This window comes from Rhinatrema bivittatum, chromosome 4 (assembly GCF_901001135.1).
Source record: "Rhinatrema bivittatum chromosome 4, aRhiBiv1.1, whole genome shotgun sequence".
Taxonomy (NCBI): Eukaryota; Metazoa; Chordata; class Amphibia; order Gymnophiona; family Rhinatrematidae; genus Rhinatrema; species Rhinatrema bivittatum.
In genome coordinates, this window is record NC_042618.1 from 470,252,539 (window position 1) to 470,396,717 (window position 144,179).

At 46.2% G+C, this 144,179-nt stretch overlaps 3 protein-coding genes and 1 non-coding gene across 4 annotated transcripts; all 4 read left to right on the forward strand.

Annotated features, from left to right (window-relative positions):
• Positions 1-2,463: 2,463 nt before the first annotated feature.
• On the forward strand, positions 2,464-22,464 carry LOC115089447 (interleukin-22-like). Its single transcript, XM_029597538.1, has 6 exons — positions 2,464-2,516; positions 18,563-18,680; positions 18,938-19,003; positions 19,845-19,988; positions 20,355-20,420; positions 22,255-22,464. The coding sequence occupies exons 1-6, from the start codon at positions 2,464-2,466 to the stop codon at positions 22,462-22,464; spliced, it is 657 nt and encodes a 218-aa protein (XP_029453398.1).
• A 1,665-nt stretch (positions 22,465-24,129) lies between these two features.
• On the forward strand, positions 24,130-57,522 carry IL26 (interleukin 26). Its single transcript, XM_029597628.1, has 5 exons — positions 24,130-24,173; positions 37,708-37,764; positions 40,563-40,694; positions 54,774-54,839; positions 57,000-57,522. The coding sequence occupies exons 2-5, from the start codon at positions 37,762-37,764 to the stop codon at positions 57,084-57,086; spliced, it is 288 nt and encodes a 95-aa protein (XP_029453488.1). The 5' UTR covers positions 24,130-24,173; positions 37,708-37,761; the 3' UTR covers positions 57,087-57,522.
• Positions 57,523-82,713: 25,191 nt separating this feature from the next.
• On the forward strand, positions 82,714-82,784 carry TRNAG-GCC. The gene has a single exon. It is a non-coding gene; the product is annotated as a tRNA-Gly (tRNA).
• Positions 82,785-106,252: 23,468 nt separating this feature from the next.
• On the forward strand, positions 106,253-110,576 carry IFNG (interferon gamma). Its single transcript, XM_029597629.1, has 4 exons — positions 106,253-106,354; positions 107,415-107,483; positions 108,302-108,496; positions 109,491-110,576. The coding sequence occupies exons 1-4, from the start codon at positions 106,280-106,282 to the stop codon at positions 109,632-109,634; spliced, it is 483 nt and encodes a 160-aa protein (XP_029453489.1). The 5' UTR covers positions 106,253-106,279; the 3' UTR covers positions 109,635-110,576.
• Positions 110,577-144,179: the final 33,603 nt, after the last annotated feature.

Genomic DNA, 144,179 nt, shown 5'->3' on the forward strand with positions numbered 1-144,179 from the left:
TTAAGGCCCCCACAGAGGACTGACTGTCTGCAGGGTTACTGGTACAGAAAGGTGTACTGACTCTAGATGGGGACGGACACAGAAAGTGTTTGTTAGACTGAAGAATGAATCTAACCATCCCGTCCAGTTACCCCCAGGGGTCAGTGTGGCCACAGTGAGCCGAGTGGAGGCTATGCAGTGAGTAGAACCTAAATGGAGGTGTACCCAGACTATTGACCCAAATTTTTCCAGTTTGGGGACTCCCCGATTCCCCCCTTTTGGAAGGCTAGACTACAACAAAAATTAGCACAACATGTTAGCGCGTTCTCGTGGTTTGAGGGGATAAGGGGTGTGCAAAGGGTGTAGAACACCACATATGTCTTACAAATGACACCCCATTCCAGGAAAGATCAAGAGGGATAGCCCCAGGTGACTTAGCTGATGTGAGAAGACATCTGGAGAAGCTCATGCAGACAGGGATTATCACTGAATCACATAGTCCTTATGCCTCCCCCATTGTAGTTGTTAGGAAAAAGGATGGGATGGTACGACTGTGTGTTGATTACCGTACCCTAAATTCCAGAACCACACCTGACCAGTATACTACACCATGAGCTGAGGATGCCCTTGACTCTATGACTGGAAGTCAATGGTTCTCTGTCCTGGACTTATGCAGTGGGTATTACCAAATACCCATGAACGAGGTTGACAAGGAGAAAACCACATTTATATGTCCACTAGGGTTTTACCAATTTAACCAACTCCCCCAGGGGGTTTCAGGTGCCCCAGATACATTTCTAATGTTAATGGAGGAGACTGTGGGAGGACATGAATCTATTAGAAGTGCTAGCATACTTGGATGACCTGATAGTCTTCTGGAAAATTCTAGAGTAGAATGAAGAAAGGCTATTCAAGGTATTTGATCGGTTGGCACAGTGTGACCTAAAATTATCATTGGACAAATGCAAATGTTGTCAAGCTGAGGTTAAGTATGTTGGGCATATTGTTTCTATGGTTGGCCCTGTCCAGCCAACCTCAGAGAGTTACATTCCTTTCTTGGGTTTAGTGGTTATTACAGATGGTTGGTGAAAGATTATTTAAAGATTGTAAGTCGATTGTAGGGGCTGATGCATGGTTATCCACTTTTGAATAAGAACCAAGCATAGGGTGTCTGAGAAGAGGGAATATTACAAGATATCAAAGTCCTTTGGTGCAAGATGGACTCAAGAATGTGAGGTTGCCTTTAGAAGGACCATACAGTGTCTGTGTAATGCACCAGTACTTGCCCTTGCTGACCCAGGCAAACCCTATGAACTGCATATAGATGCTTGCCTGGAGGGCTCAGGGGCAGTTTTATATCAGCCACATCCAGAAGGACTAAGACCTGTGGCCTATGCAAGCCGCAGTCTGAGAAAACTGAGAGAAACTACCCTGCTCAAAAACTGGAGTTCTTAGCCCTTAAGTGGGGGCAGTTGTGGACAAATGCAGGGATTACCTATTTGGGATTGCGTTTAAGATGACTTGTTTTAGCAACTGAAACATTGGATGCAACTGAGCACGGGTGGTTGGCAGCATTATCCCTTTACAAATTCAGTTTGCGGTACTGACCTGGAAGTGCAGAGACGCGGATGCACTGTCCCGGCGGCCCCACAGGAGGATTGGTGCGGTTTATCAGAGACTGGAGAGGCAGCAGTGTGTAACCAGGCGGAGAATGGGTGTGAAGGTGATACTGAGAATTTATTTCGTGCTGCAGACAGCTTGGGGATTCTTTCCTGACAGCAATTCCCCCTGCCTACTGTGATGCTGTGTCTCTGGTCTCCACTAACAAGCCAAGATTGACTTTGCAGGACATTCAACAAGCACAACAGACTGATCCCTTAATTGGTGATGCGCTTGGGGTGAAGGAGAAATCTGGGGGCACAAGCAGTCCAGCAGAGCCACCCAGACACTTCATTACTACTCAGAGAGTGGGATCGTCTATTTGTACAGAGAAAGGAAAGTTAATTTGGGTCATCCCAAACAACTGTGTTTACCACAAAAATTCCACAGAACTGTGCTACCGTCTCTCCATGATGACAGGGGGCATCTGGGGGCAGAGAGGGTCCTACAACTGCTGAGGGACAGGTTTTATTGGCCTAAATAAGCAAATACATTGAAAAACATTGTAGACAATGTATTAGTTGTATAAAAGAAAGACCCTACCCCAGGGCTTCCCAACCCTGTCCTGGGGACCCCACAGCCGGTCGGGTTTTCAGGATATCCGCAATGAATATGCATGAGATACATTTGCATACCATGGAGACTCGGTATATGCAAATGTATCTCATGCATATTCATTGCAGATATCCTGAAAACCCGACCGGCTGTGGGGTCCCCAGGACAGGGTTGGAAAGCCCTGCCTTACTGCATAGAGCAGCAGAGATGGTAAACATTACTAGTCAAGGCCTTATGGACTTGGTGTGTATAGGCTTCTTGACTTTAGAAATGGACTCCCAGCATGAAGAGAACATTCTGGTTGTGACAGACCATTTCACCAGGTATGCACAGGCACACCCCACCAAGGACCAGAGAGCAGAGACTGTTGCCTGAGTATTATGTGAGAAATCCTTTGTGAACTATGGACTCCCAGCCCGGATGCACTCTGACCAGGGGAGGGATTTTGAAAGCAGACTCATTAAAGAGATGTTGCAGGTGGCTGGGGTTAGGAAGTCACACACCTATCTCTATCATCCCCAGGGAGACCTCTAACCCGAGAGGTTTAGCAGGACACTCCTAAACATGTTGGGCACAATGAAGCCAGCTCAAAAGAGGAACTGGAGCCAGTATGTGAGCTATTCGGTGCATGCTTACAACTGCACATATAATGATGCTAGGGGGTTTTCATCCTATTTTCTGATGTTTGGGTGAGAGGCCCGGTTGCCAATTGATCTTTGTTTCGGGGTTTCAGTAGATGGGTCATTGTCTCAGACTTTTCAAAGCTATGTGAAGAGGCTAAAAGAACAGTTGGGGGCAGCTTATAGGTTGGCTGCAAAGTCTTTCTACAAACTGAGCTAGAGAAACAAGCACCAATCTGACCAGAAGGTGAGGTAGAATGACTTGATGGCAGGGGTCAGTGTACTCTTAGAAAACTGGGGGCTGACTGGGAGACACAAAATTCATAATAGCTGGAGGTCTATCTTTATGTTGTTGAGGAAAAACTGAACAACCTGCTTGTTTACCAGGTAAGGTCAGAATGTGGTGAAGGACCAGTAAAAATGGTGCACAGAAACCATCTCCTGCCCATTGGACAGCTGGTATTTCCTCTGGAGGAAACCCAAACTATAGCTGAACCCCCTTAACCTCGAACAAGAAGGGGACAGTAAGACCTGAGACCCAACCTCATTGAGAGTTTGACAGGAATCCCCATCAGGAACTGGTAGGGACCCCTGAGTATCCACTGGAAGACAGACATAGTGGATATGATTGTAAGGATTCAGAAGGAGAGTTAGGTGAGGGACATGTGAGATTCACCTGGGAGCCACATTGGAGAAATCGTACCCCTAAGCAACACATGATGGGGACATAGTAAGACAGTTCCCGGGGATGGAAACCCAGGAGAAGGAAGTCCAAGAAGCATTTCAGAATAATGATAAGACTGAGAGTGGTACAGATGGCAAGAAACTTGGAACAAGAAAGGAAAGGAGGTACCACAAATGAAATTCACCCCAGGAGAAAATCAGAAACTACAGAGGCTGAGGAATTGGTTCCAGTGCCACCCCGAGAGCCCAGAAGGGCAGGTAGGACTGTGAAGCCTACAATAAGGTTCACTTATGATGACCCTGGAAACCCAGTGAATGTCCCCTTGACAGTAGCACAACAACAGGTGACTGCCTGTTACCCAAAAGCAATGAAGGAATGCCTTGAGACTTTGATCTAAAGGAGAGGTGCATGCACGAGAGTGGCTTCTTGTTGAGGACAACAAGAAATTTAAGTGGGGGAGAGTGATACCCCTCTCCCGAGGGAGAGAGGGTAAAGAGCATGATACCATTTAAGTGAAGTGCAGCAGAGAAAAAAAGTGGACAATGCAGCTATGTAACATGAGCTGCCATCCCAGGAAACCCAGAATGAATTTGAAAAGGTTGACAGACCCCTTACTGTGAAGGTGCTTAAATGACCATCCAATAGATGAGTCAGAGACTCAGGTAGGGAATTTGCATGTCACATCCCCCTGGACTACTGTTGGTAACTTGCAGAGAAATATCACTTTAAATCAAAGGATAGCAAAATCCTAAATTACAGAACTATGAGTGGAAAAGTCCTACATTGGAGAATTCTGAATGAGAGAAGGATTTTTGAGAAAAATGTACTAAAGAACAGTTCTAGGAAGAAAACATATTCTCACCCTGACTAACAAGGAGAATCAGACCCTTGGGAATCCACTACTCAGACAGCAGAAAAAAAAGGCCAGGCAGGATGGACGGGTGTGCACACATTCTCTTTTCATGGTCCTGCCTGGGTCCTGGTCTTTTGGCTAAGAGGAGGTGACCCTGGGTCCCCCTTGAGCAAGAGGGTCCCAGCTGCAGATCAAGTGGACCCCCAGGAGCATGTGGACCCAGCAGCAGATTGAGTGGTCCCCCAGGAGGAAGGGGACACCAGGGGCAGATCGCGTGGTCCCCCAAGAGGAGGAGGACCCCAGCAGCAGAGTGGGAGGTGACCCTGGGTCCCCCTTGAGCAAGGAGATACCAGAGGCAGATCGAGTGGTCCCCCAGGAGGAAGGGGACACCAGGGCAGATCGAGTGGTCCCCAGGAGGAAGGGGACACCAGGGGCAGATCGAGTGGTCACCCAAGAGGAGGAGGACCCCAGCAGCAGAGTGGGAGGTGACCCTGGGTCCCCCTTGAGCAAGGAGATACCAGAGGCAGATTGAGTGGTCCCCCAGGAGGAAGGGGACACCAGGGGCAGAGCGAGTGGTCACTCAAGAGGAGGAGGACCCCAGCAGCAGAGTGGGAGGTGACCCTGGGTCCCCCTTGAGCAAGGAGATACCAGAGGCAGATCGAGTGGTCCCCCAGGAGGAAGGGGACACCAGGGGCAGATCGAGTGGTCACTCAAGAGGAGGAGGACCCCAGCAGCAGAGTGGGAGGTGACCCTGGGTCCCCCTTGAGCAAGGAGATACCAGAGGCAGATCGAGTGGTCCCCCAGGAGGAAGGGGACACCAGGGGCAGATCGAGTGGTCCCCCAAGAGGGTGTGGACCCCGGTGACAGACCAGGAGGTGAAGTGAGGTCCCCATGAGGGGTGTGAATTCCAGTAACAGACCAGGAAGCAGAGTCGGGTCCCCAGGAGGACGTGGACCCCAGCATTGGCGCAGACATTTCAGCAAAGTGGAAGCAGCACTGAGGAGTTTGGCAGCAGTTTAGATACAACAGATCCCCAGGCCAACACTGCCCACCAGCCCAAGTTGCATCTTTTCACATGGGTGAGTCTTGGGGAAAAAAGGGGGATGATAATAACACTTGATTAAGCAGGAACTCAAGAGGTCCCTTCTATTCTATAGGTGGAATACAGTGGGGGCCATCAACCCCAAATTGCCAAATATTAAATGTCTTGCTACCTTGTAGAAATGTATATATGTGGGCCTGAGACTATTAACCACGAGTAGATAAGTGAGCTGTTGGTCATCCTATTAGCGATGTACATAGTCATGTAGAAATGTATATGCTTGTAGTCTAATAAACCTGTACATATTTGTACATACTGCCAACCTTATTCACAGTCCCATTTGTTTTCCTGGGGAGGGAAATCCAACTGTTAACAGCTTCTTCCCCATGGAGGCACCAGGTGCCAAGAACATGAGGACCAATGAAGTCTGCCCTGGGGGGACTCCCGTCAGGTCGGTCCTGGACCCAGGAACACCCCGCGAAGTAAGCGATCAAGGGGGCATTCATACAAATTCTCAATTAAGCAAAAAGCCAGTTTAATTAGTTGTCATAACCTCCATGGAGCTTGTAATTGTTCTATAGGGAATGGGATCTATTAGGACTGAAAGACAAACAAAGGATCTATCAGTCTGCGAGCTCTCTCCAGAAGGACTCCAAAATCTGAGCATGCTCAGATCAGAAAAGATTAGACTGTCAGCTGCTCCTACGTGACGGGGTTGAATTAAACCATTTCTTTAAGGAATCTTGGTTTACAGTGTGATTTGCTGGGTTCAGAAACTGAAATCTGAATTGGAAATATCAGCTGTGGACAGTTGTATTTATTCTGCTCTGATTAACCTGCTAGACACTTCTGCTAGATACGTATCAGGTACTGCTCAGGATACAGGGTCCCACAGCTTAGAGGAACTAATAGCCAGAACATAACTGAAACAAAAAAAAAGAGGAGCTAAGTCTGAGCAGAGGTCAAACCAGAGGGTGTGACAGAGGTGAACTTGAGCAGAATGCGATGTGGACAAATGCAGGCTGACGTCAAAGCCAGAAAGTCGGTCTAAGGATGCATTGAGAGCACAAGTAGTCAGAAACACACATAGGAACAAGAAAAGGATCTGACTGGGTAGGGAAGCAGGAACAGAACACGAACAGATGAGGATCCAAGCAAGCAACAAGCGGGAATGCAATAGGCTGAAGGCAAGAAATCTGGGCAGACAGACTAGCACAGAGCTTCAGGGAGCAGGTCCAAGGAGTCTGTTATACTAGTAGGGATCTAGTGCTGCAGAGGGGTATAAATACAGCAACCAATCAGGGCTGGTCCCTACTGGACCAATAAGCTAGCAGCTGGGCGGAGTCATCAGCCACAGCAGATTCTCCCCACCCTGGGATCTGTACTAGATGGCCCTGGCTTGAGCCCTGAGTTAGGAGGTAGAGATGGAGCGTGCACCATTCCTGCACAGCCACCTCCAGTGAGGCTGCTGGATTTGCTCAGCTCCAGCCTGTATAAAAGTGGGCAGAGTGGGAAAGCTGAGATTAGCAGGTAGGAGGTGCCAGCCTGGGAGCTGCAGTGCTATCACAGACCATGGAGAGGTTCCATGCTGCCGTATCCTGCATGGTCATGGGTGTAGCATGCGCAGCTGCTGGAAGCAATGCTGCGAGGCCGTGCATGTGGGCACCTTAAAGGGAAGGTTGCTGCAGTCCGTGAATTATGTCAATACCAACCAAGGCATACACGTTCTGGACCTGACGGGCAGATTTCCACTCCAAAAGACTTCAAATGGCTGATAAAAGTATGACCAGTTCCCAGAGTGGACCTCTTTATTGGACTAACATTAAATTCAGAGGTAAAAGATTCTTGTACGGTAGTGAAACAGAATCCATCTATTAAAAGGGATTCTTTTCATGATGCCCACGTTGGTTTACATAACAGATGCAATTCGAGGGGACATTTAACAAGGCAGACGTGCTCAAGGGCATTGATCAGAACAAGGGAAAACCCTTCAAAAGATGTGCCAGAGTCAGAACACAGGTCCATCGAGCCCATCCTGTCTCTGACATTGGCCAGTCTGGGTCACAAGTACTTGGCAGATCCCAAAGAATAGGTCCATTCCTTGTTGCTCACTCCCAGGAATCAGCAGTGGCTTTCCCAACTCTATGTGGCTAATAACGGTTTATGGACTTTTTCTCCCCATTAATCAAAAGATGGAAACATAAAAATGTGACAGACCAAGAAGACGTTACAGCCTGTCTAATCCATCCATACTAACTACTCAGCGCTACAATTCCTGCTGCTACCTCAGAGATCCCTGCGTTCATCCCATCCTCTCTTGGATTTAGATACTGTCCATGTCCAATGGTAAAATGTTCCATGCATCCACCACCCCTCTCTTAAAAAAAAAAAAAAATTCCTTCGTTTCCTTCTGAGTGTACCTCCTTTCACCCTCATCCCATGATCCCTCATTCCACCCCAAACCAAATAAGCCTGATACTTCACTTTCAATGCATATCCTCCAACGGCAGGGGAGAAAGTCTGATACTTCACGCATATCTAACATAGCTCTCTGCTTCAACGGCAGGGGAGAAAGTCTGATACTTCACGCATATCTAGCATAGCTCTCTGCTTCAACGGCAGGGGAGAAAGTCTGATACTTCACGGATATCCAGCATAGCTCTCTGCTTCAACGGCAGGGGAGAAAGACTGATACTTCACTTTCAATGCATATCCAGCATAACTCTCTGCTTCAACGGCAGGGGGAATAAAGAAAAGTGGATCTATATACAGACAACAACCAACAAGGACTGAATTACATAGGCTGGGTAAAACAAATAAGCATGGGTGTAACTTGCTTATTGTGGCGGTTACTACCCCTAACTAAGCTTCAACAGCAAGAGGAAATGTGGAAAAAAGGATTTGCACTCACAAAGACGGGAGTAGCTGGCTTGTTACGGCGGTTACTACCCCAAACCAAATAACCAAATTACTACCTCCACCTTCCTCTATTCCTGATGCCTTTCAACTAGCTTGATCATTCCATTCTTATACTTCACTTTCAATGCATATCCAGCATAGTTCTCTGCTTCAACAGCAGGGGAGAAGAAAAACTGTTACTTCACACATCCAGCAGAGCTCTCTGCTTAAACGGTAGGGGAGAAGAAAAAAGGGTTCGCACTCACAAAGCGGGGAGTAGCTGGCTTGTTACGGTGGTTACTACCCCAAACCAAATGTACCTGATACTTCACTCTCGACGCATATCCAGCATGGCTCTCTGCTTCAACGGCATGGGAGAAAGACTGATACATCACGAATTTCCAGCATAGCTCTCTGCTTCAACGGCAGGGGAAAAGAAAAACTGATACTTCACGCATATCCAGCATAACTTCAACGGCAGGGGAGAAGAAAAAAGGATTCACACTCACAAAGCGGGGAGTAGCTGGCTTGTTACGGCGGTTACTACCCCAAACCAAATGTGCCTGATACTTCTCTTTCGATGCATATCCAGCATAGCTCTCTGTTTCAACGGCAGGGGAGAAGAAAAAAACTGATACCTCACGCATATCCAGCATAGCTCCCTGCTTCAACGGCAGGGGAGAAGATAAACAACCAATAAGGGCTGTATAACATAATCTGGGTAAAAACAAATAAGCATGGGTGTAGCTTGCTTATTGCGGCGGTTACTACCCCTACTACCTCTAACTAATCAAGCTAGATATTTCACTTGGATGCAGCTCCATCACCGCTCTCACATTAATGGTGGGGGTGGAAGGGAAATAGAACCAAGAGCTAAGAGAAACAGATAAGTATGAGAGAAAAAATGAGGGAAGCTTGCTGGGCAGACTGGATGGGCCATTTGGTCTTCTTCTGCCGTCATTTCTATGTTTCTATGTTTCTATGTAAGCTAGATATTTCACTTGGATGCAGCTCCATCACTGCTCTCTACATTAATGGGGGGGTGGAAGGGAAATAGAACCAAAAGGTTACTAAGAGCCAAGAGTAACATAAGTATGAGAAAAAAAAAAGTGCGAAGCTTGCTGGGCAGACTGGATGGGCCGTTTGGTCTTCTTCTGCCGTCATTTCTATGTTTCTATGTTTCAGAGCCGCCTTTCTGTTGAAAAGTGCTCGCCTCCTGTGCATTGGTTCAGGAGGTATTTAAATCTCTCTATCATAGCTCCCCTAGCCCTAGAGCATTGTCCCGGGAGAGTTGCCTGGAGCCAGACAATGTCCTATCTTCCTGCAGTCCGGCTTCTGGGGGCCGTTCCACTCTGCAGGGCTTGCGAGCCGGAGGACTGAAGGCTTCCGCCCGTGGGGATTTGTGCTCTCTTCCCAGCATTCCCTTTTTAATTGTTCCCCGGGGAAGGGGTGCCTCGGTAGTCCAGCCCTTCAGTAGGACCTGACCATCCTGCTCCCAGTCTTAAGCTTATTGCCTGGCCCGTTCGCCAGTAAGCAAAAAAAAAAAAAAAAAAAGTGGAACCACCAAGGTCCAAACAGGTTTAAGTTTGCACGACTCCTGGCCAAATGAAGTCTCCTGCAGAGGCCTGCACCCTAGCACGAGTCACCTCCCTACTCCCCACCGCTTTGCTTTTCTTTGAGAGCCGCCTTGCAAGGAAAATAAAAGGAGCCCTGCCTGCAAACAACAACGAACAGCCTAATACTTTCCTCCAGGCCTAGGTAGCCAGCAAGTCCTAGGGAAACCTCAGTATTAATGCAGCTTAGGATTAAGGGAGGAGATCTGTATCCTTAGTCCAGTTCCATAGTCACCTGGCTCTCTGGCTCTATGCAATCCACTTCCATGCCCTCCACCTCCTCCTTCATGGGGCTGGCTGGAAGCTTAATCTGCTATTCTCCTGGGTGTGGCTCTTCCCTTCCCTACCCTGAGAGCTCAGGTGTGCGCATCAGGCTCCAAGGTCCAACCCTCCTGCGACTGACAGGTCTCTCTCCTGGCTCCCATTTGCTCTCTGTTGGCTCCAAAAGGCTGGGAAATGTAGTTTCTGTCCTGCCTTTTCTGGGACCTAGCCTTTTGGGTCTGCTTCTGGCTCTACTCTTGCTAATCTGAGAAAGTACAAAGAAGGGCGACCAAAATGATAAGGGGAATGGAACAGCTCCCCTATGAGGAAAGGCTGAAGAGGTTAGGGCTGTTCAGCTTGGAGAAGAGACGGCTGAGGGGGGATATGATAGAGGTCTTTAAGATCATGAGAGGTCTTCAACGAGTAGATGTGAATCGGCTATTAACCTTTTGGATAATAGAAGGACAAGGGGGCATTCCATGAAGTTAGCAAGTAGCACATTTAAGACTAATTGGAGAACATTATTTTTCACTCCCTGCATAGTTAAGCTCTGGAATTCCTTGCAAGTGGATGTGGTTAGGGCAGTTAATATAGCTGGGTTCAAAAAAGGTTTAGGATAAGTTCTTAGAAGAGAAGTTCATAAACTGCTATCAATCAATAAGAAATAGTAGCTTGGGATCTATTTAATATTTGGATATTTGCCAGGTTCTTATGGCCTGGATTGGCCACTATTGGAAACAGGATGCTGGGCTTGATGGACCCTTGGTCTGACCCAGTATGGCGTGTCTTATGTTCTTATATTCTCACAGTATACATATTTAGATATTTAAGTCTGTCCCCATAAGCTTTAGAATGAAGACCACTGCCCATTTTAGTAGCCCCCTCTGGAGCGGCTCCATCCTGTTTATATCCTCTGGAAGGTGGGGTCTCCAGAACTGTACTCAGTATTCCCAGTGAGGTCTCACCAGGGACCTGTACAGGGGCAGTGTCACCTCCCTTTTTCTGCTGACCCTTCCTCTCCCGGTGCAGCCAAGCAGCTTTCTGGCTTTTACCATCGCTTTATCCACCTGTTTGACCAACTTAAGATCATCAGATACCATCACCCCGGGATCCCGCTGTTTCAGGCATAGAAAGTTTCATAGCTTAGACTGTACCACTTCTTTGGGTTTTTTGCAGCCCAAATGCATGACTGCATTTTTTAGCACTAAATCTGCCAGTCTCTAGATGATTCCTCGAGCTTCACTGGATCCCTCCTCTTGGTTTCCATACCATTCTGTCTACCCTGTTGCAGATTTTGGTATCATCTGCAAAAAGACAATCCCTTCTGCAATATGGCTTATGAAAATGTTGAAAAGAATTGGTGCAGGGTCTGATGCCTGTGGTACGGTACTAGTAAGGCTCTCTCCTCGGAGTGAGCTGCATTTATCATGCCTCCCACTCAACCAGTTTTTAACCCAGTCAGTCACTTTAGGGTGCTCAATTTATTTGTAAGTCATCTCTGCGGAACTATGTCTAAGGCTTTACTGAAATCCAAATACACTGCGTCTAACGCGCTCTCCCTGATCCAACTCTATGGTCACCCCACCAAAGAAATTGATCAGATTTATTGTTGGGTCTCAGATCAACTCGTGCAGAATGCTGCCACTCGTATCTTAAGGGGCCAGGGGAAATATGACCATATCATACACCTATTTTGATTTCTTTACTACGGCTGCCGATGCAAGGGAGGGTCACATTTAATGATGTGTTAATGATGATTGAAAAATCGCTTTGGAATTTCGCTGTTCCTTGGTTAGCATCGTTATTGCATGATCACTCAGGTCTGCTAGAAAGGATCCCTTGGAAATGGCAGAAGTTCATTTAGCACATTTGGGTGAGACCAGAGACCAAGCTTTCTCAGTGGCTGGTCCCGCACTTTGGAACTCCAGGCCCTGAGTAATTGGGAACTTTGCCAGATTCGATCAGGTTTAAGAAAACTTTAAAGACTTGGCTTTTTCAGCAGTCTAAAAAACTCTTTATAAGCAAGCCATAGAGCACGAGGCCTTTACTGTTTCTTTGAGTATCCATGATAGACAAGATTTTGTTGTTTGTTTTTTTTTTCATTTTATGTATAATGTATTTTAATTATTTAATGTTTTTATCTTTTAATTTACAGTGTTTTTAATTTGTTTTTATTATTATCATTATGAATGTTTAAAATATTATCTGCTATGAAATTGTGGAATATACATTTCAAAATAAATACATGATTTATTTACTAATCGGGGCACTTTGCGATATTATGATGTGTTCATCTTGCATTCATTTGATAACTGTGTAATATTGTGTTATGTTTCAGATTTTGTAGACATCCATGACCTTTGGAATGTGTGCTGCATAAATAATTCTAAATAAATAAATAAATCAGATTCGTCTGACAAGATTTACCGCTGGTAAAAACCCTGCTGCCTCGGATCTTGCAATCCTTCGGATTCCAGAAACTGCACTCTCCTCTGTTTCAGCAGAAAAAGCATTAATCTGCTCGCCACCGAGCTCAGACTAACCGGGCTGGGAGTTCCCAGCCTTTTCCTTCCATTTTATGAATAGGAACCACATCCGCCCCCTCCCGTCCTCTGGAACTACTCCCGACTCTAAAGAAGCATGGAAAAGGTCACCAACGGAGCTGCCGGAAGATATTTTGTTTAAATGTAAACCGATGTGATATGTAAAATCGAACAGCGGTATATAAAAATAAATAAATAAATAAACAAATAAATAAAATCTCTAAGTTCCCTTGCACACATCCCATCCGGCCCCATTGCTTTTATCTACTTTTAGTTTCACGAGCTCCTCACGAACACCGTCTTCTGAAAACGGAGCTTTAGCTCAATCTCAGACCTATTTGTGTCTACTTTCTGTGGTCCGAAAAGAACTATTTATTAAGCAATTTCACATTTTCCTCTTCGGCCTCTGCATACCCCCATTCACCTCTGAGTCTCACAGGGCCACTTTTGCAGTTCTTCTTAACGCTAACAGATCTAAAAAAAACAAACCCAACTTCTCCTCCTGTTTTACCGTATTCGCTATTTTTTCTTCCATGTGCATCTTTGCTCTCCTGACTGCTTTCCTAGTTTCTCTTAGCTTTTTCTGATATTGTTGCCTGCTGCCTCCCTCTTTCTGCTTCTCATGTTGTTTATGATGAGGGTTAACCTTTTTTCTTTATCTTTTCAGCTTCTTCTTTAGAAAACCCGGCTATGCTGGATGCCTTGACTATAATCTCCGTCAACAAATTCCACTGTTTAAATGTGCATTGAGTGAAACAAATGCACTCTTAGATTTGTTTTAAGTCTATTCCCTGTTAGCTTCCTGGCGAATCCCCTAGTCCTAGTACTATTTGAAAGGGCAAATAACCATTCCCTATTTATCCATTCTACCCCACTCATGATTATATAAACCTCTGCCACATCCCCTCTCGGTCATCTCTTCTCCAAGATGAAGAGTCCTAACCTGTTTAGCCTTTCTCCATAAGAGAACCATTCCATCACCTTTACCATGTTTGCTGCTCTTCACTTTTCCAGCTCCGCTTCATCTTTTTTTGTGAGATGTGGCGATCAGAACTGCACACAGTACTGAAGGTGTGATTGCACCATGGAGCGATACAGAGGCTTTCTACTATTTCTCAGTTTAATTCCCCAGTCCTCTCCAAATAATTCCTAACATGCTATTTGCTTTTTTGATCGCCGCCACACACTGAGCTGAGGATTCCATACTAATATTTTAGAAATGGGAGCTGAGATAAATTCTTTACGGTATCTCAAGACTAATTCGCAACTGGTGTCGGGATAAAGTCAGAGAATGTAATCATGGATGAACGGGGGGCGGGGAGGGGGGGTATGAAGAGTGTAGCAACAGCGGAGAAAACATCTACCCACTTCCCTGGGGCAGAACAATTTATCAAGTATCTCAGTGATAGAGAAACCAGAGCATTCAAGTGGATTAGCTGTTATTATTTCGCCCCTTTGGTGCACGATACCAAAGTTAATGCAAGAGATCGTGCTACATGGTACATGAAGATTGCCACAGCAGGAAGAACAGGTGAATGAAGAGCTCTGCCTTAATAAAACTCAGAAGAGACCACAGAGCTATAATTCTTTTAGCTCCTTTAAGCTGCGATAATTATGGTTTCCCTCCCTTCAGGAGTTATCCATCAGGGAAGCAATGAGACTGGGCAATTCACCAATTCTGATGTCACAAAATCAGGGAACTCTGTTTCATCCCAACGTTTCAGACGCTGGCCCTGGCTTCTTTGATGAAATGTCTCAGGTCCTTCTGACTCCGATTTATTTATTTATTTAAAGGCTTTTATATACCGATGTTCATGTATAGTTATAGTTATATTCCATAGCATCTACCCATTGATGCCTGTTATATGTAAGGGCTCCTCCCAAAAATTATTTATATGTTGCGTAGTTCATCATATTATATTATGTTATCTGTTATATGTACGGCACTGCCCAATGGTTTTTTGTTCACTGTGAACCGATACGATGTGCGAACGGATATCGGTATAAAAGAAATGTTAAATAAATAAATAAATAAATAAATAAATAAATGTACTAGTACATACCGCGTCTGGTTGAATCCATAAGATTTTCTGGTGGATTCCTAGAAAGGAATCCACCAGAAAATCTTATGGATTCAACCAGAGGAGATTTGAAGCTTGGTGTGCAACGTCCTGGATCTCTGTTCTTGTCCCACACAACAAGCCGCTTGAGTAACATCTACATCTTTTAGAGTCTGGCTTCAAAGTCAGCACTGTTAGGGTATACATCAGTGCAACTGGCGCTTGTCAGCAGCATGTAGAAGGAAGCTTCGTCCTTGTCCAGCGTTTTACAGGGACATTTTCAGAGTCTGGGTAAGTAGTGATTCATGTGTGCACATCCCCTTTGAATTTGTCTGTGACTGAAAACTACCCATGGACTTTGCATCCAAGCAGTGAGTTTCCAAATTGCCCCCTTAGTTGTCAGGTGTATGTGAGGCCTGCCTCAGTTGAACCCTCCTGTCAAGCCTGCCACCATGCCACGGGATCTCACCGTGGTTCTTACCCAGCTGACAAAAGCCTCCTGAGAGCCTCTGGACACCAGTGGGGTCAAGTACCTGACCTGGAAGGTATTTTTTTCAGTGGCGGTCACTTCAGCTTGTACAGTCAGTGAGCTTCAGGCTCTAGTGACCGATCCACCTTTTACTAAATTTCATCATAATCTGTGGTGGTGAGTACTAATCCCAGGCTCCTTCCTAAGGTGGTGTCAGCTTTCCACTTTACTCAGTCAATGGTCCTGCCAACATTTTTCTCCAGGCCACATATTCCATAGACGTGAACAAGTCTTGCATAGTTTGCACTGGTGAGAGCCGTCACCATCTTCCTGGATTAGAACAAAGTCCATGGAAAGCTCACTCAGATTTTTGTTTCTTTTGACCCTGACAGACTCAGGATTGCCAAAACAAATTGATGATTTCCAAATAGCTTGCGGATTGCATCTTCTTTTGGGTTGTTATATTTTGCTAATATCTGCAGCACAGACAGAATCTCTGTTAAAGGCTCATCCGACGTCCCCCCATTCAGATGCATTGTTTTTATTCTTTTCATGCAGGCTGTGATTTAATCTGTCCATCCGTCAGTTAGTGAGGGGGCACCATAACCTCTGTGAAAAGACGAGTGATCAGGATCAGACTTGGAGGGAAGTTGAGGCATAAGCCTGGGTTTTATCCTACTGCAAATTACCTTGATCCAATAAGGGGGAGTTAATTCTCAGTAGGGTCAAAGTTGAAAGGCATTAGAATATCCATGAATAAGATCATTTTCCCTTTCCCTTTTTATGACTATGGATTATGGGGTCTGTTTCTGGCCCAGCAGATTTCTCCTGCTCCTTTGGGCTGCCAGCTCACTTGTAACCGTGCCTCTACTGGGCTGCAGCACCATAAGCCTGTGCTCGCAACTGGCCATGGGCTTTCTCCCTTTTATAACAACCTCCTCCTTCCCATCTAGACCAGACACCACTGTGCCGGTCCTTGGCCAGGATCTGGTATGCCTATACCTTGAGTCTGGCCACTATGCATTCTCCCCCAGGGCTGGGGACACTACCTTCACAGCATGCCCAGCCCTGGCCCCGGGCCAGTTTGAAGTGTTGAAGCCCAGTATGGGAATTCGGCCTGAATATGGGGGTCCTTATTGTAAGAATGACTAAAATAATGTAAGTTCTAGCTCATGATCTAACCAAGACTGCATTCTGTATTAGCAATCATAATGACACATTATCGTATCTGCCTGGATAAGTTACACGTCAGCATATTCAAGCATTTGTAGAGACATCTGTATGTCTTCCGTGCAACCTCTTCCTATCCCTAGACCCCCTGTTATTTTTGCCATGTTTAGTAACTACAGAGAAGAGAGACTGTAAGCCTAATGTGCATGACAGAAACAGGAAACCCAAGACCAGACTCTATCAATAGACAGGGAGAGTTGTAATCTTGGAGGAAACGCAGGTGCACGGACTAAAACTAATTTATGTAGTTAATTACATGGCTAGGTGGAAAGGCAGCCTGAAGTCCAGTGACATGTACTATGCAGAACCTGTGGGTTAGACTCCTGTACAGAGCCAGGAAGGAGGCTCGGTGCATGCTGGGAAGATCCACCATGATGCCAGTTCGGTAAATCTGCACTGGATTGTCCTACAGAATGCCTCAATAATCTTAGGGATTAGGGATTTATTGCTTGGTGTTTTCTTTATGTTAATACAATAGCAATTCGATAACAACCGGTCCGTGCATGGGTGTCTATGCCAGGCCCTCCGCTTGGTCTGAACGTGCATTCTTCTCAGCTTCATGCTTGCCTTGCGTCAGCGGTGCCAAGGCTGGCCCCTGTAAACTGGAGTCTACTCAGGCTAAAAGGCAAAGCCCAGTGGACTTAAAGGGGATGGGGACAATATATATAAATTTAAAGAGGGTAAGAAATAGAGGTGGGCTGAGAAATCAGAGCTCATCCTCAGAATCCAGGCCATATCCTGGGAATTTCCCATTAGGCAAGGTTTAGTGGAAGTTAATTTTAGATGGGGGTGGGGGTAGATCTATCAAGGCCTTTCATCTGATCTTGGATCATGTTCCGCAGAACCCAGTTCCTGGGGAATATCAGATTAGGGACCAGGTTTTGGACCATGGAGATGGGTTATGATTTTTCAGCTCTCTCTCTAATAAAAAGATTCAGATATTCCAGTTTAAATGGCCCACTGGTTGCAGACCCCAGTCCTTCCCTTCCCCCCAGTTCTAGCTACCTTTAATATCAGGCCCCCCCTCTGGTTCAGCACGGCACAGTAGCTGAACTGAGAGTTAAAATAATGCTTGGAATCCTATAAATCTGTTGCATTACTTAATACAAAATAAAATAAGCACAATTGGCTGGAAGCAGACCAGTCTGAGCACTGAACAGTTATCTCGACGCTGGGCTGGGTTGATGGATCGGTGGTAGCGCTGTGCACTGCCATGTGCAGAGACCTGGCTTTGATTGCTGGAGCAGGTTTTCCTCTCCCTGTGTAGGCCAGGAGGCTGTGGAGGCAGCATTGGTCATTGCGCAAGGGCGACACCTGGTGGCCGGATTTGGGTTCCATGACTGCAGAGTTCTGGCAGGAGCCCTGGGACCAGGCCCTGACTGAGGAATGTCATTGCCATGAGTTAGGAGAGGGGTGGGGGGGGGGGGGAAATACCCCAGGGTTCTTAGGAATGAAGGCTCACAGCACCCGATCCCAGCGCTGGTTCTGACTGAGCTGGAAAGTACAAAGGAGTGGGGCGGAGGGAAACTGCTGTGTCAAAAGAAAAAAAAGAGAGCGAGAATCCCCACCTTCCTGATCTGTGCTGCGTCACTTTATTTGTAAGTCGTTTCATTCACCCCCCTACCACAAGGAAGCTTCTCACAGTAAGAAAATTAAATAAAAACGCAAAAGCCACTGGAGTTCCTTTCAAGAAAGTCAGAAGTGCCTGAGATAGTATCGTGTGGGTTCCCAGTGACAGTCAATAGTTTCTGAGAAAGTGAGGCTGGAAAGTTAATGAGCCACTGATGTCATTCTCTCAGCCCTGTAAGGACCCGGGAAAAGAGAGCCTGACACTTCTATATAAGCAGCTGCCGGGCACCCTCCCATTATACCTCAGAAGCAAGGTAACACCTCTCCACCTGCTTCACCTTGCACTTTCTCCTCACCCTTAATTCCTGACGCTGACAGATGAACTCTCTCTCTCTCTCTCTCTCTCACTGCAGATTGACGTGGAGAGCGCTGCTGCTGTGCTGGACTGAGCCATGAGTGCCCTGCAGAAATGGACCCTGTTATCTTTGAGCTTAGTCTCCTGCTGCCTCCCTCTCCTCCTTGCCAGTCCGGCACCTCTAAAGAAAGAAAGCGCCGCTGCGGGCCACTACCCATCCTGCAGCCTCCGTAAGGTCCACTTCTACCAGCCCCACATGAGGAAGTGCATCCTGGCCCTCGCCAAGCAGGTAAAAGCTGTCAGGCGTCTGTTGGGTGCTCTAGGGTTACCAGACAGCTCCATGTACCCGGGACAGGACAAACCAGAGACAAGTAAAATTTCATCTCCCCCACATGTAATGTGGTAAAAAAAACCCAAAAAAGACCCCCAAACAGGACCGGCTCAGCCTGTCCTCAATGACTGGTATCCTGCTGCTTTCCCTGTGACCTTCTCTTTGTCCCTCCCTGCTCAGCTTTAAGTCATTCTCCCTTCTCTCTCTCCTCACAGGCGAGTAGCTCTGACCAGGACACGGTGAACAGGTTGATCGGGAGCCAGCTCTTCCTCCACGTGACGGTAAGGAAGCCTGCAGGGAAGGCCTGTTGTCTGTGTATGCCCGGCCCTGTATATGTTGGCGGAAACGGGCTTTGATAAGGCAAAAGAACCCGCTGCTTTTAATTTGATGGTTATCGAAAACAGTATGGTTTTGGAAAAAGGAAGTGTGGCGGGGATTTGTTCCTGTAATGTTCCTTTTCACACAGAGTCGAATGCGAAGAAGTAATTAGTCCAGCCAGATTTTGTAGGACGTGGGATTCTTTGCCGGCTGTGATGTTTTTCAATGGAGCCACCTAAGATTTATTCAGATGTGGTGATGGGCATTGAGCTATCAGAGCCCAGGACAAGTCTTTTCTTCAGATCTATCCCATGCCTGCTGTTGTACTATAAACACTGCAACGGTGCTGTATAGTAGCAGTCATACGTGTTAGCCCACATCTTATCACTAGAAGAAGCTCGCAACTCTAGTCCTCAAGGACTGCGAACAGGCTTGGTCGTAGAGTACCCAAAATATGGAAATTAACCTGATTCTTGGGTCAAGCGTATGCAGAAATAGTTGATAAATATGCATTGGGAACATCCTGAAAGGCAGGTCTGTTTATGACCCTTGAGGAATGGAGTCGCAATCCCTTGGTGCTAGAATATTGTTTGCAACTGCTTTGTATTCTCGTGTGTGTATGCAGATATATCTGTAAATACACGCGTACAGTAAATGCACACACTGTATATCATGAGTATTATTTAACTTTCTAACGCATAGTCCTCCTATCAGTTGATCTACATGCAGACAGATATTTGCCATCCTTCTGCTCACCGTTGACTCTTGTCTTTATTACCTTTGGTTTTCCTATGTTTCTGGCAGGCCGAGGATCACTGCTACTTGATGAAGAAAGTTCTCAATTTTACCTTGGAAGAGGTGCTGCTGCCTGAGATCAAAAGCCCTTACCTTCACATCCAGGATGTCACCAACTTCTTGGCGAACATGCGGAACGAGCTGAATGCCTGTGTAAGTCCCTCCGGTCTGTATTTAAGGTTTAGTGCCCTCCTGACTCCTGACCCACTCCAGCCCTGGGCCTGCTCACCTCTGCAGGGGGGGGGGGGGGGAGGGGGGAGCAGGGCTCACCCAGGGCCAGGTTTATACTGGCGCTCGGATGCCGCTTGACTGTGACTGCATAGACCTTGGATGTTTCAGTGCAAGCCTGCCTTGATATCTGCATGGGCGACGAGGATGCCCCATCTAATGAGACAGAAAGGAAACCTCAGATCAAGATATGGAAGCCCTTGGCTTTAAAATCAAAAGAGTTAGATCAAGGTGCAAAAACCCACATTGTTTTTACATGAACCGTACCGAAGGTTGTGTTTTTGGTTGCAGAAACCTACAGAGCACAAGCAACAGATTGAGAACAACCTGGAAGAGCTGACAAAGAAAATGAAAGAGGTAAAAAGCTTTAACCCTTCCACTCTGGGCTGGAGCGGAGGAGAGGTTATGACATGAAATCAGTGGCTTGCCATTCGTGGCCAAATAGAATAACCGTTAACAAATCAGTGGGATCTCTCCCATCACGATATATGTTAGTGTTTGAAATGCTGGACCCCCTGTGGCATTGGCCTGGTGGATAATGCATGTCTCTAGCGCCAACCGATAACCCTGACTATGACCGTTTCAGAAATGATTGTTCACCGTTGTCACTTGCCTGTAGTGAGGACGGTTGTGACAGCCATTTACTGGACATACTGACCCTGTCTGAAAATCTTCCTCGCTCAGTCCTGCTAGAGGCACACAATGGGGTTCTTAACCGTGCACGATTTTAACCGTTTTGAAGGGTCGGGTAGGAGAACGACATGCCTAGATTGGGATTTTCAAATTCCCATATGTTGCAAAAATCTGCCCACGGAAGAAGGAGGTGCAAAGCCCAAGGGTCCTTCCAGAAGGAATTGCATGCATGTACTTTCCTGTTCATAATCAGGTACAAGATCCACAGGAACATTGCACCCTTGGGCGGTTTGTAAGCAGCCAGGGGATAGTCAAGACAATCTTAGGACTTTGTTCAATAAAGGATTTTTGTCGTAGATTGCATACGCAAAATGAGAGGAAATATTTATTGCCCTGTTCAGGATGGGAAATCCAGGCATGTGCAAGAATGTGTTAAGTAATAGTTTGACTGGAAGAATAAGAGACGTTTTGTGGCAAAGGCTGGCACCTCTGCAGAATCGTGATTAGCCTGACTTAGGGCCTGACTCACTACCAAGCCTTCCCATAAGAGCTGCAGCCATTTCGGATCCAAGCAGGAGCTGCGTAAACACGAGAGGCACTCTCCGCTTCAGGGAGACGTTTGAAAGATGAGCGAATTGTGAGGCACGTCTGCACGACGGGCGAACGAAGCCTTGGCTATTGGCGCTACTGCTCACAAGTTTCAAACGTGGGCTAATTCAGTGTCCCTTGCGTGGCTGTTACCAGGTCTCCCACAGATGTGCAGGCACTTTTCTGTCTCACGTGCCCAGGATGCGAGAAAGGTCTCAGTAAGGCAGGGCCCCCAGGAACTGTGGAACAAACACAGGGCCCCCCTATATTTAAGCACTTTTCCCACAGACACAGAATGGGAGAAAAACCTTTAATAAATCAGACTGCGAGCCCCTCTGGGGCCGGGGAAATTCCTCCGGTACCCGAATGCAACTCGCCTTGAGCTACTGATGACAGGGCCTGAGCTCAATCAGCAAGCATATAAATAAATAAATAAATGTTATATCAAGACGCCAAATCAGGCAGGCCAAACTCTGTAAATCTTTAGGGAATTGGGAAGCGGCCAAGTAACAGGAGCTGTAAACGTTCAAGGCGTATTTCTGCAGTGAAGTTGTATTGTTTTCCTGGGATTCCTTCCAGGCTCTCATTGGACTAACGTGGGACTTGGACAAAGGTGATGATTGCCCTTGAGCGCTGGGGGCCCTGCGGTTCCCTTCCTCAGCTGTGACCATTCTGTGATGATCTTCATCAACTTAGGGCCAGATGTACTAAAAGGTTCTTCCCATTTTGTGTCTGTGGGAAAACTGCTTAGCACATAAGCCCCTTAATACATTAATAATTATTTTCCTGTAACTTGTCAGCATAAAAAAAAAGTCCCCTTCCCCAGATTTAAAGTCTTTATCCATCTGCCAAATGATTATGGATTTTTGCAGGATCAATACTGTAGTACAGTATGGATCAAAGCAGCTATTAAAACTGTCCGTCAGCTGATGGTGCAAATAATTTCTCCCTCTGTCTTGTTTTTTAATAGCTGGGCGAGAGCGGGAGGAACAAGGCAATTGGGGAGCTAGACCTGCTGTTTGATCGCCTGGAATCTGCCTGCTCCCAGCAGAAGAGGAAAACTCCCTCAAGTGAAGCCAGCGGAGTGAAAGAGACGAGAACCACGGCGAAGGCCACGGCGCCACCGGCAGGCATCACCACCGCAGCGGGAACTAGCGCGCAGCTGACAAAACAGCAGTGAGCACCGCGACGGGAAGCAAAGAATCCTCAACTCAAAGTTCTTCCCTGCTGCCATCTCTGCTCACCAAGGGGGGCTCCGGCGGAGAGGCCCCTTTACCCAGTGACAAAGGTGGAGCTGACTCATCCTGCTCAGACTGTGCGGAAGGTACCGGCCTCCTCCTGCAAAGAGACGCGCAGATACTCAGAAAAGAATTAGCATCTTCAACGGAAACGCTTGCCGCGGACTTTCCTGGGAGGGAAATGGCGAGTCCTGTCCATTCCGCAAAGTTTTGACCATTATTTTAAAACAAATTTAAAAAAAAAAAAAAGCAAGAATGATAGTGAAATGGGTAAAATTCACCGTTTTTCGCCTGTTTGGTAAAAGTGTGCAGAAATAGACATTTCACGCAATTGCTTTGTCAGTGGCAAAAGGCCTGGTTTCCATTCGTTTCAAGTTGGCTGCGAACGTCTCCGCACATTCTTTGCACCCATCTCCTTCCCTTCGGTGCCAATGGGGAAAGGTTTTCTGTTCAGCAATAAGCCTCCAGCCATGGACAGGGTTTCCTGCCTTGGGCCATTGGTGAAGATAAAATCTTCAGAAGAAGCATGCTGCTACTTCTGGAAAAAATATCTGCATTATGTATTTAAAATATTTAACATAATTTATTGAACAGTTTACTTATGTCTATATTTATTTGAAAAATATTGTCCTACATTATTTTTTTTGTAACTTATTAAGGAACTTAAAAGAGTGCTATTAAAATATTTTATTTATTTATGGTGCTGAATAAGTTCGTACTTGATGAATATTTGTTTTTTTTTTTTACCAATAAAACATTTCTGTTGCACGTGAGTGACTGTGTCTGTTCAATATCTTTGTAAGTGATATTATGGTGGGGTTAGATCAGGGGTCGGGAACCTTTTTGGCTGAGAGAGCCATGAACGCCACATATTTTAAAATGTAATTCCGTGAGAGCCATACTAACTGCAACCCCCCACCCTCCTGACTCCCCCAAGACCTACCAAATTACTTTACTGTAACCCCCTACTCTCCTGACGCCCCCAAGACCTGCCAAATTAATTTACTACAACCCCCACCCTCCTACCCCCCCCCCAAGACCTACCAAATTACTTTACTACAACCCCCTACTCTCCTGACGCCCCCAAGACCTGCCAAATTAATTTACTACAACCCCCACCCTCCTACCCCCCCCCCCAAGACCTACCAAATTAATTTACTACAACCCCCTACTCTCCTGACGCCCCCAAGACCTGCCAAATTAATTTACTACAACCCCCCATCCTCCTACCCCCCCCCCCCCAAGACCTGCCAAAAGTCCCTGGTGATCCAGCGGGGGTCCAGGGCTCGCAAACAAATCTTTAATAAAAAAGTAAAAATCTAACAAAATCCCCCACCCTCCTGACGCCCCCCAAGACCTCCAAAGTTCATTTACTACAACCCCCACCCTCCTGACCCCCCCAAGACCTGCCAAAAGTCCCTGGTGGTCCAGGTGGGATCCGGGAGCGATCTCCTGGACTTGGGCTGTCGGCTGCCAGTAGTCAAAATGGCGCTGACGGCCCTTTGCCCTCACTATGTCACTGGGGTCGACCAATGGCGGTGGTAGCCCCTGTGACATAGTAAGGGCAAAAGGCCGTCGACGCCATTTTGACTACTGGCAGCCGACAGCCCAAGTACAGGAGATCGCTCCCGGACCCCCGCTGGACCACCAGGTACTTTTGGCAGGTCTTGGGGGGGTCAGGAGGGTGGGGGTTGTAGTAAATGAATTTTGGAGGTCTTGGGGGGGCGTCAGGAGGGTGGGGGATTTTGTTAGATTTTTACTTTTTTATTAAAGATTTGTCTGCAAGCCAGAGCCATATCTGGCTCCCGAGCCATAGGCTCCTGACCCCTGGGTTAGATAGAAAGGTTTGCCTGGGGGGGGTGCTCTTCCGCCGGCAAACAAGATGGCCGCATAAAGAATTCGCTCCGCTCCCGACGCAGCGTACAAAGCAGAAAAACCCCGTTTTAAATCAGCTTGTCTTCGAGGAACACGGTGCACCGGCTAGAACTCGCGATCGTGCACAAGCTGATATGGCGGCGAGGAAAAAAGCTGTGGACCTGAAGCAGTTTCAATTCAGCAAGCTACCTCCCGATCTTGGCAGCGACCACGAGGCAAGGCCGGAGCAGGCCGCGGATGCCGCGAACGACATGCCGTCTCAGGTACCTGACCCTTCGGCTGAGGAGAGCTCGGAATGGGCAGAGACAACTGCCCAGCTTAAAAATGACATTCACGGCTGGTTTATGGAATTTAGGGCCGATTTAAAAGCCCATAAGCAAGAGCTGATGGCCTCAATGGCGGACATCCGTGAAGATATAGCCAGCTTAGGCCATCGGGTGGATGAGCTTGATAACAGAGTGGATGCGCAAGGCGTATCATTAAATAAAGTAGCGCTGCAACAGAACCATATGGAAGGAGAACTTGGCACACTACAAGAAAAATTAGAGGACTTGGAAAACTGTTCCAGACGCTGCAAAATCAGAATTAGGGGAGTCCCTGAGTCTCCTGAATACACTGATGTTATGCAAACAGCCACTACCATATGTAAATTTATTTTATGCCTTCCTCAAGAAGCGGGGGATCGGGAATCGGGAACTCTGACTGACCCCATAAGACTTGAGAGGGCGCATAGGGCCTTGGGGCCCAGAACAGACTCGAGGCCGCGAGATATTATTCTGTGCTGCCACAGCTTTATACAAAAATCCAAAATTATGGAAGCAGCCAGCAAAAAACATTCCTGGTCATGGGAAGGACACTCAATATCCCTATTTCAGGATCTGGCTCCATCCACTCTCTGCAAACGATTTGAATTGAAAGAAATTACTGCCTATCTTCGGGCTGAAAATATCCATTATCGCTGGACCTTCCCTTTTGGACTTCAATTCATGATCAACGGCGTGACCTATCGTACCAAAACGCTCACGGAGGCTATTGGAGCCCTGAACAAGGCTGGCCACCAACCTAATATAGTGGCACCGAAGAAACCCACACGAAACCTGAAAATGGATGATCATCCGAAATGGCGCAGGGCGGGTAAGGGAGGAAGCCGTCTCCGTCGCCATTCTGAGGACTCCCGTACTGCTCTGTCCGATCAAGGCTGATGCCAAGTCTGTAAGTTGTTGGAGCTAAGACCACGGTCGAAGAGACTCTACTTCATCACTACTGTTCCAGGGTTCACCAAGTTGTTACCCCTCCGCAGATGATCACTGCGAGTGGTCGTGGTATACAGAGGGGAACAGCTGGACTTATCCATACAGTGAGACTGTTTCTTGTTATATTTAAGAGTGTACTACGGGGTTTATTGATACATTATTAACGGGAGGGGGGCGGGGGAGTTAGGGTCTTGCTGGCAGGGAGTGACTCCCAGGAGGGGAGTATATTCACCCACAGGTTGATGTGGGTGATGTTAGTTTTGGGGATGATATGGGGGTTATCCTTTCCGGGAATCTTACTGGTTACCGCTGTACTGTTTGGCTTGTTATTCGTTAACAGGGGGAAGTTACCTTCACATGGCTAATCAGATTACATCCTCTAAACGTATGGGAAATGGAGAGTGTCTTATGTCTTTTAATGTCAAGGGCCTCAACCATTATCGTAAAAGATTTCTACTTTACCAAGAGCTGCAAACTTATCATGTTTCTATTGCGTTACTTCAGGAGACCCATCTGAAGAAACGGCATGAAAGGGTACTCTCGTCACCTCACTACCCCCATACATATCTTGCCGCTAGCACAAAAGACTCCAAATATGCTGGGGTGGGTATACTGATTGCTTGCGATCTAGTTCATGAGGTATTAGAGGTTGTGCGAGATCCTCTGGGGCGGTATGTTTTGCTTAAAATTAGGGTGGGAAAACAGATTACTACTTTGGTCAGCTTGTACGCACCTAATACAGGTCAGGATATCTTCTTTAATACACTGGATGAGGTACTGAATAAATACGCTGAAGGAACACTCATTGTGGGGGGGGATTTTAATGTGATACATAGCCCTTCTTTGGATAACTCAGCGCAGACATCTACAGTTCCAAAAAAGGTACGACAGCGCCTATCCACATTGATATCACACTGGCAGCTGGGAGATGTCTGGTGGCTGAGGAATCCGCATTCTAGATGTTACAGTTATTTCTCACATACTCACCAGCTTTACTCCAGGATTGACTACTTCCTGGTGGATAAGCAGACACAAAACTGGGTGATTGACGCTGGTATCGAACCCATTATATGGTCGGATCATTCCCCAGTGTGGATTAAATTGCATTTTCATAACCAGGATCCGGGTCAGAAGTTTTGGCGTTTAAATGAGGGTCTACTTAGGGATCCGTCCTTTGTGACACACTTAGGAACACAACTTACTGAGTTTTTCCAACGCCATACTAATGACTGTACACCTGGACCGACGATATGGGACTGCTCCAAGGCAGTTGCGCGGGGCATACTCATATCATGTGCATCTTTTTGCAAACGGGAGAAGGAGAAAAAAAGGCAAACCTTAACTGCAGAGCTGGCTCAGTTATCACAGAGGCATATGCAAACACAGTGCCCTCGGTCCCTTCGAAAAATTTAGGGCAATCGCGATGCCCTTAAAGCACTCGATACTGAAAAAAATTGCTTTTCAATTGGATGTTGTCAAGTAGCAATACTTCGAAGGGGGCAATAAGGCGGGCCGTCTATTAGCCCGCCGCTTAAAGGCGGTTCTCACCCAAAACAATATCGCCAAAATTAAGGATAGTGGGGGACAATTAGTTACGTCCTCTGAAGGGATCCGGAAATGCTTTACTGATTTCTATGGCCAACTGTATAGCGAGGACAAGACTATAGTCAACACTGATATAGCTGGGTATCTGGAGAATTTGCCTCTACCGACTATCACAGACGAGCAACAGAAGTATCTTGACTCCCCCATACTCCTTGAGGAGGTTCAACTGGCGATAAAGGCCCTAAAACCAGGGAAATCTCCGGGCCTAGATGGCCTGACTGGAAGCTACTATACAAAGCTTTCTCATGTGGTGGCTGAACCCCTCACTGAAATGTTTAATTCCCTGAGAACTACTGGGAAGTTGGCGCATAATGCCAATGTTGCTGGTATTACAGTCCTTGCCAAACCAGGCCGGGACCCTATTCACTGTGGGTCATACCGCCCAATTTCACTTATAAATTTAGATTTGAAAATTCTAGCCCGCATATTGGCGGAACGATTAAAGGGCATTATTCCTTCCTTAGTGCATAATGACCAGGTGGGATTTATTCCATCAGGTATGGCTAGTGACAATATTAGGAAAGTGGCTGATCTGATCGATTGGGTACATCACCATAAGCTCCCTGCTGCATTATTGGCTATTGACGCGGAGAAGGCCTTCGACTTAGTTCATTGGCCCTTCCTCTTTAGAGTACTGGACACAATGAACTTTGGTGAGTTTTTTCAAACTTGGATCAAGAAATTGTATATGAAGCCACAGGCCAGAGTCAAAGTTAATGGAGGGTATGGGCCGTTATTCAATATACAGAGAGGAACGCGCCAGGGATGCCCGTTATCACCTATGCTTTTTGCACTTTTCTTAGAGCCCTTTGCTTGGACAATCCAACGGACGGCTACTATCACTGGAGTCCGTCTTACTAACTTACATTTTAAATTGTCCTTATTTGCGGACGATATCCTTTTCACTCTAACTAATCCTGCCACATCCCTACAGGGAGTTGCAGATGCTCTGGAGCAGTTTCATAAAGTGTCTGGCTTCACAGTAAATTTAGAAAAATCAGAACTCTTGAATCTCACTTTGTCCCCACAGGAGGTTCTAGACATTAAGCAACAATTCCCCTTTAGATGGGCAAAATCCTCTATTAAATACCTGGGGGGTACACATTGGATCCCACACTTCACAACTACAATCACTTAATTATAACTCTCTGTGGAAAAAGATTGACAGAGATATGCTGACGTGGTACAGGGATTCGTTCTCATGGCTGGGTAGATTGGCCATCGTTAAAATGGTAATTCTCCCACGCCTATTATATTTTTTTTCTACCATCCCTATCTTTCTCCCCACTACATTGCTGAAACGGTGGCAGACTAAAATGTACAGCTTTATCTGGAGAAAGCGGCCGCCCCGGGTAGCTCGAACTGTTTTATATTTACCCAAGCGGGCAGGGGGATTGGGAGCACCGAACCTTATCTGGTATTACACAGCAGCACAGCTTCGCTTTTTAGTAGATTTTTATCATACAGTGGATACAAAACAATGGGTCCAATTGGAACAGAGGCAGATAGGGTCTATGCCCCTTCAGGCGTTAGCATGGCAGCCTAAATCCACTTGGCTACCAATGGCACGATTACCACTAGCTCTAATTACTACACTCAGAGTGTGGAAGGCGTGGAAACCTAAACTTGTGGGCCTTTCTGAATACTTTCAGTCCTCTCGCCTCTTTTCCAATAACCTTTTTCGGGGAGGCACAGAAAATCCTCGGCTGGTAACTTGGGAACAACAAGGGCTCTCTACATTTGGGCAATTTTTGAGGGATATGTCTGTGCGGAGCCTGGAGACTTTATCTAGTCCAGGGCCACTTGACCTAGGACAAGTGCTAGCTTATGCTCAGGTCCGTCATTTTCTTCAAACATTGATATCCGCCAAAAAGATCCACCCAAATAAAACCCTCTTCAAGTCCTATTGTGAACATTCGGACAAAATGAAGGGAGTCCTTTCTAAAATTTATAAACTATTAAATAATCATTCCCCTTATTCGGCCAACCATCTCCTAGCTTGGAATAAGGATCTAGGGGAAGATCTCTCTAAGGATGATTGGGATCTCATATTCCTTCAGTTTTCTAAGGTGTCCATTGCTGCCTCTATACAAGAACACTGCTACAAAGTGTTGTATTGATGGCACTGGACCCCAGAGAAACTTCATCGAATGTTGCCTGAAATCTCTAATTTATGTTGGCGAGGCTGTGGCCTTGTTGCTAATTATACTCATATTTGGTGGCACTGCCCAAAAGTACGCTTCTTTTGGCAACAGCTTTTTGAATGGCTTGAGTCTGTAGTGCAGGGATTTCGAACTCCTAGCATAAGGGGTGTTTTATTACATGAGCCTTCTGAGGACTACTCTAAGCATACTAATAAATTCCTTACCCAAGTTTATATTGCAGCCCGAGCTGCATTAGCTAAGGTTTGGAAATCTCCTGACATTCCATCAAGGGCAGAGGTACTGCGCAGACTACATAGCCAGTATCATCTGTTGTATCTCACTGCGGTAAAACATGATAATCTGAAACCTTTTCAAGCTATATGGCGCCCTATGACACAATGGCTACTTACTCAAAAGGGACCCACTCCTGGGGTAGCCTAGTAGCGTTGCGACATCTCAGCCATGCACCCATGGGTAGGATAACATACAGCACAACCACTGACGGTGGATATAAAACATCTGAAACCGTTCATTCAGTTTTTATAACTCTTTATTATAGCCAATACAATAATCTCTTTGCTTAACATGTTTATCCTCTACAGAGACCTGGAAAGGGGGGGGGGGGCGGTGGGAGGGTTTGAGATGAAAAACTTGCTTGGCTCCTTAGAGTGCACTGTGTCTGATGGCTTTGGAAGTATGTATTTCATTGTACTTTGTACTCTGAGTTACTGTTGAGTATTACGTGATGTTACTGAGCGTGGGTTTCAGTGCTTTTCAATGCTAAGCTATGCTGATGTTACTGTTGTGTATTATGTGCTGTTACTGAGCGTGGGTTTCAGTGCTTTTCAATGCTAAGCTATGCTGATGTTACTGTTGTGTATTACGTGATGTTACTGAGCGTGGGTTTCAGTGCTTTTCAATGCTAAGCTATGCTGATGTTACTGTTGTGTATTACGTGCTGTTACTGAGCGTGGGTTTCAGTGCTTTTCAATGCTAAGCTATGCTGATGTTACTGTTGTGTATTACGTGCTGTTACTGAGCGTGGGTTTCAGTGCTCTTCAATGTTAAGCTATGCTGATGTTACTGTTGTGTATTACGTGCTGTTACTGAGCGTGGGTTTCAGTGCTTTTCGATGCTAAGCTATGCTGATGTTACTGTTGTGTATTACGTGCTGTTACTGAGCGTGGGTTTCAGTGCTCTTCAATGCTAAGCTATGCTGATGTTACTGTTGTGTATTACGTGCTGTTACTGAGCGTGGGTTTTAGTGCTCTTCAATGTTAAGCTATGCTGATGTTACTGTTGTGTATTACGTGCTGTTACTGAGCGTGGGTTTCAGTGCTCTTTAATGTTAAGCTTTGCTGATGTTACTGTTGTGTATTACGTGCTGTTACTGAGCGTGGGTTTCAGTGCTCTTCAATGTTAAGCTATGCTGATGTTACTGTTGTGTATTACGTGACGTTACTGAGCGTGGGTTTCAGTGCTCTTCAATGCTAAGCTATGCTGATGTTACTGTTGTGTATTACGTGACGTTACTGAGCGTGGGTTTCAGTGCTCTTCAATGCTAAGCTATGCTGATGTTACTGTTGAGTATTACGTGCTGTTACTGAGCGTGGGTTTCAGTGCTCTTCGATGCTAAGCTATGCTGATGTTACTGTTGTGTATTACGTGATATTACTGAGCGTGGGTTTCAGTGCTTTTCAATGTTAAGCTATGCTGATGTTACTGTTGTGTATTACGTGATGTTACTGAGCGTGGGTTTCAGTGTTTTTCAATGCTAAGCTATGCTGATGTTACTGTTGTGGATTACGTGATGTTACTGAGCGTGGGTTTCAGTGCTTTTCAATGCTAAGCTATGCTGATGTTACTGTTGTGTATTACGTGCTGTTACTGAGCGTGGGTTTCACTGCTCTTCAATGCTAAGCTATGCTGACGTTACTGTTGTGTATTACGTGCTGTTACTGAGCGTGGGTTTCACTGCTCTTCAATGCTAAGCTATGCTGACGTTACTGTTGTGTATTACGTGCTGTTACTGAGCGTGGGTTTCAGTGCTCTTCAATGCTAAGCTATGCTGACGTTACTGTTGTGTATTACGTGCTGTTACTGAGCGTGGGTTTCAGTGCTCTTCAATGCTAAGCTATGCTGATGTTACTGTTGTGGATTACGTGATGTTACTGAGCGTGGGTTTCAGTGCTCTTCAATGCTAAGCTATGCTGATGTTACTGTTGTGTATTACGTGCTGTTACTGAGCGTGGGTTTCAGTGCTTTTCAATGCTAAGCTATGCTGATGTTACTGTTGTGTATTACGTGATGTTACTGAGCGTGGGTTTCAGTGCTTTTCCATGCTAAGCTATGCCGGAAATGATTTCCCTGAGTTTGAACTCCCTGAAGTGGGCTTTTGGAAAATGTACAAATGCATTTTCTAAAGTGACTTGTAATGTGCCCTGGTGTATATTTGTCATTGTGCCTATAGTGGGTAAAAACAGAAAAATGTGAATCAGTCTCCTGGTTTTGGTTGGCAGAGGACATGACAGTGGCTTCTCCCTTTCCTAAGTGTTTTTTTTCTCTTTTTCTAACCTTCGGAGATTTTTTGCATTATTTAAATTCCCCCCATCTTTTAACTGTCCTCTTGCTAGGATGGGCCTAAGTCTCTTTAGATGAAGGAGGCCATCTTGTCTGGAGTGTTGGTGTTTTGGAGCTGAGGAAAGCGTCTGGAGGAAGTGTATCTGGTAGGCTTCACCGCTCACCAGTTTGGGAGTTTTTTCCAGCCAGGACAGATTGGAGATTCTTCCTTTGTGATCTTGACCACTTCCCTTTTCTGGATTTTCCAGTCTTCTTACCCCTGAGACCAGTTAACGGTGGGGGCAGAGACAGCTGGATTTTAAGAAATTTTGAGGCCCCGTTTTTAAGGAAAGAGTGGTTTGTTCTATTTTCACGCTCAACTTATGATTGTGAGAGAAGAGAATTTACCCTCCCTTCAAGAGGAGGGCTTACTGGATACGATTCAGATCAGAGGAGGAAAGCTAAGAGGAGGTGCATGACGGACAAAAGAAACTGCAGTCTTTGGAGCTGTTGGTCTTCTTTTTATGTTAATTCATTTTTTTCCATTCTGGCACCTTTATCTTTATTAATATTTTTTGACTGCTTAAACGCGGAGCCCACTACGTGATGTAAAAAATGTGCATGCACAATTTAACAATAAATTAGACAAATCATTATAATAAAAGTTTTTTAAGTTGACGGAAACCTACTTTGTGCGGAACGCCACTATCCGTTTGCTGGCTGCATTTCTCTGTGTGTATCCCCTCCTAAGATCCCCTTAAGTGAGTACCACTGAATTGTGAAGAAGAGGGTGTCCGGAAACCCTCCCCCTCCCCTGAGGTCTCTACCTCTCGCTTATTGAGAGATGGCAGAAAGTAGCAGGGTCCAGGACATTAAAGTAAGAGCCCTGGAAACAGTGTGGCCCCTTCATTCAGCATATCAAATGGAGAGGGGGATTGCACCAGCCTAACATATTCACGGCGTTAAGAAAAGTCTTAGCAGTCATCGGTCGTGGCTTTTGATGTAAATGTACATTTAAATCTCCTAGTGTTGCACACCCCGTCCGCGTCCGGTCCGCGCACGGGCCTGCTCACCTCTCTGGTTCCATGACAGGTCCCCGGTCGGCCTCCCTAGCGGCAACTGGTTGGCCTCCCTAGCGGCAACTGCGAGCTCTTCCAGGCCTCGGCGTCCCATGGCGGCGGTCGCCGAGCCTTCCACTGCGCACCAGACCTCACGTCGGAGTTCGGCTCCCTCCATGACGTTGGCCACGCCCCTACATGTGCACACGTGGACCGCCCGGCCTCTTTTAGGGCCAGGGGCGGGTCCTAGCTCCGCGGCGCGCCCTGGTTGATTCCCTGATATAAGGAAGTCCATGCCTGCACTTCCTTGCCTTGGCAATCGGGTTAGTTTTGTGCTAGATTTTCTGAGCCTTGTTCCAGTCTTGTTCCATTCTCGTTCCAGGATCCTTCTGTTCCAGCCTTGTTCCAGCCTTGTTCCAGCCTTGTTCCTGCATCCTTCCATTCCAGTGTCCTCTTGTTCCTGTGTTCGTCTGTCGTCTCCCCAGGTAATATCTCCAGACTGTCTCACTGGGACTGACCTCGGCTTGTTCCTTGACCCTCCTGCCTGCTGCCTGCCTTCTGACCTCGGCCTGCCTGTGACCTCGACTGACCTCCGGAACCTGACCCCTGCTTCGTTGACCACTCCTCAGACTGATCCTCAGATTCTGACCTCTGCCTGATTGACCTCGTCTCAAGAATCTGGCTCTGTTCCTTGCCTTGTCATCGCCTACGCTGTTCTGGTCCTCCTTGCTCCATCTGACCTCCAGTCTCGAACCGTGATCGTGATCCTCTCCTGTCTGTGTGCACGCCAGTCTATAATCTCTCCAGGAGGCCCTGTGAGGCCCACCTAAATCCAAGCGGCCCCAGTCCCTACGGGCTTCCAGTGGTGAAGCTCATCCTAGCCTCTGTCTCCTCCAGTGCTCCGCCCCCTGGGGGCAGGTGCTTCCTGGTCCCTACCAGGGAGTTGTAATCCACTCCAGGACAAGGGTCCACCCTGAGTGCAACACCTAGGCTAGCACCGAATGTAAATCAAGTGCAATCTTCATTAGAGTATCTATAAAAGAAGACAAATCTGATGCCAAAGAGTTGGGAAGACAATATGCCAAACAGCAGTGGCTACTGAAAATTCAAGTGGCTGGAGGAGCCAAGGCTACAGATTTAATTTTTAAAGGAATACTGCGCTTATTAACGAACACAAGCCCGTCGCTTTGCCTATCATCACGTGGATATGAAATGAATGTATATCCAGCAGGGCAGAACTAACTTAACAAGACTTTATGTTATAATTAGTGAGGTTTGGGTGGACCCTTGGACACTGTGGCAGCTGACCACGCCCATGGGGGAAGTCCCGTGAGGGGCCACAGGTCAGGCTCAGCTTAGGACACACAAACACAGAGATTGATCTTTTATTAGACAATGTGATGAAGCCACCAGAGGTGGCAGTGGTGAGCAGCAGAAGTAGCCCGGCTGGGCTAGTATCCCTCAGGCGCTGGAACAGCGACTCCTCCGGTAGCAGTGCTGTAGTGGAGAGAACTGAGAATAGTGAGTAGAGTGGAATATGCACAAAGCCCCAGTATGGAGAACCCCAGGATAGGGAGAGCAGGCCCTCGAGAAGCGAGTACCTGATCCCTGATCCCTGAGAGGCTTGAAGGTAATGTACTCACACAGCGGTTCCACGTAGGAGATGGCACTGGGGCTGGAACGGAGGCAGGCCCTCGAGGAGCGAGTTCCTGGTTCCAGGGAACAGCTCTGAGGTGAAGATGGTAGTACTCACTGGTGATGAAGATAGCGAATCCTTCCAGGCAGAAGAGAAGGTAGGAGCAGGCAGCAAGTCAGGGAATGTGGGCCCTTGAGCGAGTACCGGTTTCCTGATAGCAACCTGAAAAGCAAGTGAGGCCCCCGAGGAGCAGGTACCCCGTTAGCGTTAAGAGTCCAATGGAAAATTGGAGAGGCAGAGTAGCTGGGTACGGAGAACGAATCCCATCCGTAAGGTATCCCTTGCTAACTCAAAGGCTAGCAAACATTGTAGGCTTTAAATATCTGGGCAGCGTGACGTCATCAAAAGGGGACGCCCCTGAGGTTCACGCCAAGTAGGAAATAAGAGTGAGGGCCGCGCGGCGTGCGCGCCCTAAGGTACCAGCGCGGAGCATGGCGGGAGGCAGCGCCCAAGCCGGTCCGGGGACGCCGGAGAGGACGGCAGGCAGACGCCGCGGCAGCCAGGCGTCCATCCATAGCGAGAAGAGGTGCAAAGAAAGAAAGGTAGGCGGAGTGGAGCCGTCAGGAAGGGACGGTTGCAACACTTTATCAGTGTTCTTTAAGCACGATTCTGTGATTCATAAGCGATCTGATTTTGAATCATTCAACATATCATGAATTATTGGAATTTTCTTCAATATTGATTGAGCATTAACAGGTAAAACTATAAGGATAGCTGGCATAGTAGACTTCATCATTTTTTGACAGAGTATCTATAACAGACTATGTGCTCTATCTTTACAGACGACGGATTTCTATTTACTCTACCCTACTCCAAAATTACTGGGATGGGAAAACTGCACTTAACATTCCAGCTGACCTGACTCATTAATCATAATGAAATCTGCCTTGATGTCATCTAGATTACTTGTAGATAAAGACTGTATGCAAAACAACAGAAAGAATAAGGATAAAAAAAACAATAATTCTACTGCTGGATGAGGACAACCTCAACAGTACAATCAATCAAGCTCAGGGAACATTATTTGCGCACGAATCGCACATGAAGTTTACTCCTTACTGTCCACCTTCTCCTTCAGGTTAGAACTGTTAAGCGGCTTCACCCCACAGGACTGTATGTTACATAAGAACATAAGAAAATGCCATACTGGGTCAGACCAAGCATCTGTTTTCAACAGTGGCCAATCCAGGCCATAAGAACCTGGCAAGTACCCAAAAACTAAGTCTATTCCATGTTACCATTGCTAATGGCAGTGGCTATTCTCTAAGTGAACTTAATAGCAGATAATGGACTTCTCCTCCAAGAACTTATCCAATCCTTTTTTAAACACAGCTATACTAACTGCACTAACCACATCCTCTGGCAACAAATTCCAGAGTTTAATTGTGCGTTGAATGAAAGAGAACTTTCTCCGATTAGTTTTAAATGTGCCCCATGCTAACTTCATGGCGTGCCCCCTAGTCTTTCTACTATCCGAAAGAGTAAATAACCGATTCACATCTACCCATTCTAGACCTCTCATGATTTTAAACACCTCTATCATATCCCCCCCGCAGTCGTCTCTTCTCCAAGCTGAAAAGTCCTAACCTCTTTAGTCTTTCCTCATAGGGGAGTTGTTCCATTCCCCTTATCATTTTGGTAGCCCTTCTCTGTACCTTCTCCATCGCCCTGCCTTGGATGAATTTCTTATTCTAAAAAGTAGGTCATCCATCCAAATAAATACATAAATAAAATGTATTTTATGCACGCAAATACACTTTTGTGTGCACAAAAGATTTCTGCGCCTAATGTAACAAAACAAAGGCAAACGAACGCACGTCTCTGTTTGGGTGGCTGTGGATCACTGGTGCACGATTTCATTTAGAGTAATGGAGTTTCCCGAGGGGTCAGGCAAGTTACAAGTGAAGATTCACAGGGCTCTGTTCATGCAGCTCAGTATAAGAGAGGTGCTTTATTAGAGTGAGAACATGGCAAAAGGATGCAAATAAGTATTCAACCCATTTATTCAGAGATAAACTGGAACTGATGTAGAAAGATGTCCTAATGTATATCATGCGGTCATGAGCTGGTATTAGGAGTGTATTCAAAAGCGCCTTTCAAAGTTTTATTTTTACAGTAAGTATCTAACAAAGGGCCATAGACACAGAATAGGAGTAAATCAAGCCCAAAGTTTGCCATCTGAGAACTCTTTCTTTAACTAGGTAGCCACATTACAATAAAAATGAATGTGGTAAATAAAGTCTCATTTCTTGGAAACCTCCAGCCCCTCATTACCAGTAAGTCTGAAGTTGCCTTTTACAGGACGTCACAAATAATGAGGTGAGGGATTTTTTTTTTTTTAATGTGGCAAAAATGCATAAAACAAGAGCAAGAAAAATGATTACTGGGCAGATGAACTGTAAGTTATCTAAGGCTGAAATCTCAGTGCACCGAGAGTTAAGAAAAAACTAGGTTGCCCTCTCATCTAAAAGGCTTCCGACGTCTTACTCAGGCAGCTGTGGGATAGGTAGAGGGGATGCTGACGCATTCTGCTTTCATAACCGGGCTGGTTTTAGTCATTCTGAGTATTCAGACTGGGGCGGGCAAAATAACCCCAGCACCGGCAAACAAGCAATGTCCCACAGAGACAATGTCCAGAGTCGCTGGACATCTGTTCAGGAAGAGTGCAACCTTCAAAGCCTCCATTCAGGTAACGTCAACTCCCTGCATGAAGAAAGTGGGTGAAGAGTATTAAACTTTTACTATTTTGAATTTTATTTGTCTGTTGTTTTTAATTTAATATTGAATTTTGTTGATTATTTGGTTAGATATCATTTTATTATTAGTTAAATTGTATATGATAATGTTTTAGACTTTATGATAAAGTACGATTGATTTCTACTTGTATTATTTTAATTTGCAAACCATGGCATTCATTTGTGAACAACTCTGATGATGCAAAATCAATCAAATAAATAATAATACTAGGTTCCTTTTCATTTATTGCATTTTACAGAAAGACAACATCACAAGCACAAGATTATTGAGCAAGGAGATAAGGAACGAATTTATGGTAAGTTTGACATTTCTCTTCTTCCAGTCTAGTTATAGCAAAGTATCTGTGTCTCATAATGCAGACTCTTGGAGGTCTTCTCCCCAGGTGCCACTCTCAAGCAGGTCTGTGAGGCAGGGATTCAACTCCCAGAGACAGTGGGGTCAAGTGAAATAAGTCAGATGCAGTTTGGGCAATGGAAGCCCTGAGCAGAAAATGTATATTTCTACTAAATTGTCAGTTACCCTTTGACATCTGCATTGGAAGGCCCCCCAGATTTGGATAAAAAATTGATCACTTTTTGACGATGTGCCAGTTCCTCAAGTGCAATGGGAGGTTAAAGCATGAACCTCATTTCACGCTAAGGGTTGGCATCTCCACTGCTAACCCTCGCTGGGCCAAACCCAGCTGCCACACATTCTAAGGGTGAGCACGGGCACAGTTCTGCATTATGGGGGCAATCCTGAAAGGCCTCGGGCAACTTGCAGGTCTGTGGGTACTTGATACTTGGTATTCATGGACTTGTGAAAATTCAGGGCTGGTAGATGCCGAGAACCATGAGGACATACGGTAAGTGACTATGGATGCTGCGTCTGCTTTACAGAATGTAGTTTACCCTCCTGGCTCCATCCATTTTCCCGTGGACAAAAAAACTCATGAGCTGTGAAACAGAGGCCAAAAGTGCATGCACTGATGGGAGGGTAATTATCGCCCCGAAGATTTTACCTGGGTGACTGCTTAGTTACCTGGACAAATTCCTTTGAAAATTGACATAGAAACATAGAAATGTGGAGCTCCAGATTCAGCCATTGTACAGCTTGGCAAGTTAGCTGGATAAACTTATCTGGCAAATTTAGCCTTATATTCAGTGATGTGGCTGTGCCACTGAATATATCTGGTTATTATAAAGTTAGCCAGATAATTTATCTTTAATTCAGTTCTACGGGGGCTACCAGAGTTGGTCAGCTAAGTTATCTTTGACTATCGAGTTGGCCAGGTAACATCCAGCTAACTCACTTCCTCCCCCCCATTATGTCCATTCCCCTCCCACCACTTAGCCGAATAAGTATTTATTGGGCTAAGTGGCAGCTGCTGACCACGGCCAAATATTTAAAACGTGCCACTTAGCTGGTTAAGTTGGACATTATCCGGCTAAGTGGCGCTGAATATTGGCTTCATGATGGCAGAAAAAGGCCACATGGCTCACCTGGGTCTGCCCATCCGTACCACCTGCTCAGCTCCGCCACTCCCTCAGAGATCCCCCGTGCTTATCCCAGGCTTTCTTCAATTCAGAAACTGTCCTGGTCTCCACCGCCTCCACGGGGAGCCTGCTCCATGCATCCTCCTCCCTCTCTGTAAAGAAATATTTCCTTAGATTACTCCCGAGTCTACCCCCTTTCACCCACCTCCCATGAACCAGAATCTCCTTTCTGCTAGAAGTTACCCCTCTCCTGTGCATTGATACCTTGGAGGTATTTAAATGTGTCTGGCATATCCCCACCTCGCTTTTCCTCTTTAAGCCGGTCCCCGTTCACTTCACAATAAAGTCTATTGTCTTGTACAGTTGGAAGGTCCACAAGTAAAAGAGCAGCTACTTTTCATTGATAAATTACTCCGGTAGTTTATTTTTGAATATAAACACAAGTTAAAAACACTTGGGTATTTTATTTCTGCTGTTTGTGTGGGTGGCTAAGGGAAAATAGCAAACCTCCTTTTTTTTTAAAAAAATCACTTTATTAGTTTTACATATCATCAAGTCAACAATCCAACACTGCCATCAAATTACACACCAAGCGTTTAAATAAGTGCCTCACAAATACCTTCACTAAACAGTTACAGGAATACCCCCCTCACCTCCCCTCCCAATGATGGTGAGTCCTCCTCCAAACTAGCAAGTCTCCTTTTAAAAATCCCATGTACAGGGGCTGTTTTACTTCTCCGACCCGAACACCCCTGTAGGAGCGTCTCCTTTTCACTCAGCTAGAAACGCAAGCGCTAAGAAGTCTGTGCGTATTTTTCAGGCTTGATTTTCAAAATGATTTATGTGCATAAAAACCTGTTGTATGCATGCAAGCGGGGTTTCAAAAATCCCTCCGTGCACCTAAATGTGCACGTGTAACTGTTTCACTTGCACTTTTACATGCACTGAGGAGAGGCGTTCCCAGGAGAGAGGGTGGACCTTTGATTCTCAAAAGCGTGCGCGTATGTTATCCTGCACAAATTGCACCCTGCTTGGAGCAAGCGGGACTTTGCGTATTTGGCCAATTACCCACGGATTTGTTCAAGGTGACCTGACACACGTACGTTTGTTTTAGTTGGTAAAGTCTGCCTGTGTAACGTGCACGCGGACATTACCTCCATGCAGGGTGCCACAAAATTATCCTCTTAGCCAGAGAAGGGAAGGAAACTTTCGGACAGGACAATTTACCCGGCTAAATGGGTTTAAAAATCGTCCCATAAATTTGGCAGCTCATAACAAGAGAGAAGGAAGGTATTAAACTCTTTACCTATATTACTGATATCCCTGGAATTAGGAATTTCCAACTGGGAAAACGCATTAGGCTTTGTAATAACTGCTAAGAATCCCCAGACAGCAAGGGAGGGGGCATAAAGGGATCCGTCTGGACCTTCATTTCATGACTCAGCAGTTCCAGTAGCACTCAGTCAGATTGATAACACAGAGAGAATTAGTAGATGTATCTGGGATGGTGTGTTTGTGTGTGTGTGTTATCTGGACCCAGTTCAGAAGAGTATTTCTCTTGCAAACAGCGGCAGCCGTTAGATGTTGTTAACTGGGTTTCGTCTTTGCCTTATCTTAGAAGAGCTGCAACGTTCGAGACCAGCTCCTGTCGTTCTACCTGAAAGATGTTTTTGGAACCTTGAAAGCTGAGACTGGCACGGAGCACATGGTCAGCGGCTTCGCATTTATGAAGGAGAACCTGAGAAACTGCGTGAGTATGGTCCTCTGGGCCTGTAAAGGAATTTAAGTGTCCCAGAAGGAGAGAAACGCGACAGACTAGAAATGGAGCATGAGAAGAATCCTGAACGTGGAGACTTCTGCTGGAGGGCAGTTGAAGTCTTTAAAGCTTGATGAGTATCAACGATAGCAGGCTCGGTAACTTTGAAGCAGCTGAGCGGGTGCACATGGATGCACATACGCCAGCTCGCACCAAAGGACGCAGCCATATTATAACATACGCGCGTATACGCGTGCATGGTATAAAATATGCTGTAGGCGCGTACATGTGCGCCCAATTTTATACGGACGTGCACAGGGGCGCGCAAATGCTGCCTCTGCCACGTTAGTGGGGAGATTTTACTAGACTTGCGCGACGATGCAATTACCAGTTTCCCCAGTTCATTTCCAGTTAGCCCAGGTAAAGGATAACCCCCCCTAGTTAATTAGCCTCCCTCTTACCCTGTTAGCCCCTTCACTTAAAACCCGCTGGCACTTACACGCCATCCCTAGCAGAAGTAAAGTTACACGGTAGAGAACCCCAGTGCGCGCTTGTGCACGTAAATGCTTGTGCGCAGATTTCATTGAGAAATCTAGGAATGCTCACGCCATGCCCCACCCCCTTTCCAGCAAAATGTTTTTTGTGTGCGCCTACCAGGAGATTTGCGCATACCCGCGTGCTTTTTAAAATCTGCGCAGTGCGCGCCAGCCTGACTTCTGGGCATGCCTCCCAGATTTGGCGCTCATAGGGCTTTTAAAATTCCCCCCTTAGGGTTTGCTATTGTCCATTAATGTAGACAAACCTTCTCTGTCCGTAATGCAGAGCTGTTCTCTTTGCTCTTGGCTTGTGCTGCCGTTCTCTTGATCACTCTTGCCTAGTCAGCACTCCACCATGTCTTATATTCTGTGCTTGATGCCAAGATATCCCATACCTGAAAGCTTTTTCAGTTTGGATCAAAGTATGTGGTGACCAAGGATCATTTTGAAAAGTCTGCATCTGCCGTATCGTACTCAGATCAGAAATTCTTCATTTAAGAGACTTCAATCTTACACTAGTTCAAAGGCAGTACAGATGGCCTCTGGAAGTCAGAACAAGCCCTTTAATTTGGGTGCAGTCTCTCAGTAAATGTCCGGTACGGTGGGAGCAGCAATGAAGTAACAATGCTTAGGGACCAAGCACCGCTGTACGACAAAGTGCAAAAAATGGTTTTAATTGTTGAAAAAGGATATTATTATTATTATTATTATTATTGTCATTTGTGCAGTATAATACCACCAGGTGAGAGCAGTGTTTTACAGAGACACATGATAGACAGTTTCTGGCTCCTTGGGGTTACAAACTAGTCAAGACAGATAGGCAAGACACATAGGGCCTGATTTTCAAAAGCATTTACATGCTTAAAACTTGGGTTTACTCACTTAAATGCACTTTTCCTGTGTAAGTGGAGTTTTGAAAATTAATGCAATGTATGTCCATAGAGTTTACCTGTACAAGTGCACTGTAAGCGTGTAAATGGCTTTTGAAAATTGCTGTGATAGTATGTCACATTGACATGGGTAACTCCTTTGAAAATTCACCCAAAAGGCAAAAAACAAAACAGAGGACTTGAGTCACAACAGCAAAGCCCTGATTGGGAAGAACTAAACCAGGTGGGTTATTAGTGAGATTAATTAAGCAAAGCTGCAAAATATCAGTCTAAACAATCTCTACAAGAAAAGCAGGAACTGGGGCGGGTGAGTGAGGGTCAGGAGGGTGGGTCAATAACAGCCGGCAAAGAGGTAACAGAACGGTAAGTGTCTGCTCTGAAGTGCCAAAAAGCAGAATATAAATTAAATACAAATCAATAAATCCAAGAGGCTATAGCAGCAAGAATTACACTGGAAAGTGGATGGTTCCAACCTAATTTTACTGTTAACTTGTAAAATGCAGTGATTGTTTTTATGTAAGGCTCTTGATGTTAAATCCAATTGATTACCCCCCAAAAGGCTTATTGTATTTATATTCCACTTTTGGAATTGGATTACATTCAGGTAGTGTAGGTATTTGTCTATCCCCAGAGGGTTTATAATCTAAGTTTGTACCTGAGACAATGGAGGGTAAAATGACCTAACCAAGGTCACAAGGAGCAGCAGTGGGATTTGAATGCTGGCTTCCCTAGTTCACAGCTTGCTGCTGTAACCACTAAACTACTACTCCTCTGGTCCAGGTCTTGCCCTCTCCTCCCCTCCCTCACTCCTGAGTCCCATTGAAATTTCAAAAGAATTATAAGCTCCAGGCTCTCCCAACTTCCCTCCTCTCCAAACTAACCATTAACCTCCCACTCTCCTGGTACCTGAATCACCTTTATTCTTCACCCCAATTGCAATAGTGGCCTACTGCAACCCGGACGCAGCGTTTCTGGCATCACTAAGCACATATGCTTCCAGCGTGTTCTCTTACAAGCATCATACTTGACACTTACGCCTTCAGCGTGTTCCCTTAGAAGTGCCATGCTGGAAGCCTATACCTCCAGCATGTTCCCTGAGAAGTGCCATTCTGGAAGCCTATACCTCCAGCATGTTCCCTTAGAAGTGCCATTATGGACACCTACGCCTCCAGCGTGTTCCCTTGAAGCATCATGATGGACACCTACGCCTCTGCAATATTACCATTTCCTAACAAAAACACCCTACCCTATATTTGAACTTGCTGTTGTTTTCAGGAACAGAAGATCTAGGAAGGAGAATCTTTTCCGTATATGGAAAGGAGATTCTTATAATATAAAGTCTTGAAGAAAGAGATAGTGTAACATTTTTGCATCGGGGTAGCCAGCATGGAGCAGCAGTTAATACCCTTAACAGAAAGCTTGGAGGTAGCCTGCATGGAGCGGAAGTTACTACCCTTAACAGAAACATGGCGATAACCTGCACGGAATGACAGTTACTACCCTTAACAGAAACATGGGGGTAACCTGCATAGAGCGGCAGTTAATAGCCTTAAAAGAAACATGGGGGTAACCTGCATGGAGCGGCAGTTACTACTCTTAACAGAAACATGGGGGTAACCTGCATGGAGCGGCAGTTACTACTCTTAACAGAAACATGGGGGTAACCTGCACGGAGCGGCAGTTACTACCCTTAACAGAAACATGGGGGTAACCTGCACGGAACAGCAGTTACTACCCTTAACAGAAACGGGGGAACCTGCACGGAGTGGCAGTTACTGCCCTTAACAGAAACATGGGGGTAACCTGCACGGAGCGGCAGTTACTGCCCTTAACAGAAACATGGGGTAACCTGCGGGGAGTGGCAGTTACTGCTCTTAACAGAAACATGGGGGTAACCTGCACAGAGCGACAGTTACTGCCCTTAACAGAAACATGGGGTAACCTGCAGGGAGCGGCAGTTACTACCCTTAACAGAAACATGGGGTAACCTGCAGGGAGCGGCAGTTACTGCCCTTAACAGAAGACATGGGGGGAACCTGCAGGGAGTGGCAGTTACTACCCTTAACAGAAATTGGGGTAACCTGCACAGAGCAGCAGTTACTACCCTTAACAGAAAGCTTGGAGGTGGCCTGCATGGAGTGGCAGTACTACCCTTAACAGAAACATGGGGGTAACCCTGCATGGAGTGGCAGTTACTACCCTTAACAGAAAGCTTGGAGGTGGCCTGCACGGAGTGGCAGTTACTACTCTTAACAGAAACATGGAGGGAACCTGCACGGAGCGGCAGTTACTACCCTTAACAGAAACATGGGGGTAACCTGCACGAAGCGGCAGGTTCTACCCTTAATAGAAAGATTGGAGGTGGCCTGCATGGAGTGGCAGTTACTACCCTTAACAGAAACATGGAGGGAACCTGCATGGAGCGGCAGTTACTACCCTTAACAGAAACATGGGGGTAACCTTCATGGGGTAGTAGTTACTACCCTTAACAGAAACATGGGGGTAACCTTCATGGGGTAGTAGTTACTACCCTTAACAGAACGCATGGGAGTAACCTGTATGGAGTGGCAGGTACTACCCTTAACACTAACATTGGAGGTAACCTGCATGGAGTAGTAGTTTCTACCCTTAACAGAAAGCTTGAGGGTGGCCTGCATGGAGTGGCAGTTACCTCACTTAACAGAAAGCTTGAGGGTGGCCTGCATAGAGTGGCAGTTACCTCACTTAACAGAAAGCTTGGGGGTGGCCTGCATGGAGTGGCAGTTACTACCCTTAACAGAAACATGGAGGGAACCTGCACGGAGCGGCAGTTACTACCCTTAACAGAAACATGGGGGTAACCTGCTTGGAGTGGCAGTTACTACCCTTAACAGAAACATGGGGGTAACCTGCACGGAATGACAGTTACTTCCCTTAACAGAAACATGGGGGTAACCTGCACAGAGCGGCAGTTACTGCCCTTAACAGAAACATGGGGGTAACCTGCACGAAGTGGCAGTTACTACCCTTAACAGAAACATGGGGTAGCATGTGGCATTATTATAATCCATTACGAGCACGAAAGTCCTATAGCACCCAATATAAAGGAGGGAATAGCTGCCCAATAACACAAAAATAGATATCAGCCAAGGACCCAGATTCTCAACTTAATAATCGTGTAAGTACACAGTATAGTCCTATATGTAGCAGACCTCATACATAGTATACATGTTTCATGCTAATTAGCATAGGTATACCGCAGTATAATCATTGGTCATATAGTGTCCAGAATTTTTTTTAAGAATTTTCTTCTGCATACGTGAACATTAAAGTCTATTGGCATTTTGTGACATTGCAAGTTTTGCATAACATTACAGTCAAGCACTTAGCTTAATAGTTCCGAGGAGTAAGCAGAGACATGGAGGTGAGGACGAGCACGGTGGCAGGCCCGACACGGACCGTGTTTCGGCTTAAAAGCCTTCTTCAAGGGCAAAAGGTGTCTGCAAATCAAAAACGCATAATAGGTAAGGAAGATCACATCACAATTCATTCATTTATAAAACATCATATAGCAGTGGTACCAACATGTAGATAAGTTAGCTGCATCTTAAGCGTGAAATTTTTCTCCTCTGCCGGAGCGAACGCTCTCGCGCCATTTTTCAGAAACTGCAGCAAATCAGAATCCCGGCTCCACCCAGGAAGTGACGCCCATGATTGCTAAATAGATTACAACAAAGAATACCACTCAATGGCTGCATTAAGCCCTTCAGGTTCCACACATTGTAATTGAAATATCCAGCGCTGTTCCTTCAAGTTGAGAAATTTCTGGAGATCTCCTCCTCTCTTGGTAGGAAGGATGCGGTCAATGACCCGCCATTTGAGATCAATAAACTGATGCTTCTTGTCAAGGCAATGCTGAACAATTGGTGCATTCGTCTTGCCCGTATTCACGCAGCTACGGTGTTCAATTAAACGTGTCTTAATGCTGCGTTTTGTTCTGCCGACATAAATTTGGTGCAAGGGCAGACGATTATATAGATCACATGGGTAGAGAGACAAGTAGAATGGAAATAAGCCACATGGGTCACACCGGCATTGTCAGTCCAAACAGGGCCATCCAATGATTGTGCACACATTGAACATTTACCACAAGCCCAATGGCCGGGCAATTCTGCAGAATAGGTAGACGTATCGGTATATGTCCTAGTTTGGGTTAACAGATCTCGGAGATTTTTACCCCTGCTAAAAGCTATTAATGGAAATTCAGAAAAAATTGGATGTATTTGAACAATATGCCATGTTCTCGGAGGATCCTAACAATGTCTTGAGATCTAAAAGAATAGCGGATGGTGCATACCAGCGGAGGTTCTGATCGTACTTCAGTGGAATCCAATAACAACCATTCGCGCTGTGCGTTAGAAGCTCTCTTTAAGGCCTTTCTGATTATAGGCGGGGGATAACCGCGATGGAGTAATCGGGATACCAAGGCTTGAGCCTGAATGGCAAACTCTGCCTTATCAGAGCATAGGCGACGGATGCGCAAAAATTGGCCAATAGGAAGGCTTTTTTTTAGACTGTAAGCATGAAAACTGGAAAAATGGAGTAATGTATTTCTATCTGTAGGTTTCTTGTAAAGGGTAGTAACAAACCGGTCATTATCCAAGGAAATTAAAATATCCAAAAATGAAATACAAGTCTGATGATATTGCATAGAAAAACAAAGATTAGGATCCAAAGTATTTATCCACAGTAAAAAATTGTTTAAATGAGTGACATCGCTGTGCCAAAGAAAAAATATATCATCAATGTACCGTGTCCAATTTGAGATATATGCAAAAATAGGAGCCGGATATAATAACTGTTCCTCGAAGTTTGCCATATACAAATTAGCTAAACTGGGGGCCATGGTGGCCCCCATTGCTGTTCCATGCGTCTGGTTGTAAAAATAATCATTTTCCAAAAAATAATTTTTACACAGAGCAAATTCAGCCAAAGTGACCAAAAATGTAGTAGGAACCCGATGGGGTCTGGGACGAGTATCCAAAAATTGTTCCAGTATTAGAAGGGCCATATCCTGCGGGATGCTGGTATATAAAGATTTTATGTCGAGAGTTACAAGCATACAGGTAGAAGTTACATGTATAGAGTCCAAACGGGAGAGCATGGATTTAGTATCTTTTATAAAGGATGCCATTTGAGGAATAAGTGGCTGTAAAAATCTATCTACGAAGATGGACAGAGGTTCTAACAAAGATCCTATTGTGTTGACAATGGGTCTGCCTGGAGGATGAGTTGGATGCTTATGTATCTTAGGAAGCATATAGATGATAGGTGATCTATATTCCTTATTGACCAGGAAACCAGCTTCTTTCTTAGTAAGAAAACCAATGGCAAAGCCATCTTCAATACATTCCTCTATCTGTGCAAGCAAAGATGGACCGGGATCATGAGGAAGCATAGCATAGTTGCTAGTATCAGAAACGTGTTCAGAAATCATCGATGTGTAAAAAGTTTTGTCCATAACAATGGTAGCACCGCCCTTATCAGCTTGTTTAATAACAAGGGAGGAAGATTGTCTCAGTTCTGAAAGCGCTTTATATTGATCGCGTGATAAATTGAATTGAATCTGTTCCTTATTGTGTTCAATACGGATTAAAGCATTGAGAACTAAATCAATAAAGGTTTTAATATAAGGGTCAATAGGGCCCGGGGGAAGCCAAAAAGATTTCGGAGTAACAATAGAGCTATCTATGGTGGGTGGTTGGGAAGCAAAAAACAATTTCAGCTGTAATTTCCGAAAAAATTGATATAAATCACGTCTAGTTGAAAAGGCATCGTAAGAATAGGATGGAATAAACGAGAGCCCCTTCTCAAGCAGGGAAAGTTGAACAGATGAAAGTTGCTGTGAAGATATATTAATTACGGTGGGTTGCGGTCGCTCTGAGATCTGGTCTGCGGGCGGCCGCCCGTATCCGGCCAATTGTTCCCGCGTTGTCGAAAAAAACGGCGGCCAGCGCGCCTATTTGAAGAGCGGTAGTTGTTATATCTCGTGTCCGGATTTATCGATGATTGAGCACCAGAAATCTCTTCATCAGAGCCGGAGGATGAATCTGCAAAGGCAACTTTACGTGGTTTTGAGACTTTGCGAAGTTGCCATGTGAAAATAGTACCAGCTGCATAGTCCCTCTCGTCTCTTTTAAATTTGGAGATTTTAGATTGGCGTATCTCAGCTCGGAATTTATCCATAGATTGATTAAACTCATGTAACTTTTTGGTGTAATCCTCTAGGGTCTCCGATGTTTGTAAACCACTTTTTATTTCATCACAAGTAGTTGTTAATGTATGCGTGATAACTTTGGTGGTCTCAACTATTAGGAGCATAATATCTAAGGAACATTTGTTCAAAATCGCTATCCATTTTTGAACGAACTCCGGATCATCACCATAAATTGAGGGCTCGAGGTTCCAACGGAGACCACGGGGAATCATCTCAGATTTGACATATTGTAATAATGTAGATACATGGAGTTCAGAGCGGATAACACGCTGGAATGTCTCAGTTAGGGTTGACCAAGTCTGAGTATCAGAGACGGAAGGTTCGTCAAACAGCAGGGGACCTTGCAGAGCTTGCGCAACACAATAAGGAACAGATTCAATTCAATTTATCACGCGATCAATATAAAGCGCTTTCAGAACTGAGACAATCTTCCTCCCTTGTTATTAAACAAGCTGATAAGGGCGGTGCTACCATTGTTATGGACAAAACTTTTTACACATCGATGATTTCTGAACACGTTTCTGATACTAGCAACTATGCTATGCTTCCTCATGATCCCGGTCCATCTTTGCTTGCACAGATAGAGGAATGTATTGAAGATGGCTTTGCCATTGGTTTTCTTACTAAGAAAGAAGCTGGTTTCCTGGTCAATAAGGAATATAGATCACCTATCATCTATATGCTTCCTAAGATACATAAGCATCCAACTCATCCTCCAGGCAGACCCATTGTCAACACAATAGGATCTTTGTTAGAACCTCTGTCCATCTTCGTAGATAGATTTTTACAGCCACTTATTCCTCAAATGGCATCCTTTATAAAAGATACTAAATCCATGCTCTCCCGTTTGGACTCTATACATGTAACTTCTACCTGTATGCTTGTAACTCTCGACATAAAATCTTTATATACCAGCATCCCGCAGGATATGGCCCTTCTAATACTGGAACAATTTTTGGATACTCGTCCCAGACCCCATCGGGTTCCTACTACATTTTTGGTCACTTTGGCTGAATTTGCTCTGTGTAAAAATTATTTTTTGGAAAATGATTATTTTTACAACCAGACGCATGGAACAGCAATGGGGGCCACCATGGCCCCCAGTTTAGCTAATTTGTATATGGCAAACTTCGAGGAACAGTTATTATATCCGGCTCCTATTTTTGCATATATCTCAAATTGGACACGGTACATTGATGATATATTTTTTCTTTGGCACAAGCGATGTCACTCATTTAAACAATTTTTTACTGTGGATAAATACTTTGGATCCTAATCTTTGTTTTCTATGCAATATCATCAGACTTGTATTTCATTTTTGGATATTTTAATTTCCTTGGATAATGACCGGTTTGTTACTACCCTTTACAAGAAACCTACAGATAGAAATACATTACTCCATTTTTCCAGTTTTCATGCTTACAGTCTAAAAAAAAGCCTTCCTATTGGCCAATTTTTGCGCATCCGTCGCCTATGCTCTGATAAGGCAGAGTTTGCCATTCAGGCTCAAGCCTTGGTATCCCGATTACTCCATCGCGGTTATCCCCCGCCTATAATCAGAAAGGCCTTAAAGAGAGCTTCTAACGCACAGCGCGAATGGTTGTTATTGGATTCCACTGAAGTACGATCAGAACCTCCGCTGGTATGCACCATCCGCTATTCTTTTAGATCTCAAGACATTGTTAGGATCCTCCGAGAACATTGGCATATTGTTCAAATACATCCAATTTTTTCTGAATTTCCATTAATAGCTTTTAGCAGGGGTAAAAATCTCCGAGATCTGTTAACCCAAACTAGGACATATACCGATACGTCTACCTATTCTGCAGAATTGCCCGGCCATTGGGCTTGTGGTAAATGTTCAATGTGTGCACAATCATTGGATGGCCCTGTTTGGACTGACAATGCCGGTGTGACCCATGTGGCTTATTTCCATTCTACTTGTCTCTCTACCCATGTGATCTATATAATCGTCTGCCCTTGCACCAAAATTTATGTCGGCAGAACAAAACGCAGCATTAAGACACGTTTAATTGAACACCGTAGCTGCGTGAATACGGGCAAGACGAATGCACCAATTGTTCAGCATTGCCTTGACAATAAGCATCAGTTTATTGATCTCAAATGGCGGGTCATTGACCGCATCCTTCCTACCAAGAGAGGAGGAGATCTCCAGAAATTTCTCAACTTGAAGGAACAGCGCTGGATATTTCAATTACAATGTGTGGAACCTGAAGGGCTTAATGCAGCCATTGAGTGGTATTCTTTGTTGTAATCTATTTAGCAATCATGGGCGTCACTTCCTGGGTGGAGCCGGGATTCTGATTTGCTGCAGTTTCTTGAAAAATGGCGCGAGAGCGTTCGCTCCGGCAGAGGAGAAAAATTTCACGCTTAAGATGCAGCTAACTTATCTACATGTTGGTACCACTGCTATATGATGTTTTATAAATGAATGAATTGTGATGTGATCTTCCTTACCTATTATGCGTTTTTGATTTGCAGACACCTTTTGCCCTTGAAGAAGGCTTTTAAGCCGAAACACGGTCCGTGTCGGGCCTGCCACCGTGCTCGTCCTCACCTCCATGTCTCTGCTTACTCCTCGGAACTATTAAGCTAAGTGCTTGACTGTAATGTTATGCAAAACTTGCAATGTCACAAAATGCCAATAGACTTTAATGTTCACGTATGCAGAAGAAAATTCTTAAAAAAAATTCTGGACACTATATGACCAATGATTATACTGCGGTATACCTATGCTAATTAGCATGAAACATGTATACTATGTATGAGGTCTGCTACATATAGGACTATACTGTGTACTTACACGATTATTAAGTTGAGAATCTGGGTCCTTGGCTGATATCTATTATTATAATCCAGTCAGGAAATAGAAAAAAGAAATTCTTTCTTTTAAGAAAAGCCAGAGTTATCGGCAATCCGGGAGCTGCTGCTTTCGTGTCCTCACAGCTCGGCGGTCAACTTGGTCAATTCTAGGAAACTCCGTATAGTAGTTGGATATAGAAAATGTCAGGCGTAACTCACAGCACGGTGTAATTTTTTTATTATATTTCCTGGAAGTATTGCTCCTTTTTTCTATTGGTCTCCTTCAGATTTCCTAAGATTTATTCAATATGAGCATAGACCAAAACAGGACAATTTTCTTTTGTATATTTTGAGTGGTATTATATCTTGTTTTGATTTGGAGTACACATATTGTAATTTGATTTCCTGTAATAATTGTTTAAAATTAAATAAAATATAAATAAATAAAAGAAACATGGGGTAGCCTGCACAGAGCGGCAGTTACTACTCTTAACAGAAGGCATGGGGATAACCTGCATGGAGTGGCAGTTACTACCCTTAACTGAAGGCATGGGGATAACCTGCACGAAGCGGCAATTACTACCCTTAAAAGAAACATGCGGGTAACCTGCACGGAGTGGCAGTTACCTCCCTTAACAGAAACATATGGGTAACCTGCACGGAGCGGCAATTACTACCCTTAACAGAACACATGGGGGTAACCTGCATGGAGTGGCAGTTACTACCCTTAACTGAAGGCATGGGGGTAACCTGCATGGAGCGGCACTTACTATCCTTAACAGAACACATGGGGTAACCTGCATGGAGTGGCAGTTACCTCCCTTAACAGAAACATATGGGTAACCTGCACGGAGCGGCAATTACTACCCTTAACAGATCACATGGGGGTAACCTGCATGGAGCGGCAGTTACTATCCTTATCAGTAACATTGGGGGTAACCTGCATGGAGTAGTAGTTACTTCCCTTAACAGAACACATGGGGGTAACCTGCATGGAGTGGCAGTTACCTCCCTTAACAGAACACATGGGGGTAGCCTGCATGGATCAATCATCTTCTCTCCAGCCTTTGCCTCATTCTTAACAACAACAAAACTGAGATCCTAATCATCAATCAAGACATCAACATCAAACTTCTAAACCCAGCTGACCTACTCAGCTCATCCACTCCCATATTAAATCACTCACCACATGTCCGAGATCTAGGTATCATGCTAGACAATCAGCTCAATTTTAAAAAATTCATAAGCACCACCACCAAAGACTGTTTTTATAAGTTACAAGTCTTAAAAAAATTGAAGCCTCTTCTTTATTTCAACGATTTTCGGATGGTCCTACAAGCCATTATTCTATCAAAAATCGACTATTGCAATTCACTTCTCTTTGGCCTTCCATATTCATCCATCAAACCTCTCCAAATGCTACAGAACTCTGCAGCCAGAATCCTCACCAATACGAATAAAAGAGATCACATCACCCCCATTCTCAAGCTCCTCCACTGGCTGCCTATAAAGCAAAGGATCCTATATAAAGTACTCACCGTAATTCATAAATCCATTCACAATATCTCTCCTCTTCAATTAAGTAACCAACTACGCCCTCACTCTTCCTCTAGACCCATCAGAGGAGCATATAAAGGCACACTCTATGTACCCTCAACAAAATCCTCGCATCATAAACGTGCCATATCTACAGCAGGCCCCATTCAATGGAATGCGCTCCCACCAGACATTCGGCTTGAGCTCTGCCACTCTTCATTCAAAAAAAAACTTAAAACTTGGCTCTTTAGCCAAGCTTTTCCAGGACCATGATCATTTTTTCCCCTCCAACCAGCAAGAGCATATCTTCTTCACAAACCCCCATTTTCCATACCACTACCTGCTTCGGTATCTAACCTCTTGCTGCAGGACACTTGAGACTTTCTCACTTATACGTTACAATTTTTTATGCTCAATAAGACCTGTCAACTTAATTGTTTAAGTCTTTTTCTTTTCTTTCCTTTATCTTTTGGTCATCAATGTTACAACTTTATTGTTAATTTTGAACTAATATACCCTGTTCTAAATTTCATAACCTTGTTCTATGTAATGCCTTTTGGCAATTTTCATGTTCTGTTTCAATGTAAACCGATGTGATCTTTATTTCATATAGGAACACCGGTATATAAAAATCTAAAAATAAATAAATAAATGGAGCGGCAGTTACTACCCTTAACAGTAACATTGGGGATAACCTGCACAGAGTAGTAGTTACTACCCTTAACAGAACACATGGGGGTAACCTGCATGGAACGGCAGTTACTACCCTTAACAGAACGCAAGGGGGTAACCAAAAGGAGCAACAGTTACTGCCCTTAACAGAACGCATGGGGGTAACCTGCATGGAACGGCAGTTACTACCCTTATCAGAACGCAAGGGGGTAACCAAAAGGAGCAACAGTTACTACCCTTAACAGAACGCATGGGGGGTAACCTGCATGGAGCGGCAGTTACTACCCTTAACAGTAAGATTGGAGGTAACCTGCATGGAGTAGTAGTTACTACCCTTAACAGAACGCATGGGGGTAACCTGTATGGAGTGCAGTTATTACCCTTAACAGATAACATGAGGGCAACCTGCACAGAGCGGCAGTTACTACCCTGAACAAAATGCATGGCGGTAATCTGAATGGAGCGGCAGTTACTACCCTTAACAGAAAGCATGAGGGTAACCTGCACAGAATGGCAGTTACTACCTTTAACGAATGCATGGGGGTAACCTGAATGGAGCGGCAGTTACTGCGATAAGCAAATTGTTAGGCAGACTGGATGGACTATTTGGTCTTTATCTGCTGTCTACTATTCTACTATGTAAAGTCACTTATTACATAGGAGGGCTGTAGCCTACATAGCACGCCAGTCCTGATGGAAGATCTCTGCCGAGTACCAATAATCTGCCTGAGGTTACAAGAAGTGAATAACAGAACCTCAGAAACATACATTTTGGGTGTTTTGAAGTCGGAGGGAGAGACCAGGGTTCCCTGCGTGCCTACGTCATGGCCAAGTCACAAGTACTGAAATGTGCTCATCAGGGCAGTGGGTGGATGTGGGGAGGAGCAGATGCACCTGCCAGGGCTCACTCTCTCCAAGGTTTAACAGGTTTCCAACATACAAACATTGCTGTTGATTCAGGTCATTGCAAAGAAACATTTTTGCTAGGCTTTTTAAAACTGTACCACAAGGAGGTGCAAACAGATTGTCTGTCAGTCAGATGTATAATTTTCTCATATGAGCAGAGCTCTAGGGTGGTACTTAGATTCCTGTTTTTTGCAGGTTTACTAGAACTCATAATCTTTTCAGATGACAAATTGTTAATGAATGTGACCCTGGTGTTTACAATGTGTGTTTGTGAATATTGCTATTATATAAACAAATAAGCTGTAGTCTTGGAGAATATGATATCTTACAGACCTTAATGACATCTTTTTATTTTTCTACTGATGAGTCTTTGATATAAATATCTACTGCATCTTAACCAAACCTTTATTCTAAAGGTTTATAAAAACAAAAACATTTCTTGTATCCTTTTTAGTGTCTGTGTGCATCTCTGTCAAAGGAAGTCAATCTTATTAAAAAAATGAAGAGGACATTTCACAAGGTAAGATCTGTTAATAGTTTCTTAAAATATCCTAACCGTGACCTTCTGACACTACCACCTCACCAGGATCTGGCCCAGCAGGATCGACCAATCCCATTCCTTCAGTTTGCATAATGTTATTGCTTCATTATAGAGAAAAACAAAAGCTTTTATCAGGAGATTCAAGCAGCGGCATAAAACCAAAAATATCCAAACATGCAGAGGGTTACAGTTTAATTTGCATAAATCTTCAATTTAATTTCCAATTCAAAGCTTTTGCAAACTTTTGTTTTTTACAACAGCAAAGGTATGCAAATAGCAGTGTAACATCCCCTTGACCGCTTACATCAGGGGGCGTTCCTGGGTCCTGGACCAACCTGGTGGGAGCCCCCCTAGGGCAGACTCCGTCGGTCCTCACATTCTTGATCTGCCGCTGGGGTCCACACCCTCCTGGGGGACCACTTGATTTGCTGCTAGGGTCCCCTTGCTCAAGGGAGACCCAGGATCACTTCCAGATCTGCTGCTGTTGTCCTGTTCCTCTTGGGCGACCGCTCAATCTGCCATTGGTGTTCCCTTGCTCCTGCACCTCAGGATCTGCTACTGTCCTTTGCTTCCTCTCTCTTGGTAGGACAGTTTTTCCTGGTTTGAATTTACAGCTCTTGTGGGCACATGGCTTGGTTAGCGTTCACTGATTCAAGCCTTCCGCAGTCTCAACTTTCAGTGATTTTAGCGCTGCTAAGCTCATGGCAAGACATTCACTACTACACAGCCTGGAGGGATCACCTTCTCTCCGCCACAAGGTCAAGACCCAGGCAGGACCATGGAAAGAGAATACATGTACACCCTGCCATCCTGCCTGACTTTTTTTTCTCTGTCTGAGAACTGGGTAACCAAGGATCTGACTCACCTTGTTAGTCAGGGTAAGAATCTGTTTGCTTCCTAGGACTGTTTTTCAGTTAATTTTCTCTCAAATCCCTCTCTCATTCAGAATTCTCCAATGTAGGACTTTTCCAATCATAGTTCTGTAATTTAGGATTTTGTTATCCTTTGATTTAAAGTGATATTTCACTGCAAGTTACAAACAGTAAGAACATAAACTGCATATTGGGTCAGACCAAGGGTCCATCAAGCCTAGCATCCTGTTTCCAACAGTGGCCAATCCAGGCTACAAGTACCAGGCAAGTACCCAAAAACTAAGTATATCTCACGCTACAAATGCTAGTAATAGTTGTGGCTATTTTCAAAATCAACTTGATTAATAGCAAGTAATGGACTTCTCCTTCAAGAACTTATCCAAACCTTTTTTAAACCCAGCTACACTAACTGCACTAACCACATCCCCTGGCAACAAATTCCAGAGTTTAATTGTGCGTTGAGTGAAAAATAATTTTCTCTGATTAGTTTTAAATGTGCTACATGCTAACTTCATGGAGTGCTCCCTAGTCCTTCTATTATCCAAAATAGTAAATAACCAATTCACATTTACCCTTTCTAAACCTCTCATGATTTTAAAGACCTCTATCATATCCCCCCTCAGCCATCTCTTCTCCAAGCTGAACAGCCCTAACCTCTTTAGTCTTTCCTCATAGGGGGGCTGTTCCATCCCCTTTATCATTTTGGTCATCTTTCTCTGTACCTTCTCCATCGCAACTATATCTTTCTTGAGATGAAGTGACCAGAATTGTACTGTTTATGTTTTATCTGTATTTTATCTGTGTTTGTCTAATGGATTGTTTGTTGCTTACTTGAACTTCACTTGGGACAACATTTTTTAATTAGTGGGTAGAAGAAACTTAAAGCAAACTAACAAATATGTAAAAGCTTGACCAATCCTACTAATTTAATTTCCACTAAAATTATAAAGAAATTTCAATCACTACAGCGTGGCATACAAAGACTCTGTCTCCACCAATGTTATTCCATAAACAATTTGGAAAAAAGCTTACAGACCCCCCCAACGCAGCATCACTGGAATGCTGTAAAATAACATTACAGCGCCATTCATTGTCTGCTCGACATTTTGCCTTTCTTATGATGCCAACCCTCCTGGTGGCCCTTCCATGTCATCCCCCTGCCGGACTTCAGTGCAATTCCTGATGTGATGCCCAGGTTTTTAGAAACACTCTATCACTGTTCCCATGTACCACGTGTGCTCTTACTCTGTGCTTTTTTATTTTGCAGCTGAGAGAAAAGGGAGTGAACAAAGCCATCAGTGAACTCGACACCCTTGTCCTCTGGATCGAAGCCTTTGTGAACACGCTCAAATAAAAGAAGGTAGTAGCAGGCAGTATGCGGGTGCAGGGCACTACAGGAAAAGGACAGCGTTTTTTACTTTCTCTGAAATCTAGAATGCACTGAACAGTGCCAGGAAACATCTCCCAGGCTCATGCTGCACTTGGCATCGGATCAACAAAATGCTTTTTGTGTCCACTTGTACAGTTACAAAAGTACGGCAAATAAACAGCAACGCCTTACATAGCGGGTATGGTATGGACATGGAATAATCAAGCATCAATATTTTGAATGCATTACTTCTTCAAGACCGCGCATAGGAATCTCCCTTATCACATGTTTTGGTCTGCGAGTATTTTTATATAGATATATACTTAATATTTATCTTTATTGTTAAAATATTTCTATTATTGTTAAAAAACAAAAAGAGACTCGGCACTAAACGTTATAATAAAATTCCATCTTAAGCAAATGAGTAAAGAAATGTTAACCTTTCTTCTTTGGGAAGATTGTTTTATAAAAAATGATGCAGAAAGAAAAAAGCTGAAGTGCTACAACAGTTATGAGTAGGTTGGAGGAATGGAGGAGCAGACTCGGGGGGGAATGAATGAAGGGATTCCTTCAATATGCGATGACTTGCAATGGATCAACAAAACCATTATCTGAAGAACGTGTCCCTGAGCTCTTCCAACCACAATCACCCTTTCTTCGGCTGAGTTCTTTCCGCCCCCAAGAAGATCAACTTGACAGGGATGAAGAGGCCACACGTGGTCTCAACAACTCATGTGAATTATCATCTTTGAATAATTAGTTCAACAAGGGTCTCGCGACCTGCAGATTGGGTGACTTCCTATGAAATGTTGAGTGATACACACCATCAAAATAAGCAATTGATGTAATTCTATTATTATAGATCTCACGCTGTGAAAATTTGTGTTATAAGAGAACCATCATAACCCCATGCAAAGGTTACTTAATATCTGTTCACCTTTAGAGCGCACTAGGGGCCATTTTAATCATTGGTCCGATTCCAATTAAACATACAATTTATCGTGGACTCTTTAAAACTTTTTTTGCATATAAAAATGAAAAGTATGCAATAACTTCCCTGTCTGTTTTAGGAGGTAAACTTTAGCAGAGAACTTTAACTCCAACAAAGGTCTATCTCCTGAGGTCAGAGTCCTAGTCTTATGTGCCTATTGAGCAGTGACTGGGAGATGTACCTTGGGGGCGAGTTGGTCTGCTTGAAGCATGGAGGTCATTCACTCCCAGATCTTGCTCCTTCTTGGGGTACAAAATGTTCTGCTCCTCTCTGCTCCCCAAAGGTCAGACTTCTGGTCTCCACCAATCACTTCTCACTAGACTCTGGATTCTGAGCACTGTAACACATCAGCCACCCCCTCCCATGTCTCCTGGCCTTCATTTTATGATTCGCTTGTATTTTCTTGCAGTGTCTGCTTTGGCTCATGCCATTTTTCAGACCAAGAAGGGAGTGCTAGCTCCAGAAACCTCGTCAAGAGAAATGCATTAAGTTAGTCCACTAAAAGATCTCACCTTAGAGTATATGCATTCACTGACATTTGAATCTAATTTTCTCCCACTTAGGCAAGAAAGTCACCTTTCCCCCCCCATCCCCCCCCCCCTTATCATCTTCTTCCAGGCTATCTCCTCCAGTGTAACCTCCCTCCCTCCCCTTTCAGGCTCACCCTGGCTTCTCAGTCTGCATGCAGGCTCCCTTTCCAGGTCCTGGTCTCACAGCTCTGCTCTCCTGTTCTCTCTGCTCCAGGCCCTGGTTCCATACAGAGGCCTCTTGGGTTTGACCTCCTCTCACGGCTGGTTGGTCAGTACAGGAGGGAGCAGTTGCTGATCAGCTTCCCAGGGATGACCTCAAGTTTCCTGGAGCTCAGAAATTGGGATTTACTACCAAATGCATTTCAGTCACACACCTCCCCCCCCCCCCCCCGCTCTGAATATTATATGTACTGTATGTATATTTCTGTTAGTTAGACTCTTGCACAAACCAGTAATATTCCTAAATATCTCTCCTAGCTAGCTGGCAGAGATTCTCTTCAGCATTCATTTATGAGCTTAGCTGACAAGCAAACATATTATATTTTGTATTACAAAGTAATCACATTTCCCCTATATGTGCTAAAAACACAAAACTCACATTTGACTAATATACCCTGCCAGTCCACTAGAGGGCATTACAACACAAAGGGTAATCTTTAGGATACCACTCCCTATCTCACTGTCATAAACACAACCACAAATTTTAGAGAGACACCAATTTTAACCAATATTTTATTTATTAGAAATACCCGCATATATTCCTACATAGACATTTAAAACTAAGCTAGCACATTCACACATTCATACACCAAAATAAAAACACCAAATGTTGTTTGAGATGTTAAATTGACATATCTTCTTTTTGTAATAGATACACTTATTAACCTGATTATTTAACAATACAGAGTGTAAACCTTATAAATTATCACATACACAATTGTCAATACATGTCATTTCCCTCAATTACATGTGTCATAATAATAAATCATCACGCTGTCTATAATGTATCCACATTCATTTAATCAAGATCATATGTTCACTGGGTCCGACAAACGATATCTTCGTTTCGCCCCTATTATGAGGGGCTTCCTCAGGGACTTATGTTTGCAAATTTTTGATTGTATTCATACACTACAAAAAAACAAGTGAACCATTATGAATGTTTACCATGATATAAACTAAATAACTAATTACTATCAACTTGTACCTTGAATGTTACACTGAAAAGACCAAGTATCACCCATCCAAAAATTAAACCTGAATTTGATCAATGAGCTAGATCAGATCATACATACATAATTAATAATAATATGATTTCAACACCATTGTTTTATCAAAATCTATAATGAAAAGATTATTATGAATAAGATTTATAAAACAACCTTTCCACTGAACTACCACTGGAACTAGCTCGACTACTACCCAAATCACAATAAACTCGCAATTCAGACCTACTAATACAAAACCCGAAAAAAACCAAAAGAAACTAACAGATAGACTTGCTATTGAACTTACTGAGCTCACAGTCCAGAGTCCATGTTGTACGGCATTTCCTTAAAGCTTATTGCTCACTGTGCTCGCGATCCGGAATCCATATTATACGGCATTCGCCTTAAAGATTATTGTACGCTTCACTTTCAAATCACCATGCTTTTAAACGAAACCGCCAACCTGCATGCTCAAACTAACATGATTCTGTAACAATATAAGCGTAAAAAACAATCATTAGAAACACAGCTAAACCGACTTTTTACCATAACACTTACTTGGAGATACCCCATGGACGCTTTTCCGTACTCACGTCTCATCGGAAGTGACGTCACTCGCCGTCACCCGCAAAGGTATGAACTTCAAGGGAATCACAACTACTTTATATAGAGGAGACAACTTCCTCTTCACAAATTTACCCTCTCAACAATGGCACTCAATCTCAACTTAAGCGCAAAGCATTTAATAAATCAGAACAAGCTTATCATTCAATCACAATAGAATACCCATATTTTTAACGCAATCAGAAAAAAGCGCTCCACTCTATAGGTCCATTAAGCCCAGCTGGAGCCATTGTATGCCAACTAAAAATAAATCGCTGTTCTATTCTCCTTAAAAGTGATGACAGGTCCCCTCCATGTTTGAGAGTGACCTGTTTAATAACAAAAAATCGAATGTCATCCACAACATGATTTTTTTCAACCCAATGGTTCACCAAGGGGGCGTGTTCACATAACGATTTGATGCGGCTTTGGTGTTCAATAATACGAAAACGAATAGGGCGCACTGTCTGACCCACATAAATTAAATTGCATGGGCAAACAATGGCGTAAACAACACCGCTGGTGTTGCAATCAAATACCTTAGGAATACAGTACGGATATTTTAAATGTGGATGATGAAAAAACTGACATTGAAGTGTAAGAGGACACACAGAACAAGACCCACATGGGGTTTGTCCATGGGGAAGATTTAAATCCCCAAGTTCCTTGCGGACTTTCAATTTATCATATAAAGAGTGGCGCTTTTTAATAGCAAAAATAGGATTCTCTGTGAAACATGGTATAGATGATAACACATGCCAATGGTTACGGATAACTTCTTTAATTTGGGTGGATCTAGAAGAAAATGGAATGGTGCAGATCATACGAGTTGTTTTTTTGTAGTGTATGAATACAATCAAAAATTTGCAAACATAAGTCCCTGAGGAAGCCCCTCATAATAGGGGCGAAACGAAGATATCTTTTGTCGGACCCAGTGAACATATGATCTTGATTAAATGAATGTGGATACATTATAGACAGTGTGATGATTTATTATTATGACACATGTAATTGAGGGAAATGACATGTATTGACAATTGTGTATGTGATAATTTATAAGGTTTACACTCTGTATTGTTAAATAATCAGGTTAATAAGTGTATCTATTACAAAAAGAAGATATGTCAATTTAACATCTCAAACAACATTTGGTGTTTTTATTTTGGTGTATGAATGTGTGAATGTGCCAGTCCACTAGAGGGCAGCAGTCTCTACTTCTGTTTGCACAGGCTGTTTATTCACCGGAAGGGGAAAAAGGCAGCAGGAAAATTAAAGATATTCATAGAGACGGTCATTTTTAAAGAGGCGCACGGGCGCACGTGTTCATCGGCCCGCACCCAGGGATGCGGCCATTTTATAACATACACTTGTATACACGCGCATGGTATAAAATAGCCTGACCGTGCGCACACGTGCGTGCAATTTTAAGTGGACGCGCGCCTGTACACGCAAATGCCGCTTCTACCACGGAAGGGGGGGATTTTTAAAGACACGTGCGCCAACGCCACTGTCAGTTTTACCAGTTCGCCCAGGTAAGGAATGGGACTTCCAAACCCTCCTAGTTTAATAGTCGCCCTTCTCCCCTGTTCTCCCCGAACCTTAAAACCCCGCTGATGTGTTTAGTGTTTTTTGTTTTACGACTTACACGCCATCCATAGAGGAAGTAGAAGTTACGCGGCAGGGGACCTCGGCACGCGCCTGCGCACGTTAAGTATTTACGCACAAATTTCAAGGTGAACGCCGGGACCACGCCCCGCCCCTTTTCATTTCTGCACGCAGCGACAAGCAAGCGCCTACACGCGCGTCTTTTAAAATCCGCTTGGCGCGCATCGGCCCCACTTGTGCGTGTATCTCCCGGTTTTTGGCGCCCGCGGGGCTTTTAAAATTCGCCTTTTATTTTACTAGCGATACCCAAGTGTGGATAGTTTGGAAATGGTAATCCTACAACCCGAGAATAATCAAAACCATAAACCTTTAGCTGTGTGTTCACTCCGATGCTCGTTTTATTTCATGAGACTTACTCTTAACTCTCTGTTGCACGCGGGCTGGCGTTAGGGCTCAGAGAAAGGCAAAAGGCTCCCCACTCGCTTACCGAGCTCAGCCCGGGCACCCTTCCGCCTGGCGAGGGGATAACCTGCACAGAGCGGCAGGAGAACCTTGCTGGGGAGACTGGACGGACCAGTTTGGTGTCTATCTGCTGTCATTTCCTTTATTATTATTAATGCTTTCAGCAGGGCAATTATCCCCCCTCTAATCCTTCCTGTTTTTCCCCCCTCTCTTGGTCCTCGGCAGCCTCACTTATCCGGATAGTGGTAGAGCTGAATATCCGTCTGCGGTCAGCGGGCCTCACTTATCCGGATAAGTGGCAGAGCTGAATATCCTGCTGAGGTCGACGGCCTCACTTATCCGGATAAGTGGCAGAGCTGAATATCCAGCTGAGGTCAGCAGCCTCACTCAGCCGGATAAGTGGCAGAGCTGAATATCCTGCTGAGGTCGACGGCCTCACTTATCCGGATAAGTGGCAGAGCTGAATATCCTGCTGAGGTCAGCGGGCCTCACTTACAGGTCGATACAGTAAAGTGTGCTCCGTCGAAGCGCACTGTTAGCTAGCTCTGGACGCGTGTTTTCCCTTACCCCTTATTCAGTAAGGGGAGGAAAACACGCGGCCCACCCGCGGCACCTAATAGCGCCCTCAACATGCAAATGCATGTTGATGGCCCTATTAGGTATGCGCGCGGGATACAGTAAGTAAAATGTGCAGCCAAGCCGCACATTTTACTTTCAGAAATTAGCGCCGACCCAAAGGTCGGCGCTAATTTCTTCCGGCGCCAGGAAAGTGCACAGAAAAGCAGTAAAAACTGCTTTTCTGTGCACCCTCCGACTTAATATCATGGCGATATTAAGTCGGAGGTCCCCAAAAGTAAAAAAAAGTAAAAAAAATAAAAATAAAAATTTGAATTCGGCCCGCGGCTGTCGGGCCGAAAACCGGACGCTCAATTTTGCCGGCGTCCGGTTTCCGAGCCCGTGGCTGTCAGCGGGCTCGAGAACCGACGCCGGCAAAATTGAGCGTCGGCTGTCAAACCCGCTGACAGCCGCCGCTCCAGGCCAAAAGGAGGCGCTAGGGACGCGCTAGTGTCCCTAGCGCCTCCTTTTCCTCGTTTGCACCGCGTCGCCTAATTTAAATACTGGATCGCTTGCACCGGCGAGGGGCCGGTGCGCGCGCCGGGAGAGCGGGCGTTCGTCCGCTCTCCCGCGGTTTACAGTATCGGGCTGTTAGTCGGCTAAGACGGGGCGGGAACTAAGCGGATCAGGGAGGAGTCAAGTTGCCCAGATAAAGTCACTGGCTAGCTTGATATTCAGAGTTAGCTGGCTGATTTATCTGGTCACCTCCGGTCAGGCCAAAGGGCTGTCCTTATGTCAGTGGGTTATACAGTATATGCTTTTTGTGGTTGGGGGGGAGGGGGAGGTTGCTTTATCAAGATGGAAGGCAAGAAAACTCTTGATAAATCAGGCCCTTTGTTTGGGGACCTCCATACTGAGGAGCGCCATTTATTTATTTATTTTTATATACCGACTTCCGATCTCAATTGAGATATCACACCGGTTTACATTCAGGTACTGTAGGTATTTCTCTATCCCCATAGGGCTTACTTCTTCAAGGAGGTTGCCTAGTTTTGTCACCAAGTTGTGGCTGCTTCATAGGACAAGTGACCCGATGACCTTCAAGAACACCTGCAATCTAAAAGATCTCCAAGATCTTGAAGATGAACTTATGAAAGTAAAAAAAATGTATAACAAAGGAAAGAAAGACGTGAGACAGTGAGAAGTTGAATGATTGTGCAGGGTAAAGATAAGGCTTCAGCTGGCAGAAAGAAGCCCTTTCATTCTGTCTTCATAAACCCACAGCTGGTGCGGTGACTTCCACGTTTCTTTTGTGACGTGACAAGCTGACCTTTCCCGCTGACCCCTACTCACATCTGGAAAGCACAATGGCCTACGGAGAGGGACCGTGTGCTGGGACGCTTCACATGTGCCTCTGCTGCCACGTGTGCCAGTTACAATCCTGCTCCAAATAAAAGATATGCTTTTCACTTACAGAACTGAAAGCTGCTATGATTTCTGTAGAGAACAGTCTTTTCTTGGTACTAAAATGTTTCCGTGTGAATGCAAAGCTGAACAGTGGGTGTGCATGGGCAGAGTAGACGGGCCATGTGCTCTTCTTCTGCCATCATTTTTCTGTGTTGAAAAAAATATATACTTCAAATACATGATAAAGAAAAATGAACCTAAACTTACATATGCAATAAATGATATTGCTCTCATTATCACACGGAGATCAATATTCAGGGGGCCGATGAGTGGGCAAGTTACCCGGGCAGCTTCACCCAGATATTCAGCGGCTGGGGAAGTCTGCCCGGATAAAGCCATCTGGAGTTTTTCCCCCACCAGCCGGACACATTTTTAACGATGTCCCCAGAACACCCCTCGCTTTTTATCCAGCCGGCGTTTACCTGGTCGAGAGGGGCGGGACGAAGCCTTTGGAATATCCACCTTTATTAAGCCTGACCTTTTTTTTTTTTTTTTTAAGATGCGTATCGACTGCCTTCCTGTCTTCATACGAGACTCTGCCTACAGCGGTGTGCAACTATGTGAAAATATAATCGTAAGCAAACATTAGAACATATATAAAAAAACAAGAAATAAAAATGTAACATCATCTTAAAATACCCAGGCCATCACCACAAAACCCTACCCAGGGTGCTTCTGGGAGCCTTGTGCCGAAGCGCTGCCTGGAAACAGGCTGAGGTCACTGTCCGGGTAACCTTACCCGGCTAACTTTGGGGGAATATTCAGTGCAACCGCACTATTGAATATTTAATTATAGCTGGCTAACGTTAGGACAGCTTTTTGGCCCGAACAGACTTAGCCGGCGTAAGTTATCCGGCTAACTCTGAATCTCGGAGCAGGCAGGATAACTTCTCCTCCCAGTTACAACCCCAGAACCAGGGCTGGCGGAAGCACGAGGCGAACTAGGCCCGGGCCTGGGGTGCCGACCATCGGGGGGGGGGGGGCGTGAGCCATGTGGGGCCGGGAGCGGCGGCAAAGAGGAGTCAAGATCCGGCGGGCCGCGAGCAGCCCAGAAAGCCACACCCTCGGCGGGCGCGATGGAGAGCAAGGTAGGAGTCGGGGGCGAGACCGGGAGGTTGGCGGCGCGACCTTCGCCGGCTGAGTTCTAGACAGCTACCTTATTAGCCAGCTGGAATTCAGCTGGACAGGGGCCCAAATCATCATTTCGCTGGGTAACCTCCGAGCTTTGGAATATGGACCCCAGAATTTCTCTCCGAGTGGAGCACAGGTGCCGAGACCCCCTCTGATGAGAAACTGGGAGCACCTTGCTGTGCTCACATCAGCTAAACCTCTAGATGTCGCTCTTATAAAAAACAAAAGAAATGACAATTACCTTCCCCTTCCTGCGTTTGGTATCCTGAGGTGGGTCTGGTTTTCTGGCTAATTACCCCAGGCTCTCTGGCTAAAGACCTCCTGGATATATTTATGGCGGATACCCGGAGAAGCAGACCTGTCTGAAGGGTCTCGCCGGGGAGCCGCTGCCTTACTGCTGCCAGATGCGATGGCGGAGGAGCCCTGCAGCCTGGAAGTGGCGGGCTCAGCTGATGCTTTGCAGCCCCCGGGTCACACTTGCAGATGGCTCCCAGGCCTTGCCTGCTAGAAAACACGTTGCAGGTTTCTGCAGCAACGCCAGCAGGAAAGGAGAACTTCACCACAACAGCAGTTTCTGTCTGCAGCAAACCAACTACCAAAAGAGGCACCAGAGCATCTGCTGTGATATTAAACATCAAAGCCGTGGGCGTAGATGCTACAGTCCGATGAGGTGAACACTGCGATTGGTAAGGAGCAAGGCCGGGGCCAGGGCACTGGGCACCCCACATTGAACCCTCAGTCTTGCATCAGTGGCAACTCTGGCACAGCTTCCCGCTCTCTCTCTCACCCCACTCAACATCCACCACTCTCCCTCTGCCAATTCCTGCATCTTCCTCCCTTTGCCCCCTGTCCACAGTGCCCAGCATCCCTCCCCCAAAGCCAGGCTCCTATTCACACACACACACACACACACACACACACACACCCCCGGCAGGTTTCCATTCACACAAACACATACCCAGGCAGTCTTCCCATTGGGAGCAGAAGGGGAAGCCCATTCTGCTGCTCCTCCTTGTGTGCCGGCCTCTGTGCTATACAAAACTCTTGCGAGTAGTACTTCCTCTATACAGATCTCGTGCATCGTGAGATCACCATAGAGCACGTGCTAGTCGCAAGAATTTTGAATTCAGTAGGGCCGGCACACGTGGTGGAGTAGGCGAATGGGCTCTCTCCTGGCGAATTCTCTTCTTGGCTGCTGGTGGGATGGGATCCATCGGCGCCTTTCTCGGGCTTTTTTTTTCATCCTGGAAGCCTGTAGCGTGGAAGCCACCTGTAGCCTCGTGGGCCGCCTCCCCTCTTCGGCTGCTGCCCCGCTGGCTGTGCATGTCTGGCAGCGCTGGGCCTGTTCACGGGGGCCCTGTGACAGGGCCTCTCCTCTCGGGCCACCGGGCAACACTAAGTGGCTGGGCCTGAGCTCAGAGTAGGTGGGCCATGGCCCTCCCAGGCCCACCCATGGCTTTGCCAGTGCTTGGATTTCAGTAAGGCAGAGGAGACATAAACAAATTGAACGCCCTTGGTATGGGGCTAGAAACTGGCTGGGTGAGAGGAGACAAAGGGTAGTGGTAAATTGAGTTTTCTCTGAAGAGGGGGTCGTTACTAGTGGTCTGCATCAGGACTCGGTCCTTGGACCGATTTTTTTCAACATTTTTGTGAGTGACATAGCAGAAAGATTGTCAGGAAATGTTTGTCTTTTCGCTGATGATATCAAAATCTTTTACAGGGTAGACAGCCAGGAAAGTCTGGAAAACATGAGATGGGATCTAGCCAAGCCTGAGGAATGGTGTAGGCTCTGGCAACTAAGATTTAGTGCTAAAAGAAAAAAGGTACAGTATTGGAGGTGCAATTCTTCCAAGCACAGAGGAAGAGCGGGATCCCGGGGTGATTGTAGCTGATGATCTTAAAGTGGTTAAACAGGTGGATAAAGTGATGATAAAAGCCAGAAAGCTGCTTGGCTGCACAGGGAGAGGAAGGGTCAGCAGAAAAAGGGAGGTGACACTGCCCCTGTATAGGTCCCTGGTGAGACCCCACTGGGAATACTGAGCACAGTTCTGGAGACCCCACCTTCCAGAGGATATAAACAGGATGGAGTCGCTCCAGAGGGGGCTACTAAAATGGGCAGTGGTCTTCATTCTAAAGCTTATGGGGTCAGACTTAAAGATCTAATCATGTACACCCTGGAGGGAAGGCGAGATGGGGGAGATATGATAGAGACATTTAGAGCTCCATGTTCAGCCGTTGCGCGGCATTGCTAGTTTGCCAATCATACATAACCAGCTAATAACTAGCACTGTGTAATCAGCAGCGCAGCCTTGCCACGGAATATTTAAAAGTTAGCCAGTTATATGTAACCCTTTGGCCTGACCAGAGTTGCCGGCATAAATCAGCTGACTAACTTTAAATATCGGGTTAGCTGGTTAATTTATCTAATCAACCCAGCTCCTCCCTGATCCGCCCTGTCCACGCCCCCTGACTTGTTTGGCTAAGACACGTAGGTGGGTAAGTGGTGCCCATTGACTGTGGCCGGATATTTAGCTGGGCCACTAAGCCGGCTAAATGGCTTTTAACTGGTTAAGTGCCGTTTTGAATATCGGTCTCTTAAATAGCTGAAAAGGTTTCCATTCACAGGAGGTGAGCCTCTTTCAACAGAGAGGGGGCTCTAAAACAAGGGGGTCATGAGATGAGGGTGAAAGGAGGGGAGACTTAGGAGTAATCTTAGGAAATATTTCTTTACAGAGAAGGTGGTGGGTGCGTGGAACAGACTCACAGTGAAGGTGCTGGAGATAAAATCAGTATCTGAATTAAAAAAAGCATGGCATAAACACAGAGGATCTCTAAGGAAGTGATGGGAATTAATAAGCTAAATTATTCCCATAGATGGGCCATATGGTCTTTTTCTGCTGTCATGTTTCTATGTTTGTATGTATGTGAAAGAGAGAGAGAGTGTGAGTGAGTGCCTTTATGCATGGTGTGTGTGTGAGATAACCTGTGTGCATGTTTGTGTGTGTATATGAGAAAGAGAGAGAGAAAGGGTGTTAGTGCCTGCAAGCATTTGTGAGAGTCTGTATGCATGTGTGTATGAGAGAGAGCCTGTGTGCATATGTGAATGTGTGTGTGAGAGAGAGAGAGAGAGAGAGAGAGAGAGGGTGTGTGTGAGAGGCTGTGTATCCATGCATGCAGACTCTGACAAATGTGTTTGTGTGGTGGGTATGTGTGAGAAATAGGGTGTGCACGTGTGTATGTGTGAGAAAGAGAGAGGGTGTGTGTGTGTGTGGGAGGGAGGACCAGAGAGCATCTGTATGTGTGAGAGAGAGAGTATGAGTAAAAGGATAGGTGTGTGTATAAGAGAGGGAGTGTGTGTGTGTGTGTGTGTGTGTGTGAGAGAGAGAGAGGATAAAGTTTGTGTGGCCCCCTCCTCCAATCCAGGACAATCTCAGGGTAAATGGAAGTCAAAAGATCCCAGGTCTGGAGAATGGGGATTTGTTTTTTATTCTTATTAGCTTTAATTGTTGGGTGCTATTTGATGTGTCTATTGTTTTGAAACATTTTATTGGTTTTAGATAACTTTTAAAAATGTTCGTGTTTAATTTAATTTAATTATTTAGATTTATATTCCACTTTTTTTCAGTGCTTCAAAGTGGATTACATTCAGCAGTTTTGAAATACTTATCCTATTAGGATAGCTTTACTGTGATTGATATGTTATAGTTTTTATTATTGTTTTATGAGGAATGATGGTGTTTTTGGTTTTCCATTGCTATGTCTTGCAGTTTACAGTTCAGTTTTTGTCTACACATTTCTATTTAATACTTTATGGTGTCTTTAATTTTGTATTTGACAAAGGTTCGTCTGTGTTCTGCATGTATGATAGAGGTGAGGTATTGAGGCTAGCATGTATTTTCTGTGTAGGGATCTATAACAACCTGGCTTGTTCAGTTTTCCTAATAGGAGGTGGATTGGTGTTTTAGAACCTGGTGTCATATTTGCAGTGTTGCCTTTTCATAGGTAGGGTTGTTACTGTTTAAGTGCTGGCAGTTAGTGCTGTTTTGGTATGGGAGGTTTACTATATTATAATTGCAATTCACTTTACTCATGTGAGGGCCACATCAAATGCATTTTACAATATACCTAACACCAAATGAGTTCCAAGTATCTTTTTTCCCAGGGCTCTCTGTTTGGCGCCACAGCAGTGCATTTAACACAATATGCAAGTTGTTGTGATATTTGTACCTCAGAAGACTATGACTGTCCTTTTCCGGGTAAAATCTGTTATTATAAATGCACAGTTTTCTATTGCGTGGGGAGGGCTGGGAAGGAGGGGGGTGCAAGGTTGTAAGGTTTGCCTAGGGTGCCTAATACCCTTGCACTGAGCTGAAGAGAGTGCGCCACACACACAAACCTCCACCAGTCCCCCATCTCCCACTTCTCCAGGGGGTAAATGCTGGGGAAACGTGGGAGGAAGGTGGTAGGGTTCCTGGGAGTGTGGCGGGGGTGCGAGCTTCCTAGAAATGTCACTGCCACTCTGTCTGGGGACTCTGACCCCTGCTTGCCCCCTTCTGCAGCCTTTCAAATCACCGAAGTGGACAGAGTCCAAGGGGACCCCACCTTGTCCCTCTTGATGATTTGATCTGTGCTGTGCCTTGCCGGGGGGCATCATCTCATCCCTTGCCTCAGGCAGCAGATTGCCTCGAGCCATCCCTGCATCACTGTCTCCATTATATGCAAATACATCTCATGCATATTCATGTGCATATCCTGAAAACCTGGTATGTTTGTGGCATTTGGGGAGCAGCATTGCCTCCCTCTGATCTAATACCTGTTGTATTATTTTTCATAGCTTACACTGTTGCTATTTGAGTTCTGGGAGGATGCTCTTGTGTTATGACACGTTTGCCTCATAGGCTCTGAATATTCTTTTTTGCAAGGCTTTGCATTACTTCACAGTGTGCCTGGAAGTAGAGATAATTTGTGTTGCTGTTTCTGATGAGGCACCAGAATTTCAATATTTTTTTTTTTTATATGAATCTTCTTCCGTTCGTTACCTGTGCTGCTCCTAGCAATGCTTTCTGTGGCGCATCTCTGCTGCTCTCATGGTGCTGCTTCAGGCTGCATGTTTTGCTCTCCCGTGCACTGTACTGGACCTCAGTAGCATGCAGGGTTGAGCAGGCATGAATATTTTGGTAACCAGGTGCCTGGGATTTTTCCATCCCAATTGATTTCCACCCCTTGAATGATAATACAGCAAATAGAGCATAAGGCACCTTGATATGGCCATGCTTCATTGATTAGGCCTGTTTCAAACTGATAATATATCTAGCGAGAATACAATAAACATAATGCTCTGTATGATACCATGCAGGAGAATAAAAAGTCTGCTAAACATTCTTAGGGGGTTGAGGTTAGTTTATTATTTGATTTATCACACTAATTACAATTGTAATTCTAGGTGATTTGCAAAATAAATACATAAAATAATTTGTAGTACCTATATTAGATTAAAACATAAAAATGAATAAAATGAGCAATAAAATAACATCCCATAAAATAATAAATAACATTAATCAACATATAACAATAATAAAAGGGAGCAAGGATCGAGCAAATTAAAGTACTTCAGCAGTGCATCAATAATCCAATATTGTAATTATCAGGCAAAGCTTTTAAAAATAAAATTGTTTTTCTGAAATTCAGAATAATCCTTCTCTTGCTGCAAAGCAAGTGGAAAAGAATTCCAAAGGCCTGATGCCAAGTGGGAAAAACGGATCTCTCTATCTCTCTTTAGCTGTCTTGGTGAAGGTAAGATCAACAGCTCTTGTTGAGATGAACTCAGTGAGCGCCTGGGACAATAGGGTGTGGTTCAAATAATTTTCAATCACAGATGATCTTGATTGATGCTCACATGACATCAACACTTAAGACATTTTCTCAAGATTGCAAGTAATTAGGCTCACACCAAGATATTAAGGAAATACACCCAACGTTAGGCTCCTGCAATAGCCATGATGAGGTCCTAATCTTATGCCCACACAGATCCAGTCAAGACTGCAAAGAAACATCATTAGTTGTCTCTGCACGAGGCTGCTGGCTGAGGCCACTACATTTGCTGGCAGGAGATTCTACTGGCAGCATTGTGCTGAAGCATTGTGTTGAATGCCTTCATGGTACAACCTTTTAAACTTAAGAGTTTATATTTATTGACTCTTAAAGTTGCATTTTTATTGGCAAGTTCTTCAGCCAGAAGAGAAGTAAGATTAAGTAAGACTCAGAACCAACGTCAGGGAATATTTCTTCTCGGAGAGCGTGGTGGATGCCTGGAATGCCCTTCGGAGGAGATGATGAAGACAAAAACAGTGAAAGATTTCAAAGGGGCGTGGGATAAACATTGTGGATCCCTAAAAACTAGAGGATGGAAATGAAGAAAGGGGGTAACTTGCTGGTGTGGCGGTTACTACCCTTAACCAATAAGGTTAACCATCATTGCTCTCTGCTTCAACGGCAGGGGGAAAGAAGAATGGGATTCAGACAGCAACCAATGAAGGCCTCGACTTTTACAGTCTGGGGGAACAAATAAGAATGGGGGTAACTGCATCTTGGCCCTCCCCACTGGGCCACGGGGGGGGGGGGGGGGGAGGGGGCAGGGTTTCCAGGGGGGGCCATGTTTCTGCATGGAAACAACACCATCTCACAATGGGAATCAATAATCATCAATACCACAAATTTCTGAAACAATACAATTCATTATGTACAACAACATATGTATAAATTCCATACAACAGAAAATATGTTTTATTTAATTTTTATTATATATATTTTGTTGTTTAAATTTCCTATTGCACTTATTCCTATTAACACAATATATATATATATAGTGTACAATTTAATCATAAATAAATAAACATCATCATTCATATATTTGTGGATATGTCACTACACTCAATTCACATGATTTATATATATTACTAGCTGTACCCGGCCACGCGTTGCTGGAAAAGAAAGAAAAGAGAACGCGCACGTTTCTGCATTTGCTCTGCTCCGGCCGTCCCAACTCCCTTCCCTCCTTCCCCAGCGGCGGAGGAATGGGCTGAGTCGTTTCTCGGAGTGGCGACTCGTCTGCCCTTTCCTCCTCCCCTCTGTGACACCCAGCACGTTGCGCAGAGCTCTATGGTCCGCACATGTGCGGTAGAGCTGCTCTCTACTGCGCATTTGCGGTCCGTCGGTCAGAGCCCATTTATATTGTAGATAGCGTGTGTTGCTTTTACGTCCAACAGATGGCGCTGTTTTTCCAAAAAAACATGTTTTTACCTGTCACAGGTGTGACATCTATATAATATAGGTATATAAAAACACGTGCGTATTCGAATGCAACGTTGTGTCAAAATTTCAAAGCAATCGATGAAGAACTTTCAGAGATTTAAGATTTTGAACAAACGAACATTTACATTTTTATTTATATATATAGATATAGATATGTAAATCATGTGAATTGAGTGTAGTGACATATCCACAAATTTATGAATGATGATGTTTATCTATTTATGATTAAATTGTACACTATATATGTATTGTGTTAATAAGAATAAGTGCAATAGGAAATTTAAACAACAAAATATATATAATAAAAAAAATAAAACAGATTTTCTGTTGTATGGAATTTATACACAAGTTGTTGTACATAATGAATTGTATTGTTTCAGAAATTTGTGGTATTGATGATTATTGATTCCCCTTGTGAGATGGTGTTGTGACTATTGGGGGGATCTGTGATATCTCTCGGAGTGTTTTGCCAGATTCTGCATGGAAACACCCATTTACCCCTGCTCAAACTTTCCAAAAAAAAAGCTTCTTCACTCCATGAATCTCGAAGTGGCTAGCGGGCAGCATTTTCCAGCCTGAAGATCATATTCGATGATGCACGATGCCTGTGGCTTTGGTGTATTACTCAGAGGACAATCATTGTGCCCTGTTTCATGCGAGGAAACCAATTTTTTTTTTTCAAGAACATGAAACCACAGCGTATCCTGCCAGTGGAAAAGATTGTCAAGTCACATCGCTGCATCACAGAAAATGGCTTCAACTGCAAGTCAACAGATTTTGTGTCTCTGACTGATGAATTCTGAGCTGCCCTGGAATAACCAAGTCCAGGAGGCAGGTCTACCAATGCACAGGAAGTAGGACCATCCTGATAAAACCAATGAAGGACATTGCACCCAGCATGTGAAATACATTTTAAGTTGAGACCCCCCCCCCACAAGCTGCTCCTGTCAGCCATTCAGTGCATCGGGCGTTTATTGCAAAATGTACGGGTTAATGAGATGTTGATGGCTTGCATACAAAAAAAGTGGTAAAATCGGAAAGCAAGACTACATTAAATTAGTGAAAAGTCCTCGCCACTGGTGGAACACAAAAGAATTCACAAACCAGAGCTTTCTCTCATCCTAAATTTTAGTTTAGGAAACAGGTTGCCAAGGGCCATGGTATTAAGGGCCTGCAGCATTCGGTGCTGTGACTGGTGTGCAGGTCTATGGCCGTACCTGGGAACGTTGGACTTCCAGTCACCCTGAGATTGTTGTGTACTTGATGTGGGGGGATCTCTGTAACTGTATGCACACCAGTAGCAGCATAGGAGGGGGAGGCTATGCATGTGCACGCCAGTAGCAGCGTGCACACAAACTTTCTCTCACACACACTAACACACTCGCATGCTATCTCTTGTATTCTCTTTCACACACATACTTGCTCATTCTCACAAACACACGCATTCACTCTCATTTTTCTCATTCACCCCCAGTCTCTCATGCACATGCACATTCACTCAATTCTCCTCTTTCACACACACAGTCATCTCAATAACAGCACACAGAACACCCAAACATTTTGTGAAAACGCAAACCTCTGCAAAAAAAAAAAATTAAAAAAAAAAAATCTAGAACCTTGCCATACCATATCATAACAGCACTAAATCTCAGGACTCAAACAGCAGCAATCTTATCTATGAAAAGGCAGCAATGCAAATATTATACAGTGCCCTAGAAGACTAATACACCACCTATTGGGGAAACAGAACAAGCTAGACTGCTACAAATGCCTACAGAGAAACTACATGCTAACCTTTGTTTCATCTCTCTCCACTTCTCTTCTTCCTTTTCTCCCTCAAACACACACACAGGCCCTTACTCTCACATGCTGCCTCTATCTCTCTCTCTCTCACATACACACACACACACACACACACACACACAGGCTCTCATGCTCCACTGCTCACATACTCGTGCACAGGTTGTCACTTTCACATGCTGTCTCTCTCTCTCTCACACATACAGGCTCTCATTCTCATATGCTGTCACTCTCTCTCCCTCTCTCCCTCTTTCACACACACACACATACACACACACACACACACACACGCTCTCATGCTCCACTGCTCACACACTCATGCACAGGTTGTCACTTTCACATGCTGTCTCTCTCTCTCACACATACAGGCTCTCATTCTCATATGCTGTCGCTCTCTCTCTTTCACATATACACACACACACACAGGTTCTCTCTCACATGCTTTCTCTCACACATACTAATACAGGATCTCACACTCACATGCTCTCACACACACACACAGGCTCTCACTCTCACATGCTGTCTCTCTTTCTCACTCATGATCAGGCTCTCACATTCACACACACACACACACACACACACACTCTAGCAGTGCCTCAGCCTCCCCATCAAGTCTGGGTCTCCTCTTCTTGGGTCTCCATGGGATGAGGTCCATGGTGGTCCTGCTGCCGGGCTTCCTCTTTTTGAGCCACCGTGAAATGGAATCCATGGCATCCCTGCTATAGGGTCACTATATCACTGCTGCCCCCTTTTCTTCTCCACATGGGTGTTATTATTTGTGATAATTGTGGGTGGATCCTTGGGCCAGTGGCAGATGACCACGCCCCCGGGGGAAGATCCCGAGAGGGACCACCGATCAGGCTCAGAGTTGTGAGACAGACAAAACACTTGATCTTTTATTAGACTGTATAGTGAACCACCAGAGGTGGCAGTAGGGAGCTGGAAGAGCCCGGCTGGGCTGTAGTCCCTCAGGCACTGGAACAGCGATCCCTGGAGGCTGAGCTGTAGAGAAACTAAATATAGTGAGTAGGCAGAGTATGCAGAGTTCAAGAACAGAACCTTGATGGTAACACTCACGCAAGAGTCTCTAGAAGCAGCCCAGGAGCTGGAATGGATTAGGCCCTCGAGGAGCAAGTACCTGGTTAAGAACATAAGAACATGCCATACTGGGTCAGACCAAGGGTCCAGCAAGCCCAGCATCCTGTTTCCAACAGTGGCCAATCCAGGCCATAATAACCTGGCAAGTACCCAAAAATTAAGTCTATTCCATGTTACCGTTGCTAGTAATAGCGGTGGATATTATCTAAGTCAACTTAATTAATAGCAGGTAATGGACTTCTTGTCCAAGAACTTATCCAATCCTTTTTTAAACACAGCTATACTAACTGGTTCTATACTGGTTCCAGGGTTTAGCTCTGAGAGAGAGATGGTAACTCACTGGTGTTGTAGGCAGCGGTGACTTCCAAGCAGAAGTTGTATTCGGTAGCAGGTCCGGGAACGTGGGGCCCTCGAGGAGCGACTACCGGTTCCAGACTGCGACCTGAAAAGCAAGAGAGAGAGCGAGGCCCCCGAGGAGCGGGTACCCCTGGTAAAGTCCGAGGAGGCAGAGTAGCAAGGTATGCGGAGAGCGAATCCCATCCGCAGCGATACCTGGAGGAATCTCCCTGCTAACTCGAATAGCTAGCAAAAACGAAGACCTAAGTATCCAGTGAGGATGACGTCATCTCAGGGGGACGCCCCTGAGGTTTGCGCCACAGCTGGTACTTGAGTCAGGGCCGCCGCGTGCACGCCCTTAGGCCTCAGGAGAACATGGCGGAAGGCAGCGTCTAGTCGGTCCGGGGATGCCGGAGGAGGTTGGCAAGATGGCGCCGCTGCAGCCAAACTTCCATCAACCAAAGAGGGAGACACCAAAGAGGTGAGGTGGGCGGAGTGGAGACGTCGGGCAGCGACGGTCGCAACAATGGGCCGACACTCCTCCTCCTTCCTCCTTGCACCTCTCCGCCATCTTTTTCTTCTGGGACCACGCAGCCAAGAAAGAGGAGAAGCACCCAGAGTTTTTGGGTGTTGGCCCAAAGACCCAGCAATTCCTTCAAAATTGCAAAGTCTCCAGGTCAAATCTGGACAGTTCCCAGGTATGATTATGGCTAGTTTTGCTTTTCCAATGGATTTGTGAAGTAATTAGTTAACTTATCTAAGATATTTATTTCTCACTTTATCACGTTAGTGCCCAAAGCAAAGTATACAACAAGCAAAACACTTCAAAAAAGTTTAAAGCAAATCAATTGCAAGAAATAAAACAAAATAGACAGGAAATAATCAATTGCATCTAAACATAGCATAACATAACACAATCTAAGCTACAATAATCAACAGGTACAGATAAAGGTAATACAACATTTTTACCCAAAAACCATCAAAGCAAAAATGATCAAATATAGCCCCAACCATGCTCAGCACAAATCACTGATAACTGGATTCCACAGACAGGTCTGGTTTTCAGGATCGCCACAATAAATATGTATGACATGTATTTTCACGTAATAGAGGCAAAGCATACAAAAGTACCTCAGGAATTTTCATTGTGGAGATCCTGAAAACCTGAACTGTTTATTTTATTTGCAACTCCTGGACTGAGCAGTCCCAGATAGGGGCCCGGGGCACACATCTCTCTTGGGATTGTAAATGCTCAGTTCTCAAAAAGTTGTCAAGTCACTCAGAGTCCAGGATTCCTTGCAGAAGGGGGCAAAGGAGATCAAATTCTAGGTCCTATGTATTGCTTAGCTCTTAAACTGTCCTTGAATTGCACTGTAAACAGCACTGATGATATCATAAAATAGACAGCAGCAATAATTATGCTGACAGCTGGTCTGTTTTCCAACTCAATTTTACTGATAATTTGGTAGAACTGAATGAAAAGCTCTTTACAGCTCTTGAGTGCAGCGTAGATTTGCAGTTAGAATAGCATTAGGAACTAGTGGAATAGAACTTTAAAGTCCATAATCAGACGTTCAGGTATCTAGCTCAAGGGGAATCGGGGTCTTGTTATGGAAGACCTGGCTGAAAAGCCATGCCTTAGATATCTTCATGAAAGTGAGGTAGCACGGCTCACATCAAAGGAATAGTGGAACCTTCAAAGGGCAACGTCTCTTAAAGGATAGTCTAGCAGAAGCTAGAGAAGGAGAGGAGAGAAAGGATATTTGTGAGGACCAGAGTTCTTTTATGGGTGTGTAGGAGGAGAGAAGCTATGAGAGGTATTCTGGTGCCTGTTTATTCACGCACTTGTAAACAAGGCAGATAGTTTTGAATGTGATCCTGCTTTCGACTGGGAGCCAGTGCAATTACTGGTGCATAGGTTTTATGTAGTTTGTTGCTTTGGCTCCTACCAAAATTCTAGTGGCCATACTTGATAGGAGTTGGAGGCACTTCATACTGTATTGTGTGGGACCACTAAATTGGGAGTTGCAGTAGTCAATTTGGCTGGTGATTACTGCACGGATTACAGTGTCAAGGTTGCATTTATTGAGGTACTTGTGAAGTTGGAGGATCTGGCACAGATGCATAAAGAAGATATCCTCACCACCTTAGTGATGTGGGATTCCATGGTGAGGTCTTGGTTGAGCTGGACCCCTAGGCTATGTACCGTAACCTTAGGATGTAACGGGATACCTGATAAAAAAGGTGGTGATCATAGCAGATGACTCTGTCGGCTGAGCCAGAAGAGTTCATATTTGGAGAGGTTTAACTTAAGTTTGTGGTCATTTAATCATTGGGCTAGTGCTGTAAGACAGTCATTGAGATTTGCAATGGATGAAGTTTGGTCAGGTCCCATTTCAAAGCAGAGTTGGATGCCATCAGCAGATAGGTGGCATTCAATGTTAAAAGACTGAATAAGGTCACAGGAAGACCGGCTATAAATATTAACAAGGATCGGGGAGAAGACCAAACCCCGAGGAACTCCACAGGTGAGATCTGTGTGTTTGGACAGTTCATTGGCCCATGTAATAGATTGGGTTTTATTAGATAGGAATAGTTTGAACCTTTTGAGGACCTTTGATGCCAATGTCACTTAAACTTGGATCAGGAGTTGGTGATAGACAGTGTCAAAGGCAGCAAAAAGATCTAGTAGGACTAGGAGGGAGTTGCCACCTTGTCTGTACGTAGGTAGATACTGTTTGCGTTGGCCAACAGGACATATTCCGTACCATGGCCTTTTTTTGAAGCTGGATTAGTAATGATGCAGGATGTTATACTCTTCTAGGAAGTTTTGGAGTCAGAGGTAAACCACTTTTTCCACTACCTTGGGTAAGAAGGGAAGGCTGGAGACTGGGCAATAGTTATCAATTATTTTTTGATTGGAATCAAGATTTTTCAGGATAGGTTTGATCACTTTTGTAACTAAGCAAGGTAGGGTATCGGGTTAGCATGACATCTATTGTATTGGTTAGCCAGGGAACGTGATTGTGCTTCAGGTTACAGATGAATTGGGGGAGAGGGAGGGGAATCAGATCTAAAGGGCTTATGGACTGACTGATTCTCTGGAAGATCTTCTCCCAATCTTGAGGGAAGATTGTCCTCAGTGACAGATTTAGGATGCTGTCACCCCTAGCCACTGTTGGAGCTGTCACACCTCCCACCCCTTGAGCAGGCCCTGGCCCTGTGCTACCGAGTCTCAAACATTGCAATTACACGGGGCAGCACATCTGGGGGGGGGGGGGGGGGCAGCTGCAGTGGAAGGAACCCACCATAGGGCACAATGAAAGGCACATGCAGCTGCTGATTGACCCCATTCCTCTTCCAGTGGAAGAAAGAAGAGGCCCACACTCCTAGCATCATGACCTAACCTGGTAGGTAAAGAAAAGAAAGTATGCACTGCTGCTTCTCCTTGTCTTCTGACTCCATGGTATTCAACACTCATGAGATGAGCATAGCGGAAATGCTAACACTGCAAACGTTAAAAACCATGGGGTTGGCAAACAAGGATGAGCCACAAAAAGGAGACCTACAGCTGTGAACAAGGCACTGGGTGGCAGCAGCAGCGAAAGAGTAAGAGAGACCCTGTGGACCCTGCCTGCCTGGGTTGTGCGTGCGTGTGTGTATGAATGGAGCCTGCTTGGAATGGATGGATGTGAACGGGAGCCTACCTGAGATGGGTGAGTGAGTTAGTTGATTGTGAATGAGAGACTGCCAGGGAGGAATAACTGAATGGGAGCCAACCTGGGATGAATGAGTGAATGGGAGCCTGTCTTGGATGGGTGGGTGAATTGGTTGATTGTGAATGAGAACCTGCCTGGGATGAGTGAATGAGAGCCTACCTGGGATGGATGAGTAAATGGGAGCCTGCCTGGGATAGGTGGGTAAGTTGGTTGATTGTGAATAGGAGCCTGCCTGGGATGAATGAGTTAATGGGAGCCTGCCTGGGATGGGTGGGTGAGTTGGTTGATTGTAAATCGGAGCCTGCCTGGGATGAATGAGTTAATGGGAGCCTGCCTGAGATGGGAAGTTGGTTGATTGTGAATAAGAACCTGTCTGGGATTAATGAGTGAATGGAAGCTTACCTGGGATGGGTGGGTGTGTTGGTTGATTGTGAATGAGACTGCCTGGGATGGATGAGTGAATGAGAGGCTGCCTGGGATGCATGAGTGAATGGGAGCCTACATGGGATGGATGGGTGAATGAGAGCCTGCTTGGGATGGGATGTGTGGGTGAGTTGGTTGATTGTGAATGAGAGCCTGTCTGGGATGGATGCATGAAAGAGAACCTGCCTGGGATGGATAAATGAGTTTGCTGATTGTGAATGTGAGCCTTCCTGAGATGGATGAGTAAATGGGAGCCTGTCTGGGATGGATGAGTGAGTTGGTTGATTGTGAATGAGAGCCTGCCTGAGATGGATGCGTGAAGGAGAACCTGCCTGGGATGGATACATGAGTTTGCTGATTGTGAATGTGAGCCTTCCTGGGATGGATGAGTGAGTTGGTTGATTGTGAATGTGAGCCTGCCTGGGATGTGTGGGTGAGTTGTTTGATTGTGAATAAGACTGCCTGGAATGGATGAGTGAATGAGAGCCTGCCTGGGATGGACAAGATATTTGGTTGATTGTGAATGGGAGCCTGCCTGTAATGGATGACTGAATGGGAGCCTGCCTAGGATGGATGGGTGAGTTGGTTGATTGTGAATGAGAACCTGCCTGGGATGGATAAGTGAATGGGAGCCTGCCTGGGATGCATCAATGAATGGAAGCCTGCTTGGGATGTTGGTTGATTGTAAATGAGAGCCTGACTGGGATGAATGAGTGAATGGGAGCCTGCCTGGGATGGATGAGTGAATGGGAGCCTACCTGGGATATGTGGGTGAGATGGTTGATTGTGAATGAGAGCCTGACTGGGATGGATAAGTGAATGAGAGCCTGCCTGGGATGGGTGGGTGATTTGGTTGATTGTGAATGAGAGCCTACCTGGGATGGGTGGGTGATTTGGTTGATTGTGAATGAGAGCCTACCTGGGATGGGTGGGTGATTTGGTTGATTGTGAATGAGAGCCTACCTGGGATGGGTGGGTGATTTGGTTGATTGTGAATGAGAGCCTGCCTGGGATGGGTGGGTGATTTGGTTGATTGTGAATGAGAGCCTACCTGGGATGGGTGGGTGATTTGGTTGATTGTGAATGAGAGCCTACCTGGGATGGGTGGGTGATTTGGTTGATTGCTGAATGAGAGCCTACCTGGGATGGTGGGTGATTTGGTTGATTGTGAATGAGAGCCTACCTGGGATGGGTGGGTGATTTGGTTGATTGTGAATGAGAGCCTGCTTGGGATGGATAAGTGAATGGGAGCCTGTCTGGGATGGGTGGGTGAATTGGTTGATTGTGAATGAGAACCTGCCTGGGATGAGTGAATGAGAGCCTACCTGGGATGGATGAGTGAATGGGAGCCTGCCTGGGATAGGTGGGTGAGATGGTTGATTGTGAATGAAAGCCTACCTGGGATGTGTTAATTGCAAATGTATTAATTGCAACTGGGAAGTCATTTCTGGAAGATATGGTAGGGACAGTTAACATAGCTGGGTTTTAAAAGTTTGCACAAGTTTCTGGAGGAATTAAAATCATTATTTACCAGGCAGACTTGGGGAAAGACACTGCTTCTCCCTGGCATTAGCAGCATGGGATCTATTTACTGTCGGGGATCCTGCCAGGTACCTGTGGTCAGGGTTGGCCACTGCTGGAAACAGGATGCTGGGTTTGATGGACCCTTGGTCTGACCCAGAATAGGAAAGGGATGGGAGAAGGACTGAGAATGGGGAAAGGAGAGGACCTGGGGATGCGGGATGCACTGTTTAGAAGCAGCTGCAGATGTGCAAATTAAAAGTACGCAGAATGGGGCTTTCATAACGAAAGACCTGGTATCATTTCCCTCCCCAGACCTAGTAATCACACCACTTTTTAGAAACAGGTGGTCAGCACGGGTGCTTTCACCCAGAGTGAGGGAGGAGTCTCTTTACCCTTGTAAAGAGAGGGGGATGAGAGGAGAAAACGGGAAAAATGTGAGGTCACCAATCTCACTGCCGACACAAGCATGAAACATTGTTATTAAGGTTCAGTCCTGGGGGGGGGGGGGGAGGGGCACACTTAAGTATCTCTGGGGAAGATTTCTTGTAATTCAACACTAGTTAAGAAAACTTACAATTGATAATTTCTGGTGGTTTACTTTGATTGATTCTTCCTTTAAACTGCAGTAACAGGTACTGCTTAGTAATAAATCTGCCTCTTCTCCTCCTGGTTTCTCCGGTCCTCCTCTCCTTTAACGGTCCGTCTCCCTCTGCTTTTCCATTCTGGTTGCCCAGAGCTGGAGTCCCTCAAGCCCAGCCCCTGCTGCTGATGTGGCAGACAGCATGCAGTGACGCTTCAGCCTCCAGTTAGGAATGTGGGCAGCTGTTTGGAGTTTAGATAACAGCTGGAGCATTGGTGGTTCAGTGGTAGAATTCTCGCCTGCCACGCGGGAGGCCCGGGTTCGATTCCCGGCCAATGCAGCACTAACCTTTTTCTTGCAATCATGCAGACCTGAAGTGGGGGTTTGGAAGGACATTTGCAGAAATCTGAGGGAAGATTACATCAGGGGGATGGGACAGAAGAAGCTTGTGTGCACTAACCAGGAGAGAGACCTTGGGGTGATAGTGCTGATGGTCTGGAGGTAGCTGAAAGAGTTTGATAAAGGGGGTGAATAGGAAGAGGCACAACCACCAGAAGAAAAAAAAGGTGAGAGTGCCTCTGTCCTGATCATTGGTCTGAGCTCACCCTGAAGGTTGTGCCGGTTCTGGAAGCCGTACCTTCCAAAGGATACAGACAGGCTAGAGACAGCCCAGAGCAAGGCAACCCAAATGGTGCAGAGCTATATCTGTGTGCCCTAGAGATGGACTTTCCTTGAAAAGGAAACGAGAAATTTTTCGGTTTCATTTCATTTCGTTCTTAAAGAAAATGAAAGAAAAACAAACAATTTAATTCATTTTGTTAAAAAAAAAATAAAAAAAATAAGGCTGTCACCACTGCCCAATCCCCCACCTCACCACTCCCAGACCTTCCCCTCATCCTGGACCCTTTTACCCTCCTGTTGAAAATGTCCTTACGGGGCAGACGCAGTCCCTGGTCGCTATTGCAGATGACGCCAACAGACTGGGGCCAGTTCCACGGTACATTTCTGGCACGTAAAGCAGCATCAGCTGGGTGCTGGCCTCATTCTGCCGGCACCATCTGCAATAGCGGCAGCTGTGGGTCGGGAGCACCAAGGCATCGCGCCTGCTCCTTGAACAGCTAAGGGGTGGGGAATGTTTTTGCACTGCAGACCCAACAGATTTTTATGTTTGGGGGTTTTGGTTTTTTTTTTCATTGTTTCATTTTTTTCAAAGAAGCAGTGACAGATTTTGGATTTTATTGCCCCCCCCCCCCGGCACTGTTGATTCCCCCTCCCCAATAAGATCAGAGAACAAGGAGAAGAAGGTCTAAGGCACAACCTCACAGTTTCTGCAACAGCTCAGGGGTAGAGTCTGTGGCAAAAGTTTGAAAGTTCTTAAGCGCATTGAGAAACATTTCCATCTTTTACTTTATGTTATGAAAATAAAGTCATTTCCCAACTTTTCTTGTGTCCATATAATTTATTTTCTTTTTATTGGGTGAGGAAAAGAGATCTGAAATATCAGTACAGGGAGAAGGACCAGGGAGGGGGGAGGAGAGGGAGAGGGAGGGGGAGAGAGGACCAGGAATGGGGGAAGGAAAGGGTGAGAAAGAGGACTGAGTATGGAAAGGGAGGGAGAGAGGGCAAAAGAAGACAGGGGAAGGGGAGGGAGAGGAGGAGATGACTGGGGTTGGGAGGAGGGAGAGGGGGAGATGACTGGGGTTGGGAGGAGGGAGAGGGGGAGAGGGGGAGATGACTGGGGGCTTGGAGGTAGGAGGAGAGGTAAGATGGAGTATGGTGGAGGAGACTGGGGATGGGGAGGGAGAGGGGGAGGGGAAGGGGAAGAGGGATGGGAGTGGAGAGAGGAGAGGACTGGGGATGGGGGAGGGAGAGGGAGATTGGGAGAGGAGACTCGGTTGGGGAGGGAGAGGGTGAGAACTGGGGATAGAGGGGAAGGAGAGGGAGAGGGAGATTGCAAGAGGAGATTGGGGATGGAGAGGGAGAAAAGACTGGAGATGCGGAAGGTGAGGGAGATGGGGAAGATTGAGGAAAGGGGGGAATTTCAGGAATCTGGGATGGAAGGAGAGGGAGGTAGGTTCTGGGATTGAGGAGGACCCTGATATGGAGATAAGGAACAGGGAAAAATCAAGTTCCAGGATCTGGGGAGAGGATCAAGAGAGAGGATCTGACTCACAGGGGAGGGGAGGAGGAAGGGGAAGCTGTGTCTATCATGCTCTGACCCTGCTCCCCCCTCTAAACTCCCATCCAATCAGGCATATGCACACGCACACACACACACACCTACACACACACACACACACCTGGACATACACACACTCTCATATACATGCACACACACACACACACACACACATTCATACATACATACACACACCTGCATACACACACACACACACCTGCACACAACACCCCTGGACACACACACACACTCTCACATACATGCACACCCACATTCATACATACATACACACACCTGCATATGCACACACACACCTGGACACACACACACACACACACTCTCGCATACATGCACACACACATTCATACATACATACACACACCTGCATATGCACACACACACACACACATCTGGACACACACACACACACTCTCGCATACATGCACACACACATTCATACATACATACACACACCTGCATACACAAACACCTGCACACAACACACCTGCAAACACACACACATCTGCACACAACACACCTGGACACATACACACACACTCTGACATACATACACACACACATTCATACATACATACACACCACACCTGCACACAACACACCTGGACACACACACTGTCACATACATACACACACATTCATACATACACACACCCGCATATGCAGACACACCTGCACATACACATACACTCACACACACGCATACACACATTCATACATACATACACACACACCTATATACACACACCTGCACACAATACATCTGGACACACACACTCTCATAACATGTACACACACACACACACACACATAGACACAGACCTGCACACAACACACTTGGACACATACACACACACCCCTACACATAACACACCTGGACACACACACACACTCTCATAACATGCACACACACACACACATAGACACAGACCTGCACACAACACACTTGGACACATACACACACACCCCTACACATAACACACCTGGACACACACACACACTCTCATAACATGCGCACACACATACACACATAGACACAGACCTGCGCATGACACACTTGGACACACACACACTCTCATAACATGCACACACACACACACACACACACACACACATAGACACAGACCTGCGCACAACACACTTGGACACACACACACACATAGACACAGACCTGCGCATGACACACTTGGACACACACACACTCTCATAACATGCACACACACACACACACACACACACACATAGACACAGACCTGCGCACAACACACTTGGACACACACACACACATAGACACAGACCTGTGCACAACACACTCTCACATACATACACACCCATAAACAAACATACCTACACAAACACACATGCACACACATACATACACACACATACCTGCTGGCACCATTCCCTTCTCTCTCTCGCACGCACAAACACTGCCCCTCTTCTCTTCTTCACACACAGATCTACTCCATGTAGCTGATCCCCTCTGATTCCCCTGTGCCTCTCTCCTCACCCTGTAATGATCCGCTGCTCACCCCTTCCGAACATTCCCAAAATGATTCCCCTTTGCTCTGTCTGCTCCAGGCTCCCCTGTCTGTGAATGGGAGGAGGGGGCTGGATTAGGGAGCATAGTGGCTCCTCTGCTATCCCTGCTCCAGGCTCACCTCCTCCTCCCCTGTTCTCTGCATGATTCCTAGGAGGGGAGGGGCTGGAGCAGGAAGCAGAAAGGCAGTAAATCTTCGGCCAGCCTGCTGCCCCTTGAGTGTTGCCAACCTAGGCACAGGCCTAGTGCGCCTATTGAGAAATCCTGTCCTGAAGTCAGACAGGAGGATATCGTCTGGAGGGAGTGGGTATTGCGTCTGAGGAGGGGGGAGATTGGGTTATGGCATTCCAGGCCCAGAGTTGCCTACCCCTGGTATACAGGGCCGGCGGAAGAACTAGGCCTGGGCCTAGGGGCTGACCATTAGGCGCACTCCTCTTTGCCGCTGTGGTGCCACCGCTCACGGCCCCACATGGCTCGCGCCCCCTAATGGGGGTGGCGGCGCGACCTGGGGGGGGGCGAGATGCGACCGGGTGGGGGCGGTGCCACGAGATGGGGGGGGGGGGGGGGGAAGAGGGAGCAAGGCAGAAGGTGCTTAGGGCTCCTAATTCCCTTGCAGCGGCCCTGCCGATGAGGCAGATCCTACCTCACTGTCCATCAAACACTGGAATGAGCAATCAGGATTTCGCCATCTCTAGTGCACGTAATGGCCCTTGGGAGCTTGCGCCAGAGGATAGGTGCAGAGCAAGAAGAAGCACCGTTCCAAGCTGTAGCTGACCAAGCCTCCAAAAGCCTCCTTGAGCCCTCAGCAAAAGGGTCGTCATGCGACTGGTCTCGGCAGCTTTCCTGACCTGCAGCATATTTTATTCTTGTTTTGGTGGATTTAAATATCTGCGTGCTCGCTCCCCCGGAGGCGGAAGGTATTCTAACATGCTGCAGGCCTGTTTGGCTGCATCTTGTTGAATGCTGACTGTTGTGTATGCTTTGATGTTAGCGGACTGGAAGGAGGGATAGTGCGGCCTATGAATATTTTGATTAAAAAAATAAACGATGTAGCTGGTGACCGGGCCCCAGAGCCATCAAGGCCTTGACAAGCAATCGGAAAGCCTTACATTTTGCCCGCCAGGCAATAGGCAACCAAGGTAATGCTTTAAAGTGAGGGGTAATCTACCCCATCAAAGTGCATCCTAGCAAAAACTGGGGAGCCACGTTTATGAGCAGCTGCAAACACCTTAAGGTTTTACTGGGTAACCCCCAAGAATACAGTACAGAGAAAAAGAAAACGTGCAGGGAACTCAAAGCAGACGGCCTGTGGTGGAAGACACCGACTGCCAACGAGAGAAGAGCGTTCCCTGCCACCTCTATTCAACCCGTCCGTCCGTCCGTCCGTGAGAGCATTTCCTGTCATTCCTGAAAGGGACGTTGCAGCCACCTGCTCTTCTGTGAACTGGGGTCTCTCACTCCGTTACTGAACCCTAAACCGCGCTGGCGAAATGCGTACATTTCATCAGCAAAACTTCTTGCCCAGGTCATGTTATGATCAGCAAGGTGAGAAATGCTTCCAGCTGGCTGAGAGGAAGGTGACTCTGCAGATCTCTGTGGTCCCGGGGTTCCTGTGTGGTAAGAGAAAAAAAAAAAAACACCTGACTTGCTTATGTTCATTAGAAGTAACTTTAAAGAAAAGGAGAAGAGCAGAGAGGCCAGGGAAATTCCCCCTCAATAGCCTCCACGTTGGCAGTACGGAGAGCGGCGTTACCTCATCTTATTTGGCAGGAATCTCCCTTGAAAGTTTGAGGTGCAGGTGATAGGAAACGCAGACTCTCCAGCATCCGACATACTAAGTGGGCTGACAGCGCAGGTAAGATCCTCCAAAGGGGGTGCAAAAAGGATTTCCCCTGAGAGGAAAACATGGCTGTGCATTTATTGGAAATACATTTTAAACATACGCAGCTACATTAACATATAATTACAGACTGTACATGTATATTAACCAATACTGAGTATACCTTCCATCTGGACATTAAAGATTCAAGCAGGGGGCTGTGCACATAAAATTGGCATGTGTGTGCAATAAGCACATGGTCAGAAATGGGAAGAAATCCGTGTGCGCAAAGAGAGACGTTTTCAGGGCATTCCGAAGTGGGGTTTGCTCATTTTAGGACCAGAGCGTGTGCAATACTTCACCAAACATGCGCGCACGCTTGTACACCTGCTAATCAAATCCAGGAAATTAAAGCTGACTTTTTTGTTTTTTTTTACTGCAGTTTTTGGGTGGGGGTGATCTGGTGAAGGTCTGGGAGGTCTCAGTAAACTGGTGCTTAGCAGTACGCTGACATGCGAGGATTTTCATCAGCAGGATACGTGAATGCGTCAGCCAATTTTATAACCTACCTGCCTCTCTGCTTAAACTGAAGGCTATTACGAGCACGCCACAATTATTTAACACGGAAAAGAAATGCGTATACATTTATAAAATAAGTATAGAAACTATGCAGATACCTGCATTAAAAACCCATGCTTGCACCAAAATGTATGCATCTAGTTTACATGCGTGTATGCACTGAGTTATGCACACCACTGAAAAGTGCCCTGCCTGCACATAAGCTCATTTTAAAATCCTTCCCCGTTTGTCCGGGTACATGCGGACTGGTCCACACACAAAGATACACCTGTTCTGGACAGGACATGACTTGTGCGCGCTAACTTACCCGCAGATTTTCGGAAGTATGAAAGAATGCGCATAAACCGTATCCCTAACCCCCCCCCCCCCCAGCTCCGCCCCCTGGAACTCCTACTCCCCAGCGCGAATAAAAGGATGAGAGAAACCAGGTTCGGTTGCACTTTCATGCACACTGACTGGTTTACAATGCACCACTGATGCACATAGGACAGGGTTTCATGCCTGCAAGTTAAATCAGCCCCTAAAGATCTTTATTTCTGCCTTTACTTTCAATCTTTTCTCCCATTCATTCATTTTCCCTTCCCGACTCTCTCATTTGTTTCTGGCTCCATTTCCCACTTTGTCCGTTGATGTTTTTTTTTCCTGCTCCCAGTATCTCTCTAGTACATTCTCATTTTGGGGTGGCCTGCAGTGTCATTACTTGCAGGAATCGTTTGTTAGAATTAGAAAGCTTCACTCTTTTTATCTGAAAAATAAATATCACCCTTACCGGTCAGTTTGAAGATAATTTTTGTGTGCTATATTGGGAATAATTCACTGATTTCGCTCATGGCTGCAGATAAAGGGGCCACCGTCAGAGGTTTTTATGCAGGTAAGCATGTGACATTGCCTCAGCCGTTCCGTACCTGCGAGGCCTTCACAGGGTGAGGCTGGGGGAGGAGAATTCATTTTAAAATCACCGTGTGCATCTTCCGGTGTGGGCTTTGCACCTGCTGCTTTTGTGTCCGCGGGGTGTGTGCCGTTAGAGTTTCAAAGGGAAGCACCGTTCCAGGTCCGCAGGTGACTGACCCGGAAGCTGTCAGGGACTCTGGGAATCCCACCTTGATAGAAATAGGCCCTGTGCTAATTCGTTCACGTTAAAATATTTGTTTCTTGTGGCATTCTTTTTTTTTTTTTCTTTCAACAAATTGGTCCTACTATTCTTCAGGCAACTGCAACTGCGAGTCTATTTGTTCAGAGTGGCAAAGCCCGGACTGGCTCAGCTGGTAAGCTGTGAGAGCTTGCAGTGGGATGGTGCATGCTGGTGCTCTGTTCTATCACTTTAAAGATGTCACTCCCAGCCAGTCAAGGAGGAAGACTGGCTGCAGCCCCATGGACATACCTGGGAAAGTTTGGTTTCCAGTCACTCTGAAATTGTTGCGGATTAGTGGAGGAGGATTGCGGGGGCGGTGTGCGTGCCAATAGCAGCATGCGTGCAGACTTTCTCACATGCACACTAATACACTCGCATGTTCACTCTCATACTCTCTTACTCGCATGTTCACTCTCATACTCTGCCAATAGCAGCATGCTTATTCTCACATATACACTCTCACTCTCATCCACCCCAAAAGACTGTCACACAAATGCACTCGCTCAATTCTCCTCCTCCTCTTCCACACACACACAAAATCATCTCAGTAACAGCAAACTAAACATCCTCCACTGCCAAACACTTTGTGAAGAAACACACAGCCCTGCAAACAAAAAGACACCTAGAACCTTGCCATACAATACAATCACAGCAATAACTCTCAGGACTCAAACAACTGCAACCTAATCTATGAAATGGCAGCAAAGGCAAACATTACACCAGGCCCTGTAACACTAATGCACCACCTATTGGCCAAACAGAGCAACCTGGACTGCTACAAATCTCTACAAAGAAACTACAAGCCAACAGAAAGACTGCACCTCAGTCATCCATGCAGAACACAGATCAACCGTTACCTAATACAGCTAAGGAACTGCACATTAGAAACAGAAACACGCAAACAAAAATAAAATGGAAAGCCTGAGAAACCAGACTCGGAACAGAGGAATACGGAAGAAAGAACAAAATACAAATATATAATGCACATTCTCAAAGATAGCATTTGCCAATCACTAAAAACTCAATATATATATATTTTTTACCTTTGTTGTCTGATCTTATTTTTCTGTAATCATTTGGTCCCAGCCTTTTTTCCCCAGATTCCCCTTCCTGGTCTTTTTCTAATTCCTTTTTCAGGGTCTTTTTTTTTTCTTTCTCCTCCATTCTTCTTCCCTTCATCTCTCTCACTCACACAAAGGCTTTCTCCCTCTCTCCCTCTCAAACACCCACACCCACACACACAGAGCTCTCACTGTAAAATGCTGTCTCCCTTGCTCTCTCACACTTACATGTCTCATATGCTGTCACTCTGTCTCTCTCTCTCTCTCACACACACACAGGCTCTCACTCTTACATGCTGTCCCTTTGCTTCTCACTCACACACACACACACTCCCAGGCTCTCACTCTCACATGCTGTCTCTCTCACATACAGGCTTTCATTCTCACATGCTGTCTTTCTATTACTCACACACACACACACACACACACAGGCTCTTACTCTCATATACTTTCTCTTTTTATGTCATTCACACACACACACACACACACACACACACACAGAACCAGGCTTTCACTCTCAAATTCTTTCTTACACAAACACACAGGTGCTCATTCTCACATGCTGTCTCTCTCTCTCTCATACACACACAGGCTCTCACTCTCACATGCTGTCTGTCTCTCTCCCTTTCTCTTTCTCTCTCACACACACACACACACACACAGGCTCTCAAATGCTGTTTTTCTGTCTCACACACTCACACAAATGGCTCTCACTTTCACATGCTGTCTCTTTCTCTCACACACAGACTCTGACTCCATATGCTGTTCCTTTCCCTCTCACAGAAAGGCACACATTCTCACATGCTTTCTCTCTCCCACACACACAGGCTGTCACACTTACATACTCTCACAAATAGACTCTCACTCTCACATGCTGTCTCTCTCTCTCTGTCACACACACAGGCTGTTACTCTAACATGCTTCTCTTACACACACACACACACAGGCTTTCACTCTACATGTTATCTCTCTCTCTCTCTCTCTCTCATACACACCCACACATGGCTCTCACTCTTACATGATGAATCTCTCTCTCACACACACATAGGCTCTCACTCTCACATGCTCCCTCTCATATACACACACATACAGGCTTTCAATCTCACAAGTGGTTTCTCTCTCTGTCTCACACACACACAGGTTTTCACTTTCACATGCTGTCTCTTTTTCTCACACACAGCGGATCTCATTATCACCTATTGTCTCTCTCTCACACACACAGGCTGTCACTCTCACATGTTGTTTCTCTCTCTCTCACAGAAATCCATAGGCTCTAACTCTCACATGTTGTCTCTCTATCTCTTTCTCTCATACACACACACACACACACACACACACACACACAGGCTCTCACTCTCACACACACATGCACATATACAGGCTCTCACTCTCACATGCTCTCTCTCTCTCACACACACAGGCTCTCTCTTTCTCAAATGCTCTCTCGCTCACACAGAAAGGCTTTTGCTCTCATATGCTGCTCTTTCTATTTCACTCACACATACACACACACACTCAAAGGATCTCACTCTCACCTGCTTTCACACACACATATACAGGCTCTCTCACATACTATCTCTCCCTCTCTCTCTTTTTCACACACACATACAAACACACACACACACGGTTTCACTCTTACATGCTGTTTCTCTTACATACACACACAGAGGCTGTCACATGCTCTCACATACGTAAATGGAGTCTTATACTCACATGCTATCTCTCTCTCACACATGCACACACACACACACACACACACACACACACAAACATACTCAGGCTCTCACTCTCACATGTTCTCTCTCACTGTCTCATACACACACATACAGACTCACATGCAGTCTCTTTCTCACACACACACATAGGCTCTCACTCTCACATGCTGTCTCTCTCTCTCTCATACACACACATAGGCTCTCACCCTCACATACTGCCTCTTTCTCTCTCATACATACACACACAGGCTGTCACTCTCCCATGCTGTCTCTCTCCCATTCAAACATATACACACACACACAGGCTTTCACTGTCACATGCTCTCTCTCATACACACACAGGTTCTCACTCTCATATGCTTTCTTTCTCTCATTCATACTCAGGCTCTAACTCTCACACCACACTTTCTTTCTCTCTCACACACACAAACACACACACAAGCATTCTCTCACACACTCTAACAGGGCCTTGGCCCTTCCCCTCATCTGAGCTTTCTCTTCTTGGGCCACTGCAGGATGAGGTCCATAGCAACCCTTCTGCTGGGCCTCCTCCTCTCGGTCTGCTGAAAAGATTGGCTCCACTGTGGCCCTGATCTTTTGGGACCAATCTGCAGCAGCCCTGCTACAGGGCCACGTTTGTGGCCATAGGCACACATCCTGACCCTCTCTCTTCTCTGTGCAGGCTGATGCTCCTCCTCCTTCTTGTCCACGCAGTTCCAGTATCTTTTTCTTCTGGGATCTGCTGGTATAGGAGCACCCAGAGTTTTTTGGGTGTTGATCCGAAGGCCCGTCAATTCCTTCAGAATTCCGAAGTCTTTGGCCAAAGCTGGAGAGTTCTCAGGTATGCAATGGAGTCCAATCTGCTGGCCACCAAATTAAATCCACTCCTCTTGCTTTTCCACCCCTGAGCTGTAGAGATCAGAGTAAACAGCAACATGTAGGGAGGCTGGCAGCATAGGGGCACGCCATAGGAGACTGGGCTCTGGATTCTCCCCCTCCTCCAAATCCTTCCTGTTTAGAGAGGAAGCGTACATGGAGGAAGGGAAAAACAGAGTGAGAACCAGGGTTGTGTGTTCTCACTATGTCTCTTGCACTCTGACTTTCACAGCCTGGGGGCAAGAGTGAGGAGGAATCTGAAAAATTTGGAAAATGAGGGGTGTGAGAGTGCTTTGTGGAGATAGGAACGTGAAAAGAGCAGAGGAGAAGAGGAGAAGAGAGGAACCTGGAATGGGACAGATGAAAGGAGGAGATGGGGAGAAAGGAAGGTAGAACTAGGAGATGGAGAAAAGATGATGAAGGATGGATGGGAAGATAAACCTGAAAATAGAAAGAGGAGGTAGGAGACAGGGATGAGTGGAAGCGATTGAGAAGAGAGGAAGAGGGATTGGAAAGCACGGGGGAGAAGTGAATAAATGATGAAAGGAAGAGATAGGAAAGGGTGAATGGTGACTTGAGAGATGCATGGGAGACTAGAGATGTAACAGCGAGGGAGGCGGGAGCTGAGAGAAACTGGGGGGCCCAAACGAAGGAAGAATACCCCCTAACTTTATTTTACCCTTTGGACCCTGCCCTGCATCAAGGCACCATTACAACGCTCTTTTATCTTCCGACCTGCCTCGGGTCGACTCCTGCAGCGACCCCTCTTAGTGACCTCCAGTGAATCCCACTCCCCTTGTGCTAAGTGTCAGCCGCACTGCCTCATAGCGTGGCTAAGAACAGCAGGACGACACGTCCAGCGACTCAGTGAAGCAGAGCCTGCTGACCAGGTGCGTCTGCTTCCCTTCAGCCATCTCCTGCCCCTGCCGCGCAAGTAGCTCGGCCCCGTCAGACTGGGAAGCCGGTGTTTATCTCTGGGGGTAACCCAAAAGCTGAGGGCTACCACCCTTCTACTGCTGCGACCTAGCGTTTCCACAGCGCCACTAGACGTGCGTAGCGCTGCGGCGCTATCCACGCGGGAAGGCTGGGCGAGCCTGCGTCTGGGGCTTGGCTTGTCAGCAGGGCAGGGTTGTTGGGTGGAGTTTGATTGAAACATCTGGAGTGACCCTGGTGCCCCCAGGGGGCGCATTGTGTCATGGTTTGCGAGACGTCTCAGCTGCCTTTAAGCTGCTTGCGGGACTGAGTAGTTTCCCAGCTGGGGTTCAGATAGCAGACAGGTGCTTGCCACAGCTGTGTAACATCTGCAGCAAGAACAATCCCGGAGAGTGGAGAATGGGAACAAGCCCCTCCTCACCCCCGTCTTTTTGCTTCAGATTGATGAAACAAAAAAAGAAAGCAAAGATCAAGATTTAGATTTTATGTGATGTTTGCTTGTCATTGCCTCTCTGTATTTGATGAATGCTGGTTTGTAACCCCCAGAATTTGAGATGGAGCGATTAATAAATATTTTTAAAATTTCATTTCTATTCCTCTTTCACGTTAAATAAAATGAAATAATGTTCAGTGCCGGATTTTTGCAATGGACTCGTTAAAAGCAACCCCAGCGCTAGCATTTTATTGAATGGGGCGGTAACTGCTTCCTTTGCTCTACATTGTGGGGTCCGCCAGGGTTGCCCCCTCTCCCCACTGCTTTTTATTTTGGCGTTGGAGCCCTTGGCCATACGTTTGAGGGAGGAGCCTCAGATTTGGGGGTTGCGGGTGGGTCATTAGTCCCTGCGCACTGCACTATTCGCCGATGATATCCTGCTTTTTGTAGGTAAGCCCCAAGCCAGTGTTCCCGTGATTGTCACGCTGTTTGACCAATTCCGAGCCGCGGCGGGTCTACGTATTAATTATGGGAAATCAGAGGCGTTGGCCTTAAATCCCCGGCTGCAATCCTCCTGGGTGGGCTCTTTCCCTTTTCGGTGGGCGACCGATAGGTTGAAGTATTTGGGTATTTGGATTTCGAGGGATGTACGACGCCTGTACGAGCTTAATGTTAGTAGCCTCTTGGATCGAGTACGCCTTCAGTTGGAGGCTTGGGTCCCTCTCCCCTTGTCCCTTTTTGGGCGTTGCGCTCTTATCAAACTGATCATAGCTCCAAAACTTTTATATGTGTTGTCTATGATTCCCTGTTGGCTGCGGGAACGGGACCTTAAGGGTGTGCAAGCGGCTATACAGCACTTTTTATGGAAGGGAAAGAGAGCCCGCCTTAGTTATATGACCCTGACCTATCCCCGGGACAAAGGGGGGTATGGTTTACCAGACTTTCGAATGTATAATGCTGCATGCCAATTGCGCTTCATAGGAGAATGGCTCACGGGGGACTATAAATATTGTGAGCGGGGGTTGATCTCTGGCATGGCTGCTCCCTGGTCGCCCTTGAGCCTCATTCAGTCAAGTGCGGCTGAACGTCGGCGGCTTGTCTATCCCAGAGTTTTGCTGTCCCCTTGTATTGCGGCCTGGCGGTGGTTGCGCCGATGGGGGGGAGTGGAGGGGGTGCTCTCGTTGCTGGTACCATTGACCGGCAATGTGGGCTTTTTACCTGGCCGGGATTGTGGGGCTCTATTTCATAAGTGGGCTGATAATGGCGTGATGTATGCTGTTCATTTCTATGATCCTGATACTTGTGTACTGTTGGACTTTGCTACTCTGGCTACCACTTATCGTTTATCGTCTCATCATTTTTTTGCCTACCTGCAAACCCGCCACTATTTGACTTCATTTCACTGGACGTCGGAGGTGGTGAGAAAGGAGTCATCCTTTGCTAATACAGTCTTTGAGACGGCTAGTCTTGCCAACACTGTGAAAGGATGGGCTAAGCTTGGCAGAACAATGCAAATCACACCTCGCTTGGACTTTTTGGCGTCAAAATGGACGGCTGTTCTTGGTGAACCCATTTCAGCGACTTATTTGACGCTCTGTTTTGCAGCGGTGCATCGTCAACTTCCTGATATTGGGTTGCGAGAAGTACAGTTTCACATTATTCACAGTATCTATTGTGACGATGTGCGACGCTTTAAGATGGGCAGTACTGACTCTCCTCTTTGTATTAAATGTGCCCAAGAGGAGGGCACATTGGTTCATAGACTGTATCATTGTCCTAGTTTGCAACCATTTTGGTCTACAGTGTTTGGAGTGATTACACAGAGCACTGGAACCTTACCACCTCACTCCGGGAAGTTTCTGTTGTCCAGCCCGCAGGCTTGCGCTGCAGAAGTGGGCTCCTCCAAGGATCGGTTTGGCCGAATTGCGATTCTGTTGGCCTGCCGTACTATCTTGTCGGGATGGGCGGAACCAATGACGGCCCCTTCTTCAGTGGCGTGGTTTCAGCGTATGGCTTTGATTCTGCAGATGGAGCGCTTGGATTTTTTGAAAGGACATCGGAAACCTGATCGTATATATGGAGAGTGTTGGACTAAATGTGTATTACTGTTGCCAGAGTCTGTTCAAGCGGGTTTACGGGAGAGTGGGTATACTGATGATTGGGTACAATCTATGGTCCCTGGGGGGCAGGGTGGGGCTAAGGGGGGGAGGGGTGGAGCGGTGTGACTGCAGTGTGAATGGGTATGTCTGTTGGCGGGCGGAGGGTGGGGGGAGGAGGGGTAGGTATGAGGAATTGCTGGGGAAGGCATATACCTGCTGGCTGTATCCGACTACTCTTGTCTGGGATTGATATGGTATTGTAATTCCTAGTTGTCTGAGCTTGGTTTTGTTTAGTTTGTTCTAGGCTGGTTGGTTGTGTTTTTGCCAATAAAAATTATTCTGAAAAAAAAAAAAAAAAGGTTGGCAGCCAAAGTGGTGGCCTGTTCTCAAATGCTGGTCCCGGAAAGGATTTTGAATGAGTTGAACGTTATGGGGCGGATTTTAAAAGGGTTCCGCACGTAACCCTTTTAAACCCCTCCTGCGCGCGCCGAGCCTATTTTGCATAGGCTCGGCGATGCGCGCAAGCCCCGGGACACGCGTATGTCCCGGGGCTTGAAAAAGGGGCGGGGAGTGGTCGAGGCAGTCCGGGGGGGCGGGGCCGGAGCCTCCAGGCACAGTGGCCATTTGCCGCTATGGCCAGGGTCAAGGGCTGGCCGTCGACCGGTGCGCGCAACCTACGCCTGCCCGGAGGCAGGCGCAACTTATAAGTTAAAGGTCAGGGGGGGATTAGGTAGGGCTGGGGGGCGGGTTAGGTAGGGGAAGGGAGGGGAAGGTGGGGGGTGGGAGGTGGAAGGAAAGTTCCCTCCAAGGCCGCTCTGATTTCGGAGGAACAAAGGAAGGCTGCGCGGCTCGGTGCGCGCAAGTTGCACAATTGTGCACCCCCTTGCGCGCGCCGACCCTGGATTTTATAACATGCGTGCGGCTGCGCGCGCATGTTATAAAATCGGACGTAGATTTGAGTGCGCCGGGTTGTGCACACAAATCTACGCCCACGCATAATTCTTAAAATCCGGCTCTATATGTATGATTGTTGCTTAATAACCCCCATCTAAAGGCTTAATCGCTACCTGGATCACTTACATAGAAACATAGAAATGACGGCAGAAGACCAAGTGGCCCATCCAGTCTGCCCAGCAAGCTTTCACACATATTTCTCTCATACTTATCTGTTACTCCGACTGCTGAGGTCAGGGCCCTTATTGGTAACTTTTTCTTTCTAGTTCCCTTCCACCCCTGCCATTGATGTAGAGAGCAGTGCTGGAGCTGCATCTAAGTGAAGTATCAAGCCTAATTGGTTAGGGGTAGCAAGCTGCGGATCGTGTCGCAGGAGGAGAGATCCGGGGGTGGGGGGAAGGGGGCAGGACTGGAAATCTATGGGGCAGGAGGTTTGCTGTCCACCAAATTTTGCCCTCTAGGCACAGGCCTAGCAGACCTGAGTGTAAATCCAGGCCTGGTGCTCCCGAGGGACGTTTTTAGCTCAGAAGGGGGGACATAGCGCACGCAGACTGCATTTTCAATCCACACGAAAAGGGTCCACAGGAAAAGCAGGTGGGAATGGCAGCGTTTCAAAGTGAAAGCATCTGCGTACTTTCGTTTTAACATGTGGGGCGACGCCTGCGGGTGAAAAAGGCACGTGCGGTCTTTTTCCGGAAATGGATAGACTGGAGAATTGTCTCCTACGGCAGTTTCCTCGTTTGCGTGTGCGAATCTCCGCGCCAGCTCTTCCAGCAAAGATCTACTCCCAGGCAGAGCAGGTGCCCGTGGTCATGCGTGCCCTGCCCCCCGTGGCAAGCTTCAAGGGACAAGTACAGGCGACCGTCACCCAGAGGGTGGACGCAAATCCCCCAGGTTACAAAAGCCCCCTGTGTGTCTTTGTGCCGGAGGGGACACTGTGAAGGTCCCCCTCCCCCAGCCTGCCCAGGGCCACGTAACACTCCCAGCCTGGAGAGCGGGCGCCTGCTCCTCCGCAGGGCAGTCCAAGCATCGCGGCGGGGGGGGGGGGGGGGGGGGTAATGTTACTCACGTGAATCGCAGGCAGACAAACGGCAGCAGCTCCCGGCGCGACTTCTCCCAGACGTTTCCGGATTTGCTCAGGGCTCAATTTGTAGACAGAAAGGAAGGGGAACTGCGAAGGGGATGAGTTGGGCGAGGCCCATGGACGAGTTCGACCTGTGCAAACGGGCAGCACCAGGGCCAGGTGTGAACCCGCTCTCACACGCACACATCCCCCGAATCAAAGCCATGCGGCTGCCCCTCTCTCAGGGTGTACATACACATAGAGAAATATAACTTTTTATAATTAACGTGCAAAATATTTATTATTAAACATATAAACAAATACATTTAAAATCAATGAAAAACAGTCACTCCCATTCATACGTTAAGATCCATACACTAATGACACCAAATAATGTATACAATTTTTCACTTTAAAGTGCACAAGTGCCTCCAAGAACTCTATAAAAGTTAGAGATACTTTTCTTCACAGGGTTTCCGATATTTTAATAGGGTACTATGTACTCCCAATGTCATTTATTTATCAATCTTCACTGTACTTAATTCACACAGAGAGAAAGGAGTTACTCTTTTCCTCCATCATCTGCATCTCAAGTCCAACAACAGATCCTTGTTTCACCCATGAATGGGCTTCATCAGGGACATATTATAAAATCACGTTTTCTGTGACATTTGAGGTTGGTCCGTTGTGTGAGAGCGTTTTCGCTGTTTTGAAGGCTTTCATTGTAAGCTATAGAAGGAGAGTTATGGTGATACTTTATTGGAAATCTTTTTGAGTAAGGCATTTACAAGCAAAGAGTAGGTCACAACCTGTGATTTTATAATATGTCCCTGATGAAGCCCATTCATGGGTGAAACAAGGATCTGTTGTTGGACTTGAGATGCAGATGATGGAGGAAAAGAGTAACTCCTTTCTCTCTGTGTGATTAAGTACAGTGAAGATTGATAAATAAATGACATTGGGAGTACATAGTACCCTATTAAAATATCGGAAACCCTGTGAAGAAAAGTATCTCTAACTTTTATAGAGTTCTTGGAGGCACTTGTGCTCTTTAAAGTGAAAAATTGTATACATTATTTGGTGTCATTAGTGTATGGATTTTAACGTATGAATGGGAGTGACTGTTTTTCATTGATTTTAAATGTATTTGTTTATATGTTTAATAATAAATATTTTGCACATTAATTATAAAAAGTTATATTTCTCTATGTGTATGTACAAAATGGATTTTTAGAGAAATTTGAGTTAATTACAGTCCCTATGTGTTGTTTGCCCTCTCTCAGGGTGGGCAGCTCTGCTTCCTCCAGGGCCTGAAGGGGCCACAAGTGATCCATGCAACTACCCGGCTCTGGTCTGTTTCCTCGGGGGGGGGGGGGAGACCAGAAATGATGTACGCTGTCGGCTCTGCTCCACTTTCCCAGGTCCCAGGAAAAAGCTGGCAGAACACCTGTTCTAGCGGAACTTAAGCCCTCTGTAATGGACACAAAAAAAAAAAGGGATTGAAAATTGGCATAAGCCTGAAAGTTGTGAGCAGAAGTGCCGTTCGTCAAGGCCAGGGCTGAAGCCTTAACGACATTGCTGCTGACACCTTTCAAGCTTCTGCTAAATCAAACCCTTTTGTGAAGTCTGTTCCCCTTCTGTTCCTTGCAATACTGGAGAACAAGAGAGGAGGGGCTGGATTGGGGAGCAGAGTGGCTGCTCCATTCCCCCTGTGCTCCAGGCTCAGCCCCTCCTCTTCTCCTCCCTGCAGGCTGCCTGGAGGGGAGGGGCTGGAGCAGAACACCCCCCCCCCCCCCCCCGATGCTCTGCCTCTTCAGCCTGAAAAGAACTGGTTTCCACCCCGCTCCCCCACAAATTAAGCCCTGGATTGTGTGCTCTCTGAATTGTCCAGAAACACGGAAATTATCCTGCGGGCCAAAAATTCGAGGTGGGTGATTTTCGGACTCTCCTCTTTGAGCCACAGTCCGCGGGTACTTTTTACTCTGCCATGGGCACAAAGCATCCGCGGACCTTTGCCCCTGCTTTTTTGTGTGCAGGTGGGTTCTCTTCAGAAAATAACACGCATAGACTCTGAAATGCCATCCCCCCACCGGTGGTTCCCAAATCTGTCCTGGAGGACCCCCGACCAGTCAGGTTTTCAGGATGTGCACAACCAATATGCGCAGTAACACAGCAACCGACGGCAGAGAAAGACCAAAACGGCCCATCCGGTCTGCCCGGCGGCGACTGTATGCACATCTCCCCCAAGCCGACCAAATTCCCACACGCCACCCGACCCCCACTCCCGGGGTGTGCGTGAGAGAAACTGCCCGACGTGGAGGTGGTGCATGCAAATCTATCTCATGCATATTTACTGTGGATATCCTGTAAGACCTGACTGGCTGGGGGACGCCAGGACAGGTTTGGGAAGCCCTGATCTACGCGCCCGGTTTTCCAGTCGGGCCCCAAAACGTGTCAGCAGGACCCCCTCCTTTGAATACGGATACAAAGAGGGCGCTTTGCGGGACACCGTGCGCATGTTTAGCTCAGCTGAGGGAGGGAAGGCTGCAGACAGCTGATTCATGGCGTTAATCTCTATTTTCAAAATGAGTGGGGGGGGAGGTGCTAAACTCGGCAAAGATTACTTTTCTTTGCACTCAGCCGGGTTTTTTTTTTACTCAATCCCGGGGGTGCTCGAGCACCCACTGCACCCACAGAGCTGATGAGGAGATATGGGAGATAACATCGGGGCAGGCTGGCAGTCTGCAGAAGCTTTAGGAAACTCCACGCATTTTATTTCTCTATTCAAAATGTTTAGATTCTGTCTACTCTGCACCGTCCGTTCATGGCAGGTTACAGCACACAAAATATAAACAACAAAACAATCCCACAAAGCTCCTACTACAGTAATACAATTCCTACCCCCAGCCCCCCTCAGTCTTGAAATGCCTCGTATTTATTTAAAATGCAGATGAAGGGATTATTCTTGTGAAAACTGCATTTCTTTAAAAGACGCCTATGCTTTACTATTAGGTGTAAAATAAAGTAACAGTAAGGATGGAAGAAAAAGACCAAATGGTCCACCTCGACTGTCCAAGAATTTGCTTATGGTAGTAATTGCCGCTCTGTGCAGGGTACCCCATGCATTCTGCTAAGGGTATTAACTGCCATACCATGCATGTTATCCACAGGCCTTCTATTAAGGGCAATAACTGATGCTCCATGCAAATTACCCCATGCTTTCTGTTAAGGGCAGTAACTGCCATACCATACAGGTTACCTCCAGGTCTTCTTTTAAGGGCAGAATTGCCTCTCAATTCAGGTTACTCCCATCCTTTCTGTTAAGGGTAGTAAGTGCCACTCGGTGCAGTTACCTCCATGCGTTCTGTTACGGGCAGTAACTGTCACTCCATCCATGTTTCTGATAAGAGTAGTAACTGCTGCTCTATGCAGGTTAACCCCATGCTTTCTATTACAGGTAGTAACTGCTGCTCTATGTAGGTTACCCCATGCTTTCTATTACAGGTAGTAACTGCTGCTCTATGTAGATTACCCCCATGCTTTCTATTACAGGTAGTAACTGCTGCTCTATGTAGGTTACCCCCATGCTTTTTATTACAGGTAGTAACTGCTGCTCTATGTAGGTTACCCCCATGCTTTCTATTACAGGTAGTAACTGCTGCTCTATGTAGGTTACCCCATGCTTTTTATTACAGGTAGTAACTGCTGCTCTATGTAGGTTACCCCCATGCTTTTTGTTAAAGGCAGTAACTGCTGCTCCATGCAGGTTACCCCATGTTCTCTGTTAAGGATAGTCACTGCCGCTCTATTCAGGTTAGCCTCGTGCCTTCTGTTAAGGGTGGTAACTGCTGCTCCTTGCAGGTTCCCCCCATATGTTCTTTATGGGCAGTAACGTCCATTCCCTGCAGGTTACCCCCATGTTTCTGTTAAGGGTAGTAACTGCTGCTCCTTGCAGTTTATCCCCATGCTTTCTGTTAAGAGTAGTAACTTCAGCTCCATGTAGGTTACCCCCCATGTTTTCTGTTAAGGGTACTATCTGCCGCTCTATGCAGTTTACCTCCATGATTTCTGTTAAGGGGCTGCTCTATGCAGGTTTCCCCCATGTTTCTGTTAAAGGGGGGTAAACAGCATGGTTTACTCAGCTCCATGCAGGTTACCCCCATGTTTTCTGTTAAGGGTAGTAAATGCCACTCTCTGCAGGTTACTCCCATGTTTCTATTAAAGGCAGTAACTGCCACTCCATGCGGGTTCCCACATTTTTTCTGATAAGGGTAGTAACTGCCGCTCTATGCAGGTAACCCCCATGCTTTCTGTTAAGGGTAGTAACTGCCACTCTGTGCAGGTTACCCTCATGTTACTGTTAAGGGTAATAACTGCTGTTCCATGCAGGTTACCCCCATGTTTCTTTAAGGGCAGTAACTACTGCTTCCTGCAGGTTAACCCCATGCTTTCTGTTAAGGGTAGTAACTGCTGATCAATGCAGGTTACACCCCTGTTTCTTTTGAGGGTAGTAACTGCCGCTCCATGCAGGTTCCCCCATGCTTTCTGTTAAGGTAGTAACTGCCACTTCGTGCAGGTTACCCCCATGCATTCTGTTAAGTGTAGTAACTGCCGCTTCGTGCAGGTTACCCCATGTTTCATTTGAGGGTAGTAACTGCCGCTCCGTGAAGGTTACCCTCATGTTACTGTTAAGGGTAGTAACTGCTGCTCTATGCAGGTTACCCCCATATTTCTGTTATGGGCATTAACTGCCACTCCATGCAGGTTCCCCCCATTTTCTGTTAAAGGTAATAACTGCCACTCCATGCAGGTTCCCCCATGTTTTCTGTTTATGGTAGTAACTGCCGCTTCATGCAGGTTACCCCCATGTTTCTGTTAAGGGTAGTAACTGCTGCTCTATGGAGGTTACCCCCATGTTTCTGTTAAGGGTAATAACTGCCGCACCATGCAGGTTACCCCATGTTTCTGTTAAGAGTAGTAACTGCTGCTCCATGCTGGTTACGCCCATGTTTCTGTTAAGGGTAGTAACTACCACTCCATTTATTTATTTTATTTATTTATTTATTATTTTTATATACCGACATTCGATCTCCATGCAGGTTTCCCCCATGTTTCTGTTAAAGGTAGTAACTGCCGCTCCGAGCAGGTTACCCTCATGTTTCTGTTAAGGGTAGTAACTGCCACTCCATGCAGGTTACTCCATGTTTCTGTTAAGAGTAGTAACTGCTGCTCCATGCTGTTTACCCCCATGTTTCTCTTAAGGGTAGTAACTGCCACTGCATGCAGGTTGCCCCATGTTTCTGTTAAGGTTAGTAACTGCCACTCCATGTAGGTTTATTTAATTCTTTTCTATACCGACATTCATAACGCATGTTACATCACATCGGTTCACATCGAACATGTGAACCGATATGATATAACATACTTGGGAATGCGGCAGTTAAATCCCCATGTTTCTCTTAAGGGATTTAACTGCCGCTCTGTGCAGGTTACCCCCATGTTTCTCTTAAGGGTAGTAACTGCTGTCCTGGTTACCCCCATGTGTCTGTTAAGGGTAGTAACTGCCGCTCCATGCAGGTTACCCCCATGTTTCTGTTAAGAGTAGTAACTGCTGTTCCATGCTGTTTACCACCATGTTTCTCTTAAGGGTAGTAACTGCTGCTCTATGCAGGTTGCCCCCATGTTTCTGTTAAGGGTAGTAACTGCCATTCCATGTAGGTTATTTAATTATTTTCTGTACCGACATTCATAACGCATGTTATATCACATCGGTTCACATCGAACATGTGAACTGATGTGATGTAACATGCTTGGGAAGGCAGCAGTTATATCCCCATGTTTCTCTTAAGGGATTTAACTGCCGCTCTGTGCAGGTTACCCCCATGTTTCTGTTAAGGGCAGTAACTGCCGCTCCGTGCAGTTTACCCCCATGTTTCTCTTAAGGATAGTAACTGCCGCTCCGTGCAGTTTACCCCCATGTTTCTCTTAAGGGTAGTAACTGCCGCTTCGTGCAGTTTACCCCCATGTTTCTCTTAAGGATAGTAACTGCCGCTCCGTGCAGTTTACCCCCATGTTTCGCTTAAGGGTAGTAACTGCCGCTCCATGCAGGTTACCCCCATGTTTCTCTTAAGGGCAGTAACTGCCGCTCCGTGCAGTTTACCCCCATGTTTCTCTTAAGGGTAGTAACTGCCGCTCCGTGCAGGTTACCCCCATGTTTCTCTTAAGGGTAGTAACTGCCGCTCCATGCAGGTTACCCCCATGTTTCTCTTAAGGGCAGTAACTGCCGCTCCGTGCAGTTTACCCCCATGTTTCTCTTAAGGGTAGTAACTGCCGCTCCATGCAGTTTACCCCCATGTTTCTCTTAAGGGTAGTAACTGCTGCTCTATGCAGGTTGCCCCCATGTTTCTGTTAAGGGTAGTAACTGCCATTCCATGTAGGTTATTTAATTCTTTTCTATACCGACATTCATAACGCATGTTATATCACATCGGTTCACATCGAACATGTGAACTGATGTGATGTAACATGCTTGGGAAGGCAGCAGTTATATCCCCATGTTTCTCTTAAGGGATTTAACTGCCGCTCTGTGCAGGTTACCCCCATGTTTCTGTTAAGGGCAGTAACTGCCGCTCCGTGCAGTTTACCCCCATGTTTCTCTTAAGGATAGTAACTGCCGCTCCGTGCAGTTTACCCCCATGTTTCTCTTAAGGGTAGTAACTGCTGTGCAGGTTACCCCCCATGCTTTCTGTTAAAGTGAATGATGTACAGCTCGTTTCACCTACTATCAGCTCACTATCAGCCAGGCTGGGTATCTGCTTTAAGATGCACTTTCTTCTTCATTAGGCTTTCAAGCGCCCCTGTGCTGCATTTCACCCACAGTATCAGGCACATTTTTTAAGATCACATTTGCCACCTCTGACTTGCCCCATAATTTCCCTTCCTGCTGGTGTGCAACCATCATTGCTTGACTTTTTGCTCTGTAAGAGCATTTATGTTCAGCCCAAGCTGATGAGCCACCAGGAGAATTTCCAGTGGCGCGGTGGCAGTACTTTCTAAGGATCCCTGAAAACCTTGCATCAGTAGGGGCAACCCTGGACAGGCCGCTAGTTGTGGTGCACTCTCGGTCTAGGAACGCAGTCATTTAAAGGAAACAAAAGGCTGAAAGCAGGAACCCCACAAACCAGACCTATTAATAAAACCCAACAAGCAGCACAGTCCCTATCTGACACCATCTCCTCTCCTAAAACCTGTGAAAAGTGCGTAATTCTGAGGAGGTAAAAATACACAACAACTTGGTATAAATACCAGTGCAGGTGCTCCAGCCTGATCACCCATCTGGTGGAGCGATCACAAGCAGGACTTGGACCTCAGAGCTAGCTCCCATCTCTAGAAGCCATGAAGGTGAAGCTTTATCTCCTCTTCCTTTGCATCACCATGAGCTCCTTTGGAAGTTACAGTTTTGAACTTTCGGCACTGAACAAAGACATTGCAAGTCTGTTAAAGCACTTTGTAAGTAGGACCTTTATTCGTTGCCCTGGCAGTTATTGCAAGTGGAGGAGTATGATGCTTACGTTTGCTCAGATTTAACCATAGACAGCGTTTTAATGTTCAAAGCCAAGCTTTTCTACGTGAACAGTTAGAGTGTCAGGGAGAGGGTGTCCAAGGTGAACCACTTGGTCCTGTCCTAGAGAATGGAAAATCTGGCTGATGCAGCTTACTGTGGTTCTGGTCCAAACTTTTCCCCCCTGTACTTCTCAACAATTGTTGTCCTCAGGTGACTAGGATAATATCTTGTGGCTCCTTGAAGCTTTATAGGGAGATGTAATGGAGAAGCGACAGGAAGAGAATTGTAAATTTTGGTTGTTGAAGTTTGACTGGAGGTGTTAGGGATACAAAATGCATTTTAATGCTGAAGGTTCAGACAGAGACGTCTCTGCGTTGTGGATCGGGGGGGGGGGGGGTCTCTTGCTGTCCCACATTGTATCACAAATGTTATGACTTTCACATCGGAAAGTTTTAAAGCTATTAAAGCTTTTCCAGCTTCTGCTGGGTAAAAGGAAATGTAGTTTGGCTCAATGAATGTATTAGCTCAATCCAGTTCATTCCTCCTGGATGATATTGCTTCAAATTAAAACACAACATTTCAGAAGATACTTACAAGGCTGGTAGAACTGAAACCAGCTTACTTGTATCTTTTGTCAAAAAGTTCAGTCTGTAATGTGGTCTCTAGATACAAAGGTTTAAGAGAACACCTCAGATATCTTCCTAAATAAAGTGTTATCAGATGATGACAGATTTCTTTCAAGATGTAATCTGGGTTATTTTGCCTCCTGATGTTTCCTTAAACCAGCTGGTAATCTTTCACATCCATCTCTAATAGTGTAACAGTAAGAGTTTGCTGGTTATGAGATGAATATGAAATGATAAGAAACACGGAAGTGCCATTCCTACAGCCTGTGTATTTATTCTACCACTGCTGAGCTGGAGCTGACATTTTGCAATCTGAAAGCGTGCATTATTCAGTTTGTGACTGCATGTTATGGTAAGGTATTTATATTTTCTGTTGCAGCCGTCCAGTGACAGCCCGAAGGACATAGGAGGATCTATTTTCATGCCATTGCTGTGCGACTGGACTGAGGTAAAGGATTTATCACAACTGGAGAGAAGTACTATACAAATGCTGAGTATTACTCTCAGGCAGTGCACTGGACTACAGGCTATAAAGTATCTGCAGCTTCCACAGTGCTACGAACCACAAAAATGCCCTGCATCCATCACCAAGCGATCTGGGTGTTGGATGCAGGGCAGAGGATGCAGGGCAGAGGATGTGGTTAGTGCAGTTAGTATAGCTGTGTTTAAAAAAGGATTGGATAAGTTCTTGGAGGAGAAGTCCATTACCTGCAATTAAGTTCACTTAGAGAATAGCCACTGCCATTAGCAATGGTTACATGGAATAGACTTAGTGTTTGGGTACTTGCCAGGTTTCCGAAACATTAAAAAATGCAAAAAAAAAAAAAATTTGGGAAAAAAACGAAATGACAAAAAATTGGCCTCCAAATAGCATGAAATGAATGACAGCCCATTTTTTTTGGCCTGCACGCCCTTAGTATGTGAGCGTATGTGTGTATATGTACTGTATATATCTTTAGAGAGAGAGAGTGTAAGGTTTTGCCTAAAGACAAACATGAAAGACTTTGAGAGACGAATTCAAATTGAGCACACTGTGTTCCCTAACCAAGCAGCAGAAACAGTAACTTAATTCAAGATCGAAATGATTCTGTTCATTTCGTCTTCATTTATTGCACGCCTCCCCCATAAAAGCTACAAAGCAAATTACAAGAGTATGGTACAGTTAAAAATAGAATAAACTTTACAATTTATTTTCTGCTGACACAAAGTTTCATATACCTGTAATATCTATATATCGGTTTGGTCTTTTTTTTTTCTTTCTCACAGGAAGGTGACAGAAAGTTGCTACTGAGTCAGATTGTTTCCATGTACTTGCAAATGTTTGAAGTGGAGCTTAGCAAGAACAGCAGCATGAAAGAGAGCATCAAGAACATCACCATGGCCCTCAACATAGTGAGGACGGACGCCTTGCGCGCAAGCAGTGAGAAACTTCAAAAGCTTGTGGACCTGCAGAGACTGAAGGTGAGAAAAGCGCCGTTTCCTCTCCCTTCCTCAGGCCTCATCAGGCATGGCTGGGCCCAAAAGATAACAGAAGCTCAGTGGCATCGGTCGGGCTGCGGGATGGGCATTCGTTTTTTTAAACAAATGCAAACTTCGTTACGAAAACTTCTGTTTTGGGTTGGTGCCTAATGCAATGAACCGAAAAGAAACTAACCCCCGAAATATCTGAAAATGTTCCCCCAGCCCACCCCCCACCAATAACCCAGGGCCAGGTCCAGGGGGTCTCCCAAGGCTGGGCTGAACCAAGCTCGGCTGAGGCCTCCCAGGCTATCTCTGCCCCCATCTTTCTGCCCCCCAATTACCCCCTTCTGTAGGGGTCTTCCTTGCAGGAAGAGGCAGGAGTAATCCCCACCCAGCTTCCCTTTAAAAATGGCGCCGGCCGGCCCCTGAGACTGGTGCCATTTTGTTTGAGGACAGAAATGAGGGATGGTCTCAGGGCTGCCTGCCGCCATTTTTAAAGAGAAGCCAGTGGGGCAGGAGCGTATGGGGATCGCTATTGTTCCTTTCTACAACGAAGACCCCCCCCCCACAGAAGGAGTAAATGGGGGCTGGGTAGGCCCCCGTGGTTAGTGGGAGTGGAGGGACTGAGGAGGTCTTGGGGGCCTGAGGCTGGAGCAGGGGAGAAGAGACCCCGGGGAGCTCCTGTTTCTGTTCCTTTTTGAGTTTTAGGTTTAAAAAAATTAATATTTATTTCAGTGGTGCAAATGAACTAAATCAAAATAAACATAACCCCCCCCCCTGAAACCCATAACCCCCCCCATTTGAAATGAAAAAAAACAAACCACAAGAGCTGGAAGGCGGCAAATCCTCGCCAGTCTGCCGCCCCTACATGTTTGCCACCCTAGGCACAGACACAGTGGGTGCTGGGATCTCGAGCATGGCCGAGGGGTAATTCCCGACAGACCTTTCACCTGAAATCTCATCCTCTCTCCTTCCACATCCTGTCTTGTAACAGATGAGCGATACCCGGATTCAGCACAGAGCCATCAAGGACCTCTTTCTCGTCTTCCAAGAATTGAGAAAGATGGACAGCAAAACCCCCTCCACTATTTGTATCAGAAAGAAGAGGAGCAAAGAACGGAGAAGGAGAGGGAACTGAAACTAGTGACCCTACCAGCTACTGATTTGAATTGTATTATTTGTGTTATTATTATTATTATTATATTTTATACAACTATTTATGATATTTAAGATGTACTGAAATCTATTTATATAAAGTAGTTTTATAGAAACACTCTTGAACTGAATATTTATGGTTACTGCTGCTGTGTAAAATCCTGAAGCACTACATACATTATAGGGGGGGGGCTTTCTGAAAATTGAGGGGACTGCACCAGCTCTCGCAGGCTCGGTACTCGCATACTATCCCTTTGGAAATTGCCCCCATTGAAAATGCCCACAGAGACGTGAGCCTGCTTCTTCTGAGCGCACCTTTTCCAACCAAAACCCCCCCACCCTGGGAACGCCGCCACGAAAATGCAGGTTAGAGTGCATGCATTACAGGGTGGGAAGTTTGCAAATTGCCCTTTTAACCATTTAAGTGGCTGTTTCCACCACTAAATGGCTTTTGAAAATTGCTCTTCAAATATACAGATTGTCTTACTTCGAAGCGATGATTCACTGGTGCAAGATGCAGGACAGAAAACGACTTCCATTATACAGCAGTTGAGCTATTGAAACGAAAAGGCCATGTCCGATCTGCGTTCCCTGGAATAAGCGTTGACCTTTTTTCTCATTTGGATGATATCACTGATGCTGATACGTTTCATGTCCCATTCGTTCATGGTGCTAGATTCTGCTTGACCTCATGGGGCATTTGAAGGTTAGAACATACTTTAAGACAGAGCTGCTGAAGATTTACAGTCCTATAATACTAGAAAGGTAGCAATGTATATTTTCTTTATACAGGAAATCTACTCCCCCCCCTCGCTGTAGTGTATGTATTTGCTTCAGGTTTGATCTGTTTCATCTTTGTGTTAGTCAATACTTGGACATGGCTGAGATGACTTTGCCTAACATGGCACATGAACATGCAAGCAAATTGGAAACTATGTTTTCTAACTAAATTATTTATATATTAAAATTGATTAATTTAATAAAAATAATTGGATAGATATTTAAGGTGTGCATCGTCTTTCCTTCTCATGGTTGCTGAAATCTTTGCAGGTTGAGGCTGATCATCTCCAAGTTCTTTTAAAGGTTGGGCATAGTGGCATCGGCCGTTAGAAGTCTCCTTACAGCACAAGGCACCTTTGGTCTGTATTTCATTAGGAATCTGTCCTGAGCTCAGATTCAGTTAGAAGAGTTTTTTTTACACTATCAAATCACCCCAAAAGCACAATCTGTTCTTTTCAGCCCACTGGAAGAAGGCAGCTTACCTTAGGCTTAAGACAATGACCAAATCACAAAGCAGGTGTCTTATGCTTGAGTTTCAGTCCAATTGATGGACTTTACAGATTGTCCAGGTCTTAACAGTGTTTAAACTTGCTGTTGAATTTAAAATCTTTATTTAATGCTCAAGTCACGGAGAAACAGGGATTGGGCTAGTCTGCACCTGAACTTACTACATAGGGCAGAGTTTAGCTGTCCCTTTTCGAGTTAACCAGCTTCTGCATCAGGATTCTCCTGCTTCAACGGCAGGGGGGGGAATGAAGAAAAGAGGATTTATAATAAGACAACAACCAACAAGGACTAAATTGCACAGGCTGGGTAGACAAATAAGCGTGGGAGTAGCTTGCTTATTGGGGAGGTTACTACCCCTAACCAATTAGGCATGATATTTCACTTTTATGCAGCTCCAGCACTGCTCTCTACATCAATGGTAGGGTTGGAAGGAAAATTAGAACCAAAAAGTTACCAATAAGGGCTCTGACCTCAGCAGTCAGAGTAACAGATAAGTTTGAGAAAAATAACTGTGAAAGCTTGCTGGGCAGACTGGATGGGCCGTATGGTCTTCTTCTGCTGTCATTTCTATGTTTCTATATATGTTTCTATGTTTCTATAAAAGATTGCTGGATTTATCAGGTATTGAGGGACACACAGTTGTGTTATTAGGAAGTGTCCGCTTTCCTTCTGACCTTGTCTTTCTCTTCCTCTGCTTGCCTGAGTTTTGTCTTATTATTAGTAGGATTTACTACTCACCTATTGTTCACTCAAAGTAGTTTAAATAGAATAGGGTGCTAAAGATCCGGTGATGAGATAAGGCACAGGTTAAATTAGGTAAGAGTTGAAGTGCAGTAACACGAGTATCCCCTGGATACAGTAACACATTGGTTAATAACACATATGTAAACAGTAATTGTCTGAGAACATAAAAATGTAATATGCCCATTGCCTACAGGGTAATACACCTATATGCCCAGTTAGGGAGAAATTGGGGTTGGCAGGCTGTGTGCCTTGCAGTTCCAAGGGATTTCTGGCTATTGATTTAACCCTTTGAATGCCTGGCAGAAGAGTTAGGCCTTCACATATTTCTTAAATTGTCCGTAGTCCTGGATCTGAAGAAGCTTCTCTGGAAGAGACTGCCAGAGGATGGGATCTGCTCCGTTGAGGGCCCGTCATGGGGCGTTGGGTCATTTGATGTCTTTCATTGAGGGCATAATTATGGAGCTTCTGTGGGAGGCTTGTAATGGCCTGGCCAAGTGGCAGGAGTGTATTAAGGTAGGTGGTCTTTTAGGTACCCAACCTATTGCTGTTTGGGTTTGAAGTTTAAGGTCAGAATTTTGAAGGGGGCAGGAAACCAGTGCAGTTTGTATAGAAAGGTGTGAGGTGAACCTGTTTATTACTGCCCTCTGCTCTGCAGTGTTTTGAATATGTCTTTAGAGGTCAGACCACTTAATAGTCCATGGAATGGACCACTGGGGTCAGGTGTATCTTCTCATTGAAAGGGTAAAGTTTTTCCAGTTGGCACATGTGGAAAAGGCACTTTCTAAATGTTGCATAGTCCGAGTCGAGTCCAGTAGATAACCCAGGCTTCTGGCCTGTGATTTTAGGGGCAATTCCCAATTCCCAAAAAGGATTGTGATTTGGGGAATAGTCTTCCTTGTGTTTTGAATCCAAAGAATTTCAGTGTTGTTTATTTATTTATTTATTTTATGAATGTAAATCTTTATTTATACCGACATTCATGAAGCATATCATATCGGCTCACATAAAACAGGGGAGTAAAAATGTTAGAAGGAGGGAAAAGAAATTACATTAAACAGGGATAGGAGAACTTGGTTAACTGAGAGATAAGGAATGGCTTAGGAGGTGGAGGAGAAAGAGCAGTAATGAGGTACTGCTTTGCGAGACTCGTTACAATTGGTATAGTTGATAACAAAACAAATTAAACTGATAAACTTATAACATAACATCAATTGCTGCTGGCTGTAGTAGGGGGTAGGGGAGGGGAAAGGGGAGAAGGAGGGGAGAACACAGGGGTTAGGTAAATACTTGCTTGAAGAGCCAGGTTTTAAGTTTCTTTTTGAATTTCTGGGTGCACTGTTCTTGCCGCAGATCAGGAGGCATGGAGTTCCAGATTGCGGGGCCTGCGATAGAGAGTGCACGTTCTTTTGTGGTAGTAAGCTGGGTGAGCTTAGGGGAGGGTGTGCTCAGTGTACTTTTGTAGGAGGACCTGGTTGGTCTGTTAGTGGTGTGAAATTGAATGGAGTTATTTAGCCAGATCATGCTCTGGTTGTGGAGGGTTTTATGTAGGATAGATAGCGTCTTGTAGATGATACTTTGTGATATCGGGAGCCAGTGCAGATCTCTGAGAATAGGGGTGATGTGATCTGTTTTGCGTGTGTTTGTAAGTATTTGGGCAGCGGAGTTTTGTAGCATTTGGAGGGGTTTGATAGTGGCTTTGGGGAGGCCTAGGAGTAGGGAGTTGCAGTAGTCTATTTTGGAGAATATGGTGGCTTGGAGGACTCTGCGGAAGTCATTGCAGTAGAGGAGTGGCCTAAGTTTCTTCAGGGTGTTTAGTTTAAAGTAGCAATCTTTCATGGTCAAGCTGATGATTTTTTTTAGATTTAGGTGGTTATCTATGGTGATGCCCAGGTCTTGTACATGCTGTGAGAAGGTTAAAGGGTGGGGTTAGGGGTTTATGGAGATGTGAGGGGGTGAGATGATCATGAGCTCAGTTTTAGAAGTGTTAAGAGCTAGATTAAGGTTAGTGAGGAGGCTGTTGATTGAAGCTAGAGCATTTTCCCAGGTATTGAGGGCATTGTGTAAGGAGTCCGTGATGGGGATAAGGATTTGGATGTCGTCTGCATATATATATAGTGAGTGAGGTACAGTTCTGAGAGAACTTGGGAAAGGGGTAGCAGGTAGATACTGAAGAGGGTGAATGAAAGAGTGGAGCCTTGGGGAACACCTCTGGGTAGATTGATAGGTTTGGATTCGCTATTGCCTATTCTGACTTTGTAGAATCTGTTGTGTAGGTACGAATTAAAGCAGAGGAGGGGTGTTCCTGCTATGCCAATTTCTGTGAGACGGGTAAGTAGTATGTTGTGGTTTACTGTGTCGAATGCAGAGGATATGTCTAACAGAGTGAGTAAGTATGATTGTCCCTTGTCTAAGGTTTTTAGAATGGAGTCTGTGAGGGAAATTAGTAGGGTCTCAGTACTGAAGAATTTGCGGAAGCCAAATTGTGAAGGGAAGAGAATGTTGTGTTCTTCAAGGTAGTCAGAAAGCTGTAGGTTAACTACTTTTTCAAGTACTTTAGCCAGGAAGGGTAGGTTTGAGATGGGGCAATAGTTAGCAAGGTCAGTAGGTTTTTTGAGTAAGGGTTTGACAGAGGCTTGTTTGAGGGGAGCAGGGACATGTCCGAGGGAGAGGGAGCAGTTGATGATGTCGGCAATGGGTTGTGCTATTGTGCTGGGGATGGTCAAGAGGGATTTGGTAGGAATGGTGTCGGAGGGGTGTAGTGCTGGTTTCATTTTCTTAAGTGTAACTGCTGTCTCAGAGGAAGAGGTGGGCTCAAATGCGTTTAGGTAAACGTGAGTGGTTTGTTGGACGGGGTGTGGTGGGGGGGGGGAAGCGTAGTATAAGATTGGAGATTTTATTGTTGAAAAAGTGTGCGAGGTCATCACATTTAGTTTGGGTGTCGTCATCAGGCATTGGGGTAGTGGAGGTTTTAGTGAGGTCAGAGACGTATGCAAAAAGGGCTTTGGGATTGTATTGTAGTTGTGGATTCTGAAGGCGTAAAAGTCTTTTCTTGTTTTGAGGATACTCGCACGGTGGATTTGTAATTTGAGAGTTGGGAGGGGGATGGGTCTTTGCGCCTTTTCTTTTCATGGCTCCTCAATGCATGTTTGAGTATTTTTTAGTTCTGCTGTGTACCAGGGTTTTATTGGATTTGAGTGAGGGGTTTAGTACTTTCGTAGTTAGTGGGCAGAGGGAGTCAGCGATGTTAATGGTGATCTCATTCCAGGATGTGATTGCGGTTTCAGTGTTGGAAAGATCAGGTTTTGTAAGTGCGGTGTTGAGGGAGTTGCTTAGATCGTCTCTGCTGCAGGGTTTTCTGAAATGTATGGTTTTATTGTTTGTGTGATGGGGTGTTTGCATTCGCACTTGTATTTATTAACGTTTATTAATTGCTTATGCCTAAGCCCTAAGTGATATACGTAATAACATACACAAAAATGAGAAAACTTCAAACTAAAACAAAATATTACAAAACTAAGACAATTTACAATTTGAAGCAAGATCAATCATCACCAGAATCATCATCCAGTGTGCTGCAAAGTATGGGTTTAAGTGACGTTTGTTAATATTTGACCATTCTTGAGTGGTTGCGAAGTAAGAGGTTAATTCTGTTATCGTGTTGATTGGTTTGGGTCCTCTGGCAGAAGAAGCTGAATTTTGTCCATGTAGATGTAGAATTTTATGTTAAAGTACTTAATCAACTGAGCTAGAGGCTTGAACAGCACAGGGGAGAGGTCAGAGCCCTGAGGAATTCCACAGGACAGGGACCAAGAGTGGTGGAGGTGGTGGTAGTGCGGAATGGGGAGATGAAAATCCTGTGAATGGTATTGATTGTAGCCTGCCTGATAGATAGGACTGGAACCAGGTTAGTACACTGATACCCATTCTCAAAAAGGATATATAGCTACACTGGAGAAAGATACAGATAAGGGTGACCAAAATGATAAAGGGGATGGAACAGTTCCCCTATGAGGAAAGGCTAAGGAAGTTAGGGCTGTTCAGCTTGGAGAAGAGACGGCTGAGGGGGGATATGATAGAGGTCTACAAAATCCCGGTTAAGTTTCGGACAGTCCCATGGGCCGACTAGGGTTAGTCAAATGAGTTTAGCTAATTCTGAAAATCCAAGTTAGCCCAGGAACGCCCTCGCCCCACCCACCACTTAAGCTGGATAACTATTTATCCATCTAAGTGGTGGCCATTCAGCAGGGCTGGATATTCAGTCACTGCTACTTAGCCAGATAAGTCCTGATGTAATCAGCTAAGTGGCGCTGAATATCTTCCTCGGTGTTTAAGCTGACCTTGGAACCGCGCTCAGCTCAGAATCGGGAGGAAGGATACGGTATATTGCAAATAGGAACAGGCAGCTTGATGGCACGGTTTATTTTATTTTACTTCTGTAAAGTAGTTTAGAATTAACGCTATCTACCCCAATCAGCGCACGTCCACGGGGAACCCCAGCCCAGAGTGTCTCCTCTGAGGGTCAAGAGAACCATCTTCGAAGCCTCATAGCAGGGATTCATGCCCCCTGTCTATATCGCAGCGCAGGGCACTGCTAGGAGTCCATGCCCAGAGGGTGAAATCCAGCACTGCAGCTCACTTTGCAGCCTGCTGCTTGCACCATCACTGCCCTAGCAAATCCTTTCTCCTGGTTCACTCCTTCTTTTTGGCAGGACTGTAACGGTGGGCATAAAAAGGAGAAAGAGAGCTGATGAGAAACCCAAACTGGTGATGCCTGGCGCAGGGAAATGTTGCCTTGGGGAAGGCTTTGCCCGCTGACCAGAGTGAAATTTCGAAGGCGCAGGAGGCCAGGGCCAGTGGAAGGGGAAGAGGAGGGGAGCAGCACTGGAAATGTCCAGTGGCGCACTGCAGCCCCCTCTCTCCCGGTGCTGGATGGTGAGAATGGCTTCTGCTGCTCTGTGCCATTTCCTGGAGCAGTTGGCTTCCAGCCAAGAACTGCAGATGACTGCTGAATCAGTTCCAGCCGCCCTTGGCAGTGCAAGCTTCATTCCTTCACAATTAGGTATCACGAAGGTATTTAGTTTTGCAGTTTCAGGTTTCGTCTCTTCTCTTTAAACTCAGTTAGTCTGTTTAGATTTAATCCTAATAGGAGGCATTCCCTATATGTTAACTGATTAATGGAATATCATCTTTTCCAGATAAAGACACAGCAAGATGATCATACCCCAGTTTTCCCAGCAAGCCTTTGAAAGCTGAAAGTAAGTTTACTTATACTATACAATTTCACGGAACATATGTACAATACATATTGTACAGACTGACATTGCAGGCTTGGCGCCTGAGCAGTTTGAGCTGATAGTGCAGGACAGGCAGTGATCCGAGTGGTTCCTGATCAGTGTGAGCAAACAGTGCAGGGTAGGTAGTGACCTGTGTGGTTCTAGTTGTGCATCACGCCGCCAGGGGGGCGGAGTTAGCAATCTGATGGTGATCTGCTCCCCAGAGGGGAGGAGTTAGGAATCTGATGTAGATCTACTCCTCCAGAGGGGAGGAGATGGCAATCGCTTGTAATTCTACAGCTCGGAGTTAGCAATCTGTTATCGACCTCCTCCAGTAGGGGGAGGAGTAGCAGTCTGTTATGGATCTCCTCCTGGAGAGGGAGGAGTTAACAATCTGTTATCAATCCCTGCTATTAAGAGTGGCAATCTGATATAAATCCGCCAGAGGGTTAGCAATCTGTTATGAACCCCCTGCCAAGGGGAAGAGCTAACAATTGTAATGCTCCGTAGGCGGAGTTAATGATCTGTGGTGGATTGGCTTCCCACAGAGTGGCAGTTGTATAGTACCGCTCTAGTAGTGTAAAGGATGACACTGAGATGAATTGTGAATCCTTGGGCCGATGGCAGATGACAGCGCCCTCAGGAGGATATCCTGAGAGGGACCACCGGTTAGGCTGGAGTATGGAGACAGACACAGATAATTCTTTATTAGACAGGAAGTAGAACCACCAGAGGTGGCAATAGTGAGCTGATGTGCCCGGCAGGGCTGAAGTCCCTCAGATACTGGAATTGCGGTCTCTGGGTGGCTGAGCTGTAGAGAGAGACTATAGGTAGTGAGTAGACAGGGTATGCTGGATACATAGCCAGTAGTAGATGTTACACTCACAATAGTAGAGATCTGTAATGGCTTCTCTGCAACACAGTCTTCAGTATATTCAGGAACAGGAGCCGTAGGCGAGTGCTGGTTCCTATAAGCAGTCTGAAATGAGAACTCACATTATCTGTGTAGGAGATGGCTTATGGAAGAGAAGAGAGTCTTTGGAGGGTTTTAGGAACCGAGTACTGGTTCCTATCTGCAATCTAATAGTAATGTACCAGATAAAGGGATATAATAACTTCTGATATAGAAGAGAGTTGAGAAGGGATTTAGGAACATGGGCCCTCATGGAGCGAGTACCGGTTCCTATCTGCAATCTGCAAGAATAACTCACAATCTCCGTACCTGCGATAGCGTCTTAGACAGAAAGGAGTCTTCAGAGATTAGGAACATGGGCCCTCATGGAGCGAGTACCGGTTCCTATCTGAAACAGAACTCACAGTGTTCACGTCTGTGATCGCTTCCAGGTAGTCAGGAGTCTTCTGAGCATTCAGGGACGTAGGACCTCGTGGAGCGAGTACCGGAGTCCATCCTAACAATCTGAAATCAAGAAGAGAGAGCGGGGCCCCCGAGGAGCGGGTACCACTGGGTAAGGTGATGGAGGCAGAGCAGCAGAGAAAAATTGCCCTTGCTAACTCGATTCAAAGTAGCAAGCAAAGACCTTTTAAAGTGGAAGCAGATGACGTCGCTATGGGGGGACGCCCCCGAGGTTCGCGCCCTTGTCAGTACAAACTCTGGAGCACACGCGTGCCTTTACATCATCAGGAACATGGCGTATCCGCAGCGTCAGGCCAGCCCGGGGATTCCAGGAAGTACGGCAAGAAGAAGCCGCGGCAGCATCTGTCCGTCAGACCCGAAGGGAGTCGCCACTAAGGTAGAGAGGGTGGAGCGAGGGCGAGAACAGGCACGAACGCAGCAGTTCTTGAGCAGTGTGAGCAAATAGTGCAGGGTAGGTAATGACCTGTGTGGTTCTTGAGCAGTGTGTGAGCTGACAGTACAGGGCAGGCAGTGATCCAAGTGGTTCCTGAATAGTGTGCACCGCTCACAGTGCAGGGCAGGCAGTGACCCATGTGGTACTCAAGTAGTGTGAGCTGACAGTGCAGGGCAGGCAGTGGCTCATGTGGTTTTTGAGAAGTGTGATTTGGCACTGCAGGGTAGGCAGTAACCCAGTGGTTCTCAATCAATGTGAGCTGACAGAACAGGGCAGGCAGTAGCCCATGTGGTTCTCAAGCAGTGCATGCAGGGCAGGAAATGGGTGGTGCGATTCCTGACCCAGTGGTTCCTGAGCAGTGTGAGTTGACAATGCAGCATAGGCAGTGAGTGACCTGTGTGGTTCTCAAGCAATGTGAACTGACAGTGCTTGGCAGGCAGTGACCCATGTTGTTCTTGAGCAGTGTGAGCTGACAGTGCAGGGCAGGCAGTAATCCAAGTCATTCTTGAGCAGTGTGAGCTGACAGTGCAGGGCAGGCAAAGATACGAGTGGTTTCTGAGCAGTGTGAGCTGACAGTGCAGGGCAGGCAGTGACCCGTATGGTTCCTGAGCAGTGTGAGCTGACAGTGCAGGGTAGGCAGTAATCTGAGTCGTTCTTGAGCAGTGTGAGCTGACAGTGCAGGGCAGGCAGAGACCTGTATGGTTCCTGAGCAGTGTGAGCTGACAGTGCAGGGCAGGCAGAGACCTGTATGGTTCCTGAGCAGTGTGAGCTGACAGTGCAGGGCAGCAATGACCCATGTGGTTCTCAAGCAGTGTGAGCTGACAGTGTAGGGTAGGCAGTAGCTCATGTGGTTTTTGAGAAGTGTGAGTTGGCAGTGCAGGGCAGGTAGTGAGTGACCTGTGTGGTTCTCAAGCAATGTGAACTGACAGTGCTTTGCAGGCAGTGACCCATATGGTTCCTGAGCAGTGTGAGCTGACAGTGCAGGGCAGGCAGTAATCTGAGTCGTTCTTGAGCAGTGTGAGCTGACAGTGCAGGGCAGGCAGTAATCTGAGTCGTTCTTGAGCAGTGTGAGCTGACAGTGCAGGGCAGGCAGAGACCTGTATGGTTCCTGAGCAGTGTGAGCTGACAGTGCAGGGCAGCAATGACCCATGTGGTTCTCAAGCAGTGTGAGCTGACAGTGTAGGGTAGGCAGTAGCTCATGTGGTTTTTGAGAAGCGTGAGGTGGTAGTGCAGGGAAGACAATGACCCATGTGGTTCTCAAGCAGTATGACCTGACAGCACAGGGTTAGGCAGTAGCTCATGTGGTTTTTGAGAAGTATGAATTGGTAGTACGTGGCTGGCAGGCAGGCACCTGTGTGGTTCTCATGTAGTGTGAGCTGTACAGACAGAGGAATGGGCAATGCTAGGAGGCAGATACTAAGTCATTTAAGCAGGCACCCTTGCAGCTTGGGGAGAGATGCAGAAGAGAGAAAGTGAGGCAGAGAACTCAGCTTGCAAGTGCAGATTTTATCAGGTGTCTGAACACATTCTAATTTCAGAATGACTGAAATACAGTATTATCTCTATCTTACCATCTTACAGTTCTGATCATTCAAATTAAGCACCGAATATTCAGTCACTGGAGCCATTCCAACAATTTTCTGTGCCAGTGAACTGGACTGACAGAGAATTCTGAATAATGGAGCGTAATTCTGAATTTTGTGCTTTTGAAAGGTTTAAGTTCTGAATTGTCAGCACCATAAGCTAAACCTTTGTTTAACCAGAACTCAGAGAGTAGCAGGGCAGACCACCCCGGAAACACAAACATGCCTCAGCTCTGCTCGGGAAGATCCATCTTTTAGGGAGCGAGTCCTGTACAGGATTTGGCCTCTCTACTGAGGCTGCTGATAATGATGCTAACTGGTGATAGTGGGTCTTCTGTGATGTAGACACCTGCCTATTGGAAAACCAGACTGAGACCACCTCCTCTTTTGTATAGGCTACTGAATACTACTCTGATAACTGCATATTTTTTTTATAGTGATATAAAAATGTACAGTGCTATGCTATGTACATAGCACTATACAGATACACATGGATCTTACAATTTAGTCAGCATAAACATAGATGACAAACAAGAGTCTACAGAAAGTGTGCGTATTGTAGAGAAGTGGTTCGGAGTTAAAAGCAACCTGAATGACTTTCAGATAACATACATAGCGACACAGTAATGATGGCAGAAAAAGACCAAATGGTCCAAAGTCTGCCTAGCAAGCTTCTCATGGTAGTAACTGATCTCCCTGCAGGTTACCCCCATGTTTCTGTTAAGGGTAGTAACTGATCTCCCTGCAGGTTACCCCCATGTTTCTGTTAAGGGTAGTAACTGCCGCTCCGTGCAGGTTACCCCCATGTTTCTGTTAAGGGTAGTAACTGCCGCTCTGTGCAGGTTACCTCCATGTTTCTGTTAAGGGTAGTAACTGCCACTCCCTGCAGGTTACCCCCATGTTTCTGTTAAGGGTAGTAACTGCCGCTCCGTGCAGGTTACCTCCATGTTTCTGTTAAGGGTAGTAACTGCCGCTCCGTGCAGGTTACCCCCATGTTTCTGTTAAGGGTAGTAACTGCCGCTCCGTGCAGGTTACCTCCATGTTTCTGTTAAGGGTAGTAACTGCCACTCCCTGCAGGTTACCCCCATGTTTCTGTTAAGGGTAGTAACTGCCGCTCCGTGCAGGTTACCTCCATGTTTCTGTTAAGGGTAGTAACTGCCACTCCCTGCAGGTTACCCCCATGTTTCTGTTAAGGGTAGTAACTGCCGCTCTGTGCAGGTTACCTCCATGTTTCTGTTAAGGGTAGTAACTGCCGCTCTGTGCAGGTTACCTCCATGTTTCTGTTAAGGGTAGTAACTGCCGCTCCGTGCAGGTTACCCCCATGTTTCTGTTAAGGGTAGTAACTGCCGCTCTGTGCAGGTTACCTCCATGTTTCTGTTAAGGGTAGTAACTGCCACTCCCTGCAGGTTACCCCCATGTTTCTGTTAAGGGTAGTAACTGCTGCTCTGTGCAGGTTACCCCCATGTTTCTGTTAAGGGCAGTAACTGCCGCTCCGTGCAGGTTACCCCCATGTTTCTGTTAAGGGTAGTAACTGCCGCTCTGTGCAGGTTACCTCCATGTTTCTGTTAAGGGTAGTAACTGCCGCTCCGTGCAGGTTACCCCCATGTTTCTGTTAAGGGTAGTAACTGCCGCTCTGTGCAGGTTACCTCCATGTTTCTGTTAAGGGTAGTAACTGCCACTCCCTGCAGGTTACCTCCATGCCTTCTGTTAAGGGTAGTAACAGCCGCTCCCTGCAGGTTACCCCCATGTTTCTGTTAAGGGTAGTAACTGCCACTCCCTGCAGGTTACCCCCGTGTTTCTGTTAAGGGTAGTAACTGCCACTCCCTGCAGGTTACCTCCATGCCTTCTGTTAAGGGTAGTAACTGCCACTCCCTGCAGGTTACTCCCATGTTTCTGTTAAGGGTAGTAACAGCCGCTCCCTGCAGGTTACCCCCATGTTTCTGTTAAGGGTAGTAACAGCCACTCCATGCAGGTTACCCCTATGTTTCTGTTAAGGGTAGTAACTGCTGCTCTGTGCAGGTTACCCCCATGTTTCTGTTAAGGGTAGTAACTGCCACTCCATGCAGGTTACCCCTATGTTTCTGTTAAGGGTAGTAACTGCTGCTCTGTGCAGGTTACCCCCATGTTTCTGTTAAGGGCAGTAACTGCCGCTCCCTGCAGGTTACCCCCATGTTTCTGTTAAGGGTAGTAACTGCCACTCTGTGCAGGTTATCCCCAAGCCTTATGTTAAGGGCAGTAACAGTAACTATCAAAACCAAACAACTGTTAAACCCATAATAAAATTACCGCTAGCAACATTTTGACAGGGTGAGCAGCTTTCTTGTTAATTAAGACAATGCTGCTTGAACGTGCTTTGCTTTGGGACTTGATGGAAGAAGCACTTTTTCTCTAATGTCTGCATAGCAATACCCTGGATCATAAACATCAGGGCCCAGTGTTGGCTGCCTCTGAATCCAATTCCCCTTTTTTTTCTCCCCTGCTGTTGAAGTGGAGAGCAATGTTGCAGTTGCGGCAAAAACATGAAAGGGTAGTAATCCCCATGACTTCTGTTAGAGGTAGCAGCTGCCGCTCCATGCTGGTTACCCCTCAATGCAACCTTTTCTTAATTTTCAACTCCAGCCTTTAGGGATTCCCTGGGTTTATCCCATGCTTTCTTTTTAAATTCATTTACTATTTTCGTCTTCGCCACCTCTTCCGGAATTGCATTCCAGGCGTCCACCACCCTCTCTGTGAAGAAATATTTCCTGACGTTGGATCTGCGTCATTCCCCCTGAAATTTCATATTGTGGCCTCTAGTTCTACTGTTTACTTTCCAGTGGAAAAGGTTTGAAATACATGCATCATTAAAATTTGTATCATTTCTCCCCGGCATCTCCTCTCCTCTCCTCCAGGGCTTACATATTTAGATCATTCAGCCTCTCCTCATAAGTTTTCGGATACTGACCCCACACCTTTTTGGTCGCCCTTCTCTGTACCGCCTCCATCCTGTCTCTGTCCCTTCTGAGATACGGTCTCCAGAACTGAACACAGTACTCCAGGTGAGGCCTCACCAAGGACCTGTACAGGGGGATTATCACTTCCCTTTTCTTACTCGATATTCCTCTCTCTATGCAGCCCAGCATTCTTCTGGCTTTAGCTATCGCCTTGTCACATTGCCTCGCTGCCTTCAGATTGCCAGACACTATCACCCAAAGGTCCCTCTCCCAGTCCATGCACATCCATCTTACATCCCCCATCACATACAGCTCTTTTGGATTACTGTAGCCCAGTGAATGACTCTGCACTTCTTGGCATTTAATCCCAGCTGCGAAGTCTTTCTACCACTCTTCAAGCTTTTATAAATTACTTGTCCTTCTCTCTATTCCTTCTGGCATGTCCACTCTGTTGCAAATCTTAGTATCATCTGCAAATAGACAAGATATCTTCTATCCCTCTTCCGCCAGGTCGCTCAGAAAGATATTGAGCAGACTGGTCCCGAAACCAGTCCTGTGACACTCTGCTTAGCACGGTTCTCTCTTCAGAGTAGGTTCCATTTACCATTACACGCTGTCTCCTGTCAGTGAACCAGATTGTGATCCACTCCAGCACCTTGGCTCCAAGCTTCACGTTTTATTCATGAGCATCCTATGCAGGACCATATCAAAAGCATTGCTGAAATCCAAGTAAATCACATTGAGTGCTCTTCCTTGATCTAATTCTCTAGTCGCCCAGTCAATCAGATTTGTCTGACATGACCTTCCCCTGGTGAATTCATGCTGCCTCGGGTCCAGCAGTCCTCCTGACTGTAGATAGTTCACTATCCTTTCCTTCAGCAGAGTGTCCATTACTTTTCCCACCACCGAGGTGAGGCTAACCAGCCTGAAGTTTCCAGCCTCCTCTCTGCTCCCAGTCTTGTGAAGCGGGACCACCACCGCTCTTCTCCAATCACTCGGCACCACTCCCGTTTCCAGGGATCTATTGCACAGGTCACGCAGCGGAGCCGCCAACACATCTCTGAGCTCCCTCAGAAGCTTAATGCCGTGAAGCTGTGACGTGACTGGGAAAGCTTTGCTGGGTAATAGGGTCCTGGTGATGAGGACAAAGAAAGAGCTGCCTTGATGGTGGCAGTAGGATAGTGGAGCATAATGTTCAACAAAAGGTATTTATTTGTTAGGCGATTTTCCCAATGCCTAAACGTTTTGGGAAGAATAACCAAACTGCTTGCACTGGTGCAAACACCGTGGGTGCATTTTACCCATGGGGTCTGCGCCAATTATCAAACCAAAGCCATGCGGGTAATTTTGCTTTGATTATTGCCTTGGGAAAAGATTCCCCCAGAGATCTGCGCCTGCGTTTTCCGTGGGTACTTTTATTCCCCTTGGAAACTATGCATGCAGGTTTGAAAATGTCATCTGCGCATGCGATTACCCTCCCCCGACCAGGCGAAGCGGGTAAAGCAATACGCGCAATTACGCTCGACATTGAGGGTGAACAATTCTCAAGCAGCCCATGTTGCCCGTGGAAAGGGCTGTGAATCCTACCCTCTTCGAGTCTGATTGTTAGGGCGAAACCAGGTTAGGCAGGAAGCGAACCACCTCTGCTATCGGAAAAAGCGCAGCATGGCCTGGGTGAGTGAAATGTGAGATGGGTACAAGTCAGTCCTTGTATCTAGGCCACTACCCACAAGCCACCCAGGCAGAATAGCCTAGATGTCTTCAGTTGGGCTTATGTTTGAGAAAATTCCCCCAGACCATAATGAGAAAAAAAAAAGAGATGATTTAACTCCAAATTCTGTATTTTCTGAATACCTACAGAATAACGTGTAGTGCTGGAAGACTAGGATCCCCCATACCGTGAGCTGATAAGACATAAAACATTCAAAAGATACAATCTGACCTACTTCTCGATTTCTGTGGTTATTTTGTGTTTCCAGATCATAATATAGATCAAGTAACCCTGCCCAGGAAACTTTGATTAGCGAAGCCTCACTTTTGCTTAATTCTTGCTCTCCCAGGCAGCTCCTTCAGCACTGACAGACGAGTTCTCGGGCAGAGAAGACCTGCAGAAGCTTTGCGCTCATCCAGTGACCGGAGGGGCCAGGAGAAGAATCATCATCCACCTTCCACCAGGGTGCAGCCTTCCTCGCGAGGAGTTCCCTTCTCACTTCCAGTCACTTCTCACTAGAAAGCTTGGATTTATTCGGATTCGGTCCTTAATTATTGGGTCTGCTCACCTTGTGGTGGTGGTGGTGGTGGACAAGAAGAGGGAAGTGGGCAGAGCTGAAGGGGAGGGAAACAGGTGACGTCTTGCGAAGGAAATGTTGACACCGTGGCAGTTTTGACCACGTCCCAGCGGAGCTTATAAATAAAGGGGTTTACCCCGTGCGCCATTGGACTCTCAGGGCGTAAGGAGAAAGGAAAGGAAGGAGCCCGTGCTGCCGCCAGCATTCAGACCCCATCCCTTCGGCTCCTGGATCATGGGAGCGCCTGGTGCTGCTACTACTTGTCTGATCCTGGTGCTCCTGGCTTCCTGCTCCCGCCAGACGGCGAAGCACTGTAGGATCCTCTTGGGGAGCGCCCAGTGTGACTACCACAAGCTCCTGTACTTCAGAAGCATGCCCGAAGTAAGTATATCTCTTCTGAGGCGAGGCTCGGGCCACTCAGGAAGGACGGCTAACCAAAACAGCCTTTTCTCGTCACTGAAGAAATAAAACGGCTTTCTTTTATTTTCTACAGATAAAAACAAACCATGATGAGCGCATCCTCGTTTTTCACCAGCATTTTTTAAAGCTCAAAGTAAGTGCGTGCATATTCCGTGTCCATGTGTAGAATTCATCTGTCTATACATGTGTGTGTGTGTGTGTATATATGTGTATACTGTATATATATATGTAGAGGGAGGGTAAGGTTTTTATTCATTTATTATTGGATGCCTTCGTAGTGGTAGCTCAATGTAAAAAAACAACCCATAAAGATAAAATCTTAACAGGTAAACACAAAGTAACATAATCTAAAAAAAGAAAGACATTAGGGGCAATGCTGAAATCCCGTAGGATGCTTTGTGCCCATTTCGAAAGGAAAACTTCCCACAGAATTCCCTTTTAAACAATGCACCGCGGGTACTTCCGTACCTGTGGACCTTTGGAGTAGGTGCAAAGTCTGCACCATGGATGACGCGCAGGGGGGACTCAGACGAAATCCCCGCGGGTGCTCTGCCAGCTTTGCCTTCCCCTGCCCCGGCCAGCGGGCGTTTTTAACCTGCGGAGATGGAGGGGAACCAATTTTACCCGGGCAACTTCTTAGTTACCCAGGTAAAACCTTTCAGAAACTGTTCTCATTATTGTAGAATAAGCAAACAGTCTACAGCAGCCACATACGATAAACTACCAGGCATTGCAAATCTTTACGTTATGTCTTTAGATGTTTCTAAACTGCCTCCCCAGCCCTCAAAAGGTTGTCCAAGGTGGTGTGCAATCTCATAATCAATACAAAAAAATAATCAATACAAAAACAATCAGTAGAAAAATAATCAGTACATAAAGCAACAAAATAAAAACCAAGAGGTTGATATTCAAAAGCCATTTAGATAGATAATGTAATAGTTGTCCATCTAAATGGCTTACCCAGCTATAATTAGCCCTTATATGGCTAAATTCCAGCCGAGTAACTAATTACCCGGCTAGAATTTATCCAGATAGGAAACGGGTGTTCTGGGGGCGGGCAGGAGGCATTTTGGGGTGGTCCAGATTTAGCCGCATAAGTTACGTGGCTAACGCCGGTATTTGGAGTTAGGTGCTTAACCTGTGCGGCTAACTCTGGTCGGCCTCTAGGGCTGTTCTAAAGTTAGCCGGTTAGACACTTCTTGTATAATCTGACAGAAGAGTCTGCAAAAACAGGGTCATAAAATGAAGCTGCCCCTAAACTCCTAGAAGACAGTTAAAGGCCTCTTGGCATGACCACGTTTTTGTTCATTGCCTGAACGTGATAAATGTCAGATGACAGTCGGGCTTTGCCAGGTTAAAATGGATGAATGTGCCTAGATTGCCCAGTCTGAAGACTGCCCCTCCCCCCACGGAGCCTGCCAGACTGCAAGGAGACGGGTTTAACATGGAAACCCAGAAACCTCCATAGAGAGCATGAGATCCCTCCAGGCTGCCCGTCCAGGCCTCCCGCTCAGCTTCCTCCCAGAACCTCTGGGCACACGTGCAGGACATTCGACCTTCCTCGGCACACGGGCGCCTCTGGCCTTTGTACTTTATGCTAATTTGCAAACTTAACGTGACCCCCGTGCTCTAAAGAATGCCCCTGCACCTTGCAATCCCACGATTTGAAAACTGCTCCCATAATCTCCACTTGCCAAATCATTTAGGCCTCCCATTGGAGAGCAGGCTGCAGGGACGGTTTTCCTCCCAAGGAATCCAAATTTCACTCCCACAATACTGCGGCATGGACTTAGATTCCCAGGTTAGCTGTCCCAGAGCCTTCCAGACGAAACAGTTCACAAATGTTTTCTGAAAGCAAGAAATCAGGACACAGGTTACTGCACGCTCTGCACTTTATTCCTGTCCTTCGGAACAACCTTCATGAATTGGGCTCCTGACGAGCGATAATTCTGAAGGGAGGACATCGTGCCAGCAAACCGTGCACTTTGATACGTGCATGTCGCCAATCTCCCATGCATGATATCAAAGGGCCCACCTGTCTTTCATTCCTGCCTCCGACTTCTCTTGGCTGGCACCTCTAGGAATGTTTGAGTTGTGGTCACCTTGAGGTTGGAGTTCATTAGTTGGGGGGGGGGGGGAAGGGGTGAGGAAAAATAATGTGGATCAGCTTCCTTTTTTTCTATCCCCCCCCCATACTAATGCACACCTTCTCTCTCATCCCCTACCACAACCACTTTTCCCCCTGCACGCTCTTTGCTCCCAGCCTGGTGAGCCCCCGTGGCTGGAAATCAGACTGAGCTGTGTCGGTTGAGGGCAGCCCCCTCCACTTTCTCCCCCGCACGCTGCCTGCAGTGTCTGCTCCAGCCTCCCCCTCTTCTCCTGTCCTCTGCAGGCTTACTGAGGAAGGGGACAGGCCCTAAGCCTTCCTAATTGTGGGGGGACGGACCCCGAATTTTGTGCCCCATCCTAGTTTAGTAGTGCGAGATATTTTGGGTGGCGGAGACCCAGGAATTTGCTATGAAAACTGTTTGAATGTCTGAACTGCACTGCTTCAGGGTGACCACTGGATATCATTTGATGTGGCACTGGATCACTGGGTTGTGGTTACTGCTATGTATAAAGGCATCCGAGGTTTAGTGTGTTTGTTCCCTTAAGGGTATGAGGGGTTTTGATTGGTTGGGAGGCGTCCCAGGAAGGAATAAGTCTGGGTCAGATTGGTGGGAGTTGCCCTTTCTAGGATGGAGCTGGGGAAGAGAGGGACCCACAGGATGTCGTGTCCTGGAATTGCCAGCCCTCTGGACTGGTGGGGGCCTGGTGAGCCCTCCAGTATGGAGTGGACCCTGCAGGGGGCTATTTCCCAGAAATAAAGTTAAGAGCTGTGGGTATACCTAGGCGTGGTGGGACTCTGCTGCGTGAGACTTAATGCCGGCACCAGCAGAGAGTTATAGGGACCGAAGCACTCCCTGACCGACTCCGCTGCTCCTCCCAGGGTCCAGTTCTCCATCTGCTTGATCCACTTTCTGACCCCACTACATAAATTTGAGGGACAGAACTCCCTCACTTTATGTGCTCCCCCTGTTTGAGGGGAGCAGGGTTACATAGTATTTCCCCAGAGACCTAACAGTTGATGGGGGGGTGAAATGCAGAGTGCTCCTAGTTGTGCTGATTCTGTCCTCAACTAAGTCCTGAGATCCCAGAGAGCTGCAGCTGTGCCTGCTCCAGCCCATCCCCACATGCTGCTAGGAGGGAAGGGGGTGAGGCTGGAGAGCAGAGCAGAGCAGAGCAGAAAACAATTGCTCTGCTCCATTCTCCAGCTCCTCCGCTCCTGTTCCATGCAGGCTGCCTGAAGGGGCGAGGCTGGAGCATTGATCTGGCCCCTGCCCAGAGCTGAGCGAGAGGGCTCCCAGGTACGACAGCTGGCACGGGCTGTGATCACATCCCATGATGCCCTCTGCCTTTGGGAGAAATCCTGAAACCCTGCAGTGTCTCCATGGCTTGTAAAATGTTTGCCTGTACCGTGCTGGACTTGTGAAGAAGCATTTTCTGTTAACAGCTCCTCTCACCATGCAGTCAGTCCTCTGATTCAGCTGCAGCTCATTTTGCCTGGCAGGTAGTGCTGTTCTTTCTCAGTCAGCCAGAGCAGTGGGAACTGGTTGGGTTGGGTTTTTATTTTTTTTACTCTTTCCCCACTGAATTCTGGAGCTGTAGAGACGGTGAAACAGATGTGGAAAGCTGGATTCTTTGAACCCATTTTGGGCGGGAGAGACGGAGGGGAGAATGAAGTAGCACAGACTCGAGAGAGCCCTCTGCCTGGAACAGAACTTTAACCCAACTCATTCTTACTCAGGGAGACCCGTTTTTCAGGGAGAGTGACCCTCCTAGGGCCCAGGTGGTCATTCGTTTCTCTTCTGTTGCATGCCGATAAGCAAGCTGGACACTGTGAGGGGCTTGCAGCATAAAACTTTGCTGAAGAAATACTTCAAGCCTGAAACTATGGCACTCGATACAAATCTCTCCCAGATAATATGCTTCCCGCCGTTGAATCGATGGTCCTGTGACCTGTCCCTCAGCGTCCCTTCCTCATCCTTGTATAGAACGGGAAGCCTCCCTGCGGAAAGGGGAATGGGGTTCTCCTCTCCTTCCCCTGCAGGTACCCGGGGGGTCCTCTGCTTCTCTCCTGGTACCTGGTGGGCATCTTCTTGTTTGGTGCTTGTGATGAGCAGCAGGGCGGCAGCTCGGGTCCTCCTCTCTCCTCCCTGGTTCTGGAGCTTCTTGGGCATCTCACTCCTCCTCGTTCGTCCAACACCGGACGTCCCTCCAACTGAGGAGCGCCATGACGACCTGAGAAAGGAAACGTCTTCTTCTCTGTGTTCTCTGCCCTCGCCGGCAGGAAGGGTGGCTAAAAAAAAAATGTTCTTCCAGCAAAAAGAAAATCGCACCGGGGTAACTACAACCATCGCTAGAGATGCATCACCTGGCACTGTGTGTGCGCAGGCGAAGAATCTCTCTCCGCTCCCTCCAAGGCTCCTCAGCTAGGCCTTCACTTTACAGACTTAAGAGAACAGAAAGGAAACGCTCGTCCTCTCTCTAAATGCAAACCAGAAGTGCGCACAGACGCCAGGGGTCACTTGCTTGCATGCAAAGAGGGATACTCCAGCGCGGCGGCCTGCAGTGGAGGGGCTGCAGGAAGGACCATACGTTCCTCTACGCTGCCCTGATCTACTGGGGACCCCAGGGGGGCCCTACATTATATTTCATCTCCTTTATTTGAAATGAAAAAAATAATGCAAATGGAAAAAACAAATAAACAAAATGAATTGAAATGAGACCCCCCCCCTCCCATCTCCCCACTGGAAAAAAACCCCAGTACCTCAAAAATGAGAAAATTCAAGGCCCCCCCTCCTCACCTATGGATGCCTCTAATCCCGCATAGGGCATTAGTGATCCCCAGCCACTCCTGCCCCGCCAGGTCAGAGCTTCAAAATGGCGCTGGTCGGCCCCGAGACGGCGCCAAGTTGTTGTGCAGACGTTTTGTTCTACATGATCTTAAAATCAGTCAAAAGCAGATCAGATTTTAGGTCTGAACATCAAAAGAATAGGCCTTAAATTGCTTCCTGAACTAATCTGGAGTTTCCCTAATCTCAAGCAGAAATGAAATCCAGATTACTGGCGGATGAAACTGGCGCCATTTTAAAATATCATCCCAGCGGGGCAGCAGCAAGCAGGGATTGCTCCTAACCCCATTTGGACTTTAAAGACCAATGATGGGGTAAGACGTAGCTTGGGGGGTGGGAGCATAGGATTAGGCTTGGGGGAGTCTTGAATTTTTTTTATGTTTGCAGTGGAGGCAAGGAGTGGCAGAGGGCCCGGGCTGGTGAGTGAGCAAACCAAAATGAAAAACGAACAAAATTCTGTTCATTTTCCTTTCGTTTTGTTTTCCAAATTAAACGAGGTGAAATAGGAAATTCTGTTAACATTTCCTTTTTTCGCTTCCAACCAGACCACATCTCTACTAAATAGCTGTGACGCCTACCCTTTATTTTTTATTTTAGACAACATTTCAGCTCTGACTGTTGGCCCTTGCTTTGAAAATGTGAACTTACCTTAGGGATTTAAGAAAGGCATGCCCTTCAGAGGCAGTGACATTTCTGCATGATCTTCTCTGTCTCTGCCTGGCTCTCTGTGTCTCTCTTTAGCCCCTAGAATACAGTTTTCCTTATTACCCCCACCAGCAGGGAGATTTGCTTTAAACTCCAAAGTCAACCATCGGCAACCCTAACCCAGAAGATGTCGGCGGGTAAGGAGAACTTGCTTCAGCCCGCCTGCTGTGCTGTCCGAGCTCCAGGTCCAGCTGTGCTCCTCTCCCTCCCTCCAGCGCCAGGGCCGGTCAAGCCTTGAATTCTACCTCTGTTCCAGGGGTCTGCCGGCCTCTCCGTGGGAAAAAACCCCCACACAAGTCTCCTCTCGCATTCCTTCTGCTTCACATGATGACCCCCTTGTCCTTGACCTTTGCATCCTATAGAAAATGCATAAGAACATAAGAACATAAGAAAATGCCATACTGGGTCAGACCAAGGGTCCATCAAGCCCAGCATCCTGTTTCCAACAGTGGCCAATCCAGGCCATAAGAACCTGGCAAGTACCCAAAAACTAAGTCTATTCCATGTAACCATTGCTAATGGCAGTGGCTATTCTCTAAGTGAACTTAATAGCAGGTAATGGACTTCTCCTCCAAGAACTTATCCAATCCTTTTTTAAACAAAGCTATACTAACTGCACGAACCACATTCTCTGGCAACAAATTCCAGAGTTTAATTGTGCGTTGAGTAAAAAAGAACTTTCTCCGATTAGTTTTAAATGTGCCCCATGCTAACTTCATGCATTCTTCTGGTGCCTTATTGAACCCCCACTTGGTGTTTGTATCGGATCTCTGCACTCCCTCCTTTCTCCTAGGGAGGCCATGTTGTTTACCTCTCTAAGACTCTCTCTGTGTACGGAAGGTTCTAGTCTGAACCCAGTCTCAAATGCTTCACAAGCTCAGCAAACAATCTGTAGGCGCTACCATTTTATTTGACTAACGTAATACAAGGAAATTGAAGTGCTTTATTTCTTTTATGTACTTATTGCAAGGATTATTGTAGTCACTCTCCTACCGCAGAGCTCAGAATGAGGTGCAGGGTCATCAAGTGTAAGACAGAGAAATGTCTTAAAGTATCTTAGCACAGCAAGATGGGGCGAGGGGGCTAGGCTGGGCGGGTAGAGGAGGTAGGGCAGTGCATGTAATATAATCAGTCAGATATAACAGATGTGCAGAACAGTGGACATGGAATGTATGGGAAAATTGGCCGAGTCCTGCCATGCACCAGCACTTACTGCATTCGTTCCTGGTTTTTGGTTTGTTTTTTTTTAGGAGAAGCAGAAAGCGTGCCTTCTCAGAAAGATATTGCAGTTCTACAAATCAGTTCTGAAAAACATCGCCACAACCAAAGTTTCCAAAGCAGAAATCTCCACATTAAGGAATGATCTAGAGTGGATTGGTGGTCACTGCATACAATGCGTAAGTTTGCAAGAAAATTGAAAGCAATGAAAACAATTCATTTGAACACACACTTATCACCTACGTTTATTCCAAGAAGAGCGTTGTTGTTGCCATGCACCTGTGGTTCACCGGTGAATTATTTTTGGGCGATGCGAGTCTGTCAGTTTTACAGCGATTGATAACACCCATAGGAGTAAAAAGCTGTGGAGCTCTGAGCCTATGGGCCCAGGTCTACAGTGCTTGGCTGGGCCTCCAGTATTGCCCTGCAGTTTTAGGGCTTCACGGTGCCCTATCTCAGCCTCAACCCAGAAGTCGTTAGACAGCCAGGGCTAGGTAAAACTTAAGTAAAACTTAAGTAAACTGGAGATTAAGGAGGTCCTGAGGCACTCCAAGCCCTTAGTAACGTTTCTGTTCTTCTGCCAATAAACGGGAGCCGTACTGAGCTCGCTGGAGGAGAGGAGCACTAACGGAGTGCATCAGGTTTGTCTGAAATGCTGAGCCAACAGACTGTGTTGATATTTCTGCTAACTCTTTCCTTGCTGGCCGGGCAGCTATCAGGCCGTGGTGTGGCTGAAGCCTGTGCGGCCGTGATTGTCACCCCAGGCCTCCTGCCTGCAGCAACTGCTCAGTGACTTGGAGCTAAAACCCCCAAGGTTCAGATTTATTTTGTTTACATTTCAGTAGGGCTCTTTCTTGTGAAGGGGACAGTGGAAACATACATTTGTGGGGGGTCTTTTTGGCTGTGAAAGAAGGGTGGATCTGATGCATGGTGCAGGACGGGCAGTCACGGCTTCTTAGAGTGGCATTAAAGTCAGTGCGTTGGGGGTCATGTGACTCCTCTGCCATTGACTTCCGGTTGAGCAGAGGGATCCATTTAATATTCTAACTCTTGTGTTTCAAGCTTTTCATGGAATTGCTCCTATATTTTTATCTGACTTGTTTAAACCGTATGTACCTGATAGGGCTCTTTGGTCGAGTGATAAAAAACTTTTAGAAGTGCCATCATTAAGAACTGTGCACTTTCAAAGTCTCCATCTCTTGGGGGCGCCATACTTTAGAATAACCTGCCTGATGCTATTCGTGGGTTAACTGATCTTAAACTGTTTCGAAAGGCTGCAAAAACAAACAAACAAACATTCTTATTCACTGAGGAATTTAAAAATTGTTACCTTGAATTTACATTGTGATGTATGTTGTTTTCATATTTTATTTTATGTGGTGATGTATTTTTTGTACTTTCTGCAATCCGCTTAGCACGATAGTTATCAATGTAGGCGGAATATAAATCAAATAAATAAATAAAATACTGAGGAAAATCAGATTGCTGGGACCACAGGTTTTAGAAGTAACAGTGTGACAATAGCACCGGATGGTAAAGAGAGAGGTGGAGAAACAGCCAGAGGGAGAGAAAAAAATGCAGAGAAAATCTAAGGCGTACCCGAGGTGGAGTCTGACTTACATTAGTAACTGTGAGCTGCAGAAATATCTGCCTTACTATTAATGTTTGACTCCTTCCAGATTGCTCATAATTGGGAAGGAGAATAATGAATGCATTCTACCTGCAGAAATCAATGCTTTGATGATCACCCGTCCTCAGAGTGGGCAAAGTTGCCGGCGTTGTATTGCCAGCGTTGTAAGGAGACGGCACCGGGGACAGAGGGAGGGGGGAGGGGGGATGGAACAACGCACGTAGTCTCGTACGATGAAAAGTAACGCGCACCGTTGTACCAAAAAAGTATCGGTCACAAGAGGAGGCAGGGCGCAAATCTCTGCGGGTAACGTTTGAGGAGGAAACGTTTAATCCTGTGAGGAAGAGGTTCAGGTAGCCACAGAGTTCGCGCCTGCACGGATCAGTCGATGCCCGAGAGCCCAGCAGCAAACCTCGGGCTATGGCGCTGCTTACGGTCCCTGACATCCCTGCCTCCCGCCGCGGAACCAGTGTTTCCAAATGTTCCGCCAAAGCCCGAGAGCACCAGCTTTCTTGATTTGGACTAAGGCGCTGTTCTACTAAGAAGCCAACGGTTAAGCTGTGCTAGTGAGGGCAATCTTTTACTGGCAATAGCTTTACACGTTCCGTGACTTGCGATATTTCAAACACTGCACACAGCAAGCAATGATACGTAGGGGCCAATATTCAGAGCGATTTACCTAGGTAAAATGCGGCTGTTATCTTCCATGCAAGTAAGAATGCACAGGTTAGTCAAAAATGTGCTACTTTTGGCCGTGCATTTTGTAGGCATTCCCAGGGCAGGTTAGGTCAGGGGGAGCAATTATGTGCGTCATTTTCCTTACAGTACCCATACAAAATATAAAGATTTGAGCCAGTAGTTCTAAGGAGGACAATGATCAAAGCAAAACTACCCATGCCATTTTGCTTTGATTGCTGTGGCAAACTGCAGGTGCTTTGTTTTTCTGCTCCTCGGTGCTGGCAGTTTAGTACCAGGGCCGGCGCGTCCCAATAGGCAAACTAGGCGGTTGCCTAGGGCGCCAGGCATTAGGAGGCGGCAAAGAGCAGCCGTATGGGGCCGCGAGCGGAGCCCATCCTGCTCACAGCCGAGAGGGGTAGAGACTCGGCCGGCTGCTCGTGGCCAAGAAATGCAGACAATCGGCAGGGCCACCAGGGGTGGCCATCCTGCTCGCGGGCGAGGGAAGCAGAGTCTCGGCGGGCCACGAGCGGCGCCTCTGTATGTGTGTGTGTGTGTGTGTGAGTGAGAGGGATTGTGTGTGTACGAGAGAGCACTGGTGTTAGTGAGAGAGAGGGAGGGAGCCCTGTATAAGGGTGTATGTGAGTGAGAGGGATTGTGTGTGTACGAGAGAGCACTGGTGTTAGTGAGAGAGAGGGAGGGATCCTGTGTATGTGTGTGAGTGAGTGAGAGGGATTGTGTGTGTACGAGAGAGCACTGGTGTTAGTGAGAGAGAGGGAGGGAGCCTGTGTATGTGTGTGTGCAAGTGAGTGAGAGGGACTGTGTGTGTACGAGAGAGCACTGGTGTTAGTGAGAGAGAGGGAGGGAGCCCTGTATAAGGGTGTGTGTGAGTGAGAGGGATTGTGTGTGTACGAGAGAGCACTGGTGTTAGTGAGAGAGAGGGAGGGAGCCTGTGTAAGGGTGTGTGTGAGTGAGAGGGATTGTGTGTGTACGAGAGAGCACTGGTGTTAGTGATAGAGAGGGAGGGAGCCTGTGTAAGGGTGTGTGTGAGTGAGAGGGATTGTGTGTGTACGAGAGAGCACTGGTGTTAGTGAGAGAGAGGGAGGGAGCCTGTGTATGTGTGTGTGAGTGAGTGAGAGGGATTGTGTGTGTACGAGAGAGCACTGGTGTTAGTGATAGAGAGGGAGGGAGCCTGTGTAAGGGTGTGTGTGAGTGAGAGGGATTGTGTGTGTACGAGAGAGCACTGGTGTTAGTGATAGAGAGGGAGGGAGCCTGTGTATGGGTGTGTGTGAGTGAGAGGGATTGTGTGTGTACGAGAGAGCACTGGTGTTAGTGATAGAGAGGGAGGGAGCCTGTGTAAGGGTGTGTGTGAGTGAGAGGGATTGTGTGAGTACGAGAGAGCACTGGTGTTAGTGAGAGAGAGGGAGGGAGCCTGTGTAAGGGTGTGTGTGAGTGAGAGGGATTGTGTGTGTACGAGAGAGCACTGGTGTTAGTGATAGAGAGGGAGCCTTTGTAAGGGTGTGTGTGAGTGAGAGGGATTGTGTGTGTACGAGAGAGCACTGGTGTTAGTGAGAGAGAGGGAGGGAGCCTGTGTATGTGTGTGTGTGAGTGAGAGGGATTGTGTGTGTACGAGAGAGCACTGGTGTTAGTGAGAGAAAGGGAGGGAGCCCTGTATAAGGGTGTGTGTGAGTGAGAGGGATTGTGTGTGTATGAGAGAGCACTGGTGTTAGTGAGAGAGAGGGAGGGAGCCTGTGTATGTGTGTGTGTGAGTGAGAGGGATTGTGTGTGTACGAGAGAGCACTGGTGTTAGTGAGAGAGAGGGAGGGAGCCTGTGTAAGGGTGTGTGTGAGTGAGAGGGATTGTGTGTGTACGAGAGAGCACTGGTGTTAGTGAGAGAGAGGGAGGGAGCCTGTGTAAGGGTGTGTGTGAGTGAGAGGGATTGTGTGTGTACGAGAGAGCACTGGTGTTAGTGAGAGAGAGGGAGGGAGCCTGTGTAAGGGTGTGTGTGAGTGAGAGGGATTGTGTGTGTACGAGAGAGCACTGGTGTTAGTGAGAGAGAGGGAGGGAGCCTGTGTAAGGGCGCGTGTGTGAATCAGACAAGGAACCTAAGTGCGTGTGTGTGTAAGGGGGGCGGGGGGGGGGGGCCTGTCTGAGTGAATGAAGTTGGAGCCAGAGCCGGGGCCGGGACCAGGAGTGGGGGCAGAGTGGGCGCAAGGCAGAAGGTTCACCTAGGGCAACTAATACCCTTGCAGCGGCCCTGAGTAGTACCAGTCTGGCCCAGTGCTGTTCTTCAAGCTCAGAACTGGGTGTGTTCAACAGGGACCCCCTCCCCTCCCCCCCCCCCCCCCCACGCTTCTTGGAGAAATACCAGATAATTAGGAAAAGACTCAGCGCTCTTTGGTGGTTGCATGCAAGGACACTTTACTTGGGAAAATGGTATATAAAACAATAAATACGGTACGGTATACAGAGGAGTAACCTAGTAGTTAGAGCAGCGAGCTACAAACCAGGGAGACCAGGGTTCAAATCCCACTGCTGCCCCTTGTGATCTTGGGCAGGTCACTTCTCCCTCCATTGCCTCAGGTACAAACTTAGACTGTGAGCCCTCTGGGGACAGGGAAATACCTGCAGTCCACTTTGAAGTACCCGAAAACAGAACATACATTTAAAATAATATACAGTTCCATGGCTCTGTACACAGGAATTATGTTGGTGTGACTGGAGACACAGACAGAGGCTAACACAGGCTATCTAGGAGCTAACCCTTATAGAGGGTCAGGTGACATCGCTAGGGAGCATTAACCCCTTGCCGTCTGGTTTAGGGGAAGACCTTTGCTCTGTGTGAACTATAGAAAAAAAACAAAAGACACGCAAGGTTCACTGTTAAAGTCAGACATGTTTTTTGTTTTTCTTTTCAACTTTTCCAGAGGCGATGCAGCAAACTACTGAACACCAAAGTGCGCTTGAAGGAACCGGTAGGTAGCAGCAGAATATTTTGCAATCTACGAAATGTCCCTCCGAGACATGGCTAGTGACACCCAAAAAAAAAAATGTAAATCAAGGGGCTGCCGGGAGCAGCTAGATTTGGGTCTGTGCAGAGGGGAGTTTAAAATATGCTCAGCTTGGAACAATAAAGTCTTTCCAACTGTAGAAAATAGAAATAAGTAGCTGTGGAAATACCTGTACCTGCAATCTGACACATCTCACTTTCTACCCCTCTGTAGTTGGAAATATACTTTTTAAATGTTTATATATTCTCTTTCTCTGTTTATGATCTCTTTGTGGTGCTTCACTACCACAAAAGGCTTGTGCATGGGTACACGGGTGTTTCTGGTCTCTTTGTTCTGTATTCATTGGGGATCTGTCTCTGTTCTGCAGCCTGACTGAGGGGAGGTTTCTGTGTAGGGATCTATAGCAACCTGGCTGCTCCTGCTTTCCTGATAGGAGGTGGATTGGTGTTTTGCAGCCTGGTGTCATATTTGCAGTGTTGTCTTTTCATAGGTAGGGTTGTTACTGTTTGAGTGCTGGCTGTTGGTGCTATTTTGGTATGGGAGGTTTACTACAGTTTACTCATGGCTTTCTGAGTGCCAGGCTCACACCTAACACACTTTACAATAGGTCTAACGCCATACAGGGTCCAAGGGTCTTGCTTTTTTTTCAGGGTTTTCTGGTTGGCACCCGATAGTGCGTGTAAATATAATACACCTGTGGTAAGTGATGTTTTAACCTCGGAAGACTGTACTTTTTCATGAATATTCTGGTATTATAAATGCATAATTTGCCTAGGTGCCTTACTCTAGCCCAGAGAGATTGCTTCATACACAGACACACACCATTCACCCATCTTCCGCTTCCCCAGGGGACAAATCTTGGGGAAGGGCGCGAGGCAGGTGGTAGAGTTCCTGAGAAGGTGCCAAGGTTACCAGATGCCCTAAAACATCACTTGCAATCTATTTGCCATTCCTCTGGAACCCGGATCCCACCTTCCCTTTTCCCCAACATTTCAAATTGCCAAAAGGGCCAGACTCCAAGGGGGGGACTCCCTCTGCCCTCTCACTGATTTGACCTGGCCGCGTCTTGGACAGGGGGAGGGCGCCATCTTTGACTTGCTTCAGGAAGCAGATTGCCTCGAGCTGCCCCTTGGGGGTATCCATTCTTTTGCATCGACTCCACACGTATGATTATCTACCAGTTGGTGAGAGGTTGTGCGTGTGCACCCGGTGCAAAGATCTCAGAGAATAGAAGACCTGGGAAGAGCTGAGACAGACAGAGACGTACATAGAGGATACCTTCAAGGACACAGTAGGGTAATCCTATCCCATCTAGCAGCCCTTCTGCTGCTTTAAAGGAACAAGGTAACCTGGAAGGAGGTGATGACTTTGGTGTGGCAGTAAGCGATTTTGTAGCTCCTCTGGGTAATGCTTTCTCCTCTAACACTGAGGATGTGTCTCCAAAGGTATGTGCCCAGGAAGAAAAAGTTAGGACAGCCGTTACAGTGGATGATTCAATCATTAGGAATGTAGATAGGCATGAGGATCGTGTGCTAACTTGCCTGCCTGGTGCAAAGGTAATGCACCTCATGTGTCACCCAGATAACATTTTAGTGAGCACTGGGGAGGAGGCAGTTTTCATGGTACATGTGGTACCAGCAACATAGAAGGGTGCAATATGGAGGTCTGGAGTCTAAATTTAGGCTTTCAGGTAGGAAAACAGAAATCCAGAGCCTCCAGGGTTACATTCTTAAAAATGCTCCCCATTCCAGGTCCCAGAACTCAAAGGCAGGTTGAGTTCCAGAGGCTCAATGCATGGATGAGATGATGGTGCAGGGAAGAGGGCTTCAAATTTGTTAGGAACTGGGGAACATAATTGGGAATGGGGAGTGCATTCTGACATGATGGGTTCCATCTTAACCAGGGTGGACTCTAAATGCTGGTGCTAATATTTAAAATGGAGATAAAACAAATTTTAAACTAGACCATAGGAGAAAGCTGATAGTCACGCAGAAGCACATGGTTTGGAGGAAGGTACTTGCAAAACAGGGAAGTTAGAATATCCCAGTATAGAATCTGTGGTTAAGGCTGAAGTAGCCAGATGGATATAGATAAGGTTATGAATTACCCCGCCCCTGCTCCCCTGGCCCTGCCAACCCCCCCCCCCTCCCCTCTCTGCCACTGTTCATAATAAGTTAAATCAGAACATATTTCTGCCAAAAGAGTTATTTAATATATTACTGTTAAGGTTATCTCGATAAGCAAGTTATAAGTACCTAGTTAATTAGTTAACCTGTTACACTGTACCATGTCTTAATAAGGCTTGCCTTTAGACATCATGTTATATGTAAACCGATGTGATATGCCAAATCGAATGTCAGTATAGAAAAACAAATAAATAAATAAATGAATAAAAATATAAATAATAAACCCCCTTTAAAATGTCTGTATGTGAATGCCATATATCTGAATAGTAAGAATGGATAGTTAGAATGTATGACATTATACAAAGATATAGACATAATTGGCATCTCAGAGATGTGATGGAAATAGGATAACCAATGGGACACTGTGATACCAGGGTAGATTGAATTGGTGGAGAAGGTGGCACTAAGAGGTTAAGAATGGCATAGAGTCAAGCAGGATAAAAGCCCTGCAAGAAATAAAACACTGTGAAATCCTTGTGAATAGAAATTTAATGTGTGATGGGTAAGAGTGTAGCAGTGGGTTTATACTACCACCCACCTGGACATTGTTTAAAAATAGCATCTTGGAAGCCCAGATAAAATGTGCTCCACGCATTAAAAAAGGTCAAAGAAAAATGAAACAGCTGCTAACATGGTATATTGGTGAGGTAAAAGAGAAAGTTAAAGGCAAAAGGGATCTTTCAAAAAATGGAAAGTGGACCCAAATAAGGAAAATAGGGAAGAGCATAAGCCCTGGTAAATTAGATGTAAAACAATGGTGAGACAGGCCAGGAAAGAATTTGAGAAGTTTGCCAGAGAGACAAAAATTAATAATAAAAACTTTTTTTTAATGGCACTCAAAAAAGCCTGTGAGGCAGGGGCAGCTCAAGGTAATCTGTTGCCTGAGGCGAGGGATGAGATGGCAAAGCACAGGTCAAATCATTGAGAAGGTCATGGGGGGCAGAGGGTCCCACTTGGAGTCCGGCCCTTCCGGTGATTGGAAATGCGACAGACGGGGGGAAGGAAGGGTCAGAATTCTCACATAAATGGCAGACAGTGCGTCACTGGTGATATTTCTTGGAAGCCTGGCAGCCCTGCTACACTCCCAGGAACCCTACAACCTGCCTCCCACATCTCCGCAGCATCTGCCCCCTGGAGAAGTGGGAAATGGGTGAATGAGGGGAGGGTCTGTGTGTGTGGCGCACTCTCTCCAGGTCGGTGCAAGGATATCAGGTGCACTAGGTGAACTTTACACACTAACCCTCACCACACACAATTAAAAGCTGTGCATTTATAGTAACAGACTGTACATGAAAAAAGATATTCATAGCTTTCAGAGGTAAAAATATCACAGCATCATGTATATTATTTTTACATGCACTGCACTGGTAGCAACCAGAGAACCCTGCAAAAAAGACATTTGTTATTAGCCCTATTATAAAATACATTTGATATGGGCATGGCCCTCAGAAAGCAATGAGTAAACTGAATAACAATGATAATATAGTAAACCTATTATGATGTATTTTATGTTTATATTGTAATCTGCTTAGTACAATATATTTGTTATAAGTGACCTAGAAATATTTTAAATAAATAAACCTCCCATACTAAAACAGCACTAAATGCCAGCACTCAAGCAGTAACACACCTATCTTTGAAAAGACAACACTACAAATATGACACCAGGTTCTAAAACACCAATACACCTCCTATTAGGAAAACAAAATGTCAGGCTGCTGTATCCCTACTCAGAAACTACATGCCAGTAGAATACGCCCCTTTGATCACACATGTAGAACACAGATGGATCAACACCAAATATAGAATAAAATATAAAAAGAAATGCGCAGACAAAAACTGAACTGGAAACTGCATGAAGCCAGACCTGTATGCAATGCAACAATGGAAAAATAGAAACACCATCATTCCTGATAAAACCATTACAAAATCAAGAAATATAACATTAATCATAATAGTAAAACTATACTAATAGAAAGCATACATATTTCAAAATGGCTTATGAGCAGGACATCAACATTTTTTTTAATGTTCTCAAAAAAAACCAAAACAATAAAATATTTCAAAACAAGACACATCAAATAACATTCATCAGTTAAATCTAATAAGAATATAAAAAATTCCCCACTCTGCATACCTGATATCTTTTGATTTCCAGTCACCCTAAAATTGTTGTGGATTGGTAGGGGAGAGGGCACACAAACGTTATCCTCTCTCTCTCACACATACTCACATGTCCATTCTCTCTCACACATACACTGTCACATACATACTTATACAAGCTCTTATTCACACCCATAACCTCTTTCTCTCACAGACACTGACACACCCTCAGGCTCTAAGACCCTCTCTCCCCCCACCACAAGCTCTTACTCCCCCAGATTCTCTCATATACACACACACTCTCACTCTCACTGGCTCCCTCATATACCTAAACACACTCAAGCAAGCTCCCATTCTTTCTCACACTCCTCTCCCCCATCCCCCAGGCATGCACACATTCATTCTGATACACACAGACCCCAGGCAGGCACCAATTCAATTTCACACACACACACACACACACACACACACACATAGAACCCAGGCAGGCACCAATTCATTCTTCCATACACACACACACAGGCAGGCAGCCATTCTCATACAGACAGACCCCAGGAAGGCACCCATTCATTCCCCGCCCCCCCCCCCCCCCCCCCCCCAGGCAGACTCCCATTCATACACATGCACACGCTGAAGGCTGCCCCCCCCCCCTTTCTTTTGCCAGCAACCTCGGAGCCTCTCTCATTCCTCTGCTGCCACTGTCACTGCTGCCGCGTGGCTATTGGGGAGGCGCCGATTGCTGCTACTGACACTGAAGTCCATTCTGCTGCCTCCTCTGTGCAGGCCCCACATCATTAAAAATTTGTGGGGCTTCCAATTCCTCCAAGCTAATCTTGTACATTCCCAAAGATAACGTATGCCAATCACTATTATTATTATTACTTTTTTTACCTTTGTTGACTGATCTTAGTTTTCTAATGGGTTGGTCCCAAGCTTTTTTTTTTTCCACCTTCCCTTTCTTGGTCTTTTGCCAATTCCTTTTACAGGGTCTCTTTTTTTTCTGTTTCTTTTCTCTCCACCTGTCTTCTTCCCTTAAACACACACTCAGGCTCTCATTCTCACATCCTCTCTCTCTCACACACACACACTCAGGCTCTCATTCTCACATCCTCTCTCTCTCACACACACACACTCAGGCTCTCATTCTCACATCCTCTCTCTCTCTCTCTCTCTCTCTCTCTCTCACACACACACTCAGGCTCTCATTCTCACATTTTGTCTCTCGTTGTCTCACACACACACACACATACACTCTCTGGCTCTCTTTCTCACATGCGCACAGGCTCTCACACTCACATGCTGTTTCTCACTCTCACATGCTGTCTCACTGAACATACAGGCTCTCACTCCCACACACAGTCTCTCAGCTTAGTCAGTCTCTCAGCTCACTCTGATACACACATCCACATACACGCTACAGGGCCTCAGCCTCTCTCTTACTTCTCGGCCTTCTTTTTGTGGGTCGCCGCGGAATGGGCTCCGCAGCAGCCCTGATCTTCTTGGGCCGCCACGAGGTGGGATCCACGGCGGCCCTATCAGGCCTCCTCTTCTCGAGTCGCTGCGAGATGAGATCCACGGCGGCCCTGCTGCTGGGCCTCCTTTTCTTGGGCTGCCGCAAGGTGGGATCCTTGGTGGTCCTGCTGCCAGGCCTCCTGTTCTTGGCCGCTGCAAGGTGGGATCCACGGCGGCCCTGCCACAAACGCAGGAAG

Excerpts from the sequence above, each read along its gene's own strand:
- LOC115089447 (XM_029597538.1), top strand. The coding sequence starts at position 2,464 with ATGGACTCCCAGCATGAAGAGAACATTCTGGTTGTGACAGACCATTTC. Across the intron at positions 18,681-18,937 it reads TCCTGGCCCTCGCCAAGCAG|GCGAGTAGCTCTGACCAGGA; the intron begins GTAAAAGCTGTC and ends CTCTCCTCACAG. Across the intron at positions 19,004-19,844 it reads AGCTCTTCCTCCACGTGACG|GCCGAGGATCACTGCTACTT; the intron begins GTAAGGAAGCCT and ends TGTTTCTGGCAG.
- IL26 (XM_029597628.1), top strand. Across the intron at positions 40,695-54,773 it reads AGGAGAACCTGAGAAACTGC|TGTCTGTGTGCATCTCTGTC; the intron begins GTGAGTATGGTC and ends TATCCTTTTTAG. Across the intron at positions 54,840-56,999 it reads TGAAGAGGACATTTCACAAG|CTGAGAGAAAAGGGAGTGAA; the intron begins GTAAGATCTGTT and ends TTTATTTTGCAG.
- IFNG (XM_029597629.1), top strand. The coding sequence starts at position 106,280 with ATGAGCTCCTTTGGAAGTTACAGTTTTGAACTTTCGGCACTGAACAAA. Across the intron at positions 106,355-107,414 it reads CAAGTCTGTTAAAGCACTTT|CCGTCCAGTGACAGCCCGAA; the intron begins GTAAGTAGGACC and ends TTTCTGTTGCAG. Across the intron at positions 108,497-109,490 it reads TGGACCTGCAGAGACTGAAG|ATGAGCGATACCCGGATTCA; the intron begins GTGAGAAAAGCG and ends GTCTTGTAACAG.